General features: G+C 46.3%; 1 protein-coding gene, 1 non-coding gene and 1 pseudogene across 3 annotated transcripts; 2 read left to right on the top strand and 1 right to left on the bottom strand.

The window, feature by feature from the left end:
• Window positions 1-21,262: 21,262 nt before the first annotated feature.
• ALDH1L1 (aldehyde dehydrogenase 1 family member L1) lies at window positions 21,263-102,466 on the top strand. The gene is made up of 23 exons (XM_023215303.2): window positions 21,263-21,369; window positions 44,694-44,843; window positions 47,043-47,277; window positions 48,140-48,305; window positions 50,172-50,273; window positions 51,038-51,133; window positions 52,115-52,252; window positions 54,890-55,015; window positions 58,490-58,581; window positions 68,100-68,247; window positions 69,166-69,285; window positions 70,377-70,504; window positions 74,572-74,722; window positions 75,802-75,872; window positions 80,358-80,463; window positions 81,630-81,717; window positions 88,290-88,383; window positions 91,698-91,797; window positions 93,402-93,500; window positions 96,140-96,305; window positions 98,982-99,087; window positions 100,274-100,473; window positions 102,340-102,466. The coding sequence occupies exons 2-23, from the start codon at window positions 44,717-44,719 to the stop codon at window positions 102,393-102,395; spliced, it is 2,715 nt and encodes a 904-aa protein (XP_023071071.2). The 5' UTR covers window positions 21,263-21,369; window positions 44,694-44,716; the 3' UTR covers window positions 102,396-102,466.
• LOC111545462 lies at window positions 45,250-45,412 on the top strand. The gene has a single exon (XR_002732472.1). It is a non-coding gene; the product is annotated as a U1 spliceosomal RNA (small nuclear RNA).
• A 15,176-nt stretch (window positions 102,467-117,642) lies between the features above and the next one.
• Window positions 117,643-118,166, bottom strand: LOC111544645 (annotated as a pseudogene). Its single transcript, XR_002732234.1, has one exon. The product of XR_002732234.1 is annotated as a 40S ribosomal protein S23 pseudogene (transcript).
• Window positions 118,167-118,730: the final 564 nt, after the last annotated feature.

The raw sequence follows: 118,730 nt of genomic DNA, 5'->3' as shown, positions 1-118,730 counted from the left end.
CCTATGTCCCGCCCACTGCCCGCCCACTTCCGGGCCCAGGACATAAAAGCTGCTCCCAGTGGGCGCGCAGTGCGCACTTCCTCAGCCCTCACTGCTGTGGGGACTGTGGGAACTCCGCCTGAGAGCTCCACCGGGTGACTCCCCCGGCCTCCCCTGCCGGAGACCAATGGACCTCACCCCTCCCCCACACCTTCTTTCCTGAAGCTGGGGGACCAAAAATAAATGTGCAGTTTTGCTCCTACACTTGCCTACCCACTGGTTCTTTTGTGCTGGCTCGGCTGGTCATTTAATACTTGCCCTGGTTTCCTAGAAAGCAAATCGGTTTCCTGGAAAGCAAATCAGTTTTCCCGGAAAGCAAATCAGTTTTCCCGGAAAGCAAATCACCTGCAAGCTCCTGCATCCAGATCTTGATATTCCTTTTTTTTTTATTGCGTACTCCAGTGGCTTCTAAGAAAGAGTTTTGAGGAAGGGGGCATATTTTCAGTCCTCCTTTAACAAGTACTCCTGTTTCATTGTCTGATGTTTCATCAGCAATAAAATATTTAAAAGTAGGTTCCCATCTTCCTTTCGAGGGCAGCACCTCCTTTTTCTGAGATGCCATTGTTATTTGCATCCCAGTTTCCTCGTTCGAGAGCTGTGTGGATGTAGTTGTCAGCATCTCTCCTTTCTCTTTCTCGTGAATGTGTGCTTCCCAACTCATCCTTAGTGGGCATGAGGCCAGCGTTTGCCATCTGGGTGTCCTAGCCCTTCAAGTCTGAAATGGAACTGGCTGAACTTCCCACCTGCTGTGGTGGAGTCCAGGGCCATAGCCAAGAAGGCACAACACTGCAATTGTCTGAGAATGTCTGTGATTGTCTGAGAATGTCTCAGCTCAGTGGTCAGTCTATTCCCTACATATCTAATAAATGAAAAAAAGTCTCATACAGTAACTGGAAGTCAGCTAGAATGTTTGAGACTTCACTTACTGTTCAATGTTGGGTTGATTCATGGGTTGATTTTCTAAATCTTTTATCTTTTATGCTATTTTCCATTTATTCACCATTTTGATCTAATTTTTGGAAGGTGTTTCTAACTTTATATTTCAAACCTATTGAATGTCATTATTTCACTTATCTAATTATCTTCCTAGAATCTTTCTTGTTTTCAAATTGTTTTTTATTGAAACCAAAGGAGTTACATAAAATGTTACAAGCCTAAATTTGAACTGAAAGTTTCAATATCAATTTCTTTTTGTTTTTGTTTTTAGAAACAGAATCTCACTGGGTCACCCAGGTTCAAACTCCTGGGCTCAAGCCATACTCGCCTCAGCCTCCTAAGCAGCTAGGACTATAGGTGCATGCCGCCATGCTTGGCTAATACACTTTTAAAAAATCTGTAGAGACTGTGTTGCCCAGGCTGGTCTTGGACCCCTGGCTTCAAGTGAGTCTCCCACCGTGGCCTCCCAAAGCGTTAGGATTACAGTCGTGATGCTTGAATAGTAACAAGAGTTTTGCAGGATAGTAACAGGCCTTCAGTTCTGTACACAAACAGCAGTAACAGCAATTGACTCAGGGAAGTCCAAAGAGGGTGGGTGGGTTGTTAACTTTTTCTCTACTCATTTCTGGGTTGTTTCGTGTTTTATGCCGAGCACATATTTTTTGTAGTTAATTTTAACCTTATAATAATTTCTGTTTATAGATCTTACATGTTGAGTTTAATGGGTCTTGGCAGTTTCACAACCTGTATAGTCACCATCTCAAACAAGCTAGAGGACATTTCATCGCGCCAAGAAATCTCCTAGGGTTGCTTTCCAGTCAACCCCACCCTCAAATGACTGTGCTGACTTTTATTACCATACGTTAGTTTTGGTGGGATCTCAAACATCCTACAGAAAAGTCATACAGCATGTACTATTTTGAGTCTGGCTTCTGTCACTTAACATAATATTGCTGCATGTTTTCCTTCCTTTTTATTAATAAATAACACTCTACTATATAAAAGTATTAATTTTTTGATTCATTCTCCTATTGGTGGGCATTTGAGTTGTGTTGAGGTCTTGACTATGGTGAATAGGCTGCTGCTGTGAAAATTCTACAAGTCTTTGTGTGGATGTATATCTTCATTTCTCTTGGGTAAAATACCCAGAAGTGGAATGGCTGGGTCAAAGAGTACATAGTTAATTTTTAATAACATAATTTGAAAAATAAAGCAAAAATCTACAGCAATTACAAAGGGTGGTGGCCAGCCCAGGAATAAGCAAACACCAACTGCAGAGAATGGAGAATATAAAAATGTGTGCGCTTCTCATCTTCAGCCTCAAGCTGACCCTCGTGGGCACAGCTACCTCAGGACCCCTCCTTAGAACTCTTCAGTAACATTTGTAGGGGCCATTGATTTGGATCAGGCTCCTCTCCTGCACCCAGCAGACCAAGCCAATACGGAGTCGCTCATGCTAAATGTCACTAATTTCCTTAAGAGTATACTGAGGCAACAAATAGCTGAGTTTTGGTTAGTTAAGGCTTGAGCTTTATGTCATAGTAGGCAGCCAGCCGACCCAGTGAGACAAAACACTGAGCTGTAGCCAATTTAGTTGTTCTTTTTGCTCTATGTTGGTTTTCTGTTCATAAATGCTGCCTGACCATGTGACAAGCAGGAGTTCTCTGACTTGTTCTAGTTCTAAGGGCTGCCCAGCTTGCAAGTTTTTTTCCCCTTAAATAAACCTGATAAATTTAAGCTTGTCTGAGGTTTTTCCTTTTTAACAGATCGGTGAATGTGAAGGAACTCAAAGAGGAACATAGTGACCCCCAGGAGCAGGGGGTGGCCAAGCCAAGGCACGCACCAGGGCGCATTGTGCCCACTGATCCCCTGGAACTGGGGATGGTGGGTCGAGCCCTCTTGGATTCTGAGCTCCACTCATTCGGGTTCTGAGCTCTCTGAGCTTATTTGAGAAATTTGATCCACACTGGGTTCAGAAATCTTGAAACTGGACTGATCCTACAGAGGTTTCAGATGTCTGGCTGGGCCAAAACAGAAACTGAACTGGGTGTGGTAGGCAGGGTTCCTAGGAGATAGGGAATCAGGGGTTCACTGGGATCCAAGGAGCTTAGAACTCCCCCATCTGGGACTCTTTAGTCAATTTCTTGTATATGAACTATGGACATAGAACAAGGGCTTTTCTGGAGAAATGGGTGAACCTTACCCCAAATAATTTAAAGTTACAGCAGCCACTGTGGGGAAGTTTGTTTGCTTGTTTGACGAGACAGGGTTTTACTCCTGTTACTCAGACTTGAGTGCAATGGCGCGATCTCGGCTCACTGCAACCTCTGCCTCCTGGGCTCAAGCGATTCTCCTGCCTTAGCCTCCCAAGTAGCTGAGATTACAGGTGCACACCACCACCCCCAGTTAAATTTTGTATCTTTTGTAGAGATGGAATTTCTCGCTATTGCCCAGGCTTGTCTTGAACTCCTGGTCTCAAGTGATCCATCCCCCTCGGCCTCCCAAAGTGCGTAGATTATAGGGATGAGCCACCGTGCCTGGTCGAGAAGTTTTAATTTGGATAAAATTGTTTATTTGCAGGGAAAAAATAGAAATAGAAAGATAAAACATCCCACAAGAACAATGGAATGCATTTTAATTGGTATGCAGAAACATGTAAAAGATTAAACAAAGAGTGTCTGCCTTAAAAGTTTCTTCCCAGGAGACAAATAAAAAGCTTAATCAGCAAACTGAGGACCAGAGGAAGGAGGACTGCACGCTCATTGAATTAACTCTGACTGCTCCTTGCTGTCTTTGCCATTACTTCAATACCCTGAGTCCACTGATCGTTTTGCTCAAGTACCTTTCCATCTTGAGGAAAATGAAAAGGAGGGGTTGGACAACTGTCTTACAACGTGAGACCCTCTGAACACCTAGGCTGGCCTGCTGTAACCACTTTACTCCATGCTCTGAAGCTGAACTTAGAGCCTTCATAAGATATTTTCCTAATGCAAGAGAAAATCCTCAAACGTTTACCTAGGAATTTAGAATTGCCATAGGAGCTTATGATCCAGGAACTTTTGACTTTATTAATTTCTTCACTTGATTTTGGAACCTGGTAAAGCTCAAAAGAGTATAAAAGCAGCAGAATAGAGAGAACCCGAGGGGATATTAAAGACACTAAAAAACCTTCTTGCTACAACGAGCTGGAAGAACACTCAAAACCTTTTAAATTCAGTTCCTAAGTCTTCTGCACAAAAAAAAAGGATCCATCTGTCAGTTTTGCAGGTGAAAAAAGGACGTACCCATTTCATATTACAGAGCTGGTTTAGAAACACTATTTGTGAAACATTCTGCACTCAAAAGACTACAAGGAGAATTTCCTGTAGGGACTAAAATGGCATTAACTGCTCTATTTATAAACAAATGTTGTCCCGAATTTAGCAGTTGCATTAAGAAGCATGAATTTGGATGGGGAATAACAGACATGGTGGAATTGGTGACTTTAGCTGAGCATTTTCAAAGGACTCTAGAATAAGAAAAAGCACAGAAAGCTAATAAGCTTATGTCTCTTCAATTGCAACAATTACAGGGGCCAAAGCCAAAGGGACCACCTTCTCCTTGTTTTAAACCACAGTCTAAAGAACCTAGATTAAGAAACCCTTCACCCAAGGTGTCTGCCTACATTGCAAATAGCCAGGGCCCTGGAAGAGAGGCTGTCCAGTCATCCCAGTCCACCAAGGAGCCTCCTCCTTTCAGTGGCGATGGTCTGCCCACTAGAGGGAGCCCATGACCATGATCACAATCAGCCTGGCCGCAGGAGGGACTTTCTGGCTAGTTGTTGCCTGTGATGCCTTTTGATAAACAATGAGAAACAGAGGCTAAGACAAGCAGGGAACCTGTATCATGCTGGTGAATATTGGGTTTGGTTTATCTTTCACAAACCCCACTTTAATAAGCTGTTAAAGCAAACTAAATATGGCTTGAGAAGGACTCTGTACTTCTTCTATGTTTGAGTCCTTGTAGATGAACTGCAACCTAACTTAATAGGTGGACAACATTGAAAATCTAACTTAGGAGTATGCACCTGTAACAATCGTTGAGTCCTGACCAATCCCAGCGGCCATACTTCAACCACTCATACACCACTCAGTGTTCAAACTGTGTTCAAATAAGGCAAATGCCAAGCTGTAACCAGTCCAGCTGTTCTGTACCTCAATTCTGATTTCTGCATATCACTTCCCTTTTTTTTTTTTTTTTTTGTCTATAAATTTGTTCTGACCACGAGGCACCCCGGAGTCTCTCTGAATCTGTTGTGATTCTGAGAGCTGCCCAATTTGTGAATCGTTCATTGCTCAATTAAAGATTTTTCTATTTAATTTGGCTGAAGTTTTTCTTTTAGCAGATGGTGGCAGAAGTGGGATCCAAAGTACAACTTCTAATGAACCCCAGGAGTACTGAGTGAACAAGCAAGGTAACTGCAGGACTTATTTGTGTCCATTGATCTATCAGAGCAGCTGGGGATCATGGGTAAGTTCTCTCTCAGATTTCAGAGCTCCATGGATTTGTGTTTTGAGCTCTCAGTTTCTTTGAACAAATTTCTGATCCAAACTGGGTTTGGAAGTCACAACAGAAACTGGACTGGGTCCAGGAATGGATTTGATCTGGGAATTAACTGGCTTGGATCCAGTTAGAGTACTCTTACATCTGACTGGGTCAGAAAGGAACTGGTCATAAATGATAATATTGTAGGGGGTGTAAAATTTGGCTTTTAAAAATTTGCAGGGATTTTTATATTCTACTCTTTTGTTTCATTTTTCTTGTGCGTTTAGGTGGGAAAGAAATCATTGACTAAGTTAATCAAGGAAACCTGACAGTAAAGCCAATATTTTAGGTAAAAATGGGATCCTTAATTTCTAGAAAACCGAATTCCTTGCGGCTTATACATTAGGCCCGGGAAGCAGCAAAGTCTTACAGAAATGGCAAAATGTTACTAAAGATAACTTACAGTGGTACATTCCAAATAAACAACAAAGGCACTAGAGTGCATTAATTTTTTTTTCTTTTGTGTTGCGGCAGGTCCCTGAAACAAACAAACAAACAAAAACTGGATTAGGTCTCCATCTTGTTTTATGTCCTTGGTAGCTTGGCCTTGTAACTATGTGGCGGTACTTTCTCTTGGTCTCTGCCTTCCAGGGAACAGGAATTTTAGGGTTCATGTCACACTAAACTCTAAAAATTATCTTGAGTAGTTGAAAGACTTTGCAAGCTCAAAATTAACTACTCCAGACTCCTTCTGGGAAGGGCAATGGAGACTGCCCAGTGTTGTAGCTCAGCAGCTAAGTTTTATCCTTTCACATTGGTGGCCTGGGTTTGATTCCAAGCTTAGAGAATGAGTACTTTCTGGTTAATACCTGTGTGACTTTTACCACTTCCTGATCTTCTTCCCCTCCATAAACAACCTCTAGCTTCCCTTCTTAAATCTTCATTTCTCTGAGTTACCTTTAAAAATTCCAGATTTTGTAAAAACTGCTTACCACCTCTTTGAAAATACCTAGTACACTTGTGGTTAAGTCATATCCTTAGTTGAGCTTTGTTGGTTTCATCTGTAAGGTTACCTTTGGTAAAGTTCAAAAGCCAGAAATATAAGCCATTTGGCCTGGCTAAAGTCAGGTAATAAGAAATTTAAAAGGAGTTTTTAGAAAGAGCACTATGGTTAAAAGTCAGCTTAATTAAAAGCAGATATTCAAGCTCTAACAGCCTTGGACTCTTTGGAAAAAATAGGAGGCGCCAGAGACCCCATTTTGGAAAAAAAAAAAACCTGTTTTCTTCATGGAACCCCAGGCATTGGAAATGGATAGATCCCTCTCAAAATCTAAGGCTCTGTTCTTTATACCAGATCAAGAGTCTGGCATAAAAATGAGACCCTTAATTTTTGAAGGTCAGTTTTGCCTTCCAGATGTGACTGCTTATTATATTAGGCCCCAGAAACTGCATGCTTTGCTGGCCCTGTTCTTCCAAGGACTCCACCCTAAACCCAGTAATCCAATTAAGAGACGTATAAAGTACTGAGTCTTCTTCTGTTCTGCCTGTGTAGTTATATATGTGTTGGGTGCATAATGTTTATGTAAGAGAGCTCTAATTAATTGGCCAAAAAAAAAAATATGTGCTTAAATCAAATATTTTTGTCAGGAAAGTAAAAACTGTAATGTCTTAGTTTATATAACTTTAGTAAACTTTGGGAAATAAAAACAGCTTTAAAGATTATTGGCAAAATAAAGACATTTGGTGTAATATAGACAGGTCAGGTATTAGGTTTGCTAAATGCTTTAAGGTTATAACCTGCTTTGACTTTTGAAAATTGTTCAACTTACCTACCTTGGAGACCTTAGATTCTAGATAAGGCCTGGGGACATGTGGAATTAGTCATGCATCTTGGCTATGAAAATAAGGTTATAAAGAAAAGAGATTTTATATAGGAAAGGATCTTGTTTGGTAAATTCTTGTCCTAAAATAAAATAACTGGTTGTTTAAAAAGAGGGATGTTTAGGACAAGTCAGAAAGTCCAAGCATGTTGTAGATAGTCTGTGTATGTTGTGAAAGGATTCATGAAAGGAAATTTATGCAACAAAAGTAAAAGTTGCTAAGAGTTACCATTATAACATGTAATTGAGACTACTAAAAAAATAGTTCTACATGCAAGGTGTGTGAGGAGAGTGAAATGTGTTTTTGGTAAAAGATTATAAGAAGGGATAGAAATGTAAATTTTTGCCTAGTTTAGATGGCTAAAGGGTTGTTTCAAATTAGATAAGAAGAAGCTAAGGGTCTGAATAAGTTGTGGAAGGTTTGTAAAAATTAATCTGATAAAAAAATTCTATGTGTGAACATATTGACTAAATTTAAAGGGGTACTATTCAGTTTTTCCATGAATTGAACATCGAAAAAAAAGCACAGATGGTTTTCTTAAAGCACTGATCTGCTCTTTTACAAAAATTGTAAAAGGTGATAAAAGGTTTACAAGAATCTCACCTCATGGTTAAACTGATTAAGCATAATATCAAATGTTTTAAACCTTTAACATATTTGACAGGCTTCCCAAAATCAAATTTCAGCTTCAAAATAGTCTTTTCTGACCTTAACTTTGGGATGCTACAGAGGGCCCCTGAAGCATCCAAAAGAGAGGTAAACAGGATTATATGACATGTTATTACATGGGAAACATTGTCAAAGAAATAATATTTAACCTTCTTCAGATTATATTTTAGTGAATGATATTAATATATGTTCTAAAATTATATGGGATTTCTAAAATTCTAATATGTCTTAGTATATGCTATCAATCATAATTGTGGTTATTATATTAAGTTACTGTAGACCACAGAAATAACCAAATTACCATTTATATTGTGTCTTTAACTATGACTATTTAAAGTCATTTCCACAGTTAATTGCTTAATGCTGATGCAGTTTTTGAAAACTTCACAAGCATGTAAAATCCTAGAATATGGTATCTTTTAGGAGACTCATGAAAGGATGAAATGGACCCTAAAAAGCACTCTGGAATGCAGGTTTCTAATAACTTTAGAATCATATCATTTGAATTGGGTAAGAATTCCTGGAACTTTAATGAAAAGACTGACTAGGTTATAAAACTGCTAACCTAAGTAGAACAAAAGTTAATTAAATACCAAGAAAATACTTTGCCAGATTTTCACAGTAAATCAGCCAATACTGAAATTTTTTAGTTATACAATTTGAATGAAATGCATGGTCTACATCAAATTGCCTATTATGACCCATCAGTTATCAGTGCTATGCACCAAATTTGGAAAAACAACTGCTATTCAAGAGGATGTAAGTCTAATGCTAATTAAGCATGGACTCATGGAGAACCAGGATGGCTGCCTTGCCCTTCTGGAGTCCAACTGAAAAAAATATGGGACCATGAGGACACTGTAAGCTATGAATGATATGCTGAGACCAGAAACCCAAAATGATGATAACTGTAAGTGGTGCTAAAGCCCTAAGTTTTGGTTACACTCTCACTTGAGAACCCAGTTAAAAGGGGAGATTTTTTAAAAACAAAATTATAGGAGGCCATTGTTTTGGACTGAGCTCATGCACTAGACCCCAAGAGACCAAACCAAAAATGTAGTTGGTTATGCTAAATATGACATAATCAAGCTAAGACTTTAAGGAAGCACATAGATTCTAGACCAGAATAGACCAGGTCTTGTTTTACTCTTAAAATAGTATGTTCCAGCATAAGGAGGCACCCTCTACTCAATCCTTGTTCCTACCTTGCAAAACCTACTGTTCTACTGTTTCTCAGTGGGTTTTAAGACAAAATAATTACATTTACAATGGTGATAGTGACATCAATGACTAAAGTTTTGGGCAATCTCTCAAAATTGAGAAAATGACCAAAAGGGGGAATTATTAAAGCAAACTAAATATGGCCTGAGAAGGGCTCCATACTCCTATATCTGAGTCCTTGTGGATGAACTGTAACCTAACTTAGTAGGTAGACAAGATTGAAAACCTAATTTAGGAGTATGCACTTGTAACAGTTGCTGAGTCCTGGCCAATCCCAGGAGCCATACTTCAACCACTCATATACTGCTGAGCATTCAAATTGTGTTCAAATAAGGCAAACTCCAACCTGTAGCCAATTCAGCTGTTCTGTACCTCACCTCCAATTCCTGTGCGTCACTTCCCTTTCTTGTCTATAGATTTGTTCTGACCCTGAAGCATCTCTGAAGTCTCTTCAAATCTGCTGTGATTCTGGGGGCTGCCCAATTTACGAATCATTCATCACTCAGTTAAACTCCTTTAAATTTAATTCAGCTGAAGGTTTTCTTTTAACAAGCTGACAAATCCCTGAAAGTGGAAAGGTCATCTCTGTGGTGGGGGTTTTGAATCAGACACAACAGTACCCATGTATGAACCCATCCAGTTGATGCTGGGGCCATTTTCAGAAATATGAACCTTTTTCCTATGTGACACTATTCTAGTAACTTGCTAGGGCAAGACTTATCTGCTAAGCTAAAGAGGCATATGAAGTTTCCTGCAGAGCAGGAGTCAGAGTTTCCTGACCCCCTGAACGAGATCTGTTGTGCTCTCCACAGGCAGAAACTGACAAGATCAAAACTCAGGCCTGCAATATCTCTGATCTCTCTAAAATATCCGAATGTTTATGGACTTCTTCCTCTACTGATATAGGAAGAGTTAAAAGTATGGTAACTATAAAAGTCTAAATAGATCATTCTAAACCTTTACCTAAATTATCCTAATATTTACTGAGGCCTGGGGAATTCAAGGACTCTCACCAATTGCAGAAGATTTCATTAAACAGGGACTTATTCTGTGTATCAGTCCTTGTAATACTCCAATCCTACCAGTTAAAAAATCAAGGGACAAGGATGGACAAGGAGGGAAATTTGTTCAAGATTTACGAGCACTTAATAAAATCGTGATACCAAGGTTTCCTGTGATTCCAGACTCTAACACTTGATTGTTCAATGTGTACATTGGTTCAGAATGGCTCACAGTCATAGGTCCCTGTCCAGCTTTCTTTAGCATTCTAGCTGAGAAAGACAGTCAGTATTTGTTTGCTTTTCACTTGGAAAAATCAAAGTATACCTGGACTATAATGCCACAGAGGTTTCCTGAAGCTCCTTCTTATTTTTCCCAGGCGTTACACTGGGACTGGATAACCTTGCAATTTCCTTGAAATTCTCCCCTCATTCGGTGTGTAGATTATCTCTTGCCTTGCTCTCCCAGTAAAGTGTGGTCTGAAATGGACTCACTTTACCTCTTACAGCAACTTGCACATAAAGGTCACAAAGTTTTGATGGAAAGCCTTCAGTTTTCAAGGGGAAAGTTTCACGTTTTAAGGCATGATCTGACTGTGGAAAGGGTTTCCAAGAGAATAAAAACCACTCAAGGTTTTCCCTGGCCTACAGCTAAAAGACAGTGAAGAGGTTTTCTGGGACTTGCAGGATACTGCAGATCCTGGGTTCCAAGCTTTTCCTTAACCATCTCACCATTGTATGAGCTCACTAAGAATGCAGTACCAGAGCCTGCATCATGGGAGGGCAGTCAGGAGCAGGCTTCTCACTGGCAGAAACCGGCCTTACCGCAGCCCCAACCTTAGTACTTCCAAATTACACTAAACCTTTCACCTTGTTCATTCATGAACATGGCAGTCAGGCATAGGGGAAAACAATAGGCCCACGGCACATTATAGCAGGCAGTCAGCCCCCGCAGCTGAGGCACATCCTCACCACTAAAAGCAGTAGCCACAGCTGTCATACTGGTAGAGTTTTAACCTGAGTTAGTCTTAGGGAATGAACTTTTATGCAAGTCCTGCATGTTGTGGAAAGTTTATTAAATTCTAGTCAAATTCAGCATTTTTCAGCAAGTAGACTATCATCTTATGAAATCCTTTTGCTTCCCAATCTCCATCTAAGATGTTGCACTCTGCTACCTCTGGCTGACTACAGTGTGAGTGTGGTATCTGAATCATTAGTCTTGCATGCTGCTTTATGAAGCACTCCATTAGCTTATCCCAAGGAGACATTTGTTTGTTGATGAGTCTTAGGCTGAAAATTCAGAAGGAAAATGTCAGGTGGGGTATGCTGTTACCACTCAAAATGAATTAATAGGAAAGGAAATTCTTCCCCAATTTAAATTAGCCTAACCTGCAGAGCTTTTTGCTTTTACCTGAGATTGTCACGTAGTTAAAGATAAATCAGTAGATATTTTTAGACAGCAGATATACTTTAGAAGTACTTCATAATTTCAGCATGTTATGGAAACAAAGGGGGCTTCTCACTTCCGGTGGGATCCCCATCAAAAATGAACTCCAAGTAGATGAACTCCTTTCTGCCATCCTGTTACCATCACAAACTGCCATTATTAAAATCAAAACACCTACTTATAAAACTGCACCTGAGTATCAAGGGAATGCCCTGGCAGATGTTCACGCTAAGACAGCCAGTACTGAAATTGTTAGGATGTGTAATTTCAATAAACTCCATAAGATTCATCAAAGTCAGCTCCCCTATGATGACTTACTTAATAAACAGTGCAGTGCACCAATTTGTAAAAACAAAATTGGTATCTGAAAAGACGTAAAATCAGTGTGAAGCGTGGACTCATGGAGGCCCTGGATAGCCACTTGGTCCTCTCTGAGTCCTTGAAGCTTCCATTGTTAAGGGCTCTGCACTCCATAGCTCATTACGGTGATACAAATTATGAAAAATCTTGGTAGGGTGATTGTTCTAAAATTGCTAAAAGGGTTTATAACCAATGTTTGATTTGTCAAACCCATAATCCTGTGAAGACAATGAAAGCTTCAGGGGATGTATTTCTAACACATGATGAACCATTTGAATACTTACAGAGACATTTCATTCAGCTTCCATCCTTGACAGGGTATCGGCATGTTATTGTAATAGTTTGCATGTTCTCTGGTCAGATAGAAGCTTTCCCATGTAAGAAAACTGATGTTAGGACAGTGGCTAATATGTTATTAGAATTGTGTTTCCTTTCTGGGGTGCCCCTGGAGAGGAATCTCCTGCAACAGAGGAACCTATTTTACTGTTCAAACTCTAAAGCAGTTAAACAAGGTATTGCAAACACAATGACACTATCATTGTCCCCATCACCCTCAACCTTCTAGAAAGATTGAAAGAACAAATGGGATTTTAAGAAACTGAAATTGACAACTGAATCAATTTGATTGCCTTGGTCAAAGGCACTATCACTGGCTTTGAGGGGAATCAGATCCACTCCCATCAGAAAACGTAGACTGGGCCTTTAGGTAATATTTATTGGAAGCCTGTGCCCTTAATAATGGAATCTCATGTACCTCCCACTCTCCTCAATTCTGATATAACTAAATACTGTAAAGCTTTCATGTATTATGCCAAAGTATATTTTCACCAGATAAAAGAAACTTTCCATGATCCACCAACTGAGAACAATCAAGTCCCTCACAGTTTAGAACCTGAAGACAAGATCTTCTGGAAATGATATCAAAGAAAGATTGCCCTGGAACCCTGTTGGTAGGCACCATAGCAAGTTCTTATCACTACCCACACTGCAGCCAAGCTTTGGGGCCTTGAACTTGGTTGGGTCCACAACTCACAACTCAAAGGGCCTCTCAAGATTCCTGGAACTGCACACCTGTTGTAGAATTTAAGGTAAAGCTGGCCATGGGGAAATTTTCCTGGAAGCAGATGACATATTAGATATGAACAGTTTTCCCAATACATGGGAACTAAACTCTTCTCTTAGTGAGACACTTTCCCTGTTGAGCTTCCCTTGTTTATTCCTAGTTTGTTTATGTCTACTTTTTTACTTGGAAGGATAATGCTGTAGTTAGAACTTCACAATAAATAGAAAATGTTGGATCTTTTCTGCTAAACCCAGAACTTTACATCATCTAAGGGATCCATTAGTTCACTTAGTGATTAACTTTAGTAACATCCCTAATGCGACTGCCTATTTAAATTGTATTTGTGGTCCCTTTTATAGAACTGGACTTCTGGTCCACTTGCTCTGACTCCTGCTTTGATTTGGCCCAGTCATGGGATGTGAGATGGCTTATTAGCTGAGCAAGGAGGAGTCGGTGCTGATGCTTTTTGTTGCATATGAATAAATACATCGTGTATTGTAGAGACTCAGTCACAAAAAAACAACAAACAGGCTATTTGGTTAAAATGGGCGCACTCTTCATTTGGTTTATTGTTTGATCTATTCGATTTTAGTTGATTTGTTTCATGAGGACCCTGGGTAAGGGGCATACTTTAAACTCTTGGTATCAAGCTCCCAATAGTCATAATAGTAGTCTTCCTGGTGCATTGTATTCTTGCAAAAATTTTTAAATGTTTGCATGCAGCCATCTGTTAAACATTAAATGGTACGTTTTTATTGGAATGACAAAAATCCTCAAAAGTATGATCATGAGGACACTGTAACCTAGGAATAAATGACATGTTGAGACCGAATATCTAAAATGACGGTAACTGGGAGTAGCACTGATGCCCTAAGTTTTATTCACATTCTTACCTAGGTGAGATCCTGACCAAAAGCAAGGGATTGTTCAATAAAATTTGCAGGAGGCTACTGATTTGGAGAAGGCTCCTGTACTGGGCCCAGCAGACCAAGCCAATATGGAGTAATTCATGCTAAATGTAACTAATTAACTTAGCAGCACAGTGGTCTCTCAGTATCTGCAGGGCATTGGTTCCAGGACCACCTGTGGATACCAAAACCGGTGCATACTGAAGTTCCACAATTGCCTCTGTGAAACCCATGAATACAAAAAGTTGGCCCTCTGCATATGCAGGTTTCACATCCCACAAATGCTGTTTTTTTTTATTTGTATTTGGTTGTAGATGCAGAAGCTGCCAATATGGAGGGCCGACTGTATTTATTTTAAAAATCCTGCATACGTGGACCCTCACAGGTCCAACCTGTGTTGTCCGAGGATTAAATGTATACTCACATCACAAATATCCCTCAGTTAGTAACAGGTAGCCGGCTGCTTCAAGTGAGATACAATGCTGAGTTGCAACCAATTAAGTTGCTCTTTTTGCCCCACTTCCACTTTCTGTCCATAAATGCAGCCTGACCGTGTAGCAGCCAGGAGCTCTTTGAACCTGTTCTGGTTCTGAGGGCTGCCCAATTAACAAATCTATTTTTTTTTTTTTCAAATAAACTCTGACAAGTTTAAACTTTAAACTTGCTTAAGGTTTTTGCTTTATGACAGAGCCGACGTCAGCGGAACCTCTCGTTCAGACTCGCCATCTCCACCTTCTGTTCTCGGTCTGCTCTTTTAGTCTCCGGTCAACCGCTCCAGCACGACCCACTCTTTGGTCTTAAAGGGTCCTTGATAGTTTCTCTCAATTCACTAGCATTTTCCTTGTCCAGCTCAGAATCTGCAGTCGACGACCGCCCTTTGATTTTCACTGAAACCATTTGGGTAAACTCAGAGATGGGTTTCCTTTTCCTCCGTGCCTGCTTCTTGAGTAGTCTGATGCATCTGGGGTCTCAAACGTGCAGTTTGGTCCCACTGTAAACTGAGGTGAGCCTTCAATACAGCCCAGGGTCCTTCCACCGCTCTCCCATTCCCCAACCCCACAAGGACTGCTCGAGCTTCCCTCTCCTGCACCCCACCTCAGGAGATGACCTTACCCCACTCTTTAGAGAGAGAAGGAAAACCACCAGCGGGGGATCTTGTACCAAAATGAACCATGGGTAAAGAAAACCCACCGTCCAGCTAGCCACCCACCCATCCATCCTGCCACCCTCCCTCCTTCCTTCTGGTTATGATGCCGTTCAAGCCACCTTGGAATCTGCTTTTGGACGTCTTCCCTTCCTCCCCTTTTCAGGAACCACAGAAACTACTGATTCTCCCCTTTCTTGTATATTCAACTTTTCCTTCTCAGCTGAGTCTTTCTCAATAGCTTTTTACACTCTTAAGTCTCTCTCATTACAGCCTTTCCCCCTTCCCACTATGACTTTCTCTTGTTACCTTCCCCTTCCCAGCCAAACACTTCACAGCATGTGCTCCAGGAATGGCAGCAGCCTCTCCTCGATCCCCGCTCCTCCTAAAGATCCCAGGGTGCCCGTTCCTGGATGGTTCCAACTTGAGAGCTCCACAGTGACTCCACCCTCCCAGCGTCCGTGCAGCCTCAGGTGGTGGCGGGTCGTGCCACTGCTGATCTCCAGCTGCCTCACCACTTCTTTTTACCCTGCAGCATTTCCAGCGCTCTTGCAGCTACTTCGTATGGAGCTCCCTCCACTCAGCAACCTGAGGTGGGCTCTCCACTGACTAGACAGCGCCACTCATCTGCGAGTCCCTCTGGTCCACTCCCCACCCTTCATGGGGCCTGGTGCTTGGAGTCTGACCTGGAAGGGCAGCAGCCCCAGGCCTCTCTGCATCTGACTTGCAGAGACTTAGCCACTGGAGGGTCCTGGAAGGACATGAGGGGAGGGAAGGAGCCGGGTCTTCCCTGCTCCCGGTTATGATCACAGTTGCCATATCTCCCAAGCAGCCCCTACACCCTGCACTCCTCTGGGTTCCATGAAGTGCTCCACACCCCAAACCCTCAGGCTCAGGGTCAGGGTCAGGGTCAGGGCTCTGCTGTCCCTGGCCCTGGGCCATGGCACCATCCTGCACTCCCCAACCAGTGCCATGTTCTGCTCACTTGTCTTGCACGTGCCAGGCTCTGGCCTGCACTGGATCCTGGGTGGGTGATTTTCTTACACTCAGAGGCCAGCCCAGGCCTAGGGCCATCAGGGACAGAGCTTCCAACAAGACCCAGTTGCTCCTTTCAGCTTTCTGATGCTACATGAGCTTTTCCAACTCATTTATCATGATGGCTAGTGGAAACTGATTTTTTTAAGTTATTATTTTTAATTGTGGTAAAATAAACATAACCCCAAATTTACCATTTTAACTATTCTTCAGTGCACAGTGCTATGTTTTTAAGAGCATTCACACTGTTGTGCAACCATCATCGACATCCATCTCCAGAACTTTCTCAACTGAAACTCTGTCCCCATTAAACATGAATTCCCCATTCTCCCCTCCCCATGGCCCCGGCACCCCTCATTCCACTTTCTGTCTCTATGAACATGACTACTTTAGGGGCCTCATAGGAACAGAACCGTTTGTCCTATTGTGGCTGGGTTAATTCAATTAGAGTAATGTACTCAAGATTCTTCCATGTCGTAGTGTGTGTCGGAATTTTCCTTCTTTCTAAGGCTGAATAATATTCCAGGATATTGATTTTTTAAAGGTGTTTTTACTTTGCAAAACAAGAAAATGAGAATCTAATGTCAGTTACTGGAATGCTGTTGAAATTGCCTTGGCCTATGAAATCAGAACACCTTGTTACCACTGGACAACAGAGTGAAACCCACAGTCTGCACCCCATGTTGTGGCCTCGTGACCCCTGACTTTGCCAGTTCCTCTCCTGCAGCTGCAATGCTTTCTCCTGGTTCCTCAAAAACAACCCACGTCCCCACCTCCATGCACCCATGCATCATTCTTACATTCTCTTCAACTGGAATGTCTTTCTCATTTTTTGCTGGTTAAATTGATCACAGTCTCACTAGGCCTTATCTCCTAGGTGCAGCCTGAAGTACCCAGACCTCATTTCTTCATGTCTCCCCTCTGTGATGGTTCACATCCCCTCCCACCTTTGATATCTGCTGTCTGTACATTCCTTTCCCCCATAGGGGTGCAAGCACCTGGAGTAGAGACACTGTCCCTGCCTCCTCTTTTCTCATTTATTCATCTGCAGTGAGTTTCTAGGAGCCATGTGTCAGCCTGGTGCTGTCCAGGCATGCGGGTGCAAACACACAACACCCCCAGGTTAGATTTGGTGTGGGGCTGGAGAGGACCCGGCAGGAGCAGGCTATAAGCTTTGTGGCCCAGAAGCATTTCTTCTGTGTCTGCAGGTCCTCAGGTGGGCTCTGGTGCGTAGCACAGAGCTGTATTAAGGCTCATCCCTACCTTCACCTCTATAAGAAAAATTGCACGCTGGCCCTTTAAAGGGGAAATATGGAGAAAACTATTTTGAATTCTAGGTTCCATTTGGGGAGAGGTTCTAAGGGGTGGGTATCAGGTGACATCATGAGTAACTCACAAGGCAGGGTAGAAGTATCTGAACGAGGCATCCCAGGAGATAAAGAGAAACACTGGCTCCAAATTAAAACACACACACACACACACACACACAAAAACAAGCCTAGGTCACTTGGCCTGCCTGCTTTGATTTCCCACAGGCTATGACCTTCAAGTTAATGTTTCCTTTGCAGCGTACACACAGTCCCAGTTACTGATTCCCCAAAAACAAGCTGAATCATCATTATACAACAAAAAGAGGACCCATGTCTATCCCATTCCCCATTCACACAGCCCTGAGCCAGGCTCGCCTTCTAACCTGCCTCTGGTTTGGAGCAGTAGCCCCCATTGTTCTACCCAGACCCGGGCTGTGTATGTGCACACTGCTTTCCCTGGTAGGACTTAGCCACCAGGGCCCTGCGGAAAGCCCGGGCAGAGGCTCTCTCTGCAGGGCTTATCCAGCCACTCTCACTGCAGGTGCCTCTCCTGCATCAGGGCCTATGTAGGGCTGTGGGATACACAGATGAAACAGGCCCTGTCCCTGCCCTCAGAGGTGTTGCAGTTGAGAAAGAGACAGACACACATATAAACAGTTGCATTAGAGTGTGGTCTGTGCTGTGAGTGAGGGAATTCCCAAGGAGAAGGCTGGGATCAGGCTTCCCATAGGAGATGATGCACAAGCCCATCCCTGGGGAACAGGCAGGGCTCAGCTGGTGGCTTCAAGAAGCAGGGCATTCCCGGCACAGTGAACTGAACTGGCAAAGGAGGGTTTCAGTGGGACTCATTCAGAGAGTGTCATATAGTCTTGGGACAGGGACAAGCTGGCTTCTGCCACTCTCTGACCTCAGCCCTCAGCTTCTCTATCTGATCTATGAAAGGATGGATTCGGAAATCACACAGTTACTTTCACCATCTTTCATTTGTTAAAAGGAAGTCACTATGTTCAGCCTGCACTCAAAGGCAGAGGAATTACGTGCTACTCCTTGAATGGAAGAGCATCAAAGAGTTTTAAAATGACCACAGTCCACCTAATGGCCACAAATTATTTACATCCTTCCACATGCAAAATACATTTGCCCTCCAAACATCCCCTCAAATCCTCATCCCACTGTAGAATCAGCTCAATGTCCAGAATCTCTGCATCTAAATCAGGCTTCGATGTAGGTGAAGCACCTGGGGTATTATTCCCTCAAGTGTAGCTCCTTGAGTAGGGTTGTTCTAAATCTGCAGACTTGGGAATTCCAGAGACAAATTAACTGTGCCTCCCCCGCTGCACCGACCTGACATAAACTGGTGGGACAGGCATAGGATAACCACTGTAGACGTGCCTGCTCCAAAGGGGACAAGGATGGGAGGCATGCAGGAGTCACTAGTCCACGGCAATTCTAAAATCTTCCTGGGCAGGTCCTGAAAGTTCCTTGAATAGTACTTAGTCTGACTCTGGCCCCAGAGTGATTCTCCATGGTCTTGGCTCCACCCTGTGGGTTTTTTGTTCTGTTCTGCAAGTCATCCCTTCTCTTCCATGAAATGCAGCCCAGGTTCATATCTGTGTAGTTTCTCAGCTTGCTTCCTCCCAGAATTTGGAGGATCTACAGGTCTGTTTTCATTTTATATTGTCTCTGACCCTTTCAGTCTAAGTCTACACTGTTTTGCTAATATAATTCTTTTAAAAATGTTACATGTCTCCTGTAGATCTCACTGAGGTTCATGCCTTTAGACAACTGTCAAACCCACACATCTCTTTGAGAAAAGCCTGTCTCTCCCTTGGGCTTCTGCTGAGACAGCTGTCAAGGACAACTGTAAACTTCTTAGAAATCCTACTATTTAACAAAATATTCTGAGGTGTCCATTTGATCTCTTTGAAGATTTTACAAAAGATCTCATGGCCATACCCTTGGCTTCATCTTTAGGCCGTCTTCCTGGCTCCGGGCTGCATTTGCTCTTTGCCTGGAAGCCATTTGTTAGTTTTAGCATCAGATGACATCTGGAGAAGCTGAGCCAAGATTGCACCATTGGACTCCAGTGAGCCAAGATTGCACCATTGGACTCCAGTCTGGGCAACAGAGTGAGACTCTACCTCAAAAAAAAAAAAAAAACAGTTGAGAGAGGTTCATGAAGAAAAATTACAGGCCTCTCTGTGATCGCATAATGGAGGAATCTGTCCTAGTAAGGCTGAGGCTAGGGAAAGTTTCCCTGAAGTCATGGCATTTTAGTAGGAACTTCCTGAAGAACGAGAGGGGTTGTCTGGACAAAGATGAACCGCATGTGGAAACTTTATGAGTTGAGAAGTTCCACAGATATGAGGGACAGCAGGGATACCTGCAAGCTGGAGCTTAAAGAACAAGGGGACAGTGCCTGAAAACAGGCCTGTGGATCGGCAGGCACAGGCCACCTCAATCCTGGGTGTCCATACTGGCTTACGTGAGCAAAATACATGCATTAAGCCATTCAACAAACATTTATTTAGCAACTGCTACAAGCCATCACTGTGTACTGGGGATGCAGCAGTGAATATATCTGGCAAATTTCCTGCCCTCAAAGAGCTTACAGTCTAGTGGAAGAGACAGATAATGAACAAACAAACAAACAAGGAAATATCAGATATACAATTAAGTGCTGTGAAGGAAATAGAACAGGGTGATGTGACCCGGAGTGGCTGAGGGACTTCCTTAGTTTGTGTGACCTGGAACAGCCTCTCTAAGGCTCTGCATCAGATATCTGATATGTGATACCATATGGGAGCAGGCTCTGAAAGAACGCTACAGATAGAGAGGTAAAGGCAGGTGCTGCAGCAAGCCTGATGAGTTCAGGCGCTGAGCAGAGGGCCAGGTGGCTAGGGCTCAGCAAGAGGGACGCCTCAAAAGAAGTGAGGCTTAGCAGGGCACGGAGCAGTGCGGCCACAGGTGTGGTGGGAAGGGCATTCCAGGAGAAGGAGCCGCCTGGACACAGGCTTGCAGTCAAGAACAATATGCCGTTATCACTCCCGGCATTCTACATGGCCTTGCCTGAGACGGGGCTGGCCAGGATCCCCGGGTAGCAGAGGGAGGGGTCTGCGGCACCAGGACTGGGTGGAAGGGAGAGTGGAGAAGGGGAATTGCAGAGAGAAAACCAGGGGCTGTTTTTCTCTCGGAGAGGCGGGTAGGAACTGGGCGGGCCGAAGAGCCGCTATCCAGCCGGATGCGCAGCTGCTGTCTAAGGGGCCGCCTCTGCAACGAGCTGCAAATTCCCGGAGGGCAGCGTCTTGTTTGGCTCTGCTGTGTTCATAGCACATGGCAGGTACTTGGCCCATCAAGAGTGAGTGAGAGTGAGTGAGTGAGTGAGTGAGTGAGTCACCGGCTTGGCGAGGGTCTCTTCTGGCCCACTTACCCTTGCCAGTGCTCAGAACTGCCAGCCTTGCTGGGTGCTTGGGCCTTCTCAAAGCCCTGGGAATTCTAAAAGGGTCCACAGCAAATCTTCTTGACCTAAGCGGGAAGGAGCGCAGGCCCCTGCGGGGTAGGCTTTTACAGAGCATTTATAGACCGACCCGGAGAGGGTGCGCTGAACTCCCGCCACAGTCCCACCACCAGTGAGCGCCGCCCCCACTCGGCTGACTCTCAGCCCGCCCCGCGCCCCTCCCCTCACGGGCTCCGGTCTTAACAAGAGCTCGCGGACTGGCGGGGACCGGTCCCACCTCCTGGCTACCAGGACGGGTCGGCACCAACCCCAGTTTCGGGGCTGCGGCTCACAGAAGTCTAACCTGCCGACGACGCCCGCACCAACTCCTGCGCGCGGTGAGTTTCTGCTCTCTCGAAAGCGCCGGACTCCCGGTGGAAGGGAGGCTGCCCTGGCTGCGGCTCCGGGGTCTCCGGTGGCTCCGGGGGCTCCGAGGGCTCCAGGACTCGGTTCTCACCGCAGGGGCTCCTGCGGGGCCCATAAACTTCGCCGCTGGGACGCAGGGCTCGGGGTACGGGTCCGGAGTTCTTTGGAGCAATTGAGCCTGAACCTGGCCGGGGGTCACCAGGCTAAAGGACCGCAGCGCCAGGACTGGCCCGCCGAGGATCTGGCCGGCCGCGGTGGTGGGGCCCTTACGGAGCCGGCGCCATCCTGTGGGGTGGGCACTACTGGTCCGGCTTATGGAAGAGAAAACTGAGGTTCGATAAGAGACAGGGACCAGCCGAAGGTGACACGATGATTTGTGACTGGGGACTGTTTCCTGGGTCCCTCGACCCCATGCTGGGACGGGGAAACGTCTTCCCTGATTGGCCAAATCTGGGGGCCTGGCACGAGGGCCTCTTGTGATTGGAGAGGTCCGCGTGCGCGCTCAGGGGCTGCGCTGTAGTCCCAGCTCCAGCCACTGCGCTCAAGTGGGCGGTCGTGTGCAGAGGGAGGCCGGATAGCAGACCACACAACGTGGCTCCTGGGGCCCCGCTATCAAGAGCTCAGGCCCCGCGGCACTTGCCTAGGAGAGGAAAGAATCTTCCCAAAGTGCAGACGGAGACGGAATTTAATCAGGAGTCTCAGACTTGAAGGCTTGGGCACTGGTGTCAGGTGACTTTGCTTCCTCCCCACGCCTCCACTTCTCCTTGACCTTGGGCAAGTTTCTTGTGTTCTGAATCTTAGTTTCTTGTCTCTAAAATCGGAGGGGCAATGAACAGTAATGGCTGCCTCCCAAGGTTACATGAGAACTACATGAGGTTGCCCCGCGCCTGGCCCTAGGAAACCCTCGGAGAATGTTGGCTGCTGTTTGTTTGTTTGTGACAGAGTCTCGCTCTGTCGCCCAGGCTGGAGAGCAGTGCCATGATCTCGGCTCACTGCAACCTCCGCCTCCCGGGTTCAAGTAATTCTCCTGCCTCTGCCTCTGGAGTAGCTGGGACTACAGGCAAGTGCCACCACACCCAGCTAATTTTTGTATTTTTGGCAGAGACGAGGTTTTACTATGTGGGCCAGGTTGGTCTTGATCGCTTGACCTCGTGATCAGCCTCCCAAAGTGCTGGGGTTATAGGCGTGAGCCGTCACTCTCCACCGGCTGCTGTGTTCTTGTTAGCGTTAACTCTCACGGCCATGGGGGGAGACAATGGTGTGGCGTCCCTTATAGAGAAAAGGAGACTGAGGCTCAAAGATGGATTTACTCAGGGTTGGCCTGAGGCCTAAGGTCCAGAGGGTCAGGTCTCTGGACGGGTCCTGTTGCCTGTTCCGAGGGCTGTGGGAGAGAAAGCGGGTAGAGCATGATCCCCAAGGGACAAAGTGGCCTCCCTGCCAAGTGCCAGACCAAAAAGGCTGAGTGCAGGAGAGGGGTCAGCCTTGGGCCTTCCAAAGGGCAGCGGGGAAATGAGACACCTTGTAGCGGAATGCTGGCCTCTGGGCTGAGCCTCTACTCGGTGCTAGAGCTGCGTTCATGGGCCCCAGGATCCCAGCACCAGAACAGAGGGCCCAGAGCTGCAGTCCTGCAGGGTGGCCCAGCCTCACAGGGACTAGAAGCTGAGTCCTGGAGAGCCAGGCCTGGGCTGGGAATTGGGTAGGAGGGTTGGGAGGCCTAGGAAGCCTCCCAATGTCTCCACACCACCAAATGAAAAGACACTGAGCAACAATGACAGGGGGAGGAGGCAGAGGCCTGGAGGCCATCCATAGGGCCCACAAGGGGCTCTCTGGGCTCTTTCCAGCCCCTCTCCCTGGAGGTACCTGCTCTTTCTGGGGCCAAAGGGCAAGCCTGACTGAGGCCCCTCCCTAGGCTTCTGTGTCTGTCATGCTCGCTTTCCCTGGACTGTGACAACAGCCCCTTGGTGGTCACCTGGACTCTGCCTCCCTGCAGGGGGAGAACGACATACTCTTTTATTTATTTATTTATTTATTTATTTATTTATTTATTTATTTATTTATTTATTTTATTTATTTATTTTCAGAAGTAATCATGTGCAATCTAAAAAAGAACATTCTGTTAAGAAAACAAAATAATTACAGTCGTCAAAAACCTCTGAAACCCAAAACCCTTTACCCAGTGACTTTCAACATTTCAGTGTAAATTCTTCTAGCATTTTACCCTGCAAATAAACACACACATGCACACACATACACACACACACACACACAAACTTAAGCCTTACAAAATTATTGTGGTTTGTTACTTGTTGGGGTGTTTTGACAGTGTCAGGTTTGTATAATCCAATATTTACCAATATTTTCTAATAATTTAATATTTTCTTCTTATATTTGATTTTCAAGTATTAATTTTTAACCCAATTGGACTGCATTTTGGAGTACGGTGTGAACTATAGATCAAATATTCTATATATAAATAAATATTCATTTATTTCAATTAATAGACATTTTTAGAGCACTTTTAGGTTCACAGAAAAATTGAGGACCGAGTGCCGAGTTCCCATATTCTCAGTCTGTCCCTCCCTGCATACTTCCTCCTATTTCTCTTTCTATTCTTTTCCTTTCATTTTTTTTTTTCTGTTTTTTTGAGACAGGGTCTCACTTTGTTGCCCAGGCTGGAGTGCAGTGGCACAAACACAGCATACTGCAGCCTTGAACTCCTGGGCTCAAGTGATTCTCATGCCTCAGCCTCCCAAGTAGTGGGACTACAGGTATGCACAACCACGCCTGGCTAATTTTAAAATTTTTTTGTAGAGATGGGTCTCACTTTGTTGCCCAGGCTGGTCTTGAACTCAAGGGCTCAAGTGATCTTCTGCCTTGGCCTCCCAAAGTGCTGGGATTACAGGCATGAACCACTAGGCCTGGCCTCCCCTATTTTTAACATCGTGCATTGAGATGATATTTTTGTTATGCCTTTTTTTTTTTTTTCTTTTTGACACAGTCTTGCTCTGTTGTCTAGGCTGGAATGCAGTGGCACAATCTCATTGTAGTCTCTGCCTCCCGGGTTCAAACAATTCTTGTGCCTCAGTCTCTCGAGTAGCTGGGATTACAGGTGCACCACCATGCCCAACTAATTATTGTATTTTTATAATAGTAGAGACAGGGTTTTACCATGTTAGCTAGGCTGGTTTTGAACTCCTGGCCTCAAATGATCGGACCGCCCTGGCTTCCCAAAGTGCTGGGATTACAGGTGTGAGCCACCAGGCCTGGCCAATTTTGTTATACTTGGTGAGCCGATATTGATACAATGTTATTAATGAAAGTCCATAATTTACATTAGAATTCCCTCTTGGTGCTGTACATTCTATGGTTTTGGACAAACATATAATGATGTGTATCCAGCATTACAGTATCTTAGAGAATAGTTTCACTGCCCTAAAACTCTGCTATGCTCTACCTATCCACCCCCAAACCCCCCTACCTATCCCTGGCAAACACTGGTTACTGCCTTTGTAGGTTTGCCTTTTCTAGAATGTCATATAGTATGTGTGAATTATATGGTATGTAGCCTTTCCAGACTGGCTTCTTTCACTTAGCAAAATGCATTTAAGCGTCCTCCATGTCTTTCTGTGACTTGATAATTCATTTCTTTTGATCACTGACTTACACTCTGTTGTATGAATGTGAATGTACCACATTCATACAACAGAGTGTAAGTATATTTCTCTATTCATACACTAAAGGATATCTTGGTTGCTTCCAAGTTTTAGCAGCAAATAAAGCTGCTATCAACATTTGTGTGCAGGTTTTTGTGTGGACATTAGTTTTCTTCTTATTTAAGTAAATGTCAAGAGCGATTGATGGATCATATGGTAAAAGTATGTTTTGGGTTATATGAAACTACCAAAACTTTTTCCATAGTGGTGGCATCATTTTTCATTTCTACCAGTAATAAATGAGAGTTCCTGTTGCTCCACAGCCTTGTCAGCATTTGTTGTTAGTGCTCTGAATTTCACTCTTCTAATGTGTATAGTAGTGTCTCATTGTTATATTTTAATTTGCAATCTGTAATGACTTACAGTGTTGAGCATCTTTTTAAATGCTTATCTGCCATCTGTATATCTTCTTTTGTGAGGTGTCTGTTAATTTACTTTGCCCATCTTAAAAGTGGGCTGTTTGTTTTACTGTTGAATTTTAATAGTTCTTTGTATATTTTGGATAAGTGCTTTAACAGATGTCTTTTCTCCCCAACCATGGCTTGTCTTTTCATTCTCTTAACAGTGTCTTTTGCAGAGCAGAAGTTTTAAATTTTAATGAAGTCTAATGTACCGTTTTTCTTCCTCCATGAATTGTGCTGTTGTTGTATCTAAAAAGTCAAATCCAAGTTTTGGCAGTTACAAATAAAGATGCTATAAACATCAGCAGATTTTTGGTGTGATTTTTGTGCAATGCAGATTTTCTCCATTGTCTTGCCTTTGTCTCTTTGTCAAAGATCAGTTGACTCTATTGATGTGAGTTTACTTCTGAGCTCTCTATTCTGTTCCATTGATCTATCTGGCTATTATTCTGCCAATACCACACTGTCTTGATTACTGTAGCTTTATAGTAAAGTACTGGGGACAGACAGTATCAGTCCTCTAACTTTGTTCTCCTTCAATATTGTGTTTACTATTCCAGGTCTTTTGTCTCTCCATATAAACTTGAGAATCAGTTTGTTGATATCCACAAATAACTGCTGGGGTTTTGATTGGGATTGCATTGAATCTATAGATAAAGTTGGAAAGAACTGACATCTGGACAGTATTGAGTTTCTCTATCCATGAACATGTAATATCTCTTCATTTATTTATACATATTTTTATGTTTTCATCAGTTGTGGTTATTCTCACATAGATCCTGACATATTTTAGATTTATGTATAAGTAATTCACTTTTTGGTGCTAATGTAAATGGTTTTGTGTTTTTAATCTCAAATTCCAGTTGTTTATTGCCAGTATATAAGAAAGCAATAGATTTTTATATATTAACCATAACTTTACATCCAGCAACTTTGGTAGAATAACTTATTATTTCCAGTTTTCTACTGCTTTGTTGGCATTTTCCACATAGCCAATTACGCTTTTTGAGAACAAGGACAATTCATTTCTTCCTTTCCAAGCTACAGACTTTTCATTTTCTTTTCTTTTCTAATTACATTAGCCAGGACTTCCAGTATAATGTTGAATAGGAAAGGTGAAAGGGAACATCCTTGCCTTATTTCTGATCTTAGGGGAAAATCTTCCAGTTTCTCTCCATTAAGTATGATGTTAGCTGTAGGTTTTTCATAGATCTTCTTTATCAAGTTAAGTTTCCATTTATTACTAGTTTGCTGAAAGCTCTTTTCATAAATGGATGTTAGATTTTTGTTAAATGCATTTTCTGAGTCTATTGATGTGATCATATAATTCTTCCTTAGCCTATTCATGTGATGAGTTACATTAATTGATTTTCAAATGTTTAACCTAGAATAAATCCCATGTGGTGGTTATGCATAATTCTTTTTAAACATTGTTGGATTTAATTGCTGATTTTTTTTTTGAGGATTTTAACGTCTTTGTATATGATAAATATTAGTCTGTTAGTTTCCTTTCTTGTCATGTTTCTGGTTTTGGTACTATGGTAATTCTGGCCCGAGAGAATTAGAGAATTTCCTCTACTTCTATTTTTTGAAAGAGATCATAGAGAATTGGCATAGTTTCTTTCCTAAATGTTTGGTCATATTCATTAACCCTAGTGCTTTCTATTTTGGAAGGCTACTGGTTATAGGCTCCTGTTCTTTAATCAGTATAGGCCTATTCAGCTTATCTATTTCTCTTTGTGTGAGTTTTGGAACATTGTGCTTTCAAGGAATTGTTTCATTTCATTTCACTTACCAAATTAGTTGATATAGAGTTGTTCATACTAGTACTTTATTATCCTTTTAATGACCATAGGATCAGTATTGATGGCCCTTCTTTCATTTTTGATATGAGTAATTTGAGTCTTCTCTCTTTGTCTTCTTAGTTAACCTGGCTAGAGGTGTATCAATTTTATTCATCTTTTCAAGGAACCAGCTTCGGGTTTTATTGATTTTCCCTATTGACAACGTGTTTTCAATTTCACAGGTCCTGCTGTAATTTTTATTATTTCCTTTCTTCTGCTTATTTTGGATTTAATTTGCTCTTCTTTTTCTAGTTTCCTAATTTGGAAGCTTGCTTTTAGCTCTTTCTTCTTTAACAATATATGCATTCAGTGCTCTAAATTTCCCTCTAAACACTACTTTAGCAGCATCTCATAAATTTTGATGTTATATTTTCATTTTAATTTAGTTTGAAATATTTTAAATTTTTTCTTGAGATTTGTTCTTTGGTCTGTTTACATGTTGTTTAGAAGTGTGTCATTTAGTTTCCATTTTTAAAATGTTTTTCAGAGTTCTTTCTGTTATTGATTTCTAGTGATTCTGTTGTGATCCAAGTACTCTCCATCATAGAAATAATTGATATTTGTTGTTGTGTGTTTTATGGCACAGAATGTGGTCTGTCTTGATGAATATTCTATGTGAGCTTGAGAAGAATGTGTATTCTGCTCTTGTTGGATGAAGTATTCTATAAATGCCAATTAGATACACTTAATTGATGGTGCTATTCAATTCAACTATGTCCTTACTGATTTCCAACCTGCTGGATCTATCAGTTAGTGGGGACTGGCCAGGTGCGGTGGCTCATGCCTGTAATCCCAGCACTTTAGGAGGCTGAGGCGAGCAGATCACCTGAGGTCAGGAGTTCGAGACCAGCCTGACAAATGTGGAGAAACCCCATCTCTACTGAAAATACAAAATTAGCTGGGTGTGGTGGCACATGCCTGTAATCCTAGCTACTCGGGAGGCTGAGGCAGGAGAATTGCTTGAACCTGGGAGGTAGGGGTTGCAGTGAGCTGAGATCATACCACTGCACTCCAGCCTGGGCAACAAGAGCAAAAGTCTGCCTCAAAAAAAAATGGGTGGGGACTGACAGAGAGGTGTTGATGTCTCCAACTGTAATAATAGTGGATTCATCTATTTCTCCTTGGAATTCTATCAGTTTTTGCTTTACACATTTTAGCGCTCCATTGTTAGGCACATATATATTAAGGAGTATTAGGTCTGCTGGGATAATTGACCCCTTTACCATTGTGTAGTGCTCCTCTTTATTCCTAATAATTTTCCTTTCTCTGAAGTCTGCCTTATTTGAAGTTAATAGAACAACTCCGTATTTCTTTTGATTAGTGGTAGCAGGATATATCTTTCTCCATCCCTTTGTTTTTAATCTATCTGGTTTTTATGTTGAAATGGGTTTCTTGTAGACAACATATAGTTAGGTCATGATTCTTTATTCACTCTGTCACGTTTTAATTGGTATATTCAGACCATTGATATTTAAAGTGATTTTTGATATAGTTGGATTAATAGCTACCATATTTATTATTGTTTTCTATTTGCCCTTTGTTTCATTTTTCTTCCACACCTTTTTCTGCCTTTTCTGATCTTAACTGAGCATTTTGTATGATTCCATTTTCTTTTCTCTCTTAGCATATCAATTTTACTTTTTTGTTGTTGCTTTTTAGTGGTTGACTTACAGTTTGCAATATACACTTAAAACTAATTTAAGTCTGCTTTCAAATAACACCGTACACTTTATGGGTAGTGTAAGGGCCTTATTGCAGAGTATTCCTGATTCCTCCCTCCCATGCCTTGTTATTACTGCTGTCATTCATTTCATTTATCCATAAGCTATGATCACTGAACACATTGTTGCAATTATTATTTTGAACAAATTGTTATCTCTCAGCTTAAGAATAAGAAAAAAATTTATTTCACCTTTATTTCTTTCTAATACTCTTTTGTATGTTGATCTGAGTTTCTGACTTGTTCAATTTTCCTTTTCTTCTGAATAACTTCTTTTAACGTATCTTGTAAGGCAGTTTACGGGTGACAAATTCCTTCAATTTTTGTTTGAGAAGTCTTTCTCCTCCACTTTTGAAGGACAATTTTACCGCATACAGATGGAATCTAGTTAGTTCTAAGTTGATGGAATGTTTCAATTCTTTAAATATTTCTTTCTATTCTATTCCTGATTGTATGGTTTATGAAGAGAAGTATGATGTAATCCTCATCTCTCGCCCTCTGTAGGTATGTCCTGCCCTGCCTCTCCCTGGCTTCACTGAAGATTTTCTCTTTGTCTTCTATTTTTTGCAGTTTGAATATGATATGCCTAAGTATAGATTTTGGGGTTGGGGATAATCTTTATCCTATTTGGTTTCCTCTGAGCTGCCTGGATCTTGGTTTGGTGTCTATCTTTAATTTTGGAAAATTCTCAGTCATTATCACTTCAAATATTTTTACTATTCCTTTCTCTGTTCCTCTCTTTTTTTTTTTATTCCATCTGATATCCCCATTACAAGGATTTACACTTATTGCAATTGTCCCACCATTCTTGGATATTCTGTTTTGTCTTTTTTATTCTATTTTTCTCTTTGCATTTCAGTTTGGGAAGTTTCTATTGATATTTCATCCATCTCATTGATTATTTCCTCAGTTGTATCCAGTCTATTGATAAACCTATTAAAGATATTCTTTGCATTTATCACAGGGTTTTTATTTCTAGAATTTTTTTGATTTTTTTCTTAGTTTCCATCTCTCTGCTTACATGACCAGTTTGTTCTTACATGTTCTCCACATTTTCCATTAGAGCTCTTAGCATTTTAATTATCATTTAAAATTTTCCATCTGAAAATTTCAACATTGCTTCTATATCTGATTCTGGTTTAGGTGCTTGTTTCATCTTTGCAAACTGTGTTTTTGTCTTTTATATATCTTGTAATTGTTTTGTGGAAAATCAGATACAATGTATTGGGTAAAAGATACTGAGGTAGATAGGCCTTTAGTGTGAGGTTTGATATTTACCTGTCTAGGAGTTAGAATGTGTTTACTATTTGCTATAGCTGTGGGTGTCAGAGGATATAATTTTCTCTCTTCATCTTCTTGTTTTTGTCTACCCTACTGTCTTTGGATTTTCCTAGAGACTCCTTAAATAGGCTCTGGCTTGCAGTTCTCTTATCCGTAATCCCCTTACTATACTGGAGCCCTGTGGATGTAGGGGTAAGGTGTTTTGGTTGGGGGAAGTTGTTTTACAGTCCTACAATTAGGTCTTAGTGCTTCAGTGAGCCTGCACTCCTGGGCTGTGACCTTCACAGGTGTTTCTCATTCCTATCCCTTTTAGGTGATGAGAAAGGCTAGAGGGGCTGGACTGGGGTTTTTCCTCATCACTTAGGTTAGTTAGGCCCTGGGTGTCCATTCACTTAGGTTCTGGTATAATAGTTTCTATGAGGGTAGATTTCTTGAGAAAAAAAAAAAAAATGACTGCTTTCCTTGCCTCCAGCCAAAAACAAAAGGGGATTTTTCTCCAATTCTAAGTGTGAGAACTGTAAGAATTAAAGAAAGAGGAAAAAAATACAAAAGCTGACTTGCCAGCTATTCTCTCTTTATTTTAGAGAAAACAAACCTGAGAGGAGCTTCTGACTGAGTTAGGTCAGAGGCACACTCTCTTACAGACTAAGAGTTTTTAAGGATTCAGTGTGGGAGAGTTTATCAGAGGCTTGGACTGCTTCTGTGTCTCTTGGTTGTGCCCACCTGGGAGGGAGAGTTGTGCACCTGTTTTCATACATTTTTCCTGAAGTGCAGGTATAGTCCCCCAGTCCGCTTTTACTTATTTATTTATTGAGACAGAGTCTTGCACTGTCACCAGGCTGGAGTGCAATGATGCCATCTCGGCTCACTGCAACCTCCACCTCCAGGGTTCAAGTGATTCTCCTGCCTCAGCCTCCTGAGTAGATGGGACTACAGGCATGTGCCACCACACCTGGCTAATTTTTCGTATTTTTAGTAGAGGTGGGATTTCACTGTGTTAGCCAGGATGGTCTTGATCTCCTGACCTCGTGATCCGCCTGCTTCAGCTTCCCAAAGTGCTGGGATTACAGGCATGAGCCATCGCCATGCCCAACCAAGAGTCTGCTTTTAGCTTTTCTATCTTAGTGTCCCTGAAGGAAAAGGAATGTGCTTATTCCTTATTATTGAGGCCCACTGTTTTACTGGGGCCCATTGTATGAGGGTGAAGCCTGGCAGTTACCCAAGAGACTTTCCCCCGACTTCCCTCTGTATCCCAGCTGTCTTATCTGTGTTTTGCTGTCAGCTCTTTCTGGCTGCTTGTAGTTAGAAGAGAAGTGATTTCCTTGAAACGCATGAGGCTAGAAAGGGAGCTGGAATTTAAAGTGGCGCTATTTGTCTGAGATGACAGTGCTCCTGCTCTGTCATTCCAGACCCCATGGGTATAAAAGGACAAGGGGGGACGTGTTCTTTCTGGCTACTTCCTGCTGATGTGGGGCGGAGAGTGTTTTGGTCTTGGATTGACTGCAGGAGCAACACCATTTGTCGATATTTTGGGGTAGTTGTCTGCGAAATGGCCATGATTCTGTCGGTTAAAAATGTTTGGAAAAGGTTAATTAAACAGAGTAAAAACATTAGTCCTAGGCTTTTCAGCAGCGTTTTTTATTAGGCCTGAGACAGAAGCAACTTTTTTTTTTTCTTTTAATGACAGGCAGAGGTACATGTTTGGAAAGACCCATGTGTTATTTTTTGTTAGTAACTGTTATTCCTGCTATGAGGATAATACTTAAGCAGAATGCTACAGTAATTGAGATTCTCTGTCCAGTATCCCACTCTGAGGGTACACGGTGCTACTGCAAATAGTACAGCCATTCCCGCGAGGGCGTCATAGTAAATAATTTTCATTAAAAAAGGTTTTAATAGTTGGCTTAATAGGAGAGGTAGAAACAACAAAAAGTATTTGGTGAGGTAGGGTTGAGACTGAGTAAAATGAGTAATTTTTACTTAGTTACTTAACTTTTATGATTTTTAGCTTAAGATTTCTTTTTTCTTTTTTCTTTTTTTTTTTTTCTTTTTTTTTTTTACATTAATAGGACGTTTTTCTGGGCTGCTAGGGGTTGCTTTCTTAGCTCTTTAGGCTTTGACTTGAGTGTGATGTATCCAGGAGTTGATTTCTGTAACAGATATAATTTAAACTGTAGAAGATAATAAAAATTGAAAAACATTAGGCAAGACTAGAATTTACCAACAGGTATGCTATAGTTTTTGGAACATAATTTTTACTTTTCAGTTTCCTATTTTTATTAAAAGACAATTTATGGTAGGACTGGTTTGCTTTATTATACTTGGCTTAATTATTTGTATATAGTGCAGCAAGAATAATTATTTGCTACATAGGCCTTTTAAATCGGCTTTGATGGAACTTTGTTATATAGAAGGAATTTGAGATAAGACTTATTAAAGCCAAACGCAGCCATAGATTTGTACCATTAAATACTTATGAGTTGGGTGAATTCCTTTTCTTTTGAGGTTTTAAGATAACTTGGGGTTCCTGGCCTGTCAGAAAGTGACATTCTTTACTTACCACAGGTCAGAAACCCTGTATGGGAACTGTGCACACAAATTATGAGGCCAGTTTTCCAAGGGTTTCATTGGCTTTATAAGTTAAGTTTGATTCCTTAGAGGAGAGCACACCATTCCAGTCAAAGCCTTGGTAAAATAACCAGTTTTTCCAATTGTATTCTGTTACAAAAGAAAATAGATTCTTACTGCACTGGTGCAAACTATAGTGTTGTCATTTAAGAACACTTATACCCTAGAACTTAAAGTATAATAAAAAATTAAAAAAATAAAAAAAGAACATTTAGAACTAGTTTTTAAATTCTAGAGGAACTAGGCAAAGAGAAAAAAACACACTTTAAATTCTATATACAGGAGTATACTTTACTTAGTTGTTAAAGGCTGTAGCTAGCTTAAGACCCGTTTTCTTGACTCTGAAAAATAAGATAAAGATTAGCAGCATTCTAAGGAAAAGGTAAAAACTTGTTGTTTTTTATTAGTTTAGTGCATTTTATTAACTTTTATTTTGCTTGATATTTGCAAACATTTTAGCTTTTTATGAGTTCTGTATGTTTTGTTTGTTGTTGTTGTGTTGTTGTGGTTGTGAGAAACTTGCCTTTGAGAGCACTTGTCAAAGTTTCACAGCTTGAATATAAACCATGTTTTGAAGATAATTAAAACAAAATAAAAATTGTCTGTAAATAACAAAATGTCTAGCTTGGATACAGTTAGAAACACAATTGACAAAGAAATTTGGTTATTTTTGTGGTTTACAGTAACCCTGGGCCAGGCGCGGTGGCTCATGCCTGTAATCCCAGCACTTTGGGAGTCCGAGGCAGGCGGATCACGAGGTCAGGAGATCGAGACCATCCTGGCTAACATGGTGAAACCCTGTCTCTACTAAAAAGAACACAAAAAACTAGCTGGGCGAGGTGGCGGGCGCCTATAGTCCCAGTTACTCGGGAGGCTGAGGCAGGAGAATGACCTAAACCCGGGAAGCAGAGCTTGCAGTGAGCTGAGATCTGGCCACTGCACTCTAGCCTGGGCGACAGAGCGAGACTCTGCCTCAAAAAAAAAAAAAAAAAAAAAAATACAGTAACCCAACATAACAACTTTAATTGTGATTAATAGCACATATTTAGACATAACAACCTTAGACATCCCATACAGTTTTGGAACATATGCTAACGTTATTCCTTAAAATATAACCTATTAGATATTATTTTGGAAACTTTATGTTGCTAAATAATTCTGTTTACCTCTTTTTGGATGGTTTAGGGGTTTTGTGCAGCACCGAAAAGCCAGGGGTCAGGAAAGACAACCTCAAGACTAAAGTTTGATTTGGGGAAAGCTGTTAAATATGTTTAAAATATAAAACCCTTGATATTATGAAATAGAATTTTAGATTACCGTAAGTTTTTTTTTCTGTTTGTTTTGTTTTGTTTTGCTAAAATAATGAGATAACAATCTGGAAAAGCAAAAACCATTTATTAGCCTTTTGTATTACATGAAAATTTTGTTTAAGAGAGAAAGTTAAATTTTACCCTTTAATTAGTTTGCTATTGTTAACTTTAATTTTAATGAAACCTTATAGATAATTTTATTTAATTTTAATGAGTTTGACCATGAAGTGAGATTTTTATATACCCATTATAACCCTTGACAAGTTTTGCTAAAGAGTAGATTAGCATTGTAAGAAAAGTTTGTGGTGCTTTTATTTTAGTGTTTAATTGACAGAAAAAAAAACATATGATACCCTTTTGAGTTTAGTTAATGTGTTTACACACAGAGTTTTCTTTGCAGAATTAATTTTTACAATGTTTTTACAATTTGTTTAACCTTTCACTTTATTTAATTTTAAGACAATTTATTATTCTTCAGCAAAATGTACATTTTTATGCCTTTTTATAATTTTTAACTAAAAACATTTTTTACTGTTTTTATACACCTTGCATGCAAATCCATGTTTAGCAGTTTTAATTACATGTTATAATGGTAACTTTTAGCAATTTTTCACTTTAATGTAAGACATGTTAAATTTTTTTGTGTGTGACTTGAAAGTAAAAACACTGACACATTTTGTAATTTGGGCGAAGTAGCTCTGAAATATAATGCTGGTTTTTTCTATTTTAAACACTTGGGTAAAATCTCAAGGTGAGTGTTTAGGTAGAAATAGGTAACTAATGAACAGGTGGGAACAAAGTTTAGTTGGGCAATACTCTTTATGATACTGACAAGTGAAGGCTTACTAGTTTTAAAAGTGCTAGCTTTATTTTTGTAGTCACAGAGTAGTCTAAAGGCAAGGCTTACCCAGCTTCTGGCTCCCACATGAACATTATTTATTTAGTATGCCAGATTTTTCTTAAGGTGCACTAGCCACTGAGGATATTTTTACTGGTGGGACCTGAGATTTTTCTAGACACGTAAATTAGCTGCCAATTGTGGTTTATCTTAGGGACATGTTTATAGAGACAGTATTCTTATTTAGCTTGCATTCTAAATTTTGTTCCCTTATTATCTTGTTAAAGCGATGAATATGTTTGTACAATGAAGACAACATTTTTTTTTTTTTTTTTTTTTTTGCCTTTTAGGTTACAGCTTCAGCATGAGAATTATACTTTGACACAGAAAATCAGGTCTATAAGTGAAATATAATAAAGTGTTCTGAAAAGAAGGAGACTACCTTACAACCCCAAGAGAGAAATATGTGGTACTAAGCCCTGGTTCCTTTTCTCCTTATTGTTTTGTCATTTTTTTAGAACTTTGGGAACTAAAATCTTTTTGTTTAAATGCTGAATTTATAAATTGAAACAGACTCTTGGGTTTTGTTATAAAGGCAAAGTAATAATACTTCTATGTATTTTATAGAGTTATAGAGTATAATAACTTGAATTTATGGTTGGATTTGACTGAACTTACATAGATACTAATCTGAGTGACTCATATCTAGAAAATGTGCAATATTTTAAGTATAAAAAATTAAACTGGACTAGTTTGCTTTTGTTGTATAGTATAAATGAAAATGACTCAAACTTTTTAATTGTCTGAGCAGAAATTATGAATGAAAGATATATTTTAGAGCTATATGACTTAGGGACATTTTAACTTGAATTCCTCAGTGGCAAAAGAGGTGTATAAACCAATGCTAGTGTATACACTACTAAAGTGCCAACTTATGTAACATTTTTTAATTTAATTTTTAAAATGAAAGATTTTTTTTTCACTGTGAAGGGCAGTAAAATTAAATTTTCTCCATGGGTACAAGTGAATGATTTATTTAGTATATTGACATACTTAACTACTAGCATTTTGAGGAAGCTGGATTTGATATAAATTTATTTTGAAAAACATGGTTTATGAAATTTTATAATAAAATTATTAATAAAGACATTGTTCAGTTTCTATAAACATTAAATGTGAATATCTGTTGTCACAGTTTTAAATGTCAAAGAAAAGCCTTTAAAAATTAATATAGTGAGGCCGGATATGTTGGCTCACGCCTGTAATCCCAGCATTTTGGGAGGCCAAGGCAGGCAGATCACCCGAGGTCAGGAGTTCCAGACCAGCCTGGCTGACATGGTGAAACCCCATTTCTACTAAAAATAGAAAAAATTAGCCAGGCGTGGTGGTATGTGCCTGTAATTCCAGCTACTCAGGAGGCTGAGGCAGGAGAATTGCTTGAACCTGGGAGACGGAGGTTGCATTGAGCCAAGATCATGCCATTGCACTCCAGCCCGGGCAACAAGAGTGAAACTCTGTCTCAGAAAAAAAAAAAAAAAATTAATATAGTGATAATATACATGTTCTGTGTTTGCTATTAAAGACCAAGAACAATGCCTAGATTGATCCCTTAAGTAATTAAATTTTGAACTGTGCAATACAGTTTAGCATGTCTTTGAAAAACAATGTCAGAGCTGGAGAAATACTTAAGAATTAAACTTAAACCATAAATAGTACTAGTATATCTTAGCACAGCTAAGTAAGACATCTAACGAAAGCACGCACACATAATAAAAAACCCACAATTTTGCTTTAACAGAGGAATAAAGTAAAATGGCAATATACACAGTATTACTTTGCTTAACATTTTCCTTAAAAATATTTGATTTAGGCTGGGCATGGTGGCTCACACCTGTAATCCCAGCAGTTTGGGAAGCCGAGGCAGACAGACACGAGGTCAGGAGATCAGGAGATTATGACCACCCTGACCAACATGGTGAAACCCCGTCTCCACTAAAAATACAAAAATTAGCTAAGGGTGGTGGTGCGCACCTGTAGTACCAGCCACTCAGAGGCTGAGGAAGGAGAATCCCTTGAACCAGGGAGGCGGAGGTTGCAGTGAGCCGAGATTGCGCCATTGCACTCTAGCCTGGCGACAGAGCAAGACTCCATCTCAATAAATAAATAAATAAATAAAATGTATTTAATCGCTTATTTTTCTTAGGCCAATTAATTACTCAGAGCTCCTTTTAATAGACACTGCACTCATAACATATATATAGCCACACAGACAACCAGAAGAAGATCCAGTAGTTATAAGATTTACATTTGCTAATTTTTAAATTGGATTATTGGCCTCCGAACGAGGCCCTTTAAGAACGGGGCTAGGAGTTGATGGGTGCAGCACACCAACATGGCACATGTATACATATGTAACCTGCACGTTATGCACATGTACCCTAGAACTTAAAGTATAATAAAAAAAAAAAAAAAAAAGAACGGGGCTAGGAAAACAATTTTCAGGGCCTAATAAACAAGCATAGCTGGAATACAAAGACAGATTTTGAGAGGTACTTATTCACCTTTAATTTCAGGCGGTCCATAAGGAAAACGGAGATTTTTCCCAAAATGGGATTTGTGGCACCTTTTCTGTTTTCCCAGGGAGTTCCAGGCTACTAGAAGTTATTTTAGGGTTTTTTATGCATGCATTAAAAGTGGCAAGACAGAGTGGAGAAATGAAATTTTGACTGAGAAAAAAACTTTTTTCAGGAAAACCAGATTTATGAAGAGAAAAACATAAAGGTCTTTTGAATATATTTTCTTGGATATCCATTTTAATTAAGCTAAGTGCTCTTTTTTTATTAAGGGTAAGGGTGGAAGTTGGAATTATATAAATGTTATGCCAAGTTAAATTAAAGGATTGAGTTATGTGCAGGAATTCACTGTGATAATGAGAGGGATTTTTAGAGAAAGATCCCAGAAGCTGTTCAATCTGCCACAAATCAGACAGGGAGAAGGGCCATGAACGTGAGCAGTGCCTTTTACCCCGGCCACTTCCCGGAGAGGGAGAATGGCAGAGGAGGTTTCACTGGTTGGAGTAGTTTTTGATCCAGTGGAGAAGGAGGAGGGGTGGGGTTTAAAGTAGAAGAAACCCTGAACATGGGGAACCTCTTGCCAGAATCTCTGAGATGCAGCTAAAGCAGTGTTAAGAGAAAAGTTTATAGCACTAAATGGCTTCATCAAGAAAGTAGAAAGATCTCAAATTAACAAACTAACTTCACCTAAAGGAACTAGAAAAACAGAACAAACCAACCCCAAAACCTGTCAAAGAAAAGAAGTGAAAATTAGAGAACTGAATGAAATTAAGATGCAAAAATCCACACAAAAGATCAATGAAACCAAGAGTTGGTTTTTCAAAAATAAATAAATAAATAAATAAACAAGATCAATAGACCACTAGCTACATTAATATACAAAAAGAGAAGATCCAAGTAAGTATAGAAATGGCAAAGATGACATTACAACCAATCCACAGAAATTAGAAAAGATTCTTAGAGAATACTGTGAACGAATATATGCACACAAATGAGAAAATCTAGAGGAAATGGATAAATTCCTGGAAACACACAATCTCCCAAGACTGAAGCAGGAAAAGATTGAAATGCTGTAATAGACCAATATTGAACTCTGAAACTGAATCAGTAATGAAAAAAAGTACCAACCAAGGAAAGCTCAGGGCCAGACGGATTCATACTGAATTCTACCAGACATACAAAGAAGTAATGACACCAATCCTATTGAAAGTATTACCAAAAAATTGAAAAGGAGATCCTACCTAACTCATTCTGTGAAGCCAGAATCAGCTTAATACCAAAATCTGGCAGAGACATAACAAAAAAAGAAAACTTCAGGCCAATATCCCCAATGAACATAGATACAAAAATCCTCAACAAAATATTAGCAAACCAAATCCAGCAGCACATCAAAAAGTTAATATACTATGCTTAAGTGGGCTTTATTCTTGGGATGCAAGGCTGGTTTAACATACACAAATCAATAAATGTGATTTGCCACATAAACAGAATTAAAAGCAAAAACTATATGATCATCTCAATAGATACAGAAAAAGCTTTGGAGAAAATCCAGCATCTCTTCATGATAAAAATCCTCAACAGATGAGGCATCAAAGGAATAGACCTCAAAATAATAAGAGTCATCTATGACAAACCCAAAACCAATATCATGCTGAACAGGCAAAAGCTGGAACCATTCCCCTAAGAATTAGAACAAGACAAGGATGCCCACTCTCACCACTCACATTCAACATAATACTGGAAGTCCTAGCCAGAGCAATCAGGCAAGAGGAATACATAAAAGGCATCCAAATAGGAAAAGAAGAAGTCAAACTAACTCTTCACCAACAATATCATTCTAAACTTAGAAAAGCTTAAAGGCTCCACCAAAAGGCTGCTAGAACTGATAAACTATTTTAGTAAGACTTCAGGATACAAAATCAAGTACAAAAATCAATAGCATTTCTGTACACCAATAATGTCCAGGCTGAGAATCAAATCAAGGTACACAATCCCATTTATAGTAGCCACAAATAAAGTGAAATACCTATGAATACAGCCAATTTAGGAGGTGAAAGATATTTACAGGGAGAACTACAAAACACTGCTGAAAGAAATCAGAGATTACACAAATAAATGGAAAAACATTCCATGCTTATGGATTGGAAGACTCAATATTGTTAAAATGTCCATAAAGTCTGAGGCAATTTACAGATTCAATGCTATTCATATGAAACTACCAACATCGTTCTTCACAGAATTAGAAAAAACTATTCTAAAATTCACATGGAATCAATAAAAAGCCTGAATAGCCAAAGCAATCCTAAGCAAAAATAAGAAAGCTGGAGGCGTCACACGCCCTGACTTCAAACTATTTTATCAGGTCATAATAACCATAACAGCATGATAGTGGTACAAAAACAGACACATAGACCAATGGAACAGAATAGAAAACTCCAAAATAAAGCCACACACTTACAACCAACTGATCTTTGACAACGCCCACAAAAACAAGCAACAGGGAAAGGACTCCCTAGTCAATAAATGATGCTAGGATAGCTGGCTGGCCGTATGCAGAAGAATGAAACTGGACTCTTTTGCCATATACTAAAATTAACTCAAGATGGATTAAAGGTTTAAATGTAAGACCTCAAACTATAAAAATCCTAGAAGAAAACCTAGGAAATACCCTTCTTGACATCAGCCTTGGCAAAGAATTTTTGGCTAAGTCCCCAAAAGCAATTGCAACAAAAACAAAGATTGACAAGTGAGACCTAATTAAACTACAGAGCTTCTGTACAGCAAAAGAACTATCAATAGAGTAGACAGTCTACAGAATGGGAGAAAATATTTGCAAACTATGCATCAGGCAAAGGTCTAATATCCAGAATGTATAAGAATCTTAAACAAATCCACAAGCAAAAAACAAATAACCCCATTGAAAAATGGGCAAAGGACATGAGCAGCCACTTCCCAAAAAAAGATATATAAGCAGCCAACACAAATATTAAAATGTTCCTCATCACAAATCATTAGAGAAATGCAAATCAAAATCACAATGAGATACCATCTTACACTGGTCAGAATGGCTATTACTAAAAAGTCAATGAACAACAGTGCTGGTGAGGCTATAGAGAAAACAGAACGCTTATACACTGTGGGTGGGAATGTAAATTAGTTCAGCCACTGTGGAAGTTTCTTAAAGAAAAGTTTAGAGATTTCTTAAAGAACTTAGAACTACCATCCATCCCAGAAATCCCATTACTGGGTATATACCCAGAGGAAAGTAGATCATTATATGAAAAAAACACATGCACTCATACGTTTGTTGTTGGACTATTCACAACAGCAGTGACAGGGAATCAACTTAGGTGCCCAACAATGGTGGATTGGATAAATAAAATGTGGTACATATACACCATGGAATATTACACAACCATAAAAAAAGAGTGAAAGCACGTCTTTTGCAGCAACATGGGTGGACTAGAGGCCGTAATCCTAAGTGAATTAAGGTAGAAACAGAAAACCAGATACTGCATGTTCTCACTTGCAAGTGGGAGCTCAACATTGAGCACATATGCACATAAAATGGGAACAACAGACACTGCAGACCAGTAGAGGGGATAGGGGAATGGGTTGAAAAAACTCTGTTGGGTACTGTGCTTGCTACCTGGATGCCATATATTCATATATCAAACCTGCACGTGCACCCTCTGTTTCTAAAATAAAAGTTGAAAGAAAGAGAAAGCTACACCAAAACCTGAATAGGACATTTGTTACAAGGAAGTATTTGACACATCAATATTTCTTTTCTTCTTTTCTTTTTGCCTCACCCTGCCCCGCCCCGCCCCGCCCTGCCTTGCCTTGCCTTGCCTTTTTTTATTTTATTTATTTATTTTTTTTGAGACATAGTCTCACTCTGTTGCCCAGGCTGGAGTGCAGTGGTGGGGTCTCAGCTCACTCCAGCCTCGACCTCCCAGACTCAAGTGATTCTCCTGCCTCAGCCTCCCAAGTAGCTGGAACTACAGGCATGCACTACCATGTCCAGGTATTTTTTTTTTCTGTAGTTTTTGTAGAGATTGGGGTCTCACTATGTTGCCCAGGCTGGTCTTGAACTCCTGGCCTCTAGCAATCTGCCCACATCAGCCTCCTAATGTGCTGGGGTTGCAGTCATGAGCCACTGGGACTGGTTCACGTCAATATTTCTTACAAGCGTAGATTAAAAAACAAACAAAATACCAGTTCTTCAAATTTAAAGATATATAAAAAGGTAATATGTCATGATCAAGTGGTATTCATTCCAAGAATGCAAAGGTGGCTTAACATTTAAAAATCAATCATTATGATCCACCACAATAAAATAAAAATCTCATGACCTACAGGAAGAACATTTGGTAAAAGTCAGCTCCTTGTCATGATTGGCAACCAGAAATATTAATAAGACAAGTTTCATAATATGCTAGTCTATCTACCAAAATTTCCCAAAGCTAACCAATGGTCAAATATTGAATGGTTTCTTCCCAAGGTCACAGGAATGAGACAGGAACTACTATCACCTTCTGTATTCAATATTGGCAAGTGCAATAAGGAAGTAAATGAAATGAAAGACTTCAGGATTGGAAAGAAAGAAATAGAACCAACATCATAACATGATTATATACTTAGAAAACCACAAAGAATCTACACAGTATGAAAATTTATACGTGAAGCAATTAAGGTGCTGGTTAATACAACGTCAATGTACAAAATCAATTGTATTTCTACATGCTAGCAACAAAAAAGACAGACAAACCAATTTTTAAAATGGGTCGAAGAACTCGAATAAACATTTCTCCAAAGAACATATACAAATGGCCAAAAGCACATGAAAAGATGTTTAACATCATGATTCAATAGCAAAATACAAATCAAAACCACAATGAAATACCACTTCACAACTACTAGGTAGGTCAGCTACAATAAAACTTTAGGTTATGTATCTTCACCACGACAACAAAAGACATTTTTAAGCTATACTAAATGCAAAGATAGACAAACTGACCAAAGGTTCAAAGATAGATGTATATATGTATGATCCTTTTCAAAGAAGAAACTTCTTTTCAGTAACTAGTGCTGGGTTAATTTTATATCCATATGGAAAAAAAATTCTGGACTTCTACCTTACATTGTATGAAAAATTCAGTTCCAAAGGGATTGCACATCTAATGTAAAAGGCAAAACAATAAAGATCTTGAACGACAAGGAGAACATCTTCATGAACTTGGAGTAGGCAAAGATTTTTTAAATAGAATACAAGAAGCACTAAACATAAAGGAAATGTTTGATAAAATGTACTATATTAAGTTTAAGAACATCTGTTCATCAAAAGACATCATACGAGGATGAAAAAGGCAAACCACAGAATTAGGGAAGATATTTTCCATACACATATCTGACAAAGAACTCATAATCTAGATGATTCAAAAACAAAACAAAAAAACTCCCTTTCAGTAAGAATAAAACCACACAGACAAAAGATTTGAAGAGTTGATTCCCACAAAAGGATATCCAAACGGCCAAGAAACATAGGAAAAGGCGGTCAACTTCATTGGTTATCAGGGAATTGCAAATTAAACCCCAATGAGACAGTCTTATTTTGTGTTAGGAAAAGAGCTAAAATGAAGACACAAACCAAGATGGAGAGCACATGGAAGTGGAAACTGGTACAACCACTATGGAAAACTGGCAGCATCTGTTAAAGCTGGAAATTTTCACACCTATGACCCGGGAATTCCTCCCTAAGTACATGCCTGACAGAGATGTGTACATATGTACCATGAAGACCATATGCAAGAATCTTTGTAGCATCCTATTTGTAATACCTTCAAACTGGTAACTACCCAAATTCCTTTAACAGTAGAATGAATAAACGAACTGCAGGTCATCCACTTCTGCAGCAATGAGAATAAACTCACTACGACTACATGCAACCACAAAGATAATGTTGAGGGAGAAAATCTGCAAAACACTGTATGATTCCATTTATGTAAGATGAATACATATAAAGGGGATACATATACATATATCAGGCAAAACCATTTGATGCTGTTAGAAGTCCCACCATTCTTGGTGAGTGTAGTGACTAGAAGAGGCTCAAGGGGCTCCTGGAGTTTTTCTGTTTCTGGTGGTGATGACAGTGGTGTGTTCAGTTTGTGAAATTCATTGAGCTACACATCTATGATTTGTGTACTTTATGTGTGTATGAAGTATACATTACTTTAATAAAATTTTCCAAAAAAAACTTATTTTGGTAAATGGACAAGTTAAAGAAATGTATTAAGTGAATAGTAGTTTAGGTTTTACAGATATGCGTGAGGTGAATGAATGACCAATCTTCGGAGAATATGCATGATTAGCTAGGCTTCATTCCACACATCTTCCTTAGTGGAACCCCGTTCCACTTTTCACCACCTTCATCCTCAGGTCTGCCCACCCAGGTCCCTTTTCTGTTACAGCTCAGTTGGACAACTCCTTCAGCAGGGACTCCCCTTGCTCCTTTTGTGGCTCCTGGCTCAGAGGAATATGCCTAATTTGTAGACTGAAAGCCATTTGAGAGATGTGGCATCTTTCTCATGAACAAGTGTGACTTTACCAAGGTGACTTGACCAAGGCCATAGAACTGGTTAGTTACTGGAATATGTTCAAATATATCTCAAACATCTTGACACCCAACATTCCATGCCAGTTTGGAAGGTTTCAAAAGGGAATCCCCTAATTCTACAATCCATATCCAGCTCACCCACTGTGGCACTGAATATTCTGACATTAGGGATCCATTGGGTCATATGTACATGTTTCATCTGGTCTCTCTTACAGTGGCAGTCTCCCCTCAGTGGCCTGCCACCCACAGAGCCACAGAGGGGATTGGAGTAGAGCAGGCCAGGTGCCATGAACCGCCCCGTCTTGAACCAGGGCTGGCTTCTCTGAGGCCAGCGATCTCTGTCTAATTGCTGCTTTATTCCTTCCCCAGGTCCTTCCAGCCCTCCTGCTACCATGAAGATTGCAGTGATTGGACAGAGCCTGTTTGGCCAGGAAGTTTACTGCCACCTGAGGAAGGAGGGCCACGAAGTGGTGGGTGTGTTCACTGTTCCAGACAAGGATGGGAAGGCCGACCCCCTGGGTGAGTGAGCTGACGGAGCAGGGAAGCCGATGGAGGGCGGCCCGCCCGTCCAGGCAGGGGGAAGCAGTGGGTGGGAGGTTGGGAGCAGAAGTCTGCAGGGCCTGTGCTCTGGCTGGGAGGCAGCCATAAGCGGTCTACCTTGAATCCTGCTCCCGTGCCAGCAGGCTGCTGGGCTTTTCTGGAATAAAGTGAAGATGCCCTCCCCACCTGATCATGGGGTGGCTTTAGGGTCCTGGAGAAGGGCTGTAGAGAAGCCCGGCCTGGTCCCAGGTCCTACACAGAGCTTCTCTGACCCAGCACCCATGCTTGGGAAGGGCTCCATGTTCTGAACTGGGGGTCCATGTTCTGAAAGGTGGGCATGCGCGGCATCACCATTGCTGGGGCTGCCGTCAAAACACACAGTGCTCTGCTTACCTGGCAGAGGACAGACCGTGATCACAAAGGCGGTTTTCCCAGGGTGAGGCTTCTCCATTGTACTCTGGATGTGCTGATCCCTGCAATTTCCCCAAATGTGGGAAACTCGACTGCGTAATTTGTGGTAATGGGGAACTGCATTTGCACTCTCCCCTGGCATTTTAATTTTTTTTAAAGAAAAGAACAAAACCACAGAGAGTACTGAGCCCACCCTGGGAGTTTCTGATTCAGAATTCGGTGGAAAAGTCAGAATTAGGTGAAATTTTTAACCTGGGACAAGTTCCCGGGAGATACTGGTGTCTCTGGTACTAGGAGAAGCACAGTTTGAGAGTCATGGGCCTGGGTCACTGCCTTTGAGCTGGGAACCTCAGCAGACAGGATGCAGGAGCCTCAGCTTGGATGAACAAACCCTCTAGGAACACTGACTGGTCCTTCTCAGGCCTGATGGAGACAGACTGTGGGGCAAGGCTTAAGGATAGAAGGCCAGGATTAGGAAAGGGGGCTTGTAGGCCTGGCCAGGCACAGAGGTATGGTTTGCTAAGGGACAGCCAGGCTCCCTCAATGGGGAAGCTGCAGCCTGGCCCTAGAGTCAGCTCCAACACCCAACACCCGATGCCAGCCAGGGTTCAGTCTTGGACCTGATCACAGGTGACCCATGACATACCCTGACCCTACCACAGCCTGGACCTTACACCCAGCCACTAAGTGACCACTGATCCCAGCTGCTGACCCTGGACCCAGACCAGGCCTGGCTGGGACTCCTACTTGACCTTGATCTCAGATGTCCTGCAGCAGTATTTCATTAGTCACTGTTGGACAGCTTTTGCAAGTGCAGTCCGATCTGCTGACATCACATCCCACCCTCTCTCAAAACCACCAGACACCAGGACAGAGTGACAGAGGGGGCCGGAGAGGAGGGCCAGTCCCATCAGGGCCCAAACATCACACCAGAGGCTCTAACAGAGAACTGAATACAAAGAAGTGTTCCTTGGGTATTGAAGAGTGGAAGGCAGAGAGCCCAAAGTTATCAGGGACAGTGACTGCAGGAAGCAGCTGCCCACTCTAAGGCTAAGATAAAGGAGAAAGCTTTAACTACAAAAACATGGGAGTCTGGGCCTATAATCCAGGCCTGTGAGGAGGGTGTGCTGGTGATAGGGCAGAGGAGGGGCCCTCCAGGCTGTATCTGGGCCCAGGGTGGGGTGTGGGGTGTGTGCATATTGAGGCTAGTTCTACAGATGATGGAAAAACTGATTTAGCCATTGCTCTGGGAAGGAACGACTGTGGCTGGGATGAAGAAGCTGGGCTGGGGGAGGCTCACCGGACAGGAACCCACTGGACAGAAAGGAGTGAGGATGCCCTTGTTGCCCTTCTTCCCCTTATTCCTTCATCAGGGAACAGCTGACAAAGCAGAAATGCCATCTGCAGGGGGGCAGTCCCCATCACAGAGAGAGCAGTAGAGGGGACCATAAGACAGTAACTCAGTGATGGGGATGACAAGGCCTCAGGAGAGGAGCGAGGGCAGAGGTCAGCCATCTGGGGTCTGGAAGAGGGAGGCACTCAGAGGTCCTGGAGTTCAGCAGAAGTCAGAGCAGGCAGGGCAGTCCCCAGAGCCTCATGCTTGGCTGGTGCGTCTGTCTGTGTTGCCCAGTGGAGACTGGCTGGGGGTGGGGGCTGAGGGGGCAGGCATGGAGAGAAGGCCCATGGGTCGCTCTGCTGGGAAGGCAGAGTTGGCCACATGTGGGTGGGTGATAGAGAGGGGCCAGTTTCTTATCTACCATCCCACAGGTCTGGAAGCTGAGAAGGATGGAGTGCCGGTATTCAAATTCTCCCGGTGGCGCGCAAAAGGACAGGCTTTGCCTGAAGTGGTGGCAAAATACCAGGCTTTGGGGGCCGAGCTCAATGTCCTGCCCTTCTGCAGCCAGTTCATCCCCATGGAGATAATCAATGCCCCCCAGCATGGCTCCATCATCTATCACCCGTCACTGCTCCCTAGACACCGAGGGGCCTCGGCCATCAACTGGTGAGATGGGGCAAAAACACAGGGGGCCATCCCTATACATGTCCCTCCATCAGCCTGACTTGTCTCCTTCCATTAGCCCAAAGCATTTGTAGGGATGCAGAGTGGGCATCATGCAGGTGCTTGTCCTGTGGTTGCCAGCTGTCAGCCACAGAACAGGCTGTGCAACGTTATCGATGACAGAAGGCTCTGGGTGCAGGTGTTGCTAAGCACTCTGCACTCCCACAGTTATCTGAGAAACTGGCACTGTCAGTGTTCCCATCCCCCAGCTGGGACAGAGAGGGCACCAGGAGGTGCAGGGTCCAAGGTGCCAGCCCAGGCAGTGGGCTGGGGGTCCTATTCTAACTTCCACTACCGCTGCTCTGGGCAGCACACTATGTAGAAAGAGATAAACATGGAGCAAAGGATGGCCTCCCCAAGGTAGTCTGACGTGACAGAATTCCCAAGAAGACAACAAAGGGGGTGGCAAGGCAGATGGGTGGTCAAAGAGGGAAAACATTTGAGTTGAGGAAAGAGTGGATTCGTAGTCAGACTGGTCTGTTGGGAGTCAGGCTCTCTGATCTTTGTTGGTGTCACTTCACTTTTCTGGACCTTAGTTTCCCTATCTGTAAACCGAGTATACCTGTTTTCTCTGCTGTGAGGACTCAGTTACATAAGGCATATAAGGCTTTTAGCACAATTCCTGGCCCATAGTTCTTATCAATACATGCTGTTTTCCTTCTTCCGTTTCCCGCCGGAGCCGGTGTCAGTCCTACCCCTGGGAAGAGAGGGCCTCCTGGAAGGTGGCAGGCCCACGGGCCTGCACCCAGGGCGTCCTCCATGGCCCTTCGTCGCGGACTCTGGGTTTCACTCTTCTGCTTCCTAGGACCCTCATTCACGGAGATAAGAAAGGGGGCTTTTCCATCTTCTGGGCGGACGATGGTCTGGACACCGGGGACCTTCTGCTGCAGAAGGAGTGTGAGGTGCTCCCAGATGACACCGTGAGCACGCTGTACAACCGCTTCCTCTTCCCGGAAGGCATCAAAGGGATGGTGAGGGCCTGGAGCCGGCCGCGCCCTGCCCACCCAGACGCACACTCAAGCACCCTCCCTAGACCCAGCCCACTGCTCCTGGAGGCCAGGAATCTGTTCCCCAAATTCAGGATTCTGGAGGGAGAAAGCTCTCACTTCAAGGTTTTAGGGGCAGGATTAGGACAGTGTATTGTATTAGAAGGGACTCTTGCTCACAACGGACAGACCCCAACTCAAAAAGCGTTTAGCAGAAAGGGGACATTTTGGGGCCCGTTTAATAGACAAGGCTAAAGGCAGGGACTGGGTCACGTCCTGCTGAATCCAGGAACTTCAGCTATGACGTCATTAAGTTTGTATTTCTCTCTCCTTCTTCACTCTTTGATTCTGCTTTTCTGTGTGATTAGCTTCATTCTCAGTTTGGCTGCCCTGAATTAGAGGAAACATAGCCACTGTAGCTCAAGGATTCTAATTCTCGATTCCAAGAAAAGAGAAACACTTTTTCTCCTAGAATTTCTTAATCACAAATCAGGGGAGATTCTGATTGGCCAGTTTTGGGGTCATGTGATCCTCATGAGTCAATCACCAGCTGGGGTGATGGAGTGCTCTGATAGGCTGCCTCAGTCACATGCTTCCTGCTAGGAGGAGCTGGGAAGGCCTTCACCTGTGGTCACATGGCCTGAGCAGCAGGGCGGCTCAGTCCCGTGGGCAGCTGGCACTGCTGAGAGGCAGGGTAGCAGGCCATGGGCCTGAGCCCACAGATGGAGATCATATGTGAGGGCTGCTGGCCCCTGCCCGAGGGTGGGCTGACAGGGACAGCCAGAGGCAGAGGTGCTGTCCAGGCATGGGGCAGGAGGGACGGCCAGAGGCAGAGGCGCTGTCCAGGCATGGGGCAGGAGGGACAGAGGCCCTGGGGAGCCCTTGCTGTTTGGGCACAGCAGGAAGCACAGCGGCAGCGTCCACCGTCCCCTCATCCTCAGCTCCTGGACATTGCCTTTTATTTTTCGCTTGTGTTAAACTTGTCTTCCCCACAGACTGACCAGCTCACAAAAATAGAACAAAGTAGACTTGCTGGAGATTTAGTGGTACAGAGAAGGGGCTTACCTGTGCTTCCCACGGCAAGCAACTCGAATACTCCTTGGAGCTGCACTGTCCAACAAGGCAGCCACTGGTAACATGCAGCTATTAAATTAATAAAATGAATTATACTGAAAAATTCAGTTCCTCAGTCTCAGCCACATTCCAAGTCCCCTGGCCACCATGTTGGACCATGCAGACTTGGAATTCGTCCATCACCACAGAGGGCTCCATCGGGCAGCCCTGCCTCAGATGCTCTGACACTCGGTCACTTCCCATTCTTGGCACCTCCCCGTCTCTTCCTGCAGGCTCTTGCTCACGTGGGCCCAGGCTCCTTGGCTCTCCTTCTCTCTCTCCCCTGATTCCTTTCCCACCGCCTTCCTCTTTCCTGTCACAGAGAAACTATTTCCTGCTTCATCTCAGACCTCCAAACTTGCATCTTCAAGCCCACCATGGGGCTCAGGACCCACTCTCCTTACAAGGCAGAGAAGGCTTAGACAGCAACATGGACATTTGTATCTGTGTTATACCTGCAGGGCTTTACTGTTTATATAATCTAAGATCTCAGAAGGTGTAAGATCTATGTAATCTAAACCTTTGCCAGGTAGAGAGGACGGGTCTGCGTCTGTTGTGCAATAGAAGTTAGGTTCACACTGACTCCCTTGTTCATATGGTAGGTGTTTCTTGGGTGCCTGCTGTGTGCCAGGCAAGTCTGGTCAGTCTGGGGAAGGATCCAGGCTCAATGTAGGCCCTGGGACTGGGAAGGAGGCGAGGTCCTACTGCTGGGGGTAACAGCCCACCGGGTCTCCCCAGGTGCAGGCCGTGAGGCTGATCGCCGAAGGCAAAGCCCCCAGACTCCCTCAGCCTGAGGAAGGAGCCACCTATGAGGGGATTCAGAAGAAGGAGACGGCCAAGGTGAGTGCTGGGTCCCTCCACACCCTCATCCTGCCTGTGAGCAGACTGGGGTTGTAGAGGGCAGCCTGAGGAGGCTGGAGTTCAGCCTAGATGGTGCAGGTTGTAATTCTTTGAGACCAGAAGACAGGGCAGCCCAGGTCAGGGATGCATGAAGAGAGCCGTGGAGGAGGAGGACCCTGGCACCTAGGAGGGCAGCAAACAGATTCATTGAGGTCCATTCCAGGTTCCTTCCTGTTCCTTTTTAGGAGGAATGGGCAGGCAAAGCCCACAGGGAGGGAGATGGGAGTTAGGGGGCAAAACATCAGCCATAGTGCGAGCAGCCTCTATGAGAGGGACAGTGCGGGTCTCTGGAGCAATAGCCAGTTGAGGAACCTCAGAGGCCTGTGGGCTGTGTCTCAGCTCAGGAGTATGGGGTGCTGTGTGGGAACCCACAGGGGCCCTGCCAGTGAGGAGAAGCAGGTGGGGCCCTATGGGGTGGGCCTGAGCACATTGTGCTGGGGCATCTGTGTAGAGTCTGGGCCATCTTGATAGCAACAGAACATTATCTTCCCCAAACCATTCTGAAGTCTGTTCAGCCCATGAGAGACTGAGGATCAGAGAGCACCCAGAACTGGGGGCACCAGCTCAGGGACTCCTGCAAATGTCTAAGAGGAAGCTGGGGTTACCGGCTCTCTCACAAGAGCTTGCTCCACTGTCCAGACTTCATCAGGGTGGGAGGGGAGTGAGGAGAGACCAGCTGAGCACACACACCCTGCTCCCCACAGATCGACTGGGACCAGCCGGCAGAGGCCATTCACAACTGGATCCGTGGGAACGACAAGGTTCCAGGAGCCTGGACAGAGGCCTGTGAACCTCTGCAGGTGTGTCCCTGCATGGCTGGAATCCAGCCAGGTGCATTGGTATATCCCACTGGCCATAAGACTGCCATACATGTTTGAACTGGTTGGTATAATAAATAGCCACTGCCCTGGCCCCTACTCCCACTGAGTGCCCCCTAAACATCCCCAGGAATGACAGACCTACCCAGCCTCCAGTAGCTAAACGATAGATGTCCTGCATAGCTGGAAGCCTCCAGGCCCTTGTAGTGCCCCTGGGGCCCAGCTGTATTGGTTGTGAAATATTTTGAGTCTCACTGCTGGGCTTGTGGAGACCTAAGGCCCAATGCTGACTCTGACTTGGCCTCAGGCAGGGTGGGGCAGCACATTCAGGGCCAGGCTGACCACGGGCAGGCCAGATGCTAAAGATGGGGAGCCTTGGGGGTCACAGGCTCTGGTGAGGCATCAGGGGTGGCAGGACTGTGTGTGGTGGTCTTTGTGCAAACCTTGAAGGCAGTCTTGTCCCCGACATGGTCTCAGACTGTCCAGACCCTTGACCCTCAGCCAACTGCCCAGACTGTGGCAGGAAGCCTGCTCTCCTCATCAATGCAGAGCCCTTTGTACTAGCAAATGCACCTTCTGATCAAAGCAACCACTCCTCAGCAGCACCCTGAGAGCAGGTGGCCTCACTCCATGATGCCTGGAGCACATTCTACCCCAGTCTATGCACCTGAGGTCTGAGGCCATGGGCCAAAGAGAAGGGGCTTATGGGGCCAAGGAGAAGGGTCTTATTGCAGAGTTGAGGCAGACCTGCTATCAGCTCCTTGAGGCCACTGAGGCTCCTCCAGGTCTCGTTTGTGCCCAAACAGAAAGGTCCTCAGGGGTCACATGGGCTTTGAGCCGGCTCCCAGGTCTCAGTTGCCGCTGGCCCCTCTCCCCCTCCCAGCCCTGCTCAGACCTGCCTGGGCTGCTGGCTTCGGGGACTTCTTCTCACCCACCGTCTTCCGGTTTTTCTTCCCTTGACAGAAACTGACATTTTTCAACTCAACGCTGAATACTTCAGGCTTGGTGCCCGAGGGAGATGCTTTGCCCATCCCAGGAGCCCATCGGCCAGGGGTGGTCACCAAAGCAGGACTCATCCTCTTTGGGAATGATGACAAAATGGTAAGGGCATGGCTGTGGGTTACTTGCCTGCTCAAAGTCACCTGTGCTCCTGTCCTTGGACTCAGGCCTCGCAGGAAGACCCTAGGCTCCTCTGGAGAAAATGGAAAAAACCAGACCCAGGAGGGAACACTGACCCTGATCTGTCCCTGACTACCTGGCTGGCCCTGAGCAGAGGGTGTCCGAGGCAGTTTACCCACTTCTCTGTTCTGGAAAAGCTGGGCTCCCTACCCTTCCTGGCTAGGCACCCATCTCCAGGCTACTGATTTTCTACATAGACACAGTAACAGTCTGATCTCCCTTTCTTTCCCCTGCACAGGCTGGGCACCCTGTGTGGGTGTCAGAAAATGCAGAATCAGAGAGAAGCCCTCCCAGGGAGCCTGGGCTCAGGGCCTGTCTTTGGTCTATCAGAAGCACCTCTGGGCGTGGGGTCATTAAGCCTCTGTGCCTCAGCTCCCATCTCTTTGAACAGGGATGCCGTGGGGACTTAGCATGTGCAGAGCCTTGGGAGCCATGCCGGCCACCTGCTCTTGTTATTAGCAGACTCACGGTACCAGCAAACACTGATGGAGCACCTTTTATGCCAGAACAATATATACGCATTAAATTTAATCTGCCCAACAACACTATGACATATGTATAAATATAATATCCTTATAGAGGAAAATACGGAGATTTAAATAACTTGCCCAGGATCATCCAAGCTAGCCCGTGGCAGAGCTGGGATTCAAACACTGAAATTCTGGCTCCAAAGCTGTGATACTGATCTTGGCCATGGTAGCTTCCTGTTCATATGTGCTCTACTACTCCTTCTCACATGAGCAGCCGGGGGTAGGGAGAGGGCAGGCAGGGGTCTTCCCACACACTGACAGGGTCTGAACAAACCCAGTGGGCATGGTACCCCCAGCTGTGTTGCTGTGTCCAGCCAGCTGGAGTGAAGCATGGCAGTTTGGGGCCTGGCCTTTGCTCACTCTTGGTGTCCAGTCTGCTGTGCTCCCCTGTCAGAAGGTCTAGGCTGCTGTTGATGTCTGCAATGTAGTGTTTTGGATATCCAAGATTGATATGTGCAGTTGCAAGAGAATATCTGTCTGTGGTCAGGTTCCCTAGAAGCAGCATCTAAGGTAAAAATTCTTGTGCAAGTGATTTATTGAGGCAATGTTCCAGAAAAATCATGCCAGGCAGTAAGGGCAGAGGAAAGTAAAGTAAAAGTTCAGGAGAAGTCTAGCCTGGGGCTGCTCCCAGGGTGGGCTTTGGAGTATTAACTGCACTCTCCAATTATACCTGCCTGTCCCCACCTCTGGCAGCCTTTGGTTTCACTGGCCCCTGGGGTGGGGTAGAGGAACCCCCAGGCATAGTCCTTTGGCCTCTCTGTGTTCAGGAGCTCTTATCCATCCACAGCAAGCAAGGAGGGGACAGTTCAGGCCATTATCATCCATCCCTTGCTGCAGCTGGAGGACAGGGCACCAGCCACAGGGGTCTGAGCGGGGCACCCACAGCATCTGCCCAGAGAACCGCAAAGACAGCAGTGCAAAGAAGGCAACTAAGTGTCTAAGAGGAAGCTGGGGTTACCAGCTCTCTCACAATAGCTTGGTCCACTGTCTAGAGGTGGTCAGGGTGGGAGGGGAGTGAGGAGAGACCAGCTGAGCACACACACCCTGCTCCCCACAGATCAACCCAGAAGACCCTGGGTTGAAGCATCTCTCAGGCATGCCCTGTGGGGTCTGGCTGGGCTTTAGCTTGCAGAAAGCACCAGAACATCTTTGAAAGGCAAAGGAGTGAGGGTCAGGCTGAGAGGCCAGTTCCAGTTCTGGCAGAGCATGCATAGAGGGTGCCATTCTTACATCGCCACTCTTAACGCATGGAGACATGCACCCACCCATGAGCTTATCCATAACTCTTTTTTATATGTGTTTTTTTCCTGGCCCTTAACGAAAGCATTTATTGAAAAACTGTTGATAAACAAGCAGGCCCCAAACAATTCAAACATGTTATTAAATACAGTAAATCTGAGGCAGACACTAGAGTATCCCAGAGTCATGAGCTGCAATAGGGGTAGTTCATGTCTGGCAGCCAGAATTCCCTTGAACTGATGGCTGGACGCAGGCTCTACCCGGTACCAGCTTGAAGTGCTGTCCTGAAGCTGCAGACTGCAGGGCCGGCCAGACCCTTTTTCAGCCTCTCCTCTTCCCACCTCTGTATCCCACACAAGCATCTGGTGATGTTCTCCAGGTGCTTCTGTGGCAGTTCTGGGAGCTACTGGGTGATGGTAGGATTAGTTGTTTTTCCAAGTTTACTTTCTATGTGGTGCCTGAATGACGTTTTCTTTTTTTGATCAGTAGGAATCCTTTTTTATAGAAGTAATAAAGTCATTACACTTAAAAACAAAGTGAAAGTGTGGTGAGAGTGAGTGATGGAAAATCGAGCAGCTGGCAGGGGACACAAGCTCTGCAATTTCCTCTTTGTCCCTGGAATGGTGGCCTCCCCACTGTGAACTCCTCATCACTAACCTGGGACTCCTGCTCCATCCTCATCTGAAGGTTGGAGACAAGGCTGGAGTGCCCGGCACAGCACCCTGTGTGGAACGCCTTTATCACTGCCTCAGGTCTGACCACAGGAACTGTGAAATCCTTCCTTTTGCAGCTGCTGGTGAAGAACATTCAGCTGGAGGATGGCAAAATGATCCTGGCCTCGAACTTCTATAAGGGGGCAGCCAGCAGTGCCCTTGAACTGACGGAGGCGGAGCTGGTTACTGCAGAGGCTGTGCGGGTAAGAGGCAACTTCAGGGCTGCCATCCAGTTGTGCAGGTTGTGCCGAGCACATGTGTTCTGCAAATTGCGCTCCCCAGAGTTGGGCAGTGCCAGCCCTCTGTGGGTGTCTGTGTTGGCCCCAAGTACAGTGTTGGTTCTGTCTTGTCTTGAGCTTTCTGTTGTCTTCTTGCTGCTCCTTCCTCTGCAACTGGGACCCTGGGATCTGGCCAGTTCAGTCTGACTCTTCTAAGGGCTCATTGTCAACAGTTAATGAGTGAAACAGAAGCTCCTGGAATATTTGAAAGAGTCAGGTGTCAAGCCCATTTCCCCATGATTAGAATGTGAGCACTAGAGCCTTACAGAAAGGCTGCACCAGAGGCAGCATCCTGGGCTGTGACCAACACAAGCTGCCTGTGAGGCACACCTGGGCTCCAATCCAGCTTTGCCCCAATGTGATGCTGTAGGGAGCTTCCCTCTCTGAAACTCAGTCTTCTCAACATGAATTTCCATCTACGCTCACCTCCCCGGATTTGTTCCTGACCCTTCATGCTCCCTCCCACTGTATCCTTCTTCCCTGGGTGGAGAGAAGAGAGCTGGGGAAGACCTTCAAGAGAGAAGGAACAGCAAATGGCAAGCCCTAACAGGGCAGAGGCCTCCTTGTGTTCAGGGAGTTGCCATGGGAGGACACTGTAGCTGGAGCCCAGGGGGTGAGGGGTAGAGTCAGGTGGGCACAGCTGGGGACCTTGGGTGTTAACAGCACATGTGGGGCAGGGCTCAGCAAGGATGGATGTGAGGCACTTGTGTGATCCAAAGGCGCTGAGAGCCAGTAACTTCCTCCTTGAAAGTGGAACACCTTGAATGTCTGTTTTTAAAAAGTCCTATTTATTCCAAACATATCCCTTGAGCAGTTGCTCTGGCCCTGACTTGGTCTGCCCTGGGGTTGCAGGGCCAGCCGGACAGACAGCCCTCCTGGAGCCCACAGCTGAGTGGCTCTGGGGATGAGCTGGGGTCATCTGCTTGTAGATGTAGATGTCAAAAGATGCTATCTTACAACAGCTGCAGCTGAGTCCTGCATCTGTAAAATGGGAATAACAAGCCCTTCCTCAATGGATGTTGTGACTGGTAGAGGAGATAACACACATGAAGAGGTTTAGTTCAGTAAATGGCATCTTTGAGGAACTCAGTACCCATTGACAATACATCTAAGCATCTCATGAGAAAAGCAGATACTTCTAGAGTGTGTACTCTGGACAAAAGTTCTCAGAAAATGAATTTGGAGAACAGAGACTTTATTCCAGTGACCAGTTTGCAAACCATCCAAAGGCAGTTTCTGGTGTAACAGGAAGGTGCGTTCCTGAGAACAACGGGAAGGGTGGGATTTTATAGAAAAAGCTCTCACCCAGGTCCCCATGCAAAGGAAGGGTTGAAACCAGTTCTAATTGGTTGGTACAGCTGAGCCCTGATTGGCTGGTTCAGGTGAGCTCTGAAAGACCCAAAGATAAAATGGTGCAGGTTTTGGGGGAACCCAGAGTACATGTGTGACCCCTAGAAAGCAAATAGTCACTTGGCTGTGTTTTAAATTTAGGCCCAGTTAGCTGCTGGGGATCCATCTTGAAGGATTGGCTCTTTCAGGTTTGCATTTGTTCACCATGCACATTCAGAGTTCCAGGTCCTCCTGGAAGAGCAGCGTGTTTATTCATGATAACAACTCTATGCAGTAGGTACCTTCAGTACCTGCATGTCCCACCTGCGGAGCAAAGGCCTGAGGAGTGGAGTCCGGGCTCTAGAGAGCTGGGCTCGAGTCCTCCTTTAGCTGTTCACCATGCAGCCCCCTAAGGTCATGGCTAGGATGGCTATCATTAGGCCTCTTGCTCACAGCTGCACTCGGCCTCCAGGATGTGTGATCTGGAGACCAATGGGGTAGAGGGAACATGGCCAAGACGAGGAGAGGTCAGTCTGGGGCTGTGCAGCTCCCTGGTGTTGGTGGAGGGGCCTGGCCTGTGACTGTCCAGCAGAACACTCCAAGAGCCCACTGTGGGCTGGGCAGGTCGTGGGCCACAACCCCCTATGCCCTCCTGAGCTGAGGCTGGGCAGGTGCTGCCCATGGTACAAACATTGTGTTTACTGACTCTCCCTGTAGTCCAGACTCTGCCTGCCTCACACACGGAATCCTCACCCAGCTGCTGTCAGCACTGAGGGGCTGTCTGCATTTTGATGGCTTGGTGGGCTTTGGCTTTGTGGTGCACTCAGTGACCAGTCTGCCGCACTGCCCCTTTGTGGCTCCACTCTCATCTGATAAGGGCCCTGGACGCTAGCAGTAGCCATCCAGTAGTGGACGACTGGTGGCCCCAAGTGGCGTGATCTGAGGCAGGTAGATCCTGCCAGTAGAGTGGCCAGCAAAGGTTTTGGGGAAGAGGTGACACAGGAATTGGACCCTTAAGGATGCCCAGGACTTAAATATTAGCTGGGGAGTCAGAGGAAGGTGTCATCAGTAGGTGAGAGCCTAGCAGAGGCCTCAAGGGGCAGGCAGCAGGTGTGCGGCAGACAGCGCGTGGCTTGTCATGGTGTTGATGGTCACCCTGAGGATGAGAAGGGCAGATCCATGACATTTTTCCAAGAAAGAAAGAGGAGAGCCAGGGGTGCTTGTGCCAGGTGTTGGGGGAACTGGTTCTGATTGGGCCTGAACCAGCATCTCATGCCTCACCCCCATCCTGGGCCCACGATTGACAATGGCCTGGAGTTCATCCAGAGAGTGAGGACCTGGCTTGATATTGCTGGGGCCCCTCCTGGCTCCTGCCCCACTGGGCCTCACCAGCAGCCTGCCCAGAGAGCAGTCGTCCCATCTTGACTGCTGGACAGCCTTACTGGGTGCCTTGGCGGGAGCTGAGCACCCACATCCACAGGGCTGGCTGGCTGGCACTACTGCCCTCCATAGGTCCCAGACTCAATCCTTCATAGGACACAGACCAGTTAGCATCTTGGTGAGGTCAAGACCCAGGTCTCCTGAGCCCATGTGTGAGCCTCATAGTCACCCTCAGGCCCACCCTTTCCCCAGCCTGCTGCTACAACACCCGGGCATCGGTGTCACCCTGGGGACACCAGAACCTGAAAGCTAATACCAAGGTGAGTGGGGCTAAGAAGCAGCTGGGCCCTGCCCTTGTAGTCCCCAGCCATGCCTAGAGGCCTGGCACATCTGTCCTCCATCAGCTGGACTGCCATGGGGACCCCAGAGAAGCCGGGGGTTGAGGTGAGGTGACCGTGAGGACAGCAGCCAGCATCAGAGGGGCCTGGGCTGTGGCAGCTCCTTCTTTCCCAGAAGGTGGTCACTCCAGGACCGTTAGGCCTCCTGGGAAGAGGCAACATCTTGGAGGGTACATAGAGAAGCCCATCCTGGCCCCAGGCCATCCGCGAGTCTGTTCGGGGGTTGCTATCCCAGGGTGGCACTTGTCCCCAGCTCCCCTGGGCCACCCTCTCACCAGACCTTGCTTTGCAGAGTGCTTGGCAGCGGATCCTCCCCAATGTCCTGGAGGTTGAAGACTCCACTGATTTCTTCAAGTCAGGGGCCGCGTCTGTGGACGTTGTGAGGTAAGACCAGGAGTGGAGGGGTCCTGTCCCAGGTACTTGGGGCTGTGTCACAAATGTCTGCAAAACTGAGCAGCAGGAAACAATCATTTGCTTACTCATGGATCATGTGGGCCAGGGACCCAGGAAGGGCCAGTGTGCAGGTCTCCTGCATGCACATCTGGGTGGGCAGCACAAATGAATGGTTGCAGGTCTTTATGCGAATGTTAAGAGGGGCGCAGTTGCATGCAGCCTCCCCGGGGAAGTTCTAGGAAGGAATTTGGGAGGAGTTGATTCAGAAGAACAGTACCGAGTTCATGGGGAGAATTGGGGTTATGTATTGTGCCAACCATTTGTGCTGTGCAACAACGCACCCCAAAACATTGAGATTTCAACCAACACCGTGTCCTTGGCTCACAGTTCTATGGGACGACATTGGTGCTGGGCTCAGCTGATTTGCATCAGATTCAGCTGCTGTCAGCTGGCCTCACATAAGCTGCCGGGTCAGCTTGGGGCTGGCTGGTCCTGTGGTGGTGCTGGGTTCCAGGAGGGAGAGCAGGAGCCTGTGTTCATCGCATTCTGTTTGCCAAAATGAGTCACAGAACAGGTCCAGCTTCCAGGGGTGGGGAAAGAAACTCCACATCTTGCTAGCAGGTGCTGCACCTTCACATGGCCAAGGCTGTGACTGCAGGGGTGGGCGCTGTGACCAGTTTTGCAATCTACCATGCATCAGTTGGGGCTGAGTCGGCTGAGTTGGGCCTATGTGCTTGGAAACCTTGGGCGCTGTGGACCTCTAGTAACTCACTGTGAGGCAGTATGCAGTTTAGAATAATTGTTTTGTAAAACATATGCCAAGAAGAAGAATGTCAGACACCTGAGAGAATGGTGTCCAGAGGCCAGGTCATGCCTTGTGTACAGCTACCGAGCTGAGAATGCAAAGAAAGCAAAACTGCTTTTCTGTAAATAGTTAAGAGTGTGTGTCCTTTAAAAAAAAAAGTGGCCAAAAAAAAAAACCACATAATATAACATCTACCCTCTTAAAATTATAACTTTACATTGTAGGATTGTTAACTGTGAGCACAGTGTTGGTCAGCAGATCTTCAGAACTTTTTATCGTACAACTAAAGCTTTCTATCCATTGAACAGCCACTCCCCATTTCCTTCTCCCCCAGCCCTGGCAACAGCCATTCTTTTTGCTCTGTTGAGCTTGGCCACTCTAGTACTTCATACAAGTGGAATCATACAGCATTTGTCCTTCTGTGACTGGCTTGTTACACTTAGCATGATGTCTTCAAAATTCAGCCCTGTTGTAGCACATGGCAGGATAGCCTTCTTTTTATGACTGAATCTTATTTCATTGTACAGATAGACCATATTGTCTGCTCATCTGTTGATGGACATTTGTGTTGTTTCCACATCTTGGCTGTTGTGAATGAATGTGGAAGAGCATGGGAATTTGAGATCCTGATTGCAGTTCTCTTGGACAAATACCCAGCAGTGAGATTGCTGGGTCATATGGCAGTTCTACTTTTAATTTTTTGAGGAACCTCCATATTGTTCTCCATAGAGGCTGCACCATTTTACATTCCCACCAACAGTGTACAAAGATTTCATTTTCCCCGTATCCTTGCCAATACTTACTTTCCTTCCTATCTTCCTTCCTCTCCCCTTTTCTTCTTTCCTTTTGAACAATAACCAGCCCAACAGTAATGAGATGGTATCTCATTGTAGTTTTTATTTGCATTTTTCTGATGATTAGTGATGTTGAGCATCTTTTCATATACCTGTTTGTCATGTGTATGTCTTCTTTGGAGAAATGTCTATTCAAGCCTTTGCCCATTTTTAAATTGGATTATTTGTTTTGTTTGCTATTGAGTTGTAGGAACTCCTTACATATTTTAGGGATTAACCTCTTATCAGGCATACGGTTTGCAGAAGTTTTCTCGCATTCCATGCTGATTGTTTCCTTCGCTTTGCAGAAGCTTTTTACTTTGATGCATATTACTTGTATATTTTTGCTTTTGTTTCCAGTTCTTTTGGTGTGATATTCAAGAAATCGTTGCAAAGACCAATGTCATGGAGACTTTCCCCTATGCTTTATTTTAGTTTTACAGTTTTAAGTTTTACTTTTAAGTTTTTCATATATTTTGAGTTGATTATTTTGTGTGTGGGGCAAGATAAAGATCTGATTTAATTCTTTTGCATGTGGACATCCAGTCTTTCCAACACCATTTGTTGAAGGGACTATCGCTTCCCCATGATGTATGCTTGCCACCTTGTTGAAGATTAGTTGGTCATATATGTTTAGGTTTATTTCTAAGCTATCTTGTTCATTGGTCTATATATCTGTGTTTATGCCAGTATCATACTATTTTGATTATTGTAGTTTTGTAGTAAATTTTTAAATCAGGAAATGTGAGTCCTCTTTGTTCCTTTTCAGGATTGTTTTAACTATTCACAGTCCCTTGATAGTCCATATGATTTTAAGATGATATTTGTAATTTCTGCAAAAAACCATGGGATTTTAATAGAGTTGGCACAGAAATTGTAGATACCTTTGGGCAATATTGTCATGTTAACAATATTAAGTTATCTAGTCCATGAACATAGATGGCTTTCTATTTATTTAGATCTTCTGTAATTTCTTTCAGCAATGTTTTATAGTTTTTAGTGTACAACTCTGTTGCCTACTTGGTTAAATTTATCCTTATTTTATTTTTTTGATGCCATTGTAAAGGGAATTGTTTTCTTAATTTTCTTTTTGGATTGTTCATTACTAGTGTATGGAGTTGCAACTGTTTTCTTGCATGTTATTTTTGTATCCTGCAATTTTGCTGAATTCCTTTATTAGCTCTAACAGTCTTTTGGAGGCGCAGAATATTTAAGGTTTTCTTTTTCTGTTTTTTAGACATGGTGTTGCTCTGTCACACAGGCTGGAAAAGTGGTGTGATCATAGCCCAATGCAGCCTCAAATTCTTGGGCTCAAGTGATCCTCCTGCCTCAGCCTCCTGAGTGGCAGGACTGCAGGCATGCAGCACTACACCCAGCTAACTTAAAACAATTTTTTTTACAGACAAGGTCTTGCTATGTTGCCCAGGCTGATTTTGAACTCCTAGTCTCAAGTGATCCTCCCACCTTGATCTCCCAAAATGCTGGAATTACAGGGTGATGCATTATACCTGGCCCATTTAAAGATTTTTACATGTAAGATCATGTTATCTGTGACAAGATATGATTTAACTTCTTCCTTCACAATTTGGATTAATGTTTCTTTCTTGCCTAATTGCCCTAGATGGAGCTTCCAGTACAGTAGTTCTCCCCTTATTTGTGGTTTTCCTTTCTGAAGTTTAAGTTACCCATGGTCAATCATGGTTGGAAAATATTAAGTGGAAAAGTCCAGAAATAAACAATTCATACGTTTTTAAATTGAGTGCCATTTAATAAAAGGATGAAATCCCATGCTGTCCCACTCCATCCCACCTGATATGTGATTCATCCCTTTGTCCAGGATATCCAAGGTGTATGCACTGCCAACCCACTAGTCACTTAGTAGCCACTGGTGTTATCAGAAAAAGCATAGAATATGTACGTGGTCCCAGACTTGTGATGCTTCAACTTAGGATTTTTTGACTTTATGATGGTGTGAAAGTGATACGAATTCAGTAGAAATTACACTTTGTGTACCCTTACAAAATTCTGTTTTTCACATTCAGTACAGTATTCAATAAATTGTATTAGACATTCAAAACTTTAGTATAAAATAGGCTTTGTGTTAGATGAGTTTGCCCAACTGTAGGTTAATGTAAATATTCTGAGAACATTTAAGATAGCCTAGGCTAAGCACTGATGTTCAGTATGTTAGGTATAATAAATGCATTTATGACTTAACATTTTCAATTTATAATGGGTTTTTGGGATGTAATCATATCATAAGTCAAGGAGCACAGTGTAGGCTCCAGCCCTATATGTGGTTTCAGGCATTCACTGGGAGCCTTGGAACAACCCCCGCCCCCCGCCCCGCCCATGGGTAAGGAGTGACTATTATATTATATTGAATGGAAGTGGTGAAAGCAAGCATCCTCATTTTGCTGCTGATCTCAGGGGAAAGGCTTTCAGTCTTTCACCAGTGAGTATGTTAGCTGTGGGTTTTTCAAATATGGCCTTTATTATATAGATGATACTCCCTTCTATTCTTAGTTTGAGTGCTTTTTATCATGAAAGGATATTGAATTTTGTCAAATTCTTTTTCTGCATTAAATGAGATGACCATGTGTTTTTCTCTTCATTCCATTAATGTGGTGTGCTACATGGATTGATCTTTGTAGGTGAACTACCTTGCATTCCAAGAATTAATCCCACTTGGTCATGGTATGTAATCTTCTTAAAATGCTGCTGAAATCAGTTTGCTAGTATTTTCTTGAGGATTTTTGCATCCGTTTTCATAAGGAATATTGGTCTGTAGTTTTCTTTTGCTATAGTATCTTTGTCTGGCTTTGGTGTCAGAGTAAATGCTGGCCTTATGGACGGAGTTGAAGAGGTGTTCTCTTTTCAGGTTTTTGGAAGAATTTGAGAAAAAATGGTGTTAATTTCCCTTCTAATGTTTGGTAGAATTCACCAGTGAAACCATTCAGCCCTGGGCTTTTCTTTGAGGAAAGATTTTGATTACTGATTCAGTTTCCTTACTAGTTACATATCTATTCACATTTTCTATTTCTCCATGAGTGAGTTTTGGTAGAATGTATGTTTCTGGGAATTTGTTCACTTTACCTCGTTATCAAATCTGTTGCCATGTAATTTATCATATATTTTCTTATGATGCTTTTTGTTTCTGTAAGGTTGGTATAATGTCTCCCTTTGATTTCTCATTCTAGTAATTTGAGCCTTCACTTTTGTGTCATGGTCAGTCCAGCTAAAGGTTTGTTAATTTTGTTGATATTTTCAAGAAAACAAAATTTGATTTTGCTTATTTTCTGTATTGTTTTTCTGGTCTCTATTTCATTTATTTCTGTTCTAATCTTTATTATTACTTCCTTCTTACAGTTTTGGGTTTAGATTGCTTTTTAATCTAGTTCCTTAAGGTATACAACGTAGGTTATTGATTTGAAGACTTTATTCTTTTCTGATGTATGTATTTACACCTATAAACTACTTTCTTAGCACTACTTAACCCGCATCTCATAAGTTTTGGTATGTTGTGTTTTTATTTTCCTTTGACTAAAGGTATTTTCTAGTTTCTCTTGTGTGTTCTTCTTTGACCCATTAATTGTTTAAGAGTGTGCTAGTTCATTTTCGTATATTTGTGGATTTTCCAGTTTTCTTTCTGTTATTGATTTCTAGTCTCATTCCATTTTGATTAGGAAAGATATTTTGTAAGAGTTGTATATTTTTACATGTATTAAGACTTATTGTGTAGCCTAACAAATGATTTATCCTGAAGAATGTTCCATGTGCCCTTGAGAAGAATGTGTGCTCTGCTCTTCTTGAGCAGTGTTTTGTACGTGTCTGACTGGTTTGTGGTGTTCAAGTGTCTTATTCCCTCCAGTTGTTCTATCCATTTTTGATAGTTGGGCATCTAAGTATCTAACCACTATTGTAGAAAAGTCCATTTTTGCTTCATATATTTTAGGGCTGTGTTAGGTGTGTATGAATTTATAATTGTTATATCCTCTTGCAGCATCAAATTTTGTATCAATATAATGTCCTTCTTTGTCTCTTGTAAACTTGTTAGATTTAAAGTCTCTTTTATGTTACTATTTGCATGGAATATTTTCTCTGTCCTTTTACTTCCAGCTCTTTTGTATCCTTATATCTAAGTGATTCTCTTGTAGCATATGTATGGATGCTGGGTTATATCCAGTCATCCAGTTTGTGCCTTCTCATGTTTAAACTTTAAATAGATTAAACAGGAGAGTTTAATCCATTTACATCTAACCTGCTAACTAATAAATGAAGATTTATTTCTGCCATTTGTTTTCTGCATGTCCTATTTTTTTGTTCCTCGGTTTCTCTATACTGTCCTTTTTGTATTTGGTAATTTTTTTGTAGTGTATCACTTTGATTCCCTTGTTTATTTTACTGTATGTTTTTAGTTATTTCTGGGTTGTTACTTGGGAATTACAATTAACATCTTAAATTTATAACAAGGTTGTTTGAATAGTATCAACCCAGCTTCAATTGTATATAAACACTCTCATTCTATACATCTCTTTTCCTTCCCCTTTTTAGTATTACTGTCACAGTATACATTTTTATACATTGTACACCCATTAATATATATTTAAAATTATTGTTTTATATACTTGCCTATTGTCATATAGGAAAAAGAGAGAAGTTACAACCCCAATAAAATGCAATAATGTGGACTTTCATACTTACCTACGTAGTGGCCTTTATCTGTGTTCTTTATTTTTAATTATGTCATCACTTTACTGTCTGTATACTTTTGTCTCAGCCTGAAAGACTCTTTTCAGCATTTCTTCTAGGGCAGGTCTACTGGTAATGAATTTCCTCAGCTTTTGTTTCTATAGAAATATGTATTATTATTATTATTATTATTATTATTATTATTATACTTTAAGTTCTAGGGTACATGTGCACAACGTGCAGGTTTGTTACATATGTATACATCTGCCATGTTGGTGTGCTGCACCCATTAACTCGTCATTTACATTAGGTGTATCTCCTAATGCTATCCTTCCACCCTCCCCCCTCCCCACAATAGGACCCGGTGTGTGATGTTCCCCTTCCTGTGTCCAAGTGATCTCATTGTTCAATTCCCATCTATGAGTGAGAATATGTGATATTTGGTTTTCTGTTCTTGCAATAGTTTGCTGAGAATGATGGTTTCCAGCTGCATCCATGTCCCTACAAAGGATACAAACTCATCCTTTTTTATGGCTGCATAGTATTCCATGGTATATCTGTGCCACATTTTCTTAATCCAGTCTGTCACTGATGGACGTTTGGGTTGGTTCCAAGTCTTTGCTATTGTGAATAGTGCCGCAATAAACATAAGTGTGCATGTGTCTTTATAGCAGTATGACTTATAATCCTTTGGGTATATCCCCAGTAATGGGATGGCTGGGTCAAATGGTATTTCTAGTTCTAGATCCTTGAGGAATCGCCACACTGTTTTCCACAATGGTTGAACTAGATCTTAATTTATGTTTCATTCTTGAAAGATAATTTTGATGGATATAGAATTCTTGGTTACCATTTCCCCCAGAACTTTTAATATCCAACTGCTTTCTGACCTTAAAGGTGTTTTATTGGAAGTCAGTTTTTAATCTTATCAAAGATCCCTTGTGTATAACAAGCCATTTCTCTCTTGCTACTCTCCAAATTATTTCTTTGTCTCTGGATTTCAGCAAGCTGGGTGTAATGTGCCTTGGTGTGGATCTCTTTGAATGTATCCTGCTTGGACTGCATTCATTGTACATCTTAGATGTGTATATTAATTTCTTTCCTCATGTTTGGGAACTTTGGGACCATTATTTCTTCAAATAAATATTTAGAGAAACCTTTTTCTCTTTTTCTCTCTGGAGCTCCTGTGAGTATGTTGGTATGTTTCATGGTATCCTATAAATCCTTCAGGCTCTTTTCATTTTTCTTCACTCTTTTTTCTTTCTGCTCCTCAGACTGGTTAATTTCAAGTTTGCTCATCTTTCCTTCAGCCTGCTCAAAACTACTGTTAAACCCTTTCAGTGAGTTTTTTGTTTGTTTGTTTCAGTTATTGTACTTGCCAGTCCAAGAGTTTCTGTTTGACTTGTTATTATAGTTTCTGTCACTTTATTCTCATTTTGTTCGTACATCATTTTCTTGATTTCCTTTAGTTTTTCATCCATAATTTCCTTTAGTTCATTGAACATATTTAAGGCATTTGACATAATGTCTTTGACAAATAGTTCCAATATCTGATCTTCCTCGGGGATACCTTCTTCAAATTCTTTTTTGTTCCTGTGAATGGACTCTTCTTTCCTAATTCTTCATATGTTTTGTAGATCTTTCTTGATCATAACTGAACATTTTGAGTGTTCTGTTGTGGTAATTCTGGAAATATATTTCTCCCACTCATTAGGGATTATTGAATCTTCCTTGTTGAGGGCTAGAACCATCTGTTTATGACTTTTCCAAATTATTTTTGCAAGGTGTGTTCCTTGTTGTGTATTGTCACTGAACTTTCTGTTCCATTGTTCCTGCAGTCAGCCAGTGACCTGACAAAGATTTCCATAAATGTCTGGCTACCAAAGCGGAGGGAAAGTATTGCCTTTTATAATCTCCTGGAAGCTACTTCAGCCTGTGAGGGTTGAAACAATGACTGCCAGCCTTTGTGATAGCCTGTCAGCAATCAAAAGGAGTATCAGTGCTCAGGACACAGTGCTGGTGGTCAGAGGACAAGGTCCTTACTGCCCACCCTGGCTTCAGCAAGCTGCACCTGGAATATGACCCAGCCCTGCTTCAACTTTTTGTGGCAGAGGTGGGAGGTGAAGGGTGCAACCAATATCTTATGAGAGGCTGAAATTCACTGAAATTGATTGACATTTACCAGCTTCTTCACCAGTCTTTCTCCTTGGTGCTGAAAGCATTTGACTAGACCCCAGAGTTCCAACATATTTGATTCATGTAAGTTCCATGGTTATTTAGGTAAGGGGATACATTTTTGGAGCTTCCTGTTCTGCCATCTGCTGTCTAGAGATAGGCTTTTATTTCTTTTGGATAAATACTTAAGAGTGAAGTGGGAAGTATATTTAATTCTTTGGAAACTGCTAAACTGCTTTCCAAAGTGGTAGTACCATTTACATCCCCACCAGCAGTGTGTGCAAGCTCCAGTTGCTCAGGGTACCACATCTTTCCCAACAGTGGGAATGGTCAGGCTTTTAAATTTTAGACATTCTAATAAATATGAAGCTATATTCTATTGTGGTTTTAATATGCATTTCCACAGTACCTAATGATGTTGATTGTCTTGTCATATTCTTATTTGCCATCCTTATTCCATATTTCTCCTTTTGAGAGGCATCTGTTCAGTCTTTTGCTCATTTTTAGTTAGGTTGTTTGCTTTCTTACTATTGAGTTTTGAGGGTTCTTTATGTATTCTGAATACAAGTCCTTTATCAGGTAATGTGATTTGGAAACATTTTCTTCCAATCTGTGGCTTACGTTTTCATTCTTTTAACAGAGTTTTTTGGAGATTATTATTAATCCACTAATTATTATTATTATTAGGTGGGTCATCATATTTAATCATCACAAAATAGCAAAGAGTCTATTATTATTTCTGTTTTACAGGTGAAGAAATTAAGGCTTAGAGGAGTTAGTCATTTGCCTAAGGTCACAAATTAGAAAGTAATGGAGTGAGAATTTGGACGCAGGACCATCCGAGTCCATAGCCTGGGCCCTTCTCTCCAGTTCTGGGCTCATGGCTACCCTGTAGTGCTGGGATGGAGCCTCTCTGGGGTGTTTGGCCCCACTGCCACTGCTGCTAGCGATGCAGGCCTGCCGAGCCCCTCCTGTGTCCCCATCTTTCCATCTCCTTCCTCCAGGCTGGTGGAGGAAGTGAAGGAGCTGTGTGATGGCCTGGAGTTAGAGAACGAAGATGTGTACATGGCAACCACCTTTGGGGACTTCATCCAGCTGTTAGTGAGGAAGCTGCGAGGGGATGATGAGGAGGGCGAGTGCAGCATTGACTACGTGAGTGCTGGGCCCTCCCTGCGGCAGGCCCTGCAGAGCCCTCAGGCAGCTGCATCTATGACTACATAAGACAAGAGGGAAAACCTGGGCATTCAGAAAGCCAGGGCCCTAGGAGCCCACCCTTCAGTTTCCCACACTCTCCCTGCACCCAGGATAGCTGGGGGATGTCAGTACAGTGGGGCCAACTCCCAAAGGATGTTGCTGTCTGATGCTCAGGACATGGGCCAAACTCTGAGTCCCAAGGCATGTGATCAAGATATTAAGAAGAGACTTTTAGTTCCCAGTAAGGAAACAAATAATCCTTGCATTCAACTTGTGTGTATGGAAGTGTGATCAGTAATTGAAAATCTATTCTTTAAAGAGATTAAGAAATCTTCCCTGAGCTATCTTGGTAGACTGCCAACTCCCATAAGAATGGGCTTTGGCGTAGTTTGTTTGGCGGGTAGATTGGAACAAAAGTGGGTGCAGAAAGTACAGGGGGCCAAGGTGGACCCCAGAGTGTCCTTGGGATTGAGGACAAATGACTGATGAGCAGATTTCAGGAAGAAGATGGTATCCCAGAGGTGCCTGCGTTCAGGCAGGAATTGCCAATCCTCAGGGATGTGAGTGGTGGGGGCTGCCAAGGGCCTTACTACCCACTGGCATTTCCTCTGTCTGAGAGTCCTCTTAGCCCACCCTGAGGAGGCTGAGGAACCAGCCCAAGGCGGCACGAGGAGTAGGTGGAAGCGCAGGGCTCCCGCCAGGCAGCCTGGCCTCAGAGCCTGTCCTTCATCTCTCTCCTGCTCAGCTGTTACCCACATGCAGCTCTGAAGCCCCAGGAGGCCCCTGGGCAGTACGCGTGTGTGGCTGTGTGGTCCTCTGTGTATGCCTCCTGTGCCCTGCATGGCTTTGTGCTTGTCACTGGGGCCTTTCTTTCAGGTGGAAATGGCAGCGAACAAGCGCACCCTCCACATGCCCCACCAGCTTTTCATCGGGGGGGCGTTCGTGGATGCTGAGGGCGCCAAGACCTTTGAGACCATCAATCCCACCGATGGAAGTGTGAGTGCAAGCCCAGAGCCCCTTCTCCACATTCCCCAGCCTCCCTGTCCTTCCTTCCCTGCCCCCACTGGCCTCTCAGGGTCCTGACCCTGAGAGCCTCTGCTTGGACGCATGCCTTTGAGAGGGACGGGAAAGGATGCCAGTTCGTTTCCAACCAACCCTACTGCAGTGGACTAGAGAGGAGGTGCAGGGTGGTGGTGGGAGGCAGGAGGGCTCAGAAGGGTCTTGCACCTGCTTCAGAGACTGGGAACAGAGTTCCTTCTACCCCAAGGAAGAAATTAGGCCACTGCCACACCTCCACACTTCAGCAGTAGCCCCACTGTGAGAACTACTTTGTCTAATACTTGAGCCCTCCACCATTAGGACATTCTTCCTCAACTTGAGTCCCGTGTTTGCTGCTCTCTCTTGACTGTGACCTTGTGGCATCATGAGCCAAAGCATGCCTGTGGTAGATACACACATGAGTATATCTGAAACACAGGTTTCAAAGCCAGGCTTGCTCTTATGACTGCACACTGATATTTTTCCATCCTGTCCATCCAATAGAATCAGCTGAGTCCTTGCAGAAGACAGAGAGCACACTCAAAATGAGTCATTTGAGGGGAGTTAATGAAAGACTCATCTGTAAAGGGAGAGGGAGGGGGTAGGGACACAGGCAGGACAGTGCAGTGCCCTTGGGATGGAGCATCAGGAGGGGCTGAGGATGGGGCCTTGGCAGAAGGGGCATGGCTGTCTGTGGTGGCAGACAGGAGGCAATGGCTTTGCCCTCCCACCCCAGAACCCACTGGCTCCCCTCACCACACCCAGCAGGCACCGAGGTGAGGAAACCTGCACGGATGGCACACTCAGAGCAGGAACAGGGTCAGGACCATGGGGTGTAGACACACAAGCAATCCTCTCCCAGGCCACCATCTTCCCTTCCTGTGTGAGCCCTCCCAGGGCTGCCCTTTGGCCGTGCTTCACCTCCACACCTGCCCATGTGGCTGGGGGCCGCCTCAGTGGAGCCCCAGGAGGTGGCCAGGGAGGCGGGCAGGGGTGTCTGTGTGCAACTGGCTGAAAGAGAACTGGTCATGGCTCTGCTTCCACTATAGGTCATCTGTCAGGTATCCCTGGCCCAAGTCACCGACGTCGATAAGGCAGTGGCCACAGCCAAGGATGCCTTTGAGAATGGACGGTGGGGGAAGATCAGCGCGCGGGACCGGGGCCGGCTGCTGTACAGGTGGGAGCCCAACACGCACCTGCCAGCCGCTGCCACCATCAGCTTCCGAGAAGGGCGGGGGGGCCCTTTGTGTAGAGGCCCCTTTAACTGCCAGGAGGAGCTGCGTCCTGGGGAGGTCATGGGACTGAGGCCATCAGATGGACTAGGCTGGGGCTCCTTGCCTGAGGCTCAGAAAAGGCTTCTCAGAGAAAGGGATGGGAGAAACAGGAGGCATTTCAGCAGAGTGGCCTCGGGAGGTGCCTGGTGGAGGTGAGGAGGTGCGGAAGCCAAGGGCTGCTTCCAAAGTAGGCGCAGGCTGGGCCTCTGAGGCAGGCAAAGCACTTCCCTCGCCAGCCTGGGCTGGAGGGGACTTAGCTCCTGCACGCAGAAGACAGCAAGGGCCAGAGAGGGACTGGTTTGGTCTCTGCTTGCTCAGCCTGGCTCTGACTGCTAGAATCTATAGGTCTCACATTTTCTTTAAAAAAAAAAAAAAAAAAAAATTAAGCCAGAGAGAAAGGGGCCTTCTCTCCTTAGTTCCAGTTCAGACATCTTAGGCAAAAGGACTTATGATGACTTTAGCTTATGACCACAGAGTGATAGGGAGGCTCAGAAGAGAGGTGCTACGCCCCTGGAACCACAGGGCCTGGCGGGAAGGAGCAGTCACCCTCACAGAGGTGGGGTGATGTTCCTGGAAGAAGGGAGGGTGCGGCCAGATGAGCCAAGAGCACAGGCGTCTCGGGGCCTGGATCTTTGCTGGGGTCCTGGGAACCTCTGGGGGTATGAAGCCGAGTTATGGCGTGGTCCCAGCGAGGCTTCTCACCTGGCAGGAGAGACCCTGCCTTGGCCTTGCGGTCGGAATGGCTTCTGTTTCTAGTATACTCCAGAGGCCATAAAAGCCGGGGCAGCCCAGCAGCAGGAAACTAGAGAGAAGAGTTGCAAGAACATGGTTTGCAAAACCTAATGGAGGTTAAGGTTGGGGCAGGGAGGGCTGTGGTAGCCAGGCATGCCCAGACTTTCGTAGGTTCCAGTCCCCTTTGCAAGCCCCTCAATTCTAGAAAGGCACTGGCCATGCCAAGCGGTCCCTAGAGCTCCTGGAGGTCAGGCAGAGCTGTGAAACAGGCACACCAGGTGGTGGGAGAACCTCTGGCCTGGGCCCCGCATGCTTTGGTGGACTACGTGGCCAACAGCGCACGTGGGGTCCCTCCCTCGTCCTCTGCTGCCATCTGGTGGTTTGTGTCATAAGAGCTCCTACTCACCCACAATGACAGTGAGGGAGCACCCTGGGCAGCTGTTAAGTGGACCCTTTCCTGCCCTGTGCAAACTCTCAGGCCCCGTGGAGACCTGGGAGTGCCCATTACTGGTTCTGCCTCAGCTCAGCACAACAGAGGCTGGGTCTAGGTGTCCCGGAGGGGGCAGAACAGGAGCTCCCAGATAAATGGCCGCAGAGCACCCTGTCAGGGTGGGGGACCACCGTTGGTGTAGGGAACATGAAATTCACTGCAGGGATCAGACATTACACAATTGTGGAAGCTGGGAAGAAGGATCCAGAGGGAGAGTTAGACAAGGTTCCTAGGCAGTCCCCTGAACTGATGGACAGGATAGAACCTCCAGGGAGTAGGAGCAGCTGTATCCAGCTGCCAAGTGGGGCCTCAAAGAGGAGCTCTTGGGAAAGACCATGGGGGAGCTGCTGGCTCTGCCCAGATACCACTGTGGTCCATGGTCGAGAATCTGACAGTGGTCCAGGCTGCTGGTGGTCAGTAGGGCTGGCTGAGCCTGCTGAGCACCCCTGCATCTGCCCTGCAGACCTTCAGAGGGAGATGGCGGCAGCTTCACTTCTCCTGCACTGCTACCCTGGCACCCAGGGACCGGGCTCTGGGGAGTATGGGTGCCAGGGTGTCAATTCAGCAGCCTAACTGAGGTGAAAATAGAATAGTCCTGCAAGGCAGCCTCTCAGAGCTTCCCGAATAGTGCACTCGGGTGATGGCTGCTTTAGAAAGTGTGTCCTGGGAACTGGATTGATGACACAGCCATGTCACACACAGGTGGAATTGTCTAGAAATGTGGGGGATTCAAGGGATTGGGGCTGATGAAGGAGAAGGATGTGAGCACGGGAGGCATGGCACACCACAAGCTTTAGTGGGCTGCGGGTTGGGCAGGGTTGCAGAAGACGAGCAGTAAGACTGTCCTGAGGCTGCCGTGTGGGCTTTACCATGTCCAGGTGACAACACAGAATGATGCAGGGGGAGCCTCTGGGTCTGAGGGCTGCTAAGGGCAGTAGCAGCTTTCGCCTTATCACCGCAAGGCCCTGTTTTATCAATGGGCAACAGCTGCTGCTTGAGGTTCCTCCGGGTGTGCAAAGCAGCAGGCCCTAAGTGGCTAAAAACGTACCTATTTGGGCTACTTTAAGCCTAACTGGGAGTGGAAAAATTTGAGTTTGGCGCCAGCAGGCTTTGGAGCAAATGTGTCTCATTTATATAACAAAGAGGCAGCTCCTCTGTCCTCGCAGCTGGGGAGCCCAGTCCTCTGATGGCCGCTAGATGGTGTTTTCACTCTTTTCCGTACCAATCGGTTTTTCTCAGAAACCGATTTACACATGGGCTCTTCTTGCCCAGGGTGGCCTCACTCAGTTTTATGCAGCAAACCTGAGCTGCATAAAACTAGCATAAAACTAGCCCAGCAAAACTGGGCACATGCTTCCCACGTGCCCAGTGCTGTGCTGGAGCTGGGCGCTGCAGAGAGCAGGGAACTGGACGATGCCGTGCCTCCTGCAGCCTGGATTCCAGTGCGCAGGCAAATTGTGATGAAATTATCATCGACGTGAATGTCTGTTACAAACTGTAGTGGTGGGGGAGTGAAGAAAGGCAGAGGAGGTTATCAGAGGATGTGACAGGGAGCTCTCATCAGTCAGAAGGTAGGTGGGGATTCGGGTCGGCTTCCCAGAGGGTACTGCGTTTGAGTCCGTGTCTGAAGCAAGTACAGAAGGCTGGGCTGGGAGGAGAAACAGGAGTGTGGAAAGAGCGTCCAGATGTGCAACACAGCCCCCCAAAAGCCCCAAGGCCGGAGGCCTGACTGACCTGAGCACCTGGAAGAGGCCAATGTGAAGAGGAGGAGGGAGGCAGAGGGGCTCGGCTCTCGTGGCCCCAGAATGAAATGGAAACAGGGCTAGGAGCTGCTCGGCCAGGCACAGAGTTGCAGATGCATCCTGAGTGGCATGGACAGCTGCCACGGGTCCTGGGGGATGTAGGCAGGTGAGGACCGGAGCAGGCCTGGGGTGCATGTGGGCTTCGTGGTGCCTGTGTGCAGAGGGGAGCAGTGTGGGAAACGGCTGGCAGGCTTTGATCCCACACTCACCTCTGGGCCCGAGCTGTCCTGTCTGCAAGGCTGAGTTTGCTCTGGGCCTGTGGTCTCCACTTTCCCTGTCCACCCTCCCCCTAGGGGACGAGAGGGGCACCCTCGTAACTCCCAGGCTGCCCAGAGCTGCACATCCATCAGAATCAAGGGAGGGCAACCCGACCTTGGCATGCTCAGCCTGGAGCCGGTCTGTGTAAAAGCGCCAGCCCCGCCGTTGCTCCCTAGTCAGTCCTCCTGTGATGGGGATAGGGCCCCCTCTCCACCTCTGGAGACACCAGCCTCAGGAGCACGCCCCCACCACCTTGCTTTACTGGTGCTGGAAAGACAGACGGGCTTTCTCCTGGTTCAAGCTTTCTGAAGACAAGCTCGAACTTGTCTTCAAGGAAGGGCGGCCTCTTGGGCCATAACCCCTTTGCTGTCTACAGCAAGTGAGTGAATGCCTCTGTAGGATAATTTCAGAGGAACAGGATAAAGTAGTGGATCCGCAGATATTTCAGGAAGGAAGGGAGGGAAGAGCAAGGAAAGGAGAGAGGGACAGAGGGTGTCATCCTCACAGCCATCCAGCGGAGTAAATGGTGCTGGCCCATTGCGTGGATCAGAAACAGAGGTCCTCACATCTGAGAGTGGCAGATCTGGGGTGGAGGGCAGGGCCTCAGCTCCTTGAAGAAGGGCTTGTGAGGGCAGACGAGGCCGTGCCAGGCCTGAGCCCACCTCCCGCCTCCCCTTACCCTGGCCAGGTTGGCAGATCTCATGGAGCAGCACCAGGAAGAGCTGGCCACCATTGAGGCCCTGGATGCGGGTGCCGTCTACACGCTGGCCCTGAAGACCCACGTGGGCATGTCCATCCAGACCTTCCGCTACTTTGCCGGCTGGTGCGACAAGATCCAGGTGGGGCCCAGGCTCCCACCAGTGTGAGCATACACAGACTGGCCCAGCCGTACAGGGGAACCCCGAGGGCAGCACAGTAGTCTGCATGCTGCACAGCAAATGACCACAGCTGGTGGCTTGGAACAACACCTGTTTATTAGCTTGTGGTTCTGCTGGTGGGAATTCCAGGAAGGCTGGGCTGGGTTCCATGCCGAGGTCTCACAAGGCCAAAGCTAAGGCGCTGGCTGGACTGGGCCTTATCTGGAGGCTCTGGGGCAGAACCTATATCCGGGAGAGTTCTGGTGTTGATAGAGTTCAGTTCCATGTGGTTGCAGGGCTGAGGGTGCAGGTCCTTCCTGGCTTTAGGTCCCTGCCCAAGGCACTCTATCTCCCAGCGGCAGCAGGTCACTGTCGGGCTTGGGATCCCTGTGACACTCTCTTCTGCCTGCTTTGCTGGGGGCTTCTGCAGTTATTCTGGGTTTATGGGCACCATGTCCCTGCCCTAAGGTCAACAGGGACAGTCAACACCATCACAGGAGGGAGTGCTCACCATATCTTCAGGCCCCCACCATCAGTTGTGGAACCTGAGGGCCATTTGTAGAGGCTCCCTGGGGAGACTCACCCCTGCAGCGCTCATGGCATCTCTGCCAGATCTACGCTCCATGGTTCCTCCTCTCCACCAGGGCATGACAGCGACAAGGGAGGTGGGCTGCTTGGTTACCACTCCACTCTGCTGCCATGTAGCTTCTGGCTGCAGCTGGCCCCAGGCCTGGGCTTCCTACACATGCTCAACTGCTTAAAGCTGCGGGGAGGGGGGCACCCGGCCCCGCCCCCACCCTCACCCTTTCTTTCTCCAATGCCAAAGCTAGAGGTTTTGCAGGTACCAGGACCAGTTTCCACCCAAAGGCTCTGCCTGCCAGGCTCAGGGTAGAACAAACACCTTGCCCTCTGGCTGCCCTCCTGCCTGTCTCTCAAGCCTCAGGGCACACTTAAGCTGGTGGCTTTAACTTCTTCCTGGAGCCACTGGGGGAGACTGGTTGCCCAGAGGGGAAGGGGTGTGGACCCTGGGCCCCTGGGTGACTGCCCCATTCCTCTTCCAGGGCTCCACCATCCCCATTAACCAGGCCAGACCCAACCGCAACCTGACCTTGACCAGGAAGGAGCCTGTCGGGTGAGTCCCTGCCCAGGGCGAGGTGCAGCCTCGCGGTGCTTTCCACGCAGTACGTGGGGCTATAGCACACAGCCTGTGGGAGCTCACGCACCCTGTGCGTGTGTTTATCAAACAGCCATCCATGTGCTTCTGGAGCACCTGCTCCATACCAGGCATTGTTGTAAGGACTTAAGGACAATTGTATTTAATCCCCCAGTAACACTGGATCAGTCAGGTCCAGGGTGGGAAACAAGAGTAAACCCAAAAAATGTCCAAAATGGGAATGGTGGTCAGTGTTCACAAAGATGAGGAACTCCTGCACAGCACTGAGGAACAGGAAGCATAGAACAAAGGAGGAACAGTCAGAGGATGAGAGCCGCTCAGCAGGAGGAGTGCAGACCCCGCCGGACGCCGAGCATGTAGGCACCGGGAAATGAACCTGGTGGGAGGCACTTCATCTCGCCACCCAGTGGCCCCAGGGCAGGAGTGGGGAGAAAGGCTTGGAATACAGCCACAGGGTCCTGAGTTTACCCTGCCAGTGGAAACTGGGAAGTGACCACTCCAGGCCATACGTCCTGATTTGGCCCTAGTCCTGGTGAGTCATTCACATGCGTGCCTGAGGAGGCTCACCCAAGAGTGCATGGCCACTGTGCTTGGCTGGTGACAGCAAACACCAGAGTGGCAGGTGCTGGCGCAGCCCTGATCCACGATTTGTGCTGGGAACATGCATGCAGCTGGACCTAGAGAGCCCTAGCCCTGGGTCCACCCTCACTGCACCTGCACATGGTGCCAGAGGAGGACCCGGCCAGGGTGACCTGGGAGCAGGACCCAGCTGGCATCAGCACCACAGTCATTCCCGCCTGCTCTGTGCCCCTTACAGGGTAGGGGACCTCACAGCTGTGGGCATGGCCAAAGGCCCCTCAGCTCCACCTGAATGTGAGAGTGTTTGCAAGGAGAACATGCTCCAATGTCCCTGTGTCACTGCCAGCTCATGCAGATGAACAATCAAGTCCTCAGGCACAGGCTGGAGGAGGCTCCTGTGGGAAAGTGGGCTGTGGACCAGGAAACCTCTCACTCCAGAGCCCCAGGGCGGAGCCAGGCTACAGGTGGAGGCATCGCCTCCAGGGCCCCCACAGAGGACATCGGGCAATGTCTGCACATGGTTTTGGTTGTCCCGACAGAGGAGGTGATACAGGACAGCCCCCCACAACAAAGAACTGCCCCACCCCAAATGTCAGTGGTGTGGAGGCCGAGAAACCCTGCTATGGGGCAGTGGTCAGAGACCTTTGTCGTGCTTTGAGAGGGGCTGGGCTGGGCAGAGTGGGTCATGGCCCACCTGGGGCCACAGGTCAGAACCACACTTCGGTCTGTGAGGCTGCCCACCCTCCCAGCTGCCAGCATGGGGTGGGGGGTGTCCACCCCCATCAGACTGAGGAGGAAACAGACACTCTGTCACCCAGAAGCATCCCTGTGTCACCCTGTGAGGCTGGCCTTGGACCCGGGACACTGGACGCCCGGTCAGCACCCCAGTGTGAACACATCCTGCCCTGGGGCCTGGTACAAGCAGCTCACACAGACCAGGGCTCACCCAAAGGCAGGCAGGCAGGGCCACTGCTGACCACGCGCCTGGCAGGCTGTGATTCTGGAACTAATGGTCTCTGCCTGGCAGGGAGGCCGCCACGGCCTCTGGGCTTCACCCCTCCCCACCTTCACAGGGGACCTCGCCTCAGTGGGAATGTTCTGAAGCCAGAACCCAAGGTTGGAATCCCAGCTCCTCCCCTTTCTAGGGCAAGCTCCCAGCCTGTCTGTACTCAGTCTCCCCAACTGTCAAATGGTAATAAAACAGTCCCGTCCTCACTGAGTTGTTTTGATGGGTGAGTGTCAGGTGTCTAGGGCATGGTGTGCTGTGAAGGAGTTAGGAGGGCTAGGTGAGGAAGCCATGCAGGGCCGGGCCTCCTGGGTGATGGGGCTAAGAGGAGAATTCTGTATGTGGTTCTGAGAAGGAGCAGAGTCCAGCTCTTTCGGATGTTCGTATTAGGAAATTCACAAGAGACTCACAGATCCACTCGGAATCCTCTTGCCCTTGACATGGAATCAAACTCCTCGCTTGACTTTGCAATCCGAGCCTGGTATCCTGGCCCCCTCCCCAGTCCACTGTGGTTGGCTGTGCTGGCCTCGCAGATCCTGGGCTCTCCGCACTCGTGCCCCGCTGAGCACTTGCACCTGTGTCCCACCTCCAGCCCTCACCAGCTGTCCTCCAGCTCTCATCTGTGATGCATCCCTGAGACCTCTGCTCCCAGCCTGCCCTCTCTAATGTATGACCCCATTCTATTCTCTGTGTGACCATTCAGACTGATGCTGCCCTGTGCCCATGCCTGTCATCATCCCAGCACACCTGCAGCGTCCCATACATAGTGCAGAATGACTGAGTGACCGGACCTACAGAGCCCCAGCCCTGGGTCCACCCTCACTGGGCCTGCACGCGGTGCCAGAGGAGGGCCTGGCCAGGGTGAGGGGCTACCCATCTCCTTCCCTGGCCAGTGCCACAGCAAACCCAGCAGTGAGGCTGCCTCATCGGGAGCCCTCTCCCCTCATGTCCTCAGCCGCATCCCGGCCCAACAGCCACTGGAGATCCCTAGTGAGCCAAGCGTTTCTTGGGGACACCAAGAAAGCTTGCTTGGTGTCCCCTGCCCAGGCCCCATGCTCCCAAGAGAGAGAAGGAACTCCACCCTCCACCCTCACCATCCACGCAGCTCCCCAGGAGCATCAGAGGGCAGAGGAGGGACAGGCTTAGGGGTGCACAGCAGGAGAATGGCCCCAAGGGAGGGAGGGACAGTCCTAAGACCCACGGGGTGGTTGTCCACTCAGTCCACTCAGTCTCCAACTAAGAAAGGCCACTAGGAATCAGAGGCAGTAAGGCTAATGAAGGTCGGTTCTCATAGCAACTGGGCAGGGAGGATTCACCTGGGCCTGGGTCCCACAGCCCTGCTCCTTTGACCCTGTGCCGGGGCTGGCTCTGCACACTCCGGTTCCAGGGTTTGGCCTTTCCCCTGACCAGTGAGTGTGGGAGTCAGCTCTGGCTGCTGGAGAAGGGACCACCAATCCAGGGCTTAATCAACGGAAACTTGTCTCACGGTTCTGGGAGCTGGAAGTCTGAGGTCAGATGTCGGCAGAGCTGGTTCCACATGAGGGCTGTGAGAGTCTGTCCTGCCCTCTCTCCTGGCCTCTGGTGGCTGCTGGCAACCTCTGGCCTTCCTTGGCTTGCAGGGAGCCCCCATCTCTGCCTCATGCCCTCTTGGCATTCCCACTGTGAGAGTCTGTCTCTCCATGTGGTGTTCTTTGTATGAGGACAGCATTCCAGCTGGATTGGGGGCCCACCCACCCCGGTGCTACCACATGGTAATTAATTACAATGCAGCGATCTTGTCTCCAAGCAAGGGCATGCCCTTAGACTCTGGAGATGATGGCCTCAGCATACGAACTGGGGAGTGGGGGCACAATTCAGCGCAGAACTGTGGGGCTTTCTGATGTGTTTTCTTTTCCTAGCTCCCCTCAGCCCCCTTCACTGTAACCAACAGCCTCACCCTGCTCCCTGGGAACACTCAGCAGCCCGTGCTGTGCTCCTAATCTCCTGGGTGCGTGTGGGGTGTGGGGCGGCCCCCCTACCCTTTAAGTGCCCCCCGCTGCTCCCCCATGATACCTCACGTGGGTCCTGCCCACCACCTGGGTCTGACTAAGCAGCTGTCTTTTGGGGAAACACCCTGTGATGGTGGTGGGGTGGTGACAGCACGGCTCGTGGTCTGCGGGGCTCTGTGTGGATGTCCTCATCTAACTGTCCAGCGTTCACCCAGAGTGGTGCTGTATGGGGCGAAGGCAGGGCCATGCAGGATTCATACCTGGCCAGTGTGCCAGCTGGTCCCTGGGACTCTGCGGCCTCCCCAGTGCCCACGGTGCTCTGAGTGTGAAACACCTGTGTCTGACCAGAGGCTTGCTCTGGAACCCAGGGTGGTGCTGACACTGGGCACCATGGCTTCACACAGAGCACCCTGAACTCATCGGTGCTGGCTTGCTGACTCTGTCTTCTCTTCTTGAGGACTGACACCTGGCTTCACACAGGACCCTCTCCAGGCCCTCCTGACCCACCCCTGGTGACCCCTGACCCTCTTTAGGTCCCCCTGGCCTGTGTCCTCACCTGTGCCTGCTCGCCATCACCCTCTCTCATTGCCTGTGCCCCAGACAGTTCCACAACTTCCATCAGAAATGGTCCAGTGTCCCAGGTCATCCTGCCCTGCTAGGAAGAGGGGCTGCTGCCAGACCAATTCTTAATGTAGCATCTAGGACCGAAAGAGCAGGCGTGAGCTGCCTCTCAGAGGGACCTTGAGTGTCTTATCAGGAAGCCTGGTTTTGAGAGTGGATGTCAGGCCCTGGGTGAGGGGGAGGGAACTGGCAGGTCACTGTGGGCCTGGTGGAGAAGAGGGACAAAGGCCAACCTCTTTTGTGTGGCAGGGTTTGTGGCATCATCATCCCCTGGAACTATCCCCTGATGATGCTGTCCTGGAAGACAGCTGCCTGCCTGGCTGCCGGGAACACAGTGGTGATCAAGCCTGCTCAGGTGAGCGTGGGCTCACTCCAGACAGGGCCTGCAGGCCACAGAGAGGATCAGGAACTAACTCTATAAGGGAGGAAGGGAAGGGCCTCTCTTGGCCACATGGGCACTGGACGAAGGGTCCTGCTAGTGCCAGCTGTTCTCCATGGCCCTGCTCTCACTGGGCAGAGGCATACGTGGCAGGCAGAACTCTCCAAAGCAGACTCTTTTTCAGCCACGGCTGCTTGAGGCCAGCTGGCTGTGCTGGAACTTGCAGCTGCTCAGGTGAGCAGAGGCAGGGATTTCGGCACTCTGGATTCATGGGGCAGAAACCAGGCCCTGTGCTCTAAGACAGCCTGAATAGTCTATCCACAAAGATAGTGCCACGTCTCTTATGTGGCTTTTGAGACCAGAAGTCCTGGAGAGAAGCGAGGTGAGCAGTGGGATTTGTGGCCCCCATCCCTGCACAGAGAATCTATGCGGTGTGGTGTCTGAGGGGTGTAGGTGGGGGAGTAGAGGCGGGATGTCAAGGGTCACCCAGGCATGCTGGAAAGGTCCTTGGAAGTGAGGACACCCCCAGTGAGCCTCAGTTTCTTCATCTGTACATTGGCAATGACAGCCTGCCCACTGCCTGCCTCCCAGGATGGTGCATGACATAGCAGGGATGGTGTGCCCAGGAGGGCACACACTCGCCAGCTTCTTTGGGGTAATTTCACAGCAAGGGCATTGATGTAATGAAAAACAATAATGATGACTGACATTGATAGTATTTACCCTGAGTCAGGCATGCCTCAAGCATTTCAACATGTATTACAAATTAGATAGTAATTTACATACATTTGCTTATTTAAGCATCACAACAACCCTCTGAGGAGACCTTAACCTCTGGCTTTAGAAACTTTTGCTGTGCAGAAGGGAACCCAGGCCTGGCCGGGGGCTGGAGCCCTGCCAGGAGGAGAAGCTAGGGCACCAGAGGTTGGCCCACCCTGATTCCCAGCTGGTGCTGTGGGCATGCCGGCTGGGCAGGCAAGGCCCCCTCTGGTGGCTTTCCTGGGGTCTTCCTGGTGCCACAGTCTGCAACTACTCCTCCCTGCTTGCTGCTGGGCTGCTGGGAGAGGAAGGCAGGGAGGGAAGGCAGAGCCCCACTTTCAAAAACCTCCTTACCCAGTCTCCTTTCCTGGCCCCACACCCAGGTGACCCCACTCACTGCCTTGAAGTTTGCAGAGCTGACATTGAAGGCTGGCATTCCCAAAGGTGTGGTCAACGTCCTTCCAGGATCTGGTAAGAGCCATGGTCGGGGGCAGGGCTAGGGCTTCCAGCAGCTGGAGATGCCACTGGGCAGAGCAGGCCCTACTGGATAGGGGCATGAGGGCACAGCAGCCTGGGGAGAGCCCAGGCGGGGGCCAGCCTGTGGCAAAGGAGGCTGCTCCCATGGGGAAGAGCGCCTGCACCTGGAAGGGCTTTTGTCTTCAGATGCCCCAGCTGAATGTGTTCCATTGTGTGAGAGTGTGTGTGTGTGTGTGTGTGTGTCTGTGCGCCCTGGAATAAAGTTGTTACTTGGGAGTTATCTGCCCTTGGAAGTTTGAGAGAATTTTTCTGTAGAACATTTCAGGCTTAGAGCATTTAGGGAGGTCATACATGAATTACTTTTTAAGTTTCTGTTGTGTGTAGTGGTCTGGTTTATGGAAAAGTCCCTTCTTATGCAGATTTTAAATGTATTAGCATGAAGTTGTATATAATAATCTCTCATAATTTTTATCTCCTTTTTGGATTTTCCTTTTGATTGTTATAATACATTCTTTATATTTTTCCTTTTTCTCTCTCTTTTTAAGTTGATTAAATTGGTGAAAAGTTATTGCTTGTCTCCATGCTCCACCCTAAAAAAATCAAATACAGTTCCTCGATTTCCTTACCTTTTCCATTGCTATTTTTCTAGTTTCCCCCTGCTTTTATTGTTCTCTTCTGTGTTCTCCTGAGTGGTTCTTCTATTTTCTTTTTCTCTTTTTTTTTTTTTTTTTGTAGCTTTTTGGGTTGAAAGTTTAGTTCATTAGTTTTTTTCTGGTTCAGATAAGGAAAGCATTTGAAAGAGTTTTGGTGATGGCCAGGCACAGTGGCTCACGCCTGTAATCCCAGCACTTTGGGAGGCCGAGGTGGGTGGTTCACCTGAAGTCAGGAATTCAAGACCAGCCTGGCCAACATGGTGAAACCCCGTCTCTATTAAAAATACAAAAATTAGCTGGGCATGGTGGCAGGCACTTGTAACCTCCGCTACTCTGGAGGCTGAGGCGTGAGAATCACTTGAACCTGGGAGGTAGAGTTTGCAGTGATCTGAGATCGTGCCACTGTACTTCAGCCTGGGTGACAAAGCAAGACTCTGTCTTGAAAAAAAAAAGGTTTGGCCGGGCGCAGTGGCTCAACCCTGTAATCCCAGCACTTTGGGAGGCCAAGACGGGCGGATCACAAGGTCAGGAGATCGAGACCATCCTGGCTAACCCGGTGAAACCCCGTCTCTACTAAAAAATACAAAAAACTAGCCAGGTGAGGTGGTGGGCACCTGTAGTCCCAGCTACTCAGGAGGCTGAGGCAGAAGAATGGTGTGAACCCGGGAGGCGGAGCTTGCAGTGAGCTGAGATCCGGCCACTGCACTCCAGCCTGGGCGACAGAGCGAGACTCCGTCTCAAAAAAAAAAAAAAAAAGTTTGATTACACCTCACACCTTGTGACTGATACTTTTATCATTATAGCCCCATTTATCTTTCATGATAGTTTTTGTGTTAAAGTCAATTCTGTGTTATAAGTATTACCACACTAGCTTTCAAATGGTTGCTGTTGACATGATATATATTTTTACATTCTTTTACTTTCAACCCGTTCATAGTTTTGAATCTAAAATGTGCCATATATAACATATAGTTGGATCTTGTTTTTTATCCAGTCTCATAATCTCTGCCTTTGACTAGAGACTTTACATTAATGTTAATATTGATACAGTGGGTTTACCATTTTACTTTTCATTTTCTATGAGTCTGCTGTCTTTTTTCCCTCTGTTTCTCCTGCTGTACTAATTTCTTCTGCATTAAGTGAATATTTCCGAGCATAACATTTTAATGCTTTCAATAATTATTTTCAGTATACATTTGTAGTTATTTTCTTAGTGGTTATTCTAGGACTTATCACATACTTATCAAAATCAACTTCAGATTTATATGAACTTAATCCCAGTGAAATGTACAAATCTTACTTCTGGATAGGTCTGTTATCTTCTCCCTGTTTGTGCTAAGATCACGTATTTTTGTACACATAGAACATCTGTATATGTTACAAACCCAATAATACATTGCTACATATATTACTTTATATAATTTTACATCTACTAAAGAAGTTGAGAAAAGAAAGGAGAACAAGTCCCTATGTACAGAGTTTATGTTATCTGACTCACAAGTCCTGCTCCTCTTCAGCTGGTCCTATGGATTTGAACTGCTATCTGGTGTCATTACCTTACTCCATTTAAGTTTTATTCTCACCTACTTCCTTTCTGCTTTTATTGTCCAATATATTACATTTCTATTTGTTACCCCACAATTATACTATTATATATATAATCATTTTATACAATTGCTTTTTAAATCAGTTAAGAGAAGAAAGCAAATAAAATATGCATTGATACTGTTTTTATAATTACCTAATTACCTTTACAGTGCTCCTTGCTTTTTCCTGTGGATTCTGACTACTGTCTGTAGTCACTTGCTTTTAGCTTGAAGAACTTCTTTTAGTATTTCCTATAAGGTGGGTCTGCTAACAACAGATTATCTCAGTTTTTGTTTATCTGGCAATATCCTTATTTGCCTCTACTTTTTGAAACACAGTATTGCTAGACGTAAGATTCTGGGTTGACAGTCTTGTTCTTTATTTGCACTTGTTCTGCTTGCACTTTGAATATAGTCATGCACTGTCTTTTCCATCTGTCACACTGGGGTAGAGTCTTCCGTGCTGTCTGGGTGGAGGAAGGGGCCGCAGCATCTTAGCCATAGTCACCAAGAACTTAGCTTCTGCAACTGAGAGTTGGCGGAGATGAGAGGCCTTGGTGGCCTGCACCCACTGGTAGATGCCAGCTTCCTTTGCTGGGAGCTGAGAGGGAAAGGAGCGCTGCCTTCCTGGCCACACTTGCTTGGAGTGGAGCTTTCCTCAAGGGGAGGGAGCAGACTGTGCCTTCAGTGTTGCAGACTTTCCCTGCCCTTACTGAGAGTCAGATTTTCTTGGAGAATGTTTTTCCATTTGTTGTATACCCTTAGAAAAATTTCCAGGGAGTTTAAGTGGTTGTTTTTAGATCATCTTCACCAGGATAGTGGTTTCCCTGGGGAATTGACCGCAGGGCTCCTCAAGCTGGCCTTCTGGAAATGCACTCCTGCCTCATGCCTTTTGAGCAGGTTGTGTTCATGTTTTTATTATTGTTAAATATCATATAGTTGTAGTTTTGGTCTTCTCTCTAACACAGTAAGTAAAAAGAGATTTTAAAATAATTGCCAAGTTGTTTTTTGTCTAAAATTTAAATTCTGTTCTTATATTTCTACTTGTATTATGTCATGATCAGAGACTATGGCCTGTATGTGAGTTTGCCAGGGCTGCTGTAAAGCACTGCAAATCGAGTGGCATAAACCACTGCAAGGCAGCGCCTCACAGCTCTGGAGGCTACGAGTCTGGATGGAAGGTGTTAGCAGGGTCATGCTCCATCTAAAAGGTTCTAGGTTCTAGAAGAGTTCTTCTTTGCCTCCTCCTAGCTTGTAGAAGCATCATCCCAATCTGTGTTTTCATCTTGACATGGCATTTCCCTGAAGGTGTGGTGTCTGTGCCCAAATCTCCCATTTTTATAAGAACACCAGTCATTTTGGATCAGGGCCCACCCCAGTGACGTCATCTTAACTAATTTTACCTGTACTGACTTCATCCCCAAATAAGGCCACATTGTGAGGTACTGGGGGTTAGGATGGTAACTTATGAATTTCTAGTGAGTGGTTGGGGGAGGCACAGTCCAACACATCGCAGCTTGTAAAAATCCTGTTTTCTAAAATGGAGAATTTCTGTGGTCTGACATATGATACCTTTTTGGAAATATTTCTTAAATAGCCTAAGAAAGTGTTATTATTTTCATTACTATTATTATTATTACTAGTAAATAGACTTTATTTTAGAGCAGTTTTAGGTTGATAGCAAAATTGAGCAGAAAGTACAGAGTCCCTATATATCACCTACCCCAACACAGACACAGCCCCCACTACTAATATCCAGCATCAGAGGGGTATGTTTGTAACAATCAATGACCTACATTGACACCTCATTATCCCCCAAAGTCCCTAGTTTAGGGGTTACTCTTGGGTTGTACATTCTATGGGTTTTGACAACTGTGTAATGCCTTGCCTCTACCATTAGAGTATAACACAGAGTAGTTTCACTGCCCTAAGAATATTCTGTGCTATATCTTTTATGTCTTCCTCTCTCTAATCCCAGGCAACCACTGATCTTTTTCTTGTCTCCACCGTTATGCCTTTTCCAGAATGTCATGTAATTGCAATCATATGCAGGCTTTTCATTTGGCTTCTTTCACTTACTGATATGCATTTGAGGTTCTTCCATGACTTCTTGTGACGTAATAGCTCATTTCTTTTTAGCACTGAATAATATCCCTTGTCTGATTCACATCAGTTATTTATCCATCTACTTTCTGAAGGACATCTTGGTTGCTTCCAAGCTTTGGCAATTCTGAATAAAGCTGCTGTAAACATGCGTTTGCAGGTTTTGGTGTGGACATAAGTTTTCAGCTTCTTTGGGTAAATACCAAGGAGCACAGTTGCTGAATCATATAGTGAGAGTGCATTTGGTTTTGAAACTGACTGCCAAACTGTCTTCCCAAGTGGCTGTGCCATTTTGCATTCCCACAGCAATGACTGAGAGTTCCTGTTGCTCCACATCCATGCCAGCATCTGGCGTCATCAGTGTTCTGGATTCTGGTTGTTTAGTAGCTGTGCAGTGGTATCTCATTGCTGTTTTAGTTTTTCATTCTCTAATGACAAATGACATTGAGCACTGTTTCATGTGCTTACTTGCCATCTGTCTATCTTCTTTGGTGATGTGTTTATTTCTGTCTTTTGCCCAGTTTTTAGTGGTTGTTTTCTTATTGTTGAGTTTTGAGAGTTCTTTGTATATTTTAGACATCAGTTCTTTATCAGATATATATTTTGCAAATATTTTCTCCCCAAAACAGTGATTTAATGGGGAGTGGTGGAATGGAGTTAGTATCAAAACCACTGGTAGAGCTTTAACTGTATATAGAGGGAGGATACAAGGGTCTTATTCCAAACCTGCCAAACTGGAACCTTCACAGGTATGCCTGGGCATGTGAATTTTACAAGCCTGGAGGCAGGGGAGTGGTGGAAGATGAAGGGGCTGGATAGGTGCAGGAGCTCTGGACAGAGTGAGACATGGGATGGGGAAGGGAGGTGTCAAGAATGACTCTTGGGTTCTTGGCTTGAACCAGCTGGCTGCAAGGAGAAGTTGTTTACTGAAATGGAGAACCCTGGAGGAAGAGCAGGTCTAGGGGAATGATTAAGAGTTCAGTTTCAAATCTGTTGAATTTGAGAAGCCAGAAGACATCCAAGTGCAGATGCCAAGCAGGCAGAGGAGTGACCAGTGGATCTGGATCCCAGATGAGCTTGACTGGAGAGGCCGATTTCAGGGGGTGACGTACCTGAGATGGCCCTTGGAAGCCTGTGAGATCAGCTGAGCACACAGTGTAAACCGAGGAGAGAAGAGGGCCTGGGACGGAGCCAGAGGTGCTGGATATTTTAAGGTTAGGTGAGCAAAGGAGATGGAAAAAGAGCCGTCAGAGAAGTAAGAGGCGAATTAGGAGGGTGCAGAGTCAGAAGCCAAAACAAGAGAGTGGCTTAAGTGGGGAGCTACGCTGAGTCTGGGAGGAAGCAGCGTCAGGCAGCCCACTCTGAAGTCTCACTGAGATGGAGACCTGAGGGATAGAAAGGACTTAGCCAGGTTGGGGACAGGATTTGTGCTGGGCGTGGCTCAGAGTGGGGGCTGGGGGCATGGGACAGGGCAGGAATCACGGCATTTCCTGGGCGGAACGGCAGGTGGCAAGGCTTCTGTGGCTGGCTCACCGGAGGGCGGGTGTTTTAGAGTCTGTGATGCTCAGGATGCCACACCCCTCAGGGACCTGGTCAGGCATGCTTGGGTCTCTGTTTGAGCCCCTACAAGAGCTGAAGGCTTGGTGCCCTCACCTTGGGGTCTGCGTGACGGTGGAAAACCATGTGGGGAGTGAGTTGGTTTGCTTGGGCTACCGTGTCAAAGCCCCGCAGACCAGGGCTTCAGAAACAGATGGTTATCATCTCTCAGTTCTGGAGGCTGGAAGTCCAAGATCAGAGTGTCAGCAGCGTCAGCTTCTCCTGCAGCCTCTCTCCTGGGCTTGCAGACGGCTCTCCACTCCCTGTGTCCTCACATGGTCGTTGCCCAAATCCCCTCTTCTTAGAAGGACACCAGTCAGATTGGATTAGAGTCCATGCCAATGACCTCATTTTACCTTAATCACCTACGTAAAGGTCATGTCTCCAAACACAGCCCCATTCAGAGGTACACGGGGTGAGAGTTTCAGCATTTGAATTTTAGGGGACACAGTTCAGCCCCTAATAGGGAGTGAAGCTCCACGAGCCCCAGGCACCATGGGGATCAAGCATGCGGGGAGCATTTTGAGGGCTCCAGACTCCCAGTGGACCTGTGCAGGCCTGGAGGTGGGCTCCTGCCTCCCCAGCACCAGGGGGACTGCCCTGATTCCCCCCTCCCTCCCACCCACAGGCTCCCTGGTTGGCCAGAGACTTTCAGACCATCCCGACGTGAGGAAAATTGGGTTCACAGGCTCCACAGAGGTGGGCAAGCACATCATGAAAAGGTGCGTGGCTGGGGGTGGGGCAGAGGAGGGGCTGCTGCAGGCTGCGCCTGGGACATGGCAGTGCTGTCCCAGGAGTTGTGTCCTGCTTCTCAAGCTCCAGGGCGCAGCCACTTCCGCGGCCCTGCTGGGCTCTATGCAAACGCTGAAGAGGCATCTGCCTTTCTGACAAAGCCCTGGGAGGCCTGGACAGAGACCTGCGGAGCACTGTCAGACCAGCAAGGGACTGGATTGAGAGGTGCTGAGAGTGTAAAACACGTATGGATTTCAAGAACTGAGCACCCACAAAAAACTGAAATAGCTCATTAATAGGATGTTTTTTGTTTGTTTGTTTTCTGAGACAGGTCTTGCTCTGTCACCCATGGTGGAGTGCAGTGGCACCATCATAGCTCGCTGCAGCCTTGACTTCCTGGGCTCAAGTGATACTCACACCTCAGCCTCCCAAGCAGCTGGGACTACAGGCACGCACCACCAAGTCCAGCTAATTTTTCATGTTTTTCATCGAGACAAGGTCTCACTGTGTTGCCCAGACTGGTCTCAAACTCCTGGGCTCAAGCAATCCACCTGAGAAATGATAATATTCTTGATTAATTGGGTTAAATAAAATATAATAAAATATATTATTTTATTATTATATATTAATATAAAAGAAACCTGTTTCTTTTCAGGCTTTTTTTTTTTTTTTTTTCAATGGAGTTTCACTGTGTCACCAAGGCTGGAGTGCAGTGTCGTGATTACGGCTCACTGCAGCCTCTGCCTCCCTGGCTCATGCAATCCTCCTGCCTTAGCCTCACGAGTAGATAGGACTATAGACAAGTGCCACCACACCTGGATACGTTTTTTTATTTTTTTGTAGAGCTGGGGTTTTGCTATATTGCCCAGCCTAGTCTCAAGCTCCTTTAATGTGGCTACCATCAAAAAAAGTCCCATCGTCTATTTGGCTAGTGTTTGAAGCTTTCATTCTATTTCTATGAACAGAAGTGATCTAGGTCAATTCATGTCTTCATTCTTGGACTTTGGCTTCAAACTGACTGGTGTCATCTTCCAGGCTCTGTCACTAAACCACAGTATGACCTGGGTCACACCCATGCCTTGGGTCCCCCACCAGTTCCATTACAGCAGTTTGACAGTGCAGGAGTTCTCGTCTCCATCACCGACAAGCTGGGAGAGACAGCCAGGGCCAGACCACAGGGTAGCAGCTGGAGCCCTGACTGACACTGGAGCCTGCCCCAGCCCTGACACTGAACTTTTGGTGGTGGGTTTTGGCACCTGCACTTTGAGTGATGTGGGTAGGGGAATGGGGTAACTGCAAGTAGTCACAGCAGGTTTGCCTCTCCTGATTCAAAAGCTAGCTGGTCTCTTCCTCTGAGGTGTATAGGTTGTAGTCACATCTGAGCACAGGTGAGTCAAGTCCACGGTGAGGGCTCAGGAAATGTCAGCTCTGAGCACTCCAGAGCTGGACAGAGGGTTTGGGTGGCAAGATATGTTGATTTGCCTCACCATGGTAACCATTGTACCATTGATATGTAGTTCATGACATCATGCTGTAGCCGAGCGTGTGGTGGAACATGCCTATAGTCCCAGCTACTCGGGAGGCTGAGGTGGAAGGAGCCTGGGACGCGGAAGCTGTAATGAGGCGAGATCATGCACTGCACTCCAGCCTGGGCAACAAAGAGAGCCTGGCTCAAAAAAAAAAAAAAAAAAAAAAAATTAATTAATTAAATAGAACAGAACAAAAAAACAAAACTACCTCAATTTGAGCATTTTATATAGAAAAATAAATACTAGGCTGGACGTGGTGGCTCACGCTGGAATCCCAGCACTTTGGGAGGCTGAGGCCAGCGGATCACTTGAGGCCAGGAGTTTGAGACCACCCTGGCCAACATGGTGAAACCCCATCTCTACAAAACAAACATACAAACAAACAAAAAATAGCCAGGTGTGGTGGCACATGCCCCTATATTCCCGGCTACTCGAGAGGCTGAGGTAGGAGAATCACTTGAACCCGGAAGGCGGAGGTTACAGTAAGCCGAGATCACACCACTGCCCTCCAGCCTGGGCAACAGAGTGTGACTCTATCTCAAAGTGGGGGGCGGGGAAGTTGGGTGCAGTGGCTCACGCCTGTAATCCCAACATTTTGGGAGGCCGAGGCGGGCAGATCACCTGAGGTCAGGAGTTCAAGACCAGCCTAATCAACATGGTGAAACCCCATCTCTACTAAAAATACAAAAATCAGCTGGGTGTGGTGGCACGTGCCTGTAATCCCAGCTACTCAGGAGGCCTAGGTAGAATAATCGCTTGAACCCGGGAGGCGGAGGTTGCAGTGAGATGAGACCATGCCTTTGCACCCTAGCTGGGGCGACAAGAGTGAGACTCCATCTAAAAATAAAAAAAAATAAAACAGTAAAAAACTAAAAAAGCCATCATGCTATGAACCTCAAATACACACAGTAAAATTTATTTCAAAAAAAAAAAAAAAAAAAAAAAAAGCAAAAGCAGACCTTTGGACAGCTTCCTGCCCCAGCATCCCTGGTTCTGCTGCTTTCTTCTTCCCAGGCAGCCATGTCACCCAGACCTGCAGCTGAGATGGGGGCCATCTCCCTGGGTTGCTCCTGCAGAGGAGGCCTCTCCTCCCCAGTGGAGTCTCCTACCTGCCGGCTGTTAACTGAGTGTCCAGCTGAGGACAGCATCCCTGCAGTGCATTTCTTGCCCACTGATGTGATGTGTTCATGACTCCCAGCCTCTCTCTGTTTGCTCTGCTGCTAATACAGGGAGGTGCCACAGCCTCTGGGCCCCTGCAGCTGTACCAGCTGATGGTGCTGTTTTGTATTCCTTAATTTGTGCAGCACCAGCTGCGTACAGGCACTGTGTTTGGCACTGGGGCTGTAGTATGACCCAGACAGATGCGTGCCTGCCCTGGCCAGGCTCATGCTCTGCAGATGGGGTCAGTGGTCAACATGCAATAGAGCAAAGGGCAGCAGATGGGGTGCGCGGGCAGGCTGTGGTTTTATACAGGTCGATCAGGGAGGCACCCCAGAGAAGGGAACACAGGCCTACAGGAAACAAGGTGTGGAGCGTGCAGCAGGAAGGGCAGTCCAGGGGGCAGCGGGGCACAGGCCCGGTATATACGGGCCAGGAAAGAAAGGAAGGTGGCTGTGTGAAGCCACAAGGGGCGGGGGGAGTGGGGAGGTACTGGCTGGGTCTTGCTTCTTGCAACAAAGCATGCTTTGAGCCTGCCCAGGTCCCTGCCACCTGGGGGCCCAATGCCCCTACCTGCTCTGGAGGGACCGGCCCCACCAGCCCTCTGTTCCTTGCAGCTGTGCCATAAGTAACGTGAAGAAGGTGTCCCTGGAACTGGGCGGGAAGTCACCCCTCATCATCTTTGCTGACTGTGACCTCAACAAGGCTGTGCAGATGGTGAGGGCCGGGCCTGGAGGGGTAGGGACAGCAAGTGGGGACAGGGACCGTGGAGCCCAGGAGGCTCTGTCTCTCATTCCACAGCCACACTCACACGTGTAGCCCTGGTGGAGTCCATGCTGTCACCACAAGCATAGCACGGCAGGCAGCAGGCTTAGTGAAGAAAGACGTATGCCCTCCAAACATACTCCCCAAGAAGTTTCATAACTGCCAGGATAGCTGAGATCAACTGCCTATAACATATGTGTATGTGTGTATTACATATCAATATGAAATCAGGAAACACACGCCACAGCTCCATCTGTTCTGAAATAAGCATGGCACCCTTTTCTGTCTGATGAGAGGGCAAATCCGATGTGTTGATCTGCTTCACTATGGTAACCATTTTACCATCTATATGTAGTCCATAACTTCATGCTGTAAACCTCAAATATACACAATAAAATGTGTATTTTTAAAATAAAAGAGCAAAGCAGAACTCTGAGCACTTGGGCCCAGCCCTGCTGACAGTGACGCTCTCTGCCGGTGGCCGTGGGTGCACGTGCCTGGCTCCACCACTGACCTGCGGGGCAGTCTTGAGCAAGTTACCTAACCTCTCTGGCGTCTGTGCTCCCACCTGTGGATAGGGACCATGGTGATACCCACCACCTGGGTGGCCGCAGAATGAATATGTCTGAAGGGCTTAGATTAGTGGCAAGTGCCACATAAGACACATGTGTTGGTCCTTGTTCTTACCGTTAGTATTGTTATTGCCTTGGTCGTGTCCTCACTCCTGTGGGAGCAAACCAGTAAGGCCACATTCTGCCAGGTCCCCAAATATGCCCCCGGCCCTAAGTTCTACTGTGCCGTGGAGGACGGCCTGACACCCTAGCATGGGTGTGAAAGGGAGTCCAACCTTATTTGGTAGAGAACCTGAGGGAGGCAAGGGCCTTATTCACGGGCCCAGGTGAACCCATCAGCCCTGGGATCTAGCCAGGCTTGACCATGGCTCTCCGTCCTCCCCTGGGTCTCCCACAGCAGGCGAGTTTGAAAAAGCAGGCTGTCTGCGGCCTCTAAGGGCCTTTGTTGTGAACTCCTGCTGGAAGTTCCCTGGGCCAGGGCTGCCCCACCCCTCACCCACCCACGTCAGGGCTGCCTGCCTGTGTCTCACCCTGTGCCCTGTCACCTGCCACCTGCTCCGTGCTTACACGGCTGGCATCTCTCCTGTCAGCTCTGAGAATGTAGAGTCTGAAACAGGAGTCGGCACCTCCTGCACCACCCCAGCGAGCCCACCCAGGGTGCAGGAGGGTCTCAGGCAGGCCAAGGCTCACTCCCACTGGGTCCCCATGCTCTGCAGTGTGGATGGCAGACTTGTCCTCCAGTGGTGGGGGTTGGGGCGTGGTGTCTCTCTGTCGCTGCATGGGCCTCAGCGTCTTCACTTCCCACACCGTTACCTGTCACCTCTCCTCTTGAGGTGACTGAGGATTGAGTGCGGCCCACAGGAGGAGGTCAGGACACACGGGTGCCTCCCTTCCCAATGAGAAAGGGCAGCTGGGCCCTGGCAGAGCGGGGGGCTGGTGTCCCAGGAGGAGCAGTGACCTGGTGTTCTTCTCCATTCTCTGAAGGGGATGAGCTCTGTTTTCTTCAACAAAGGAGAGAACTGCATTGCAGCAGGCCGGCTGTTTGTGGAGGACTCCATTCATGATGAGTTTGTGCGGAGGGTGGTAAGTCCTACCCCAGGGTCTGTGGGCTGCTGGTTCACCGGGACAGCAGCCTGGCTGGAGGGGGTTGGAGGAGGGGAGACAGGGCAGGGGTCAAGTGAGGCTGGGCTCCTCCTAGAGGACACTGCCCACGGGGGTCAGGGAACTCACAGCGGGAACTATGCTGAGTCTTCACTGGATTTTATTATTTCGCCAAGAAATAGCAGACCTGTAGCTCAAATTGACATCACCAAAAAGGGCCCGTCTTGGGTTGGCTGCCTAGAAGTGGAGCCTGGGGCAAGAATTCAGTGCATGTGGTTTACTCAGAGTGGACTCTTAGGTGAAGCCTGGAAGGAGAAGGGACCAGGGGAGGACCAGACAGAATGGAACAAGGGTCTGGTCTCAGGTCAGCCTGGGTCTGACCATGGACAGGGGCCCTGGAGCACAAATCCCCCTACATAGGCATGCCCCTGGGGCTGAGTGGCCAGGCTGTGGGCCCCTGTGGCAGGTAGGCTTGGCTGTGGGCCGCCAGTAGGGGACAGCAGCTCCCGTCGGGTTCCGCAGCCACCTTGCATGGCCTCGGGGATCTGGTGGGCATCGGATAGTGTCTTCCACCAGATTTATCCACCCACTCAGCCACACCCGGAAGAGCAGGCTTGATGCTGGCCTCGGACGGATGGGTGGTCCTGAGTCCCCTTGGGAGGTTTGTAATGCCTGGCTTCTCGGTTCCTCAGCGGGTTGGCGTCATTCTCTCCAAGCAGCTCAGATATGGTGGGGAGTATGGGGCTGTCGGCACCAGCATTACCTTCTCACCACTTGAAGCAGGACATGACTCCTTCCTCACCACCTCTGTTGGAAAACACTGTGGGGTTGTCATGAGCCAGGCCCCAGCCATCCTTCATCCAGGCCATGATACCAGGGGTGGAGCAAGCTGAGGTTGGCTTAGCTTCTGCAAAGGGCCCCCCCAACTCCACCCCCAGGTTGCGGAGAGCAGCGTCTGATCCCAGCAGGTAGCGGCAGGGATGCGGGAGAGACAACCAGCAACCTCCACACATGGTTTCAGACAGATGGTGCCTGAGAAGCCAGGGGAAAAGAGGGCCCGTGAGAGGAGGGGTGAGGGAGGGGTCCCTCGAGGAGAGCTGGCGCTGGACCCAGGGTGGTGGCTCAGAGTCTGGAAGGAGTGGGAAAAGGAAGGACTTTCTGGGAGGGGCTGGAAAAGCTTTTGCCCTAAAACAACCCTCAACACAGAGTGGTTGGAAATGGCAGCCCTGCCCACAGCTCATGATTCTGTGGGCAGCAGTGGCAGTCTAGGCTGGGGTTCACTGGGGCTCACCTGGGTTTGTCAGAGCTTGCCCAAGCATCTGCAGTGAGGCTCAGGGGCAGCAGGCAGCTTCGTGGGACAGCTGTCCTTGCCCTAGGGGCCTATATTCTGCAGCATGTGCTGGGGCATGTTCATGTGAACAGTGGCAGGACTCCTGAGAGTGACAGCACAAGTTGAGAGGCTTCTTGAAATGCACGAAACATTGCTTCCATGCATTGTGCTGCCGAAGCAAGTCACAGGCTGGCCCAGATTTAAGGGGTGAGGAAACGGACTCTACCACGTGATGGGAGGCACAAGGTCATCTTCCGTAGTTAGGGAGCTGGCCTGCCTGGCCAAGCGAGGCCCATTGCTGTGATGGGCCCGGCACAGGAATAGCAGGACCAGGATACAGACTACTAGTAAAGTGGCAGTCATGGGGGGAGTGTGGCTGCGGGGACATAGAGCTGTGCACACAAGGTCCTGTCTGGGGGTCTTAAGGGAGTCATGAGACTTCCACAGTCGGGTGACTGCAAGGGCCATTGTCCCAGGGATAATTCTCAGGACAGTCACAATCCCAAATAAAGGAAGTGAGGCCAGTGTTCAGGAGGCTCAGTAGGCTACTTGTCCTTTGTATCCAAGAGAGATTGGGGCACGGTTTGGGTCTCCAGGACAGGAGCAGAGAATGAGGAACAAAAGCAACCGGGCTTGGCTACAGGGTGGCGATAGGACAGTCAGAGGCACTCAGTGGGCCTTGGTGGGAAGGGCAGAGGGGTGTCCCGAGTGCTCGAGTCACACCTGTGTCTGATTAGGGCTGACTGAGGGTGCAGAGTTTGCAAGATGTGAGATGCCCTGGCCTTGGAGGAGGAGGGTCAGCAGACTAGAGCCTTGGGCCCCTCCCCTCCACTCAATTTCTTTCCCACTTTAGCGCCGGGACTATTGCAGCAGGGCTGGTGTATCCCACCCACCCCACATCCTGGAGTCCCCCAAACAGTTCTTTCAGCTTCTTGATCCATGAGGCTGGTGCAGGACCAGAATCAGATACATGTTGTACTTAGCCCCATCTCCTCAACTAGTCAAATACGCCAGCCTCTCTCCTCCTCACCCACCCTCCTGTGCACCTCCATTCCCAGTCCATCTATTGCTGGGCTCCTGTCTCCTTGGAGACTTCTGTCCCTCTGCACATAGGAGCCATTTGGGATTTCAGACTGGAAGGTGGATTTAGAGTCAGAATTCGGAAAGCCCTGAGGCTAGAATAGAGTGTGAACTTTCCTCAGGGGTCAGCCGTGAGAGCTGAGTCAGGTGAGGATCACTGTCAGAAACTGCGGCAGAACAAGCCACGCCTGACTTGGAGGACTTTCTGCAGGTACAGGAGGTGCGGAAGATGAAGGTGGGCAACCCACTGGACAGGGACACCGACCACGGGCCACAGAATCACCATGCCCACCTGATGAAGCTGATGGAGTACTGCCAGCGCGGCGTGAAGGAAGGGGCCACACTGGTCTGCGGTGGGAATCAAATCCCTCGGCCAGGTGAGTCAGAGTGTGCCAGGCCCGTTTGGGTCAATTGAGGCAGCAGGCCCCATGGCCTCTGGTTCCCTGTCCAGCTGAACTGGAGACAGCTGAAGGCCAGGTACCTGCACAGTCAGGCTGCAGCCCCATCTGGGACCTGGGATGGACTGGACCTTGGCTATTTGGGCACCAGCCAGACCTTGGAATGGGACGAGCATTATTCAGTGCTGGTTTAGTCAGTATTGAACTGGACTCTGACTTGCCCTTACTGTCACCACAGCCTTGAGAGTCTCTCCCCGATAGATTTCATGAGACTAGATTTTATGATTTTCCTTCTACTTCACTGGCTGTTAACCTCTCAGCCATTGCTCCACCTGTCCCCTCAATGCAGGTGCATCCCTGCCTATCCTTAGCTTGGAGCACCTCTCATGGGGGACAGTTTGCCTGCAGGATCTCTCCCCTGCTCAGACCCTACCAGATACAGGCCTCCAGGCTCCACCCCACCCAGAGCTCCTCACCGCATAGCCAGCGACACTGGACACTTCCACCTGGATGTTCCCCAGGCCCTTCAAACTCAATGGTCACTGCAATGTCCCAGCCAGAGTTGAGCCCAGACACACACACACCTGCTGCTCCAGGACCCTCTGTCTGATCGAGTCATCCAGGCCAGAAGTGCAGCAGCCACAGGGATGGGCTGTTGATGCTACTGCCGAGGGACAGGTGCCATGACTATCTTCCTCACCCCTGGCTCCTTTGTGCCTAGACTGGGCCTTGCACAGAGTAGGTGCTCAGTTAATCTGATGGCATGAAGGAGGAAAGGGAAGAAGGAATCCCTGACTCTTCTCCTTCTGTGACCCCCATTTAAATTATTTGCCTGATTCTGTAAAATCTGAGAATTGTCCCACTCTGGACTTCCTCTGCCTCCCTGACCCTTGTGCGGGCTCCCTGCATCTTGCCTTGCTCGGTGTCACAGCAGCCTCCCAAGTGGCCTTGTGAGCCTGCTGATCCTTTACTCACACAGTTGCCAGGGTCTGGTGACCTCTCCTCCGTTAAGACCTCGTAGCAGTAACCCACCCTCCTGCAGTGCAAGTTCAGACTCCTTGACCTGACAGCCAGAGTCCTTCATGATCTAGGCCTGACTTGCCCTTGACCTGTACTGCAGCCGCATTTCATTCTCTCCAGAGGTTTCTCGTGCTTTCCTGGGCTCCATGCATTTGCTGCTGCTCGACTTAGCGGAGGCTTTTGAGTGTCCCCACCTGGAAAGCTCCTGCTTCTTTAGCTCACAGGACATCCAAACCCAGGCATGCCCATGTCACAGGGTGCCGGGCACCACACACCTCAACAGAGCTCTCGTGACCACTGCACTGCTGCTGTCACTGTCCACTTACCCTCTTCCCACTCCTGCTGGACTGCGAGTTCCATGAGGCAGGTGGGGTGGGAGGAGCATCACCAGGGCCCTTGCAGGGCAAGGATGGCCGGGTTCAGGGTTGGTGGGATGGAGGCCCTGTGCCAGGAGCAGGGCTAGGGAGCCAGCAAGGGGTAGAGCGGCACCAGGGAACCAGGAATAGTGGAGAGTCATCACCCCGCCCTGGAGGGGGTATGAGAAGGAGTAGAATTCCTACAGCCCAGTGAGGGGCAGAGCACGGGATGGGGCTGCTTTCTGGTGGCCCAAGGACCAGGAGACCAGCTCTCAGGGTCTAGAGGGGATAGGGGAGAGTACAAGGTAGATGGGGAGGGGACGACAGAGGGGTGGTCAACACGGCTCACATGCCCCGGCAGAAGTGCTGCAAGACTGTGGAGTAAACACAGGCCACATAAACCACTGTATGTGTACATGAGTCACATTTTCACAATTGTAATCAGTGTTAAAATGTCATTTATAAATGTATGAAAAATATTGAATATTTTATTAGTTAAATAACTTTGTAACATTTTTTGAAATTTTCTATTTCTCTAAAATCTACAGTGAGAAAATTCCCGGTCTCTTGATTATTCGTAAGTCAGGCGGGATTGAATTTCAGTGAGGTCAGGCGGGATTGACCTCAGTGCAGCAGGTCTCAGGGCTCTGTCTCTAGAGAAAAGCGAGAGGAAAGCATTTCAGTTGTCAGAAGTGCGTCTGACCTGGCAACCAGGGCCTGTAGGGGTTACATCCAGGGTTGGGATTAGGTGGTCCCTTCTTGACTGGAGAGCATGAAGTTGGGCCTTGATAGGGACCCCAGGACGGCAGAGGGTGGGAGTCCCAGGAGGTCCAGTGTCCAGAGCTCCTCCCCTCTCACCTCCTTCTACTCCATGGGTTGTAGCCACCAGGGTCAGTGGCAGAGCTGCCTGGGAGGTTTCACCTGCCAAACAATCTAGGAGGTTGTAGATTAGCTGTCACCAGAAAAGCTCCAGTCTTTGCTTTGGCCATGGGTTCTGGCACTAGGGTTGGACTTGGGATCAGGTCTCAGCTCTGTCACCTGCCAACCTGCCGCCCCATTTCCCTCAACAGCACTCCTTTAGAAGCATGGTGAGACCCACATCAAAGAACATGCCAGGTGGGAGAGCCACCTGCAGCATGGCGACACCCAAGTGCCACGACCTGGCGCTTATGTCGGGTCATCCGCAGGTGGCTGGTGTGGCCCAGGCCCTGCTGACGGGGAGGCTGGACCATCGGGCACTGTGTCTCCCATGTACAGCGGGTCTCCATCTCTCTTGCAGGGTTCTTCTTTGAGCCAACTGTTTTCACAGATGTGGAAGACCACATGTTCATAGCCAAGGAGGAGTCCTTTGGACCTGTCATGATCATCTCTCGGTTTGCTGATGGGTAGGGAATCCTGCTGATGTCTCAAGGGCCCTGACTCTCTCCCACATGTTACTGGGGTCTTCGTGTGGGCTTTGGGAGGTAGTCTATGGGCGGTGAGGAGGAGAACTCAGGCAGGGTGCAAGCCATTGACATCCCGCCTGGGCGGCCTGCTGAGTCTCCACACCCCTGAGAAGAGACCTGGGGCTTTGAGTCCCCCTGTGAGCAAAGACAGTTCCCTTCCCTGTCCTTGTCCCTTGCCACGTGCTCCAGCATGTTTCTTGCAGCCCACTGGGCTCTGTTCTAAGGTCTGTTACCGTGCACTAAACCACCCCCCACACTGAGTGGCTTGGAATAATCAGAGATTTATTTCACTCATGGTCCAAGTTCAATGAGGCGAACCCATCTCTGCTCCATGCGGTATCTGGCCTCAGCTGGGGCGACAGAGTGGCTATCCTCATGCTGCTAGGGGTCTCCCAGGAGGCTTCCTCCGCGTGGCAGCCTCGGGGTTGCCAAGGCACCTGGTTCCCCCTCGGAGGCCAGGTGAAAGCCAAAAGGCTCTTTATAATCTGGCTCTTTAGAATCCCAGAGCATCCCTTCCACCACAGCCTATTGATCAAGCAAGTCACCCAGGCCAGCCTGGGCTGGAAGGGGAAACTGTACTCCACTCACAGTGGGGCCACGGAGGCCCATGCTGTCACTTCTCAGGCTTACCCCTTGTCTCCATAGCACCTTGAAGCAAACTGCAAAATCGTGCCTCATCCTCACATTTTACTATCCAACTATCAAAAAAACCCAGAAATTATCGTCATATGTCAATGGCATTAGAATAAGAGACTTCACTGCCACCTAGCCAACAAATATGGTTGTAGTAAGTCTCCAGATCACTGATGTCTGGTGAATGCCCAACCTGCCAAAGGCACATGTGGGTCGTTCTGCATGTGAGGACCCAGTGGCTCCTCTCTGGGCCCCTGCTCCCAGTCTGTGGAATAAAAGGCTCACCCCCTGATCCAGGAGCCCCTGTGGTGGCTGCCTGCACATGGGCCCCGGCCCTTCCTCCTCACTCACAGCCCAGCCCAACCCCATCCTGTGCCGGTGCCGCAGCCCGGCACATTTTCTCCTCGGAAGGTCTTATGCAGCTGGGGTGTGGAGCAGGCCAAGCTCTCACCTGCACCTCCCTCAGGGAGTTCTTCCTGGACTTTCCCTCCAGGGACGTGGACGCTGTGCTGTCTCGGGCCAATGCCACGGAATTTGGTCTGGCTTCTGGTGTCTTCACCAGGGACATCAACAAGGCCCTGTATGTCAGTGACAAGCTCCAGGCAGGCACTGTGTTTGTCAACACGTACAACAAGACCGATGTGGCTGCTCCCTTCGGAGGATTCAAACAGTCTGGATTTGGCAAAGATCTAGGTAACCTACTCCTGCCTATGGGGTTGCTTTCATTTATTCATTCAGCAAACATCCGTTCAAAACCACTTAGTTCCAGGTCCTATCCCAGATGCAGGGATGTAGCCTTGAACATGATGGCTGTCAGGGCTCACTTCTTACTGGGAGGGAACATGTGACGAGTCCATGAGCAAGATGCTTGCAGAGGGGGGGTGGTGCTGGGAAGAAGGCAAGAAGAGTGGCCTGGGGGAGACACTCCGGCCAGGAGGCAGTGGGGGCCTCTCTGGTGTGGTGGCACCTGTGCTACCCAGACCTGCATGGCAGGGAGGAGTTGGCCGTGAAGACCCAGGGGCCCATGCTTCTAGCTGAGGGTTCAGCAGGTCCTTGGGGGAACCAGTTTTGGTTGTGGAGTTGCAGAGAGGCCAGAGTGGTGGGAGTGGGCCAAGGGGGAGCAGGAGGGAGAAGAGAAGGCCTGAGAGGCAGGTAGGGGCCAGATAGAAGGCCCATGGGCCATGGTCAGGGGCTCAGGTTGCGTCCTTAGTGTAAAGAGGAGCCATGAGACCGAATGTACCCCCCAGGTGAACACCATGGGTGTTGCGAGTCTCCCAGTACAGATGAAGTCGCTGAGGCGGCAGCAGGCAGGGTCCCCCAGTACACAGCGCAGGCCCCCCAGTGCTCCGTCCGCTCGGTGGCGTGGAGTTCTGCTCCAGCCCTCTCCCCCTGGGCTGCTCCAAGCCTTGGGCCTCATCCTGCTCTCTCAGCAGTGGGGACTAGACAGGTCTTATGGGCAAGCTTGGCAGGGGTGGCTGGCAAGGTCCGGGGGAGCCGTATGCTGTCTCAGAGTTCCCGCCTGTCTTTCCAGGCTCCTGTTCCAGCCCAGAGACCACAGGGAAGGTCATGCTGAGGCTAGGGGTCAAAGGGTGGTCACTGTTTCCAGTTTTCTCTCCTCCCCCTGCCCCCATCCTTCAAGCCCTGCAGAAGCCCCCAGGGGTGCCTGTGAGAGGGGCCCATGTGTGCCCACAGGGCTGGACTCACATGCACGTATAGGCTGGCCACTCCTGCTTCCTGTGTCCCTGTCTGCCTCCTCTTCCTGCCTTCTCCCAGGCCACCTTCCTGGTGTCCACCATGGGAATCCATGAGGCCCATGGCCACCCAGGGAAGGCTATGGCTGCCAAGTCCCCAGGACGTGATCTGAGCCCCTTATGAATCCTCCCCGAGTTCCCCCAGCTCCCTCCCAACCCTGGTCCCCATGTCCCGCTGAGAGGACCAGCACCCTCCTGGGACAGGCCCACAAACCAAGCCTTCCAAGAGCCCGCCTGGGCAGGCCCAGGACCTCAGAGGGACAGGGCAGTGGCATTTGGGGCAGTGCCACTCCTGGGGCCAGCCAGAGCTGCTGAGGAGCTGTCAGACAGCCCCAGGCTTCACACTTGTCATGGGGTTGAGACGCACCAGCCACATAGCACTGCCAACGTCTGGGGCCTCAGGGCCCTGCGAGGCATCTCCTTTTCCCAGCCACAGCTTGATGCAGACATAGGTGGGCGCAGCCATGGGAGAAGAGATGGACCAGTGAGTCCGGGCGGTAACACCAAGTCCTCCACCCACTTCCGCCTGAAGGGGCTTCCCGCTGTCCAGACAAGGCGGTGGGAGCCGGGGAAGATTCTTAAACGGCTGCCTCAGATTGGCTTTGTATTCTGGGAGTCCTGGCCCACTATCCACTGTCAGGGATAACCTGGTAAGATTCATGACCTCGCTGGGCCTCGACTTCACACCTGGAAGTGGGATGAGCCAGAGCTGCCCCCACACGGTTGCTGAGGAATAAGACACTTGCAGCCCTCAGCAGTGGTTCCTGCCTGTGGTGGCAGCTGCTGTGACCTTTGTGGTGTCTTACAGGAGAGGCGGCTCTGAACGAGTACCTGCGGGTCAAGACGGTGACCTTCGAATACTGAAGAAAGGTCTTTGTGAGAAGAAAGTCCCTGCCCCTGCCTGGCGGCTGGGGCCCCCTCCCTCTTGAGCCTGGGTGCACAGCACCTCCCACCTGGGGGGCTAGTGGAAGCCTTCCTGCCTGCACCCCATGTCTGCATCTCGGACACCCTCTGTCCAGTCAGAAGCAGCCTTGGCTGGGTGAGGTGTGCCCCTCCCAGGGAGAATAAAGCTTCTGAAGAGAGACCATCCACACCTCCGTGTCTCTCTGCTCCACCCGTGGGTATTCCTGGGTGGGCCTGGAATTTGCGGTCACCTGGGCATGACGGTGCTGTTTGGCCTGGGAGAGCCAGACACCTGGAGAGAGGCAGGAGGAAATGGGTGTGGGCCATCTCAGGCCCCAAAGAGCAGAAGCTGTGAGTCGGGGTGCAGGAGGTTTGAGGGTAACCCCTAGGAAACTGGTGGGAAGATGGGGATTGAGCTGGGCGAGCCCTGGACTGGGAGGCAGCTCAAACTCCCTCAGCAGATGGGGGCCGGGCCCTCGCCCCTGCTCTGTCAGCGTGGCTGTGCTCTCAGCTGGTAGCCAGCCCGAGGGCCTGCAGTAGAGGGCCGGGCCCAGCTGGGAATGCCAGGCAGAGCTCCTGTCTTCCATCCAACACAGTGTCTCCTGTGTACCTTTATGGCTTCTTCTTGGCCCAGGGACCTGCCCTATAGCTCTTTCCCGTGACCTCTCCCTGTGGGAGCTTGCGGCCCTCCTCTCTGCACCCTCATCCTATAGGCACCAAACACTGCAACCTGACCTACCTGCTGTCACCTCAGTTTCCCCACATGGAGCTCTCTTCCTGGCATCTCATCTCCCCACCCACCTGGCTCTGTCCCTCTGGGTCCCACAGGCCCACTGCAGGCCCCTCTGTCCCTCCCCACAGGCCCAGGCCATGCTGAGAGCTCTAGGCCCAGCCTCTGCATGTCTGGGAACAACTTCAGGCCTCTCCGTGCAGCATGCTGCCTTTCAGAGGCCTGTGAGTTCCCCGTCTCCTCAGGGATTCCCCGCCCTGCTTTCCTTTATGATTCCTGTTCTAGGAAGTATGTGCTTCCACAAAGGCCTGTCCAGACCCCGCCTTTCGAAGGCTGCTGGCAGCAATAGTAACAAGCAGTGCCGAGCTCCATACTGGCTAACACTTCTGTCCCTTGAGCACCAGCTCGATGCCAGGCAGGGCTCCAAATCCTCCATGCATGTTTCTCTTCCTGCTCATGATCCCAGGGAGGCAGGAGGTATTTTTATCATCATTTATAAGTGAGGAAATGGAGGCAAAGAGACATTTAACAGCCGAAGGTTACATAGCTACTGTGAAATTGTGTTCCCCTTACTTCCCAAATTAGGAGGACGTTGAAGCCCCCTCTGCCTGCAGAGTAACTCACCCCTCCCAGGTGCCGAGTCTCCCAGAATAGGCCTTGGCTGGGGGTGGCCTGGCAGGGGTGGCTGTGCTCCTGGGCACCCACACCCACCATGGGAGAGGCTCTACTCTCCCATGGCCACCACACCCAACTGTGAAGCAGGCCTTGCTGGGGTCAGGTTGAGCTTCTCACAAGGCCTTCCTAGAAGTCCAGGAGAAACCCACCAACTCCCACTCCATGTAGTTCCTCAGAGCCTGAAGCCCAGGCCCAAGCCAGGCCCACGGGGAGTGTCCCCTTCCCTCTTCCCACCTGCCTCCTGCGGCAGGGCCGGCTCAGACCCCAGAGTGCTTCTGGCACGTCCAGCCTCACATCTTGCTGTCTACAGGTAGGAAAGAATGTGCCTTCACTTCCACTTAAAGCCTTCTGGGCTCTGTTGCTAGCTCAGAATTGGTCTTCTCCCACGATGCTTGGTGCTGGAGATGTCAGCTTCTCGGAGAGAAGCTGTTCCCGTCTCTAGCGGTGGGACCTGCCCTAGCACGCACCGCTTATACCGGAACAGATGAGTCCATGTCAACCCCTTCCTGGGTTCCCTTTGTTCTGCCTCAAACACTCCCAGGGCTGGGGTATCCATGGCAGCGTCCAAGCACATGCAGCTGTCGTTCATCCCAGTCAGGTCTCTCACACTCCTCCCAACAAGAGGTGGAAGCCTGCCTGGTGTCTCAATAGGGTCAGCCCCTGGCTTCCCTGTAAATATCCTTCGTGACAGAAGAGCAGGCAAAGCCTCGAGCACAGGCCCATCCAACTCAAACAGAGCCAGGAAGCGCCTCTCCCCACTCTTCAGACACGGTTTTAGCCAGGGTGCCCACTGCAGTCCCGCTAGAGACCTCTGGTGCAAATGGGCAAGACTGGACCCAGCTTTCCAGCTTTTTTCCCCTTCCCATAATTCTTTCTTCCCCTTTCTAGCTTTCTTCCCCTTTCCATAATTCTCCTGAAAGTGTAAGGTAAGGACATAAGATTTCGTTATCCCCCAATTTCCTGCCTTTGCCCCTTCTTTCTTAAGTCATAACCTCTGCATTTTACCTGGGCACACAGCTGCCCAGAAGAAAGGCTGGATTTTCCTGCATTCTTTGCACTAGGTGTTGGTCAAGGAACCAAGTTCTTGTCAACAGGATCCAGGTGCAAACGATCTGTGCGGTTTCCGACATGCACCCTGTAAGGGGGGTCATGCTCTTGCCCTCCTTTTCCTCCCCGGGCTGGCTGGAAGCAGACCCAGTGACACGGCGATGGCCATTGCCCAACCCTGCGAATGTGGGCAGTGCCTGGGCCCAGGGGTGGGGGAGGGGGGCAGTGGGTAGCTGCCCAAGATGGAGGAAGCTGAGCCCAACATCATGGAGGCTCATCTTCCCCAAGGCGATTCACCGCCAGGCTATTCGGTGGGAGGTAAGCTTTTATAAACTTTTGTGGCCTTCGAGTACATTTATGTCTCGCCATGTTAACAGAAGCATTTAAGGTGGTTTAGAAGTATAATAAACAAAAATATGCATGAGCGAACGGGGGCTGAGAGCAAAGTGGTGGTGAGTCAAACTCAGAGTGTGGTCCGTATCCAGACTGCAGGCTGCAAAACTGCACACCCTTCTAAGCTGGGCCACAATTCAGCTCAGAGCTTTCTGGCTGCCAGGAGTGCAAGGACACCTGACTGGTGACCTAATTCATGGTGTCCAGATGCCAGAAACAAATTTAGTGTTCTGGAGGGTAACTGCTCCTCATAGAGATAGTAATCCATCTCATGAATCCTCCTTAAAAATGTTTTATAGGCGGGGCATGGTGGCTCATGCCTGTAATCCCAACACTTTGGGAGGCTGAGGCTGGCGGATCATGAGGTCAGGAGATTGAGACCATCCTGACTAACATGGTGAAACTCCGTCTCTACTAAAAATACAAAAAATTAGCCGGGTGTGTGGTGGGCTCCTGTAATCCCAGCTGCTCGGGAGGCTGAGGCGGGAGAATGGCGTGAACCCAGGAGGTGGAGCTTGCAGTGAGCTGAGATTGCGCCACTGCACTCCAACCTGGGCAACAGAGCGAGACTCTGTCTCAAAAAAAAAAAAAGAAAGAAAAGAAAAAGTTTTATAATGTAATGACTGTAATGACTGCTGTCTTATGTGACTTCAACCTAGGGTGGCAAGTTGCACACAGCTGTTTCTTATGACCTTCCCCAGTGTGACTGAATGAACGCACATTAAACCCCGCCACTACCAGCAGCTCACCAGGGCAGGGAGTGTGTGCATGGGGGGCAGCACGCTGGATCCAGGGCTCTAGTGCTCTGCTGATCTGACTTCATCCAACTGGGATAGGGTGAGGAGGAAGTGGAATTCACCAGAAGTCTTTCCACAGAGAGCTTTGCATTTACCTAGACCATTCTGATGTGGTGAAGCTGGGACAGTGGGACATTCAGAATCAAAGGCTGGCCACAGACTTGCTCTAGGTAATAAAGAGAAGGAGAATCCTAAGGGAGGTGGAAAAGAGAAGAGGTGGGACCCAGCAAGGCTGGTGCTGGAGGGAGGGAGGGGGAGTAGGACCCTCCGTGGCAGAGTGGAGACCTGTCTTTGGGGAGAATATGGGACTGTGTGATGGAAACTCCCTTCCTTTTCTCCCCTCCAAAATCAACAGTTCCTCTTTGTTCCCTGTTCTTTGTGGGAATGGCCCCCTTTGGGCAAGCTCAAAGAGTAGCTGATTTCTGTAGCTCCAAAGACACAAACAGGAGCAGACTGCAGAGCAAAGCCCGCCACATCTGGTTGGACTGCACATCCATTAGGCATCCTCCACAAAGGCTGCTTCTCCCTCTGCCAACACACAGTGGACATGTGTAGAACCAAGAAATTAATCCTTGGTGTCATACGCTACTGAGAGCTCAGGGCTGTGTTGATGGCTGCAGTGACAGACTCTGGGCATCAGTTATAATGCAGTTATAAAGTTTTGGAGCAACCAAAACAGCAAACAGTAGAGGAAGAGTTAAAACAATGATTCCCAATCTTAACTACCCCAATATCTTCATTCTACCTTCTTTATTTATTTAGACAGTCTCTGTCACTCAGATTGGACTGCGGTGGTGCAATCTCAGCACACTGCACCCTCCCTCTCCCGGGTTCAAGCGATTCTCCTGCCTCAGCCTCCCGAGTAGGTGGGACTACAGGTGTGCGCCACCACGCCTGGCTAATTTTTGTATTTTTAGTAGAGATGGGGTTCACCATGTTGGCCAGGCTGTTCTCAAACTCCTGACCTCAAGTGATCCACCCGCCTTAGCCACCCAAAATGCTGGGATTATGGGCGTGAGCCACCGCACCTGGCCTCATTCTACTCTCTTTAAATCCTCTAATGAAATTCACAGATCATATTACCAACACATTATCTAAATGATATTACTTTAATATAAATGAGAAATAAAGAACAGAAATTTTAAAATAAGATAATTCATGCTTCACCAGGTAGATGGTGGGAAAGTTCCAGTTGCTGTCAGGCTCTGGAGCACCAGCTTGAATTCAGATTTTATTCACAGGAAGCTCAGAACCTGGGATTCAATTGCAAAGTAGCTGAGGGCTAATCAGGGCTGTCTTGGGCTGCCAGTGTGCCTTCTGCACTGCCACACGGTCACAAAAGGCTCCAAGCATGGACTTAAAAAATATTGTGAGAAAACATACTTAACATAAAATTTGGCCAGGCACAGTGGCTCATGTCTGTCATCTTGGCACTTTGGGAGGCCGAGGTGGGTGGATTGCTTTGAGCTCAGGAGTTGGAGCAACATGGCAAAACCTTGTCTCTAAAAAAAAAAAAAAAAAAAAAAAAAAAAGGCCAGGTCATGTCCATCACTCCTGGAGCAGCTATCAGCAGAAGGCAGGGCTTGGCCAGCCCACCACTGGGGCCTGTTCCCAGAGGGCCACCTGCCAGCAGTGGAGGGGAAAATGGAGGCCAGCCCTGGGTTAAGGCTGCTGCCACCAACCTAGAATCCATTTGGGGAAGATGGAGACTGAACGGGAACACCAGGTGGACACTGTGGTGGCAGAGTGACAGTGAGAAACTGAAACAGATATGAGGAAATGTGTGGGCAGGGCCAGGCCTGCCTGGATGCCCATGTCAAGCTCACAGTCAAGCCCTCCGTGTTCCTCAGACCTCCCCCGTGGTCGATCTGCAAGCCTGGAATCATTCCTTCCTTAGAGATTTGTCCCATCAGGGTTTTAGTAACCACAATAAACATAACAGCAGGAAACACTATTGAGCTCATTACATGTGAAGCACCATGCTGAGGGCTCTACATGGATCACCTCATGTAATCCTCAAGCCTATGAGGGAGGTGCTGATACTGTCTCAATTTTACAGATGAGAAGACTGAGTCTTAATGACTTCCTCAAGGTCAGCTTGCTTTGAAAACAGTAATCCTCTGTTATGGCAGCTCATTACAAAATACCATGGCCCAGGGGTTTAAACAATACACTTATTTTCTCACAGTTCTGGAGGCTGGAAGTCTGAGGTTAAGGTGCCAGCAGGATTGTATCTGATGAGGTCTCTCTCCCTGTCTTGCAGATGGCAACCTTCTTGCTGGTGTACTTGTGGAGAGGGAGCTCTCCCCTGCCTCTTTCCCATCTCTTCTAAGGACTCCAGTCCTCTTAGATTAGAGCCCCACCTAATAACCTCACTGAATCTTTACTATCTCCTGATAAGCCCTATCTCCACATAGAGTCACATTGGGGGCTAGCGATTCAACATACGAATTCACAGGGACCCAATTCAATCCTAAGAGCTGCTAACATTGTATGAGACTTTATTATTTACCAATATATTTTATGTCTATCCCATCTTTAGTTTCCACTGAAAACTGCAGTTCCACCATAGCAGCTCTTTAACAAGCTACTCACTGCCTAGACTTCAGACAGGCCTCTGGATTCCTGAACTAGCAATTGCAAGTGCCTCTATGAAAGGGAGAGACAGAGGGGCATGAACTAGTCTACAGGAACTGGTACACACTGCCTGCCACTTACCAAGGTCCCAAGAAATGAATCCTGTGCCCTGGTGTGGTGACTGCCCTTTGGAGCTTGGCTGCAATGCTTGGTTGCCCCCTTTTCTAGAATGCTCCCATTTTCCCTGTGCTTTCTCCATGACTGAGGCCAGTTGCTGGTTGCTGTTTGTCATTATACTTTGCCAGTTTATTTTTCATGCATTAGAGTTAAGAACAAAACAGTGTCTTGCACCCATGACTTTATGAAAACCAGACAGGCCCACCTCAAAATTTATAGAGCCCATGGCAAAAGTATAAGTGAGGGTCCACAAACCATATATCTAAATATTTAATGATTATTGTAAGCCAAAAATAAAATTTTAAGTCCCCCAACTAACTGAATGTGTTACAGGTAGTTAGGCATAAGCAGGGCAGGCTAGGGCTCCCCCTTAATCCACTGAAAATGTTGGGTGATGGTTCGGCAATTATTGAATTGCCTCTCTAAGAATGATCATTCCACAGCGCCATGGAGAGGCTATTTCCTGATGGCCACACCTGTTAACAGCAAAATGTTAATTCAATGCAGGCCCCAGGGAGAAGGAACTTCCTGGGCTGCATGTTAAGAGGCAAAACATGGTGAAGTATGATCTTCCGGGGGCACACTCCACTGGAAAAAGGAAGAAAGCCCCAGATGGGCCTGCGTATAACTCCCTAAACACACCATGCATGCTCAGTTCTAAAGGGTAAGGAAAGCACTGGGCATGAGGAAAACCCACCCTCAGGGAGGAATCATGGCAAAGAAGCGAGCTTATAAAAGTCCTAGGATCATGGTTAAACATGACCTTCTCCCTTTAACCTTCACCTGCTTGCTTGGGTCTCTTCCAAGCACACCTTCCTTTCATTTCTGTTCTAAGACTTTTTAAATAAACGTCCATTCCTGCTCTGGAACTTGCCTCAGTCTCTTTTTCTGCTCTATGCCCCTCAGTTGAATTCTTTCTTGCAAAGAGGCAAGGACTGAAGTTGCTGTGGACCGGCAAAATTTGCTGCCAGTAACTCAGGGTCACTCAGATCTCTTTCACGGGTCACAAATGGACCCCTCCTCTTGACCAAGGACCTGAAATGAACCTGAAAAAGTAGTTCAGGCCATGATGGGAAGGAGGAGAGTTGGATGTGCCTCATTATACACCCCTCTGTTTGGATTTCGGCACAGCTGACCAACATTAACATCAACACAGAGACCTTCAGACTGACAGAGCAGACTCTTTGTAGCAATAAGATACCAACATGACAGATAGCAGGCTGTAAAATAAATCAAAGTATTTTACCCCCAAATGTATTTCTTTGACATATTTTGAAGTGGCCCTGCAAAGCTGTCTCTTGTGGGGAAAATCTACATTCTGTAGAGAATCCCCTTCCCTTTCCAGGTCTTTTTCCTGATCCAGGAGAAAATTAACTAAGAGTCTGACACCTTTTTAAGTCTGATAAGAAACATTTACAATCTATTCTCTCTGAAGTCTGCTACCTGGAGGCTTCATCTGCATAAGAAAAACCTAGGCCTCCATAACCCCTATCTTCTTAACCTACACATTCCCTTCTGTTGATTCCAGGTCTACAGATAAACTTTTTCAACCAATTGCCAGTCAGGACATCTTTGAATTCACCTGTGATCTGGAAGCCTCTCCCTCCACCCCAACCCCTCCTGACCACTTCAAGTTGTCCCTCCTTTCTGGACCTGACCAATGTAAATCTTACATGTGTTGTCTTCTGTTTCCCTAAAATGTCTAAAACCAAACTGTAGCCAGACCACCTTAGGCACACATTCTCATGACCTCCTGAGGCTGTGTCATGAGCATGTCTTTAACCTTGGCAAAATAAGCTTCTGATTGAGACCTGTCTCAGATACTTTTTGGTCTACATTATAAACAAAACCAGACAACTGTAAAATGGAATCTATCTTCTGGCCTTGACAAATGTATAGAGATCTGTGAGGCCAAGTTCAAATGTAGACTTCTTGGACTCCTTGGAGTTCCATGTGGCCCTGTGAGAAGAGACAGCAACGCCCCAACCTGCTTTTGTGGGCGTGTGCTGATCTGGGCACATATCCTAGAAGGGGGATTGGAGCCACTGGAGCTCTCAGGTCCTAGGCAGCTGGAGTACCATGCAAAGGCTCCCAGTGGACATGGCCCTTCACTCCATGACAAGCAGGGGATAAGGGCCGGAAGAGGGCATCTTTGTACCCGTTATTGATTTGGAGAGTTTGACCTTGACCTAATTTTATCCCTCAAAATTGGCCCTTACAATCTCACATGCCCAACTTTTCCTCAAAGCCACTAGGCCTAGTGGGAGGGTGCTTTTATAGTTTTAGCAGCAGAGCATTTGCAGTGAAACAGGTCTGGGCCCAGTGGGATGCTAAACGAGGGACTCATCTCTGGTCTTCAGAATACCATGACTTTGGTTTCCTTGGAAGTAAAACAAGAAGAGAGAAATAACATTTATAGTTTGACAATTATAAGAGTAATTTGTGTGTCAGAACCGAAAAAGGAGCCTATTCAATTAGGGCACCAACTAAAAACATAAAGAAAAATTATAACCTGGTACTCTCTATAGGATTATTGTAGCCAAGAAATAATTCATGATTTAATCTACACTTTAAAAAACAAAAGTTAGGGTCAAAATCTACTACCAAGTGTTACATTTTTCCTTTAAAACCATTTTTTAGCTCCCTTCTGTTCTACTAAAGAGAAATTATAGTAAGGCCAATTTCTGTGTAAAATAAGTTCTAGGCTTATTATACTTGTCCTGATTATTTGCATAAAATCCAGCAAAAATTGATTAGCCATATAGGCTCCTTTTAAGTTGGCTTTGCTGGAACTTTACCTAAAAATATACTATTTTAGTTAAATTCTTGGTAAATTAACCAGTGTGTCCAATTGTTCTGTTTTAAAAGACTTTTTATTGAACTTACACAAATAACTATATTGTCACAAAACCACAATCTGGATTTTGGAGAACCCAGAGAGAAAGGTACATTTGTTTAAAAACATACTTCACTCAAATAAAAAAAAAAAGAAAAGATTTTCTTGACCTTCTTTAACTAGAGCAGCATATTTCAAATGAGACGTCTGTTTACCTTGGAAATACCATTCACAAGCCAAGCAGCTCATGAGAGCTGTCTATCAGGCACTGTGGAATCCAGCAACTCGCCCCAGAGTTAGAATTAGTCTTAGGAAAGGGCTCCCTGTTTATCAGTATCTCCTCCTTATATTTCCAGGTAGCAAGATTCTATGTAAACCACTTTTATTTTATTATGGAACTCTTTTGGGCATCACATTGTTTCCATTAACATAGGGATAGCTTCAATTAACATTCCAGATTAAGGCAGTAAATGGCCCTCAACTGGAAATTCTCTAGTTTAGTCATTGTCATTGGGAAGTACTCAGTCTTTTGCCATCAGCCCCAGTAAATGTTCCACAAAGGATATGAAGTGGAGAATTTGTCCTGACTAGTATTCCAGCTTCTACCCTATAGCATGTGGGTTTAGGCAACCTTACCAGTTCCCATTTAGTGTGTCCAATTTCTCAAAAGAGCAGATTTACATGCCCTTAGTTTTATAGTACTAGAAAGGGGAAACATCCCCCAGTCAAATGCAGTACCCATTTTCATAAGACATTTAGGTAAAAGGTGTTACAACTACCTTACATAAGGTTTGTTTAAACATTTTACATTTCATTATTTTATTAACCTATATGTTTATTTTATTAACCTGTATATTTAACCTGTCCTGGTCCCAGCAATCTTTTTCTATCCCCAGACCATTTTACCTTTTCTGGTGAAAAAAGGTCTGGGTTCCTAGCGGCAAGTTGCATCTGCAAAACTCATGAGGGATAGCAAATTTGATAAGGCTTCTCAAGCAGTTGTTATGATTCTGTGGGAGGGGCATCCATGTAAAAGGGACCCCCTCAACCCCTAAATTTACCATGACTTGGGTAATAGGCATATTTGGTGGGAGGATATACCAGTTATCCTAAATCCAGTTATATGGCTTGCATATGAAGCATATTAACTGCTTCATCTGAGGTGCTTGTTTCACTTGGTATCTTATACAGAGAGTTGGGCAGTCCCCTTCTCAGGGCAAACAGATATTATGGTGGCATTTATCTGGTCCACTAGACTAATTGTTCTCTCAGAAATGACCTCTTGTGCATTTGGATCATATATATTCATTAGTGATTGTTCAATAGTGAGCTGTGGGGTGCTGCATCAACCCAAACAAGCTCTTAATTTCTGTAGCATTTAAAATTAAGGATTTTTTCCTTAAAGTGGTTATTTTTACAATCCACTATAGTACAGTTTTTTTAACAAGCTGATGATACAAATCTACAAAATAAAACAGTTTCTTTATATTATACCCTCTGGTTTTAAATAGTTTTGCCCTTCCCCCACATTGACTATCTTTTTGGTACCCACAGGTCTGAGTTAACTTTTGTTGCTCTGGCTTAATTGTTCTATTCAGCTTTATCTGTATATATATTTTTCTTCATTCTAAAGCAACTCTTAAGTCGTTTTTTTTAATTAGAGAAGAAAAACCTACTTTCCTTTTCTAGCAAAATCAACATCATTGTGTTTTACAAACTTCACCAAAAACGTATTTTATACTTCTATTTTAACTTTTAGTAACTCAAATTTTCCAGTGATAAAAACTGAGGTTTTAACATGACTTTAAGATTCTAAATTACTAGAGAGAGTTTTGAGATTAAATTTGCTAAATTAATGTTACCAAAGATTACCAAGATCATGTGAATTAACAGTCATCTGAGCTAGCATCTACCAATCTGATAAGCACTTACATTTTTAAAGTTACTAGGTTAGAGCACTTTCATGTAGTTTGGTAGTGAAGTATCACTTCCACATGACACATATAAAGATAAAGATATAACAGGCATGCAGAATTAAAAGGTCTACAAGATCTAATTTTATTGGCCTGTTTTCAAAAAAAGTTATCTCCCTTCAGATAATTTTGTTAATTATCCTATAACTATTATGAAGTTACAGGAACCAACAAAAGGTGAAGGAGAGATCTATTATCCAAGCCCTTTTCAAAAGAGAAAGAGCTGAACTTGTGAGATACCAATCTGCAGAATGTCAAAGAGACATAGAGTTTATAAATTAAAAACATTACATTAAAAAGAAGTCAATATTTGTAATAAAATATTGTTTTGGCCAATTATTTAGTTTTGTATTAGTGTATTTTTTAAATATCAAAGACCCATCTCTAGAAGGACCACTATAATTTCTTCTTAATCATAGCCAACTGAATTATACAATTTTTTTAAACAAATCCCTTTTTACTAACCTTCTTACAACTTATATAAACCATTCACAACATGCTTAAATTTTCTGTTCTGTCCTAAATCTCTCTTTCTTGAACAACTTAGTCATTTTATTTTAGGACACAAATGCACTACACAGGATTCTTTCTTACATAAGATCACTTTCCTTTTTGCCTTCTTTACCAAAAATTACCTCTTTATGTCTTATCGTTCTCTACATCTCTTATTTCCTAATTCCTTTTACCTTGTTTTATACATAACCTTTAAATAAACTAAATTAGAACAAGATATCTACTGTTAAAAAAAAGTTTTCCTGTAATTTTTAAATTGGAAATTGCCCAGATACTTAACATTTATTAATAACCTGAGGTCCTAAATTATATGACAAGTTTGTTTACAAACACTAATTCCATTACCATTACCTGATTAATTTATTTGTTTACCTGGATTATTAACAAAAACTGTGACATTCATTATTTAAGTTATTTCCCTGTTAACCATTTTTATAGCTGTGAATTTCAGGTGTTTACTTCAATAATGAACTTATGATTAAATATAACAGTATATTTATTTAATAATTATACTCAATAACTCAAGATTTAGCTGTTTCCATTAAACCAACAATATTCCATGCCTTATTTATCAAAAATTATACAAGCAAAGATCATTCTGTCTTGGGCTGGGTTTTACAGTTTCATAACCCTATGGCTAATCTTATACTATTCTGAAGGAATAAGCATGAAGCCACTTGATCAATAAATGCAAACAAAAATACTAACAATTCTTAGAACATTTCTGATTTTTTTACCAATGATTTTAAAGACAGCTTATTTATTAAATATTTTACTTGTCATGTGAACTTAAAAGCATTTGATTAGCATTTTTTGATAAAGTGTTTAAGTGCTTTTGTTTTTACTTAAACCAATTAGAGCTCTTTTACATATTTTTAGTAGTGAAACATTGTGTACACAACACACAAACACAGCATATTAGGCATGGCAATAGAAGTACATCTTATACATTTGTAAGACCTCTTTTTTCCTTAGACTTTTTTTTTGTTTTTAGTTTTTTTTTTTTTTTTTTTTAAGACAGAGTCTCAGTCTGTCGCCCAGACTGGAGTGCAGTGGCATAATCTCGGCTCACTGCAAGCTCCGTCTCCTGGGTTCACGCCATTCTCCTGGCTCAGCCTCCCAAGTAGCTGGGACTACTGGTGCCCGCCACCTCACCCGGCTAATTTTTTGTATCTTTAGTAGAGATGGGGTTTCACCGTGTTAGCCAGGATGATCTCCATCTCCTGAGCTTGTGATCCGCCCGCCTCAGCCTCCCAAAGTGTTGGAATTACAGGCGTGAGCCACGGCACCCAGCTTTCCTGAGACTTTTAAATTCGTGATAGCCTGTTTCATCACCCTATGCAGTTGTCAGCTAAATAGTCCTACATTTGCATATTAAAGGAAAGAACTGTTAGGTGAAAAACAGATAGCAAAAGTTGCATCTCAAAGTACCAAGAGACAGTCTGGTGTGCTGGAGGGAAATTAAAATGGATTTAATCTGCCAATTAAACAAAATTATAGAAGTCTATTATAAAATCCTTTTAAATACACACACACACACACACACACACACATCCTATAGCTTTTACTTCAGAACTTTAGCCATGAGATAAATACAAATTCACCAGCTTGCAAAAAAAAAAGAAAAAAGAAAAAAATGTTAGCTCCAAACAGTGATTTTTATCTCAGTGGAAAAGTAAAAGCAGATTTAAAGCAGGCAGAAAATATAGAGAAGAGTACTTAGGAACTCTATGGTGTACAGGTCAACCTTAGGGTTCTTTTCCTTAATGTAAATGTGCACAAGGATCATTTTATTTCCATTTTCCATAATCTCTGGCAAGTAGAGGCACCATAAAACCAACAGAGTGCCCAAAATGGGGTCATTCTCCGTGTTTTCTCCTCATTCTTAGATTACTTGTTTCCCACTTTTTTTTTTGTTTTGTTTTTCCTTAAAAGTAGGAACTGAGCTGTGGCCTAAGGTTTTTGTGTGGTGGATCAATGTGTGCTGCTTGTGGGTAGGACTCCACTGTGTGTCACCACTGAGTCGTTTCCACCCTTTTACATGTCTCAGTTTCTCTCTCCAGAGGTGTATTACCTTTGAGAGGGCTCAAAATGACGAGTGATCAGTCCTTATATGCATTCCTGGACAAACTACTTTTAAAATTAATTTTTGTTGGGGATTTCCCCGTAGGGCTGCTGCATGTCACAGGATGTCAACCCCCCAGACACTCCCACAAGTCTCCCAGTCACCCAGGAGCACCTTTTGACTGGGAGGAGCAAATAAACGCCTTTTCTCTTCCGAGCTTAGAAAACTCAGTCTCTCATTTACCTATGAAAACAACAGTTCAATTTGTCACACAAATGTGCAGACAAGCCGAATCAAGATTAATTTTGGGAGAAAAAGCAATAAAGAAAACCCTTTAGAATGTGTCTCTGAACTAGAATTAGAATCTTTAAACAACAACTTCCTAGGAGAAAAACCAGCTCACACTAAACCAAGGACTGTCAAACAAAGAGAGATCTGGGGCTCAGGAGGACTTACCAGTTCCAGCGGGGGAGAAGCTAGAAGTCTGGGAGGCTTCAATGGGTCCCACTGGTATCTTAGCTCCGAGTTCAGGCAACTTCTTTGGGGTCCTGAGTCTTCTCTGAGGCCCCACGTTGGGTGCCAAATTATTGTTGATGAAAAGAGTCAAACTCTGTAAAATATTTGAAGAGATTTATTGTGAGCCAAATATGAGTGACCATAGCCAGTGACACAGCCCTCAGGAGGTCCTGAGAACATGTGCTCAAGGATGTCGGGGTGCAGCTTGGTTTAATACATTTTAAGGAGGCATGAGACTTCAAGTTAAGTTCATTTAAGAAATAAATTTGTTTGATCCAGAAAGGCAGGAAAACTCAAAGAGAGGGAGGGTGGTTCTAGGCTATAGGTCAATTTAAACATTTTCTGGTTAACAATTGGTTGAGTTTGTCCAAAGACCTGGAATTAAAGAATGTCTTGGTTAAGAGGTTGTGGAGACCAATGTTTTATAATGCAGATGAACCATCTGGATATGGTAGCAGGCTTCAGAGATAAGACTGTAAAATGTTTCTTATCAGACATAAAGTCTGTGTTGATGTTAATGCAGGAGAAGGATAATGAGGCATGTTCAGCCTCTACTTCCCCTTATGGCCTGAACCAGTCTTTCAGGTTAAAAGCCCTGGCTGAGGAGGAAGTCCATTGGGATGATTTGGTGGTTGGGGGTGGGGGGTGCCTTAGAATTATTTTTTGTTAGGTGTGGTGGTAATACTATGGGAATGTTTAAAAAATAGGCCTTATTGTTAAACATACTTGAGTATTTAAAGGAGAATTTATCTACTGGGATGCTTTAAAATTACTCTGGAAAAAAGAAAAACGAAAGGCACGTGTGGGATGAAGCACAGACTTTTTGTTTTTGTCTGTCCAGAATTGGTGGGTTCTTGGTCTCCCTGACTTCAAGAATGACCCTGCGGACCCTCGCGGCGAGTGTTACAGTTTTTTTTTTTTTTTTTTTTTGGCATAAGAAAATTTATTACTACAGTTTTTTCACCATTAAAATTTATGATCTTGGTCTTTCCTTCTTGCCTTTGTATAGGGCCAGAAGAGACACATTGGTTACTTTGACAACCTTAAAGCGGACTCCAGGAATATCACCAACAGCATGACCTTTGCGACCAAATCCAGCAACCAGAACTTCATCGTTTTCCTCAATAAAGTTCAAGCAACGGTCATTGGGTACAAAGGCTGTGATCTTCTTGCCATTCTTGATCAGCTGGACCCTGACACACTTCCTAATGGCAGAATTTGGCTGTTTGGCTTCAACTCCTACTTTTTCCAGGACGATTCCTTTTGCATGAGAAGCACCTCCAAAAGGGTTGGCCTTCAGGGCTGTGCCCAAATGGGCTTTCTTGTACTGTTTATCATGCCACTTCTGGTCTCGTCAGTGACTGCGGAGCTTCCTAGCAGTACGAAGTCCACGACACTTGCCCATCCTGTCGGCGCCACCGGCCTGAGCGAAAAAGCGAGTGTTACAGTTCTTAAAGATGGTGTGGCCAGAGTTTGTTCCTTCTTCCCGGTGGGTTTGTGGTCTCACTGGCTTCAGGAGTGAAGCTGCAGACCTTCACAGTGCGTGTTACAACTCATAAACGCAGCATGGACTCAAAGGGTAAGCACCAGCAAAATTTATTGCAAAGAGCGAAAGAATAAACCTTCCACAGTGTGGAAGGTAACCAGAGGAAGTTGGTGCTGGCTGGGGCAGCCTGCTTTTATTCCCTTATCTGACCCCACCCACATCCTGCTGTTTGATTTTACAGAGAGCTGATTGATCCCTTTTGACAGAGTGCTGATTGGTACATTTACAATCCTTGAGCTAGACACAGAGTGTTAGACAGAAAAGTTTTCCAAGTCCTCACTAGATTAGCTAGACACAGAGTTGGCTAGATACAGAGTACCGATTGGTGTATTTACCAACCTTGAGCTAGACACAGACTACTGATTGGTGTATTTACAAACTCTGAGCTAGACACAGAGTGCTGATTGGTGTATTTAGGATCCTCTAGGTAGACATAAAAGTTCTCCAAGTA

Source organism: Piliocolobus tephrosceles, chromosome 2 (assembly GCF_002776525.5).
Source record: "Piliocolobus tephrosceles isolate RC106 chromosome 2, ASM277652v3, whole genome shotgun sequence".
Classification (NCBI taxonomy): domain Eukaryota; kingdom Metazoa; phylum Chordata; class Mammalia; order Primates; family Cercopithecidae; genus Piliocolobus; species Piliocolobus tephrosceles.
This window is presented reverse-complemented; position numbering and strand designations above follow the sequence as displayed.

Coding starts and splice junctions, on each gene's coding strand:
- ALDH1L1 (XM_023215303.2), top strand. CDS start 44,717: ATGAAGATTGCAGTGATTGGACAGAGCCTGTTTGGCCAGGAAGTTTAC. Junction 44,844..47,042: donor TGGGAAGGCCGACCCCCTGG/GTGAGTGAGCTG, acceptor ACCATCCCACAG/GTCTGGAAGCTGAGAAGGAT. Junction 70,505..74,571: donor CGGGGCCGGCTGCTGTACAG/GTGGGAGCCCAA, acceptor TACCCTGGCCAG/GTTGGCAGATCTCATGGAGC.